Source organism: Saccoglossus kowalevskii, chromosome 10 (genome assembly GCF_978046115.1).
Source record: "Saccoglossus kowalevskii chromosome 10, keSacKowa6.1, whole genome shotgun sequence".
Classification (NCBI taxonomy): Eukaryota; Metazoa; Hemichordata; class Enteropneusta; family Harrimaniidae; genus Saccoglossus; species Saccoglossus kowalevskii.
Window position 1 is genome coordinate 36,609,365 of NC_140650.1, and position 144,179 is coordinate 36,753,543.

At 37.7% G+C, this 144,179-nt stretch overlaps 3 protein-coding genes across 3 annotated transcripts; 1 reads left to right on the forward strand and 2 right to left on the reverse strand.

Annotated features, from left to right (window-relative positions):
• Positions 1 to 14,490: 14,490 nt before the first annotated feature.
• Positions 14,491 to 15,838, reverse strand: Vent2 (vent 2 transcription factor). Its single transcript, NM_001168019.1, has 3 exons — positions 15,592 to 15,838; positions 15,265 to 15,443; positions 14,491 to 15,031 (listed from the first exon to the last, which is right to left on the reverse strand). The coding sequence occupies exons 1-3, from the start codon at positions 15,743 to 15,745 to the stop codon at positions 14,636 to 14,638; spliced, it is 729 nt and encodes a 242-aa protein (NP_001161491.1). The 5' UTR covers positions 15,746 to 15,838; the 3' UTR covers positions 14,491 to 14,635.
• A 7,070-nt stretch (positions 15,839 to 22,908) lies between these two features.
• Positions 22,909 to 24,238, reverse strand: Vent1 (vent 1 transcription factor). The gene is given in 3 exon segments (NM_001168018.1): positions 22,909 to 23,448; positions 23,565 to 23,737; positions 23,922 to 24,238. Coding segments are annotated over 3 exon segments (825 nt in total). The 5' UTR covers positions 24,199 to 24,238; the 3' UTR covers positions 22,909 to 23,073.
• Positions 24,239 to 51,637: 27,399 nt separating this feature from the next.
• Positions 51,638 to 115,842, forward strand: LOC102801557 (protein-glucosylgalactosylhydroxylysine glucosidase-like). The gene is made up of 9 exons (XM_085504691.1): positions 51,638 to 51,861; positions 53,042 to 53,163; positions 101,780 to 101,887; positions 102,296 to 102,506; positions 103,154 to 103,977; positions 109,327 to 109,539; positions 109,686 to 109,918; positions 113,247 to 113,544; positions 115,604 to 115,842. Exons 1-9 carry the CDS (start codon positions 51,638 to 51,640, stop codon positions 115,840 to 115,842), a joined length of 2,472 nt encoding a protein of 823 aa, XP_085360817.1.
• The last annotated feature ends 28,337 nt before the right edge of the window (positions 115,843 to 144,179 follow it).

Consider the following 144,179-nt stretch of genomic DNA (forward strand, 5'->3'; position numbering starts at 1 on the left):
GTGCATGAAGTCACAGATGCAGAGGCATCCGTGTTTACAGGAACGAGACAGAGTTAAGTTGAAATGTGGCCATGAGCTGCCAATTATTAGTGTTGTCAATGTTGCACCAGCTATAGTATAGCGAGAGGTATGCCTGTTATCCAAGGCTTTATTGGCAGTACTGAGGTAGAGGTTCTTGGTTATAGTGGGTGTAATTCGGTAGTAGTTGTTTGGTGGAGATTAGTCAATTGACTGGGGAGAGTCGTACTTGTGTGATGATAGTTGATACATGTCGGAGAGCCCCATTAGCTAGACTATATATAGATACACCCTTGTATGTTGGTGAGGTCGAGCCACTTTATATGATGACCCCCAGTGTGTGATCTTATTATTGGTAATATCAGTAGAGCCAGGAATCCCAATGATCCTGATTCTGGTTAGAAGCTAGGTTTAGCTGATGAAGTAGAACATGGTGAGGTTAGTTCGCCCTCACGTGATGAACTTAGTACTCCTTCGAGTTTTTTGTGCCAGGCGACAGTTCATGACATTGAATGTCACTGTTGTCTGTCTTGACTTGTTTTTTGTATGTGCAAATGCTAGGACTGACACATAGTGAATATTTGCCACAAAAGTCATATTCATGTTTGGGACTACATGACAGGGCTGTGTGGCTATTTTAATGCGCTATCCTGGCGTCAACAAGGCTTGGTCGAACACAAACACATGCGGACTTTAACCAAGGTTCCCTCAAAGTCGCATTTGTTAGTGAATGAATCTCGGCCAGTGGATTAGGCCTTACCAATGAGTCTGTGGCACACTCATCCAGGGTAGGGGTCGATCCTTTTGATGTTTAGCCTAAGGTAGGATTTGAACTTGGGTCTACCGGTCATGAGTCTGTGGCACACTCACCCATGAGGGGGGCAAGGGTTATTTTCGTTCAACGTAATTGCAATATTTTTTTGTTTGTACAACGTAAATAAAACAAATAAATTCCGTAATTCTGTAATCACCGACTAGACGTACAACGCAATCAATGACATATTTTTTTTCGTACAATGTAAAAATGTGTCATTTTTCTCGGTACGCACAAGAATTTACATCCTAATAAAAAAAATCGTAAAAAATAATCCAGAGAAATTACATTTTAGAAACTGTAAAACGACTAGATGCCACATTCACTACAAAATTGAATGTCAAGACGTAAAAGGCCCTGTAACCGAATGAAGAGCATTACGAGGGTAATATGCGCATGCGTTTCTACACACGGCGCAGAATTTGAGTTGGAGAGTTCTTCGTACCATTCAATGTTCCATTTTTTAACACTGTAAACTGTAAAAACCTTTTTATTTCCCATAAAACCGTACCAGCTAACCCCCTTGCCTCCCCTCACCCATGGTAGGAGTCTTTGATTGATTTCTGGGTAAGGCTAAATAAAGAATCAAGAATCAACGAATCAAGATTCAAGAATCAACGAATCAGCGATTCGCGAATTGTGCAATGACTATTGTTAATTGCTATTTTATTTGCAAGAAATAGCGTTTTTTGTTTTTCAAAAATGTTGAATTAAAATATTTAAGAAATTTCATTCATGCATGCTAGCCTTAGCTCTCACATCTAATGATTTACGTTGGTTTAATTTGAATCTAAAACTGTCAATCACAAAATGTTTTCCTTCACGGTATGCTCAGAGCAGAAGGCAAGACGTGACGTGCACAGTCAGCTGCCGAGTTCGCAGTTTTCGAGTAATTCTTCACCGGTATACAGACTGTTTCACTTTATGTTGTCAGGGTCAACCACGTTTCTCAGGCGACGGCTTATGAAGCAGTCAAGTAGTTTTGGGCGGATTATTGATAGAGAATAATGTCTTTATTACAAAAATGCTGAAAAACCGTGAGTTTTTGCCTTAGTTATTTTTTTATCGGCGAAAACATTTGTACAGTCGATCGATTGTTTCTACCGATATCATGCTTGAGTTGTGTGAAGTGGATCGAAATACAATTTTGAAAATCGTGTTATTTTCGGACAATTTTGGTGTCATGATGTAAACGCTTTCCTACCTTGTGTTATCATATGAGTGGTATGCGAATGTACCGGCGACTGATTAACTATGCCGACCCTACTTTAGGTCATTTTTTATTATCCAAGAAACGTTCCGAGCGCCTGTGAGACCAGTATGAGTACTTTGTTCTGCCCCATTGTACCAGACGCCCACGCATTGTCTTCAGCAACCAACCACACGAATAAATCACCAGGTCTCTGAGGTATACACACCACGACGAACGAAATAACCGACAGCGAAACCAAGTGAGCTACAGAACTGCAGCTAAGGTATACACAGTGTCGGTAAATTTATAGGGCAAAATGAATAAAACGTTCGTGCTGGACATGTTCCTTTTTATTTCCTTATTGACGTTATAGAAATTTTATTTTCCTTATTGACGTTATAGAAATTCACAAACGAAAATGGCTACCACTTGAGACGACGCCTCCACAGGCGTGAATAGGTTAATGCACGCGATTTTCTTAACACACAAATGAAATAAATCTCTCAAAGAGCGCCCCCACAGGCGTAAAAAGGTTAACGCACGCGTTTTTTTGCACGCACACACGAAAACAAAATCTATTCAAAACAGCGCCCCACATGCGTAACTAAGTTATTGCACGCGTTTTTTTTCTTTTTACACACACGAAATTTTCATGCGAGCTCACACACGCCATTTTTAAAAACACACACGTCATTTTTAACACACACGTCGTTTTAACACACATGTCATTTTTAAAAACACACACGTCATTTTTAAACACACGTCATTTTTAAACACACGCCATTTTTAAAAACACACACGTCATTTTTTTAAAAGGCACGTCGTTTTTAAACACACGCCATTTTTAAAAACACACACGTCGTTTTTAAACACACATTATTTTTAAAATACACATGTCCTTTTAAACACACACGTTTTTTTAAATACACATAATTGTAAAACACACATGTCATTTTAAGACACACATCATTTTTAATTCACACGTCATTTTTAAAACACACGTTTTTTAAAACTCCCACGCCATTTAATATACACACATGATTTTTTAAAGCACATACCATTAAAACACAGTCACGCAGTTTTTTTTTTTTTAAATGCACACATCATTTTAAAGCACACACGCCACGGCCTCCAATACGTACGTAATTTTGAATTATTAGCACGTTTTCTTCTAGTATACACAAAATAATAAATTTACATTCCGCGCCTCGTATGTGTATATTAAATGGCGTGGGTGTTTTAAAAAACGTGTGTTTTAAAAATGACGTGTGAATTAAAAATGATGTGTGTCTTAAAATGACGTGTGAATTAAAAATGATGTGTGTCTTAAAATGACGTGTGTGTTTACAATTATGTGTATTTAAAAAAAACGTGTGTGTTTAAAAGGACATGTGTATTTTAAACATAACGTGTGTGTAAAAACGATGCGTGTGTTTAAAAACGACGTGTGTGTTTTTAAAAATGGCGTGTGTTTAAAAACGACGTGCGTGTTAAAAAATGACGTGTGTGTTTTTAAAAATGGCGTGTGTTTAAAAATGACGTGTGTGTTTAAAAACGACGTGTGTGTTTTTAAAAATGGCGTGTGTTTAAAAACGTCGTGCGTGTTAAAAAATGACGTGTGTGTTTTTAAAAATGACGTGTGTGTTTAAAAATGATGTGTGTATTTTTAAAAAAACTGCGTGACTGTGCCTTTTAATGGTATGTGCTTTAAAAAATCACGTGTGTATATTAAATGGCGTGGGTGTTTTAAAAAACGTGTGTTTTAAAAATGACGTGTGAATTAAAAATGATGTGTGTCTTAAAATGACGTGTGTGTTTTACAATTATGTGTATTTAAAAAAACGTGTGTGTTTAAAAGAACATGTGTATTTTAAAAATAATGTGTGTTTAAAAACAGAACTTGTGTGTAAAAACGACGCGTGTGTTTAAAAACGACGTGTGTGTTTTTTAAAATGGCGTGTGTTTAAAAACGACGTGTGTGTTTTTAAAAATGGCGTGTGTTTAAAAATGACGTGCGTGTTAAAAAATTACGCGTGTGTTTTTAAAAATGGCATGTGTTTAAAAATGATGTGTGTGTTTAAAAATGACGTGTGTGTTTAAAAACGACGTGTGTGTTTTTAAAAATGGCGTGTGTTAAAAAATGACGTGTGTGTTTTTAAAAATGGCGTGTGTTTAAACATGACGTGTGTGTTTAAAAATGACGTGTGTGTTTTTAAAAATGGCGTGTGTGTTAAAAAATGACGTGTGTGTTTTTAAAAATGGCGTGTGTGAGGTCGAATGAAAATTTCGTGTGTGTAAAAAGAAAAAAACGCGTGGATTAGCTTATTTACGCCTGTGGGGGCGCTGTTTTGAAAAAAATGTTCGTGAGTGCAAAAAAAAAAACGCGTGCGTTAACCTTTTTACCTTTTTACGCCTGTGGGAGCGCTATTTGAGAGATTTATTTCATGTGTGTGTTAAAAAAATCGCGTGCATTAACCTATTCACGCCTTTGAAGGCGTCGTCTCAAGTGGTAGCCATTTTCGTTTGTGGATTTCTATAACGTCAATAAGATACGTAAAAAGGAACTTGTCCAGCACGAACGTTTTATTCATTCTGCCCTATAAATTTACCGACACTGTGTATACCTCAGAGACCTGGTGATTTATTCGTGTGGTTGGTTGCTGAAGACAATGCGTGGACGTCTGGTATAATGGGGCAGAACAAGAAACGTTCCGAGCGCCTGTGAGACCAGTATGAGTACTTTGTTCTGCCCCAGTGTACCAGACGTCCACGCATTGTCTTCAGCAAATAACCACACGAATAAATCACCAGGTCTCTGAGGTATACACAGTGTCGGTAAATTTATAGGGTAAAATGAATAAAACGTTCGTGCTGGACAAGTTCCTTATTACGTACCTCATTGATGTTATATAGAAATACACAAACGAAAATGGCTACCACTTTAGACGACGCCTCCACAGGCGTGAATAGGTTAATGCACACGATTTTGTTTACACACACACGAAAAAAATCGATGAAATCATTCAAAGATAGCGCCCTCCACAGGCGTAAAAAGGTTAATGCACGCGTTTTGTTCACACACAGGAAAAAAAATCATTCAAATAGCGCCTCCTACAGGCGTAAAAATGTTAATGCACGCTTTTTTTTTACACACGAAATTTCTATTTGACCTCACACACGTCAGTTTTAAAAACACACACGCCATTTTAATATACACATCATTTAAAACACACATACGAGGCGCGGAATGTAAATTTATTATTTTTTGTATACTAGAAGAAAACGTACTAATAATTCAAAATTGTGTGCATTTTAAAAAAACGACGTGACTGTGCGTTTTAATGGTATGTGCTTTAAAAAATCATGTGTGTATATTAAATGGCGTAGGTGTTTTAAAAAACGTGTGTTTTCAAAATGACGCGTGAATTAAAAATGATGTGTGTCTTAAAATGACGTGTGTGTTTTACAATTATGTGTATTTAAAAAAACGTGTGTGTTTAAAAGAACATGTGTATTTTAAAAATAATGTGTGTTTTAAAAATAATGTGTGTTTAAAAACATAACGTGTGTGTAAAAACGATGCGTGTGTTTAAAAACGACGTGTGTGTTTTTTACATTGGCGTGTGTTAAAAAATGACGTGTGTGTTTTTAAAAATGGCGTGTTTAAAAATGACGTGTGTGTTTAAAAATGACGTGTGTGTTTTTAAAAATGACGTGTGTGTTAAAAACGACGTGTGTGTTAAAAGATGACGTGTGTGTTTTTAAAAATGGCGTGTGTGAGGTCGAATGAAAATTTCGTGTGTGTAAAAAGAAAAAAAACGCGTGCATTAACTTATTTACGCCTGTGGGGGCGCTGTTTTGAATAGATTTTTTTTTCGTGTGTGTGTGCAAAAAAAACGCGTGCGTTAACTCTTTTGCGCCTGTGGGGGCGCTATTTGAAAGATTTATTTCGTTTGTGTGTTAAAAAAATCGCGTGCATTAACCTATTCACGCCTGTGGAGGCGTCCTCTCAAGTGGTAGCCATTTCGTTTGTGAATTTTTATAACGTCAATAAAGAAAATAAAATTTCTATAACGTCAATAAAGAAAAGAAAATTTCTATAACGTCAATAAGGAAATAAAAAGGAACTTGTCCAGCACGAACGTTTTATTCATTTTGCCCTATAAATTTACCGACACTGTATACCTCACAGACCTGGTGATTTATTCGTGTGGTTGGTTGCTGAAGACAATGCTTGGACGTCTGGTACAATGGGGCAGAACAAAGTACTCATACTGGTCTCACAGGCGCTCGGAACGTTTCTTGGATGACCTAAAGTAGGGTCGGCATAGTTAATCAGTCGCCGGTACATTCGCCTACTACTCATATGATAACACAATGTAGGAAAGCGTTTACACCATGACACCGAAATTGTCCGAAAATAACACGATTTTCAAAATTGTATTTCGAAACTTCACACAACTCAAGCATGATATCGGTAGAAACAATCGATCGATTTTGTTTATATGAGTGGTAGGCAAATGTACCGGCGACTGACTAAATATGCCGAGCCTACTTTAGGTCATTTTTTATTATCCAAGAAACGTTCCGAACGCCTGTGAGACCAGTATGAGTACTTTCTTCTGCCCCATTGTACCAGACGTCCACACATTGTCTTCAGCAACCAACCACACAAATAAATCACCAGGTCTCTGAGTTATACACAGTGTCGGTAAATTTATAGGGCAAAATGAATAAAACGTTCGTGCTGGACAAGTTCCTTTTTACGTATCTTATTGACGGCTTAACAGACGCTATAGAAATCCACAAACGAAAATGGCTACCACTTGAGACGACGCCTCCACAGGCGTGAATAGGTTAATGCACGCGATTTTTTTAACACACACGTGAAATAAATCTTTCAAATAGCGCCCCCACAGGCGTAAAAAGGTTAACGCACGCGTTTTTTTGCACACACACGAAAAAAAAATCATTCAAAACAGCGCCCCCACAGGCGTAAATAAGTTAATGCACGCGTTTTTTTTCTTTTTACACACACGAAATTTTTATTCGACCTCACACACGCCATTTTTAAAAACACACACGTAATTTTTTAATACACACGTCGTTTTTAACACACACGTCATTTTTAAAAACACACACGTCATTTTTAAACACACACGTCATTTTTAAACACACGCTATTTTTAAAAACACACACGTCATTTTTAAAAACACACACGTCGTTTTTAAACACACACGTCATTTTTAAACACACATGACATTTTTAACACACGCCATTTTTAAAAACACACACGTCATTTTTTAACACGCACGTCGTTTTTAAACACACGCCATTTTTAAAAACACACACGTCGTTTTTAAACACACGCCATTTTTAAAAACACATACGTCGTTTTTAAACACACACGTCATTTTTAAACACACACGTAATTTTTAACACACGCCATTTTTAAAAACACACATGTCATTTTTAAAACACACGTTTTTTAAAACACCCACGCCATTTAATATACACACATGATTTTTTTAAAGCACATACCATTAAAACGCACAGTCACGCCGTTTTTTTTAAATGCACACATCATTTTAAAACACACACGCCACGGCCTCCAATACGTACGTAATTTTGAATTATTAGTACGTTTTCTTCTAGTATACAAAAAATAATAAATTTACATTCCGCGCCTCGTACACACACGTCGTTTTTAAACACACACGTCGTTTTTAAACACACGTCATTTTTAAAACATACACATCATTTTTTAAACACACATTATTTTTAAATGCACATGTAATTTTTAAACACACACGTCATTTTAATACACACATCATTTTTAATACACAAACGTCGTTTTTAAAAAAACACATCATTTTTAATACACACGCGTCTTTTTAAAACTAACACGTCATTTTTAAACACACACGTCGTTTTTAAACAAACGTCATTTTTAAAACATACACATTATTTTTAAATGCACATGTAAGTTTTAAACACACACGTCATTTTAATACACACATCATTTTTAATACACACACGTCGTTTTTAAAAAACACATCATTTTTAATACACACGCGTCTTTTTAAAACGAATACGTCATTTTTAAACACACACGTCGTTTTTAAACACACTTCATTTTTAAAACACACACATCGTTTTTAAACACACACGTCATTTTAATACATACATCATTTTTAATACACACACGTCTTTTTTAAACACACGCTATTTAAAATACATACATCATTTTTAATACAATACATTTAAAGCACATACCGTTAAAATGCACAGTCACACCGTTTTTAAAATGCATACATCATTTTAAAACACACACGCCACGGCCTCCAATACGTACGTAATTTAGAATTATTAGTCAGTTTTATTCTAGTATACACAAAATAATAAATTTACATTCCGCGCCTCGTATGTGTGTTTTTAAAAATGGCGTGTGTGAGGTCGAATGAAAATTTCGTGTGTGTAAAAAGAAAAAAAACGCGTGCATTAACTTATTCACGCCTGTGGGGGCGTCATTGGAGGTTGTTCTCAGGTTTTCGTATTAGTGGGTTGTAGCAAGCAAGAAGGTTTAGTTAAATATCAAGCAGTCATGGGAATAACCTCTCTACAATCAGGCAAGCAATTATTGTGGTGAATAGTAATAAGATATTTGTAAATGGTGCCTTTATTAATCTGGTATAAAGGTAAGTTGAGCTCGAAGTTGAAACTATTTTAGTTTTGTTTTTTTCTCAAAAAGAACGGTTTACTGTTTTCTTCCATTCGTGTGGTATTGCACCATGGATACTAGTAATTTCCAATACAATTTGGTGTTTAGATAGATTGAAACTATATCGCAGAGGGCGTCCGATGAAAGCCACGATTTTGCGGTCAATGTCAGGGAGGTCGCCAGTGGCGGATCCAGCAAAATGTATTTGGGGGGGGGGGAAGCTTCGCTTAAGATATACGGAGCGAAAATCGCAGAGAAGCTATGCGTAATCCAGATGATATGAATCGTCATGCGTTTGGGGGGGGGCATGACCCCCTCCCCCTCTGGATCCGCCACTGGAGCTCGCCTACAGTTCAGTTAAGCTTTAACGAAATGGATTAATGTAAACGGGTTTTGCCTGATTAGATGGAATATTAACTGGATCCGAAATAGTGGCTCTTGTAACTTCGAAGTAACTATTGAGAAAGTATCACTTCGTATTTTTGAGAGAGACTGGCAGGGGTGTCATAATAAAACGTTGGCAAGTTAGTTGGCCTGAGATTTACATGATTTGAGGCGAGTAGATTTTTTGTATAATTTAAACCACCTGCTTTACTGAAAAACAATCCGTTAGTGCCAGGTATGAGTGTTTAATTCACCATATACAGATAGCGTTGTGGTAAGCGTAACTATAGAGCATATGTATGTGTTGTAATATGGATTAGAACACGGCCACTCATTTTTAGCGAGAGGTAAAGAGAATAAGACAGTGTCCAATGTCGTCCTTGCCATACAAAATTCAGAAGTAATTACAAATGTTATCCTATGTGAAAGCATTTATGTTCGATCTAACTTGTATTCTATTTTCTGTACTAATTCAGTCCAGTTTTGTGTCTATAAATGAGTAGTGTTTCCAAGTATGTTCCTAGAAAATCGGTAATATTCCACTTAATACTCGGGGTTGTAATTGCGATTACACCAGCCTGTGCCTGGACCAACTTGTGTTTTCCGTGGCGACGATTTCGACATCGTCCGAAGTAGGCTGTTACAGTTATTTTTGTCCGAAGCGTTCGGTACATGAAGGCCGACGTTTCTACTACTGTTCGTGAATTTGTAGAAGTGAGTGGGTCGTTGATGCGGATCAGTATACAGGAGTAAATTAAAACCAAAGACAAATATGGACCCTACTAAAGCTTTTTCTTGGTTCAAATCAATAAATTTCTATAATGGTATCAATCTGATTAAAATCCGATGTAGGTATGAGGCTCCAATTTTTTTTTTTTTTAAATATTTTTTTATATATATATATAACCCTTTATATTATATTTATTTCTATTTTAGTTTGAATATGTAGATTTTTTGGTTTTTCTTGCCGTTAATCAGTTCTTAGAAAATTGTGTCCCACTCGCCTCTAACTACATCTGACTCAATGCCTATACAAATCTCGTACAACGAGATCAGTTTTCGACGAGTTTTGTCGACCAATCATAGTGCGGCTTACAAAAATAGCTGTCTGACTTTGCACATGCGCCAGACTCATCGTTCCAGGCTATTTCAAGATGGCTGCAAGTAATGTTAGAACCGATGTGAAATCAATCGAGGATTCCGAATTTGAGGTGAGTTTTAGTCACTTTTGCAAAAACTTAATTATTATTTGTGAGCAATCACGATTGATGTATTTAATTCATTTGAGATAATTTGGATTTTAACTTTGATGACCTTGTATTACCGCAGGTGAGGCGGCAGTTACCGATCATGTTAACGAGTCGCATTCGACGCAATATAAACCATCAGTTACGTGCATGCTGTTTCGACTTTATACTGATACAGTCAGAACGATCTAACTATTGCATTATGAGTTAATATATTATGGCCAGGCAATGTTTTTGCGAGTCTCTGATAAACCTATGGCTTTCATGTCAGTAATTTTCGTATTTGTATTTATCCTTTCAACGACATCCCCTACTCCCGTCTTAACCGTTAAACGGTCCGAGCGCCTGTGAGTAGCAGTTATAGTTTTGTCTTCACGTGACGCCGTGACTGACCTATATGCATGAACCAGTAACGTGAATAATGTATTTGCCGAGTCAATTTCGTTATTGCGATATATTGAATGTGCACATTTCCCCTTTCTTTAAGGTGTGCAAGAAGGAGGCATTAACACACCTGTTATCAAAAAACAATGTCCAAGCCATCGTGCCAACTGGATTTGGTTAAATCACTAATCTAACATGTATAATTGAGGAACCTGGTTCTGTTATAGTTTCTCCTGTGGTTTCATTAATGAAAGTTCAGGTAAGATTTCCACTCAACATTCAAATCATAGTTTGCATTATGTGTGTTATAAATTGTAGAAGTTCATGTTGAATGGTCGATGGAATGCGGTTTAAAAGTGGCTTAGCCACTCATTTCATATTTTCTTATAAAATACGAATATGTTTAATGTAGCATATATGTGAACATATTCCTCCACTACTGCATATGTACAGAGCTGTGTTGGTTCTTTATGTTAATTGGGCAATTCATTATAAAAGTGCTCATTCTACCAAAATGTCAGTGTATATGCTTTACTAGAGAATTTTTTTCTTAAAAATCAGGAAATGATTAGATTTGGAGTCCTAACTTGTACATGTTTACATGCAAATGATAATTTGTGGGTTTTTTTTGTAGGGGTGAAAAACCAGATGACAGCCAAAAAAAGCATGCCAAGACACAACAAAGTGCATTCAAAGAATTTTTCTAGCATGTTAGGAAACTACGCTGTTTTGCCTGATGTTACAGTCCTTGCACTGACCACAACTGCCTCAAAATCTCTACAGTCCCAGTTGAAAGACAGCCTATTATTCCAGACTCCTAGGGACAGTGTATCCATATTTTATTGGATGGTTGACAAACTAAGAGAAGAAAAAGATACTTTCCCACAGACAATTATTTATTTTTCATTAGCTCTAAAATATCGTTATTTCAAAGAGGAGTATTCCCAGTCAGTTTTTTTATATGCGAATGTACCTGTACTATAGGGTAACTGACAGTATTGTACAAGATTTGCATCCAAAAGAAATAGCTGAAGTGTCCAACTAAAGTTTGAGATTAATATTCTGCCACACAGCCTTTGGTATGGACAATTTTATCAGAAATGTACTCCATTTAGATCCCTCTTTCGATATTGAAAATTATAATACAGGGGTCAGATTGAGTTGGTAGAGATGATGAACCATCTCAGCAGTCTTATTTTATCATGTAAATTATATAATAAATGTCACAGTATATTAGGAGGGTTAACTTATTTGAAGATTTTGCATCAAATGGAAGACATCAGTGACATGAACAATAAACCACATCACCTAAATAAGTGACATCTTGGTTTATTTCATGAAAAATAGCATATATTTACATCCTTAAGCCATTAATTTATTTTCCAGCTGTTTTTTTAAGCATAACATGTTCATCTGCTTAAAAAAATCAATTGACAGAACAAGGTTTATTTAAGTATCAATAAATATTTATCTCAAAGAAAATATGTTTGTCAATCACTAATTAACTGAAAATAAAAATAACAAAAGTATTTGGCATCTATTCATCACAGTTTTAGAATTCAACAGGGATATGTGGCTACCTACTATGAGTTAATTGTGATGGTACTGTTTATCAAAATAGCACAACTATTCCAAAATGCCTGTTGAGAATCTTAGTTAAATAACAAATTGATGGATACTAAAGATACCTGGTGGATTTTTCTTTGTGTGACCAAAGATATAAACTAAGACATTTTGCATCAAAAACACTGACTAAAAAATAGATGGAATCAATTCTGATCAGACATAGACAATAATTTAAAAAAAAAAAAATGGTATGGGAAAAAAATTATAGTACAGCATCATGTCTAAGAAAATACTAATTAACATGTTAAATTAATCCATGTGCTGCATTAATCTCATAACGTAAGTTGTATGAAATTTGCATTACAACAGTTAGCGAAAAAAGTACATTGAGCTTGCAGCCTCTCAGCTGAGATAGCTGTGCTGTTAGCAATGCACATCAATAAATACAATATAGGTGATTAACATAAATATTATGTAAATTATATAAATATATACTATCGACACGCGAATACTAGTTGTTGGTTTCTAAAACTGAATCCACAAACCACAATGAACACATTCATCTGCCCTGGGGGGTAATTGTTTCTGGGGTGTCACGTTCTTCCTGAAAAACAAACAAACATGGAACATGGTGAATTGATAGCGAGCGTTGCCCCCCCCCCCCGATCGTAAACATGCGTATTGACGGTGAACAATCTGTCAATCAGGAGCAGTAGAAAAAACATCCATTTTTCGTGAATTGTTAGTTTAGAAACGATCGACTAAAATGAATTTTCAAGTAAAGATTTTGATTGGGATAAAACGACTTGTAGAGTTGATACCGGATCACCGACGCCGATACAGAGGCAAAAAACAACATTACATGTAATTCATCTGCCACCAAACAGAAATAAAATACAATCAAGGCCAAAAGAGTTAATGAATGCTACTTACTTGTTATTTTAGACAACGATCCATCATCGAAAGAACTGCGTTGTTAATAAGTTGTATGAGGTCCAGCTCACGCAAAAGTAGCAGCAGTACGCCGCCATGTTTTGAGTCATGCTCAGGCGCGTTTGTAACCCGTGATCTGATTGGTTGGTCCCTGTGCGAGATTTGTACGAGATTTGTATAGGCATTGAGTCAGATGTAGTTAGAGGAGAGTGGGACACAATTTTCTAAGAACTGATTAACGGCAAGAAAAACCAAAAAAATCGACATACTAGTATTCAAACTAAAATACAAATAAATATAATATAAAGGGTTATATATATATATAAAAAAAAAATATTAAAAAAAAATAAAAAATTGGAGCCTCATACCTACATCGGATTTTAATCAGATTGTAATGGTATGTTCTGTTGATTTATAAAGTTGATAAAGTCTCGTTAAATTCGAGATCCGAGATCTGTCTTCCCGCGATACTACTGTTTGGTCTTGATTGACGGTATTTCCATGGAGTTACTGTATCCTTCATGAAAGTGTTTTTTGCGAAAATGTTGTAGTCGCTACGTAGTAAGCTAATGAATCGCCAATTCTTAATTAGAGAAATGTCACCTTTTTCGAATTTCAGCAATAAACGCTCTTCACCATGAAAGGGGTAGTACTCTTATATATGCTGCTAAGATTTACCGACCAGACCAGAAAGTACTACCTGTCATTCTATTTGGCAGTTTTGAATTAGTGCAGATTCTGTACAGAAACAACAATTGTTTTAATTGTGTAATGAATTGGATTTGAAATATAAACTGTCTTTCCTGTCTTTGAAAACATATACACATTTCTTGAATACGTGTATGAATTCGAGTTGGTGTATTTTGATGAAAAATCGATGTGTGCAAGGAAACATTTTCGGCGTTGATTTTTACAGGGTCTTGAACGTTTGGAGTTTCATAAATTCTCTTTACGGTATGGCAATATGCCGGCCTTAGCGAAGCTAACAACAACTTTGAAACAATAACATTCTCTAATACGCACGTGTGTTGAGTGTTTCATATTGATTAAATCCTTGGTTCAGTTCATATAGACTTATATATACGCAGTGTATTGGCCCAGCAAGTAAAGACAAGAAATAGAATTTTTGAAATAGTTGTCTTACATAGAACCGAAGTTCGGGGCAGGACGGAGAGTGGCGGCTTTAAAATATGGGAAGAATAATTCTCATACATGTATACCAATACGCACGTTTGTTCAAAAAATATAACTTGTATTTCAATATACGACGTTATTAATTGTAACAAAACAAAAATGTAAATAAATAATAATAACTCAATGTATCTCACAACAAAAGTATTGCACTACTAGTATTATGTGTTGGGTTATTTTTCAGCTTAGTACATGGCGCGGTGCGCAGATGGCATGTTGTAGTTGTAATGCCCGATGGCAGAATGAGAGGTCGTCGTCGTCATTCTATGATATGTCGGGTAGTAGGTAGTGGGACATGTCGCTGTCGACGGAGACGGTACTGAATACGACGATGGCATCATCGGAGTACTGGCAAGCGACATGGTGGTCATCGGTTGTGGTTGCTGGGGAACGGACCCGATGGATGAGGCGGTGCTCGACATGCAAGGATGTGACGGATATGCTCCATTGATCGGATAGGATTGCATATAATTGTGAGTGGTGTGCGCGTACATTCCAGCGTGTGACATCGACATATCGGGGACGTCGTCTTTTCGTTCACGCTTCCACTTCATGCGGCGGTTTTGAAACCATGTTTTTACCTGTCAATGTGATACAATTCAATTAGTATTAAAAAAATACATTTGCGACAGGTAATAGCGCCACCACAGTCAGAAGTGACAAAAATATGATACGTAGCCTGAAATTACGTGTACAGTAGCCTTGAATTTAGAGATGCTATTGTCTGCAAGATAATCCCAAAGACGACCAATTATAGAGACCCCGACTTGTCTGAAGTGAATTCATGCATTTACACATTGGCTAACAGTCTTACCTGTGTGTCAGATAGTCCAATAGAACGAGAAACATCCTCCCTTTCAGTGGCGGATAAATATTTCTGTGCTCGGAATCTCTTCTCTAATTTATAAACCTGTTCGTTACTGAAGGCAGTGCGAGCTCTCTTGCGTTTTGGTCCGTGTTCGTTGTTACCATCGCAACCGCTATCAGGTGATTCTATATTGGAGCAAAAAAACGGAAACCTTATAAATGCTTATCTTCAACCAATATTTCAATGCTCTTAAACAACCGTCATACGCAATCCATGCAACCGAACTGTGAAACAAGCAACAAATTTCGACGCTAACAATAATTGCGTGCTTACCGGGCGTAGATGTAGCTATAGGAGATGGGTCATTTGAAGTTTGTTGTGCCATGTTCCTCGCCAATATCATGGCAATCTCGTAGTCATTCGTATCTGGTCTGCTACCGCCAACCCCAATATGCATGGCGGTTGGTGTTGCTGTATGTTGAACCATGATATAGTGAATCTCGAATACGCAGCGATAATGTATCGATGGTAGATATGCCCAAGCCGAAATTTATAGTCTACAGGTGTGAACAGCTTTGACTGCGTTACGTTTACAATTGAAGGCGTCTTTTCCAATGCTTTTATAACAGACGTTAACACTTAGAGATATGTCAACAGCTTGGTGTTATCACGTGTCAACTCTTGTTGGACGTGCACAGGATTTCTAGCAACCTCGTTAGTTGACAACGTGTCTTATTGTGACATATACAAGACTGGTCTGGCGATAGGCACTATGTCTGAACACGACTAATAACATAATTGAAATTCAACATTAGAAAACTCATAATATAAAAAGTTCACATATTAAAAGTGGTGTTCGATGTAAAATAGATTTGATTCTGACTATCGTCATACTTGTTTTGAATTTACATAACACTGGCTTAATAATGCTGGCCTTTGTTTCACTGTTGTTTTTGTAAATCAAATTAAGAATTTTGTTTCGATGGCCATTCACGATTGTTTTATATCAACTATAACATAAATTTAACACATATTTTTACCTCCACACTAAACTATGTAGTTTGGTGTAACCCTTGATATATGATTAACACGACAACGAGGTAACTCGTAATTCATTTTAATCGGTTCATAATTATACTGACAGCCACAATTTATTTTTATTCAACAAATTGTCACAAATCAAATGGAAGTTGTCGATGCTTTACAGCATGCCATGATACTGTAAAACCATTTATTTTCACTGGCATTCACTATTTTCATGTTTTGAACATATTCACTGCTCTGTAAATTAACACACTTGGCAGGAAAACAATGAGTTCTATTGTTGTTTTACATGTTCACGTGGGTTTAATTTAGCGGGTTTTACTTATCGTCAAAAACAGAGAAATTAAAACCTAGTGAATAATTAATGCATTTTTAATAGTTGTCGTTCTTGTACGTCTCACATACGAAGACGTAGCCAGAGATTTGTAGTAAAGGACGTTCTCATTATAGTACGTCTCAATATACGGGGACGTAGCCAGAAATTTAAAGGTCGTTCTTATTATAGTACGTCTCACATACGAGGGAGGTAGCCAGATATTTAAAGGTCGTTCTTATTATAGGGCGTCTCAATATACGGGGACGTAGCCAGATATTTAAAGGTCGTTCTTATTATAGTGCGTCTCAATATACGGAGACGTAACCAGGTAAAATACATAGTTCGTGTTTTCGTAGGCTGGGTGATTATAAATCAGTCTATAATATAAATCATGTCCAATTCAGACGTGCCATTGAGACACTGATTGTCACATTGATGTCTAGTATATATGGTGCAAAGTGATTTATACACACCCTATAGAATAAGTCAATCGTATCTATGAAGCCCGGATTCTCAATTAACGTCTCAATAAATTGTTTTATTAATGGTAAGACAAATATGATAAAAAATATTTTTAATAGATTTACAAGGTAACAAAAACACATGGTATATATATATTTGAAAAACAGATTTTTATTCAAGTTTGTGTCATTAAAACACAACTATGGTGGAATACGTTTTGTTTTTGAATGCTAACTGATATCATTTGTCTGTTCACTAGTGCACGATTTTATTAGCTGTTATTGTGATACAACAATCAGTTAAAATTGCCTATTCTGATGCTTTGCACAATCATAGCACATGGACACAGTTCTGATGTATGATAAACACTTAAGTGTCGGAGATGCAATAAACAATATTTAAATGGCCGTAAACTCTACTAAACTCCGTGTTTTAATGTGTTGTGAAAACTCCAAATACTAACAAATGCTCACTGGTTAGAAAGAATTATTTAATATATTCTACAATGCTTTTCACTGAATACTTTATAAAATGTTTTAATACAATCTTCATAAACGAAAAGTAAAAAACAAAACAATCAAAACGTGTCTAATGTACAGAATGAAACGAGATATTGCGACTTGGGAAGTATTTTCTACCAAACTTATTCTAAATGGAGGTAAATACCATTTATAATATTTGTGAAAACTGCTTTACGTAAACTTTAAATCTGGGTCGACGTGATACTACTTGATCGTGAATATTCTTTTTTTCTCAAGATTGTGCTGGTTTTGTTATGTTATTATACAGTACCTACACAATGGCGAGTAGATATGTGTCTTGAATGTCGTCTGGTTTGAAAAACTAATTTCGCGTAATTCTATAAAATGAGGTTAATATAGGAATACCATGAAGTATGCATAGTTGCAGTACGGTGATCGTATCGACCGATGATTGTAATTAGTAATGGTCGGTGCCATCCAGAATACTGCACGAGTGCATATTATCCTAGTAATCTTATTATTATTATTATTATTATTATACACCTTGTCGCTTTTATAGTCATATTTATTGAGAGATGTGAGGCCAAAATGACAGCACAAAAAATAAAAACATTTTACACGAGTACGTCCGCCAAGACTCAACATTGTCGTTGTGGTCATGATGTAATCGTGGTGCGAACACTGGAAAGTATAGATGTGGCTCAAAGGAATGGATATGCATCTAGATTATATTGTTTTCCATAGTCACTAGTACCTAATTTCTAAATTCTCATTATATTCTCACATACGTATTCATTATAACTTGCCATTATTATAATGGATGTCGCGTTTTATGCAGTTAGTAAACTTAAGCCATAACTCTCGCATTGAACAATAGAATGACGTATCATCCAGCTGAATGCTCATTCGCACTCGAGACAAACGTAATAAAATGATGCACCGTTTCACAGTTTACATCTTTACCGGTCACAGCTGTGATTCTTACTATCAATGGGTATCCACCTCAGGCACGTGGCACCAATTTCAGAACAAAGCAAAAAAACTGCCTTTTAGTTGGCGTGTTCTTTTGTTGAATAGTTTAATGCGGGTATTCTGACTTCAAGACGGAAGTGATCTTATTCTTTATAGAACATGCAGCTCACCAGCATATTTATATTCTTTAGACTGCGTACTATCAGATGAATGAAATTAACAGCACTCATTTATCAAATATGTACTATTAAAAGTGGTCGATTGATTTATTTGCAAGTAGAACTATCGAAATATTAATGTTGAAGCCAACATTGCTACTTCGAGACATCCACCAAGACGGTGCACACACATTTCGCATCTATTCGGCTGCGGGTGTTTTTAAAAGAAAAAGAAATCTTGTATTCTTGAGTGTTTTAATAGGCGGTGGTCGTATTTTACGTTGGTTGTATACGCCGCCATGGGTCTCATATCGAACATATTTAATAGGCGAGAATAAAGAAACAAATAAAATGTGTTGCAAGACTTGATATACGTTGATGCATCGCATTTATAAATCTCGATATACATTTTCGGCGATCACAGCCATCGCAACACCGCATTGCAACACATCGTACTAGCAACAATTTTAAGAAAAAGCGAACCCACTCTATTACTCACCACATAACGTGCGAGAGTAAATTGATATTATAGTATAAGTAAATTGGTAAATACCAATTGCAGCGAATGAAAACAATATCACATATAATTTGAAATTTTAGTCATTCACATTTTTTGGACGGAGTGATGCGCTTAACACATAAATGACCCAGTGATACTGTAACCGTTTAATAAGCTTATATCGATATATTTCAAACATTGTGGCGATATGATATCACTTGAAACAACAAGTATTGCCGTGATGTAATTCTGCCGGCAACCTGACTTTTAATAGTATGTTCATCTAGTATGTACATTTCATAAACGCGCCGCGCCGTGTTCGATATATGGATATACTAGTATACGTTGTTTGTTTACATGTAAATTAGTAAGCACGATTGTATGAGCTCAAGGATGTCCCACGACGGCACCGCCGTAATTTAAAACAATTGTGAAAAATGTGAATGCAAAAATGTTTTCATGCATACGTAAAGAATTTAAAAAAATAGTTGAGGTGCACGAAAATTCCAGTCATTTTCAACTCCGATGTGATTAAAATAATATCTTATTGGACTTTCGTTTTACATTTTTGATTTTTTGTGTGTGATTGTATTATTTTTTCAATTATTCCCCCAACTTTAATTTGATCTGATCGCTAAAACCCTATAGACCTGAACCACTTACAAAGCAGACCTCGTTTAACTATCGCAAACTTCAATAACAAAACAGAGAAAGCTTTATATATTGCCATGATTGGACTTTCTCGCTTGCACAAGACCGGCATAATCACATAATAAATTCGAAAAAAAAAATATGAATGAACAATTGAAAAAATGGAAAGTATAGAAGAAAAGTCCAATAAGATCCAATTCCAATCAGATTGTTTCGAATCCGGATTGTTGTAAAATCGTACTGGAGTAGCATATAATCGTTCCCCTTTACTAATAACTCGTGCGTTACAGGCATGGTATATTTATTTTCGTGTACGGTATATATTGTTTATAATAACTCGTTTAGTGCCAAGTATAATTATTTGACAAATCCACCAACTTATTAGTATTTTGAAAGATTTGTATCGTATTTGATTGCCGGGCTGGTAACAGAACGATTGAAAAGTCGGCGTTCTGAACAGTGCGTGGCCGAAAAGTCGGCATTCTTAACAGAGCGTGACCGAAAAGTCGGCCGTCTGAACAGTGCGTAACCGAAAAGTCGGCCGTCTGAACAGTGCGTGGCCGAAACGTCGGCCGTCTGAACAGTGTGTGGCCGGACCGTCGGCCGTCTGAACAGTGCGTGACCGGACCTTCCTACATTCCAATAGTCTAAGAATGTGAATTTGTCTATCATGACATTCGCTGAGGTTTTCGTTTGTATAGCCATCCCAACCAAATCCCTTCTAGAGTAGGGACTGTAGATACTGAGTACCAGTACGAAAGTCGTGATTCGAACCGAGATGGGCAATCTTTCTCAGTCTCCAAATTTAGAAATGACACAAATAAATATGCGAATTGTCAATCTTCATGTGTACAAATCAAAACTGCGATTATTATTAAATATGCATTAAAACAAACTGGCCGATTACTAGTCTGATAGCAACACCACCTTTGAAAGAAATGACGACTTTGTAATGTTGTGTTGCCATGCGCTCTTAATCAAATCATATTGTCACGGTAAACATAAATTGATGAATTGTAAATCAATTTGTACTACATTGGGTATATTTGGAAACTTCAATAACCATAAATCTGACGTTCGACGAAATCATTCAACCAATTAAACCTCTCAAAGCATCATCGCCTCCGCACGTTTCTAAAATACACTACATGTGGTATTCTTGTTTGCTCCGGAATCTCGTCTATGAGCCTGAACCGACAACACATGATGCATCTCCCATTGCACACAGAAAGTATTAAAGCGGGAGGGCCGTCACCTGCGCACGCGCGGGAATTGAGTCCTAGGCGATGATAACAACACACGCTAAGAAGCTCATGGGTAGAAGAGTGTTTATAAACAATGACACGCTATGGCCACCTGACGCATGCGTAGGTGACGACTCCCCCGTTTTAACCCAAATGCCTAAAACTGGCAATATCTTAAATCGGACGTTAGTATTTTATTTCCAATAAGACCAAAAAACAACTTATGTTGTCCTCAAGTCGGAAAATTGAAAAATTGGGTCGGTCGGTCGGTCGGATATTTTTTATTTTTTATTTTAAGAGAAATACAAATCAACCCGAGGTTCAAAGTCGCCACTTATCCCCGGGGGACCCTGGGGATCAAACAACGGCCCTATATCGTTAATTTTAAGAGGAAACACATTTTTACTGATTAAAATGGCGAGTTTTTAATATTTGGGCCTATTAAAAAAACAAGACTCGATATTTCATATATTTCGGTCGGTCGCTGAGGGCAACAAAACGTTTTTTTTTTTGTTTTTTTTTGGCCTAATAAAATTGAAAACATCTGTACATGATCCTGGTACGGATTGTACAGTCTCGCTTACCACATCGGATCACATAGTTTTTTTGTCGACGAGGGCGCTACGACTGGACAATTGGCGATACAGCTGAGGCGCTTTAGAGGGCATGAACAATGAATCATGAACTATGGGAGATATACTCAATGGTAAAATTTACGTGCAAAACGTTCATTTATGATTTTAAATCTCAATTAACGTGCTCACTTATGATCAAAATAGTGACATTTACAACAGCTCGATTTCCATAAAAAAAAACGATTTGTAGAAAAAGTTCAGAACTCGTTCCTTCTTTCGAAAACAATGTTTGTTTAAAAAAAAGTGCAATTATAATTTTTCATATTTGAGAGCTTGTGTAGAATAAAGACCGACAAAGACTTATTTCCAGACTTTGCCACATGTACTCCTGTTGTCACGTTGGTTAGCATGTTAAAGTCAGCATGGTAGGGAGTGGACTTCTAAACACATGTCTAACGTTACAACACTAGTCTTCCGAGGGACATTTTCTGTACAATTATAGCCCGTACCAGTGCTATATCCACGCGACCGCTATCCGTGAAATATCTAGATACTGCACCATCACCATCACCTCGTTCATGTTACTTCACCCAATTTTGAAGTGACTTACACTGCAAGCAGAAGCATTGGTTGCTGGCTTCAAAGCTCGCAACTCCGAGATCAAATACTTTAGTCTACCAGGAATTTGATTCGCTCGGTCGGATTTCATGGTGTAGTAATAAATATTCATTGATAATGCAGAGTAACTCGTCTCCCTGCTGCAATAAGTTTATATGCAAATGTAAATAGAAGCAAACCAAAAACGTTTGGACACCAGGCTGTAAACTTGACACAGCCAATCATTCGAACGCTAGGTGGTCATTATAAACTCCCAGTTAGTTTTATTTCATAATAAGTGTAGTATGGGTGATAAATATAAAAAATAAAGGATCAAAATCTACAGATTCAAGGAGTTTCGTACGAACCCAAGATTGTATTCATCCCTGGTTGGGGCTAATCTGCACTGGCTCGGAAGGTTGTAAATGATTAGCTAGTTTGAATTTGCATAACAATACTTACTGACAATGAACGTGCATTCAACGCCACAAGTTTTTTTGTTTTTTTAGCCAATCAGAATTCATCTTCCGAGCCAGTGCAGATCAGCCGCCTGGTTGACGTGTTGTAAGCCTAAACTTGTATAGTAAAGATACGTGTCACATTAGAGTGACACTATAGTACACCATACACATTCTAAAACTTCCATATTATTTTTAAAAGTTTCAAAAGATTTAATTTATTTAAAAAAATATTTGTAAATACACGTTTGCAGCGCTGAAAATTGCACATTATTAAAAATGAAGTTGAAAATACAAAACTTAGGTAATCTTAACAATGCAAGATACAGGGGTCATAATTGGTATTAGGTCACGTTATCAGTACATGACTGGTGGAATATCATAATGTCCCGTCATTGGTCTTAGTTGGGATGACGTAAGGGGAGAGCAATAACTTGGAAGCGGTGGTGCACATGTTCTCGACGCAGACGACGCAACGCTAACTGGCGGATACGAGCTCGTTGGAATCTGGTACGGAGACGACATTTGACTGTGTGGTGATGAGAGTCTAACTGTCGTCATTGGCGTCGGTTGCTGGGGCAACATGGATGGAGAAGACACCATGCTAGAAAGACCAGGATGTGATGGGTACTGCATAGGGTAGGGGTACACTCCAACGTGGTGAGGAACGTCGTCGCCATCTTTCTTCTGTCGCTTCCACTTCATACGACGGTTTTGAAACCAGGTTTTGACCTTAAAAAAACAAGAATAGAGTGAATAACGTGGTTCTCAATAATACTTGCACAGCTCAACTTGAGATTATTATTTTCCTTATATCACCATTTCAAATTCACAGATAGCAAACTTACTTGTGTGTCAGTGAGCCCTATTGATTCGGCAAATTCCACTCGCTCTGTGGCCGAAAGATACTTCTGAAGACGGAATCTCTTCTCCAATAGACCAATCTGTTCGTTGGTAAACGCAGTACGTGCCTTTTTCCGACGTGGATTTGAGTCGCTTCCATCAGAGCTCGTCTCAGATACTAGAAAGAATAAAGAAGGAAAACTCGATTAGTTCAGAATTTAATCGTGCATTTTTGATGGAAGCCATGGCGCAAACCATTGTAACTTGGAGGTTATTTGATTCAACACGTGGCGTGGTACGTGTACTAGTACACAGAGAATATCTCTTATCGACTGGAAACATTGTTGGAATATTCTACTTACCAGATGGTGAACTGACTGAGCTGTCAGATATTCCTACAACATCAATTGGTTCTTGTTTGCAATGAATGCCTATCTGAAACATGGTTGGATTGGATGTCATCGGAACAGCTTGCTGGCTATGGTGTGATGTCGCAACTGTTGTGTTAATTCCCATACTGGTCATTGGCATGGTTCTGTTTTGTGCCAGGAGCATTGCAACTTCAAAGTCATTCGACGATTTCTTCATAATTTGAGATGGGAGTCCGGAATGGTTGTCACTGCTTCTGTTTTGCACCATGTTAGAAGCTATCGAACTATGAGGTGTGTCGTTAGAAAGCAGACCAGTGAGTGACGATATGCGTGGAAATACCAATCTTATAAAGGTCATCGACTCTATTGTTTTAACCCTAATTTGCAATTTAAATGAGTGGTCGGTAGGTGGTGAAATTTGACGTACAGAGTGGAACATTCCATTCATTCAGCTGTACCCCTATCCAAACCTGTTAATTGCCCGGGAAGTCACATCGGAGGGCGATTCGCACATTTCCCTTTTGTGCAAAGACTACTGGTACAGGTACCAGACCTGTCAGTGTAAACAATAATTTTATTAGCGATTTTTTAAAAACCCTTTACACTTTTTATGAGTACAAATGTTTTTTTATTTAAATTCTAATTGAAGTTTTTAATCATTAACCCTTGTTTGCGAAGAATAGTACTTGATAAAAAACACCTGAGATTGCATGCACAGTTTTAATTTGAGTTTTCGAAGTGAATCAATATAATTACATCACTGAACGATACAATTTTGAAGAGTATTGCTTCTACGATGTCATCGACATTTCACTGAAATATGTTCACATATTTATTCATATAGTTGTAAAATGTTCTGGTGCTCAGATGATTGATGACAAAAAATGGCCGTAACTATCGTGGTCGAGACTAGAGTGTGACACCCGTTCATGTACTACACATTCGTGAGTGGATTCCACTCTTCATCTAGAATACTACGAACAACGCAATTAAGGTAATTGATTGTGAATTGTAATTGTTCTATTTAAGCAAATTATTTGTAATTGTATATATCAATGACATGTAACAGTCCGATATGAAATATGTTGGGACCGCAGTACAGCCGTTATTGTTTCCTGCGATTGTCTTGGGGAGAGACAAAAATATGAATATATTTCAACTGAAATATTGGTAGGCACTTGCAATAGTTATCTGCCATGAGAACCGAGGTCTGATATTCAAACGTATCTCGTTATTTTTGATACTACATATTCTCAAACTATTTTCACCAAATCTGAAGTCTTTGTTGAATGGTATTACTTGCCAATTGATGTCTTGCTAGTCTTTCCTAGCCCTCCGTTACAAGTGTTAATGGATCAATCCCCCGCGTACGTGATTGCGGCTATTGTAAGGAAGTGCGTATCACTTCTCTTATTCGTATTGTGGTTTATTGTCTTATTTCTTATTGTCTACCAAACTAACTCCGGTATCACCATAATAGACGCTGACGTAATATGTCACACGACAAAGTTGATGCAGTAACAAAACAAAAAACTGAAATGAAATCTTTTAAGTAACACACAATAATTGCTTTTCCGGGCTGCACAATACAACAAACAAATCCGGTGTGTGGTCGTTTCGGTCCGCAAGTCTTGAACTCGGACTTTGGCGGCATATTTTGTATAATTTTCATTTGTACATTTTCCGCCATGTATAATCGAAGTATGACTGGTAGTTGGATTTTGTCTGCACTATCACGCTATACGCATACAACAGATCTAACAAATTAAAACATTGTAATGTTTCATCTGTTGAATAACGTAATTAGAAAGGGTTAATTTAATTTGATAGATTTGGGTAATTCTTGTTAATGATTATCAATCACGTTGTTGATGGCCATTTAGTTAATAATTGATTCGATTATTTGATTCTAAAACCTAGTATTCCAGTAAATATTTGTAGAGTGAAATATATCATGAGTCATCAGCTTTTCGTGACGTAATATAAGTTTTAATGACACTTCTGTATTTTAGAAAATTGCGTTGGTAATTTACTACATGTACCAGGATCACGGCGAACATATACACGTGAGCGCCCTCTATAGGTTGTTGAAGTTCACCCGTGTTTGACACCAGCGCTATTGCGGAAGGATAACGTATGAACGATACTTTGCGATTATTGAATCGATATTGAGATCGATTTACATGTATTGGCCTCGCTCGGGGTCTATATACAGTTATTTGCCTCGGTATCGATTGGAGTCCATATACAGGTAAATCAAATTAACGAACTCAAGGGAGGCCATAGTAACACGCATTCCGAGTATGTCATCAGTTTGCATCCTAACATTCGATGCTATTGTTCTGGTTTATAATTAGGTTAAATATAATAATTAAAATGAACATCCTAGTTGTCAATTTTCCGCACTGCGGATAGGAGTGTAGATCTCCGTCCCTCGTCGCTTGTTCAAGTTGGCAATTCAGTAATGTTGATGTGAGTGACGAATACGCTGCGTTAAGAAATTGTCAGCGACGCAAACATACAAGAGTCCGATATGGTAATCGAGCTCTGGTCTTTAAAGTCATATAAGCGAGCAACAATTTAAGCGCCCGGATACCATGACAACATCACAACGTATGGTGCATCTATTTCGATGAAGAACGTTCATTTATTTTACATTTTATTGAATTTTATTACAAAATAAACCAACCAACCACAGTAACGTTTCAACCGAATAGTCCGGCATACAACAGATCTATCAAATTAAAATATCGTAATGTTTCATCGTTTAAATTTGGGAAGAGACAAAAAATATGGATATATTTCAACTTAAATATGAAACGTACCAGATTATGGTAGACAATAGTAATGTTTATCTGCCGTGAGAATCGAGGTCTGATATTCAAAGTTGTATAAGAAAACAATTTCCGAAAACAAAAGTATCTCGTTATTTTTGATACTATATATTCTCAAACTATTTTCACCAAATCTGAAGTCTTTGTTGAATGGTATTACTTGCCAATTGATGTCTTGCTAGTCTTTCCTAGCCCTCCGTTACAAGTGTTAATGGATCAATCCCCCGCGTACGTGATTGCGGCTATTGTAAGGAAGTGCGTATCACTTCTCTTATTCGTATTGTGGTTTATTGTCTTATTTCTTATTGTCTACCAAACAAACTCCGGTATTACCATAATAGACGCTGACGTAATATGTCACACGACAAAGTTGATGCAGTAACAAAACAAAAACTGAAATGAAATCTTTTAAGTAACACACAATAATTGCTTTTCCGGGCTGCACAATACAACAAACAAATCCGGTGTGTGGTCGTTTCGGTCCGCAAGTCTTGAACTCGGACTTTGGCGGCATATTTTGTATAATTTTCATTTGTACATTTTCCGCCATGTATAATCGAAGTATGACTGGTAGTTGAATTTTGTCTGCGCTATCACCATAATGTCGACATGACAACTTTGTACATGAGAAAATAGAATTGAATAATTTAATATTTTAAATAAAATTATAATTAATTGGTTTAAATATTTGTTTCATATGGTGCATTTTGTCGATGAAGAACGTTCATTTGTGTTACTTTTTATTGAATTTCATTACAAAATAACGAACCAACCGGCACACTAACGTTTCGACCTAAAAGTCCGGCATACAACAGATCTAACAAATTAAAACATTATAATGTTTCATCTTTTGAATAACCTAATTAGAAAGGGGCTAATTTAATTTGATAGATTTGGGTAATTCTTGTTAATGATTATCAATCACGTTGTTGATGGCCATTTAGTTAATAATTGATTCGATTATTTGATTCTAAAACCTAGTATTCCAGTAAATATTTGTAGAGTGAAATATATCATGAGTCATCAGCTTTTCGTGACGTAATATAAGTTTTAATGACACTTCTGTATTTTAGAAAATTGCGTTGGTAATTTACTACATGTACCAGGATCACGGCGAACATATACACATATACACGTATAGATTGTTGAAGTTCATTCGTGTTTGACACCAGCGCTATTGCGGAAGGATAACGTATGAACGATACTTTGCGATTATTAAATCGATATTGAGATCGATTTACATGTATTGGCCTCGCTCGGGGTCTATATACAGTTATTTGCCTCGGTATCGATTGGAGTCTATATACAGTTAAATCAAATTAACGAACTCAAGGGAGGCCATAGTAACACACATTCCGAGTATGCCATCAGTTTGCATCCTAACATTCGATGCTATTGTTCTGGTTTTTAATTAGATTTATTATAATAATTAAAATGAACATCCTAGTTGTCAATTTTCCGCACTGCGGATAGGAGTGTAGATCTCCGTCCCTCGTCGCTTGTTCAAGTTGGCAATTCAGTAATGTTGATGTGAGTGACGAATACGCTGCGTTAAGAAATTGTCAGCGAGCGACGCAAACATACAAGAGTCCGATATGGTAATCGAGCTCTGCTCTTTAAAGTCATATAAGCGACAACGATCCAAGCGCCTCTGGTACCATGACAACATAACAACGGCACATTGCCATTTTAAAAATAAATTAAAACCATGGATATGTTCACCATAATTTAGCAAACTTATGTTACGTAACGAGACAGACAGGGACGTTATTTAAAGGCACCAACGTCCCTGTGATGACTATTCCACACACTTCCCGTTTCTCAGAGAATTGCTCTGTCCATCTGGAATTCTATGAACAATACTATTAATGTAATTGATTATGAGCGGTAATTGTTTTGTTCAAGCAAATTATTTGTAAAATTGTATATGCAATTGTCTTGGGAAGAGACAAAAATATGGATATATTTCAACTGAAATATGAAACATACCAGATTATGATAGACATTGTAATATTTATCTGTCGTGAGAATTGATCTCTGATCTTCAAAGCTGTATAAGAAAACAATTTCCGAAAACAAAAGTATCTCGTTATTTTTGATACTACATATTCTCAAACTATTTTCACCAAATCTGAAGTCTTTGTTGAATGGTATTACTTGCCAATTGATGTCTTGATAGTCAATCCCCCGCGTACGTGACTGCGGCTATTGTAAGGAAGTGCGTATCACTTCTCTTATTCGTATTGTGGTTTATTGTCTTATTTCTTATTATCTACCAAACTAACTCCGGTATCACCATTATAGGCGTGTCGCATACGACTTATTTACCACTTCCGTGTCACTGAGAATGTTCTAGAACCGTACTGTGTCTGGGTGGAATATTCTATATTTTTTAGAAAATGGTTGACTAGGTAATAGAACACTGTAGGAGGCAATAGAAGGTAATGGAACATTCTCGAAATTTGTAGTAAGTTCCAGACTCATTATGTATGCTGATGTAATGGTCTATTTATAGACAGTGGGGGTATATATAGGGGAGTTGTTCAGCACTGAGTTCAGACCGGAGATCTCGTTGAATTGCATTGGAGTTTAAGTATCTAGTTATTGGAGTAGTGGAGTTTTACCGCGTTATTGTACTTGATGTTTGCAGAGTATAATAATACCAGTACCTGTTGAAACCTCATCTGTTGGCTCTGTGTTCGTATGTTATCATCGCCGCCAGGGAAGTCTTTCTGTTACTGTTGCCATTTTGGTATTTGAACCATCACACCTGTACTATACCAATTACGGTAATATTACGTTGCGTGTGGTAAGGCGCTGACGTAATATGTCACACGACAAAGTTGATGCAGTAACAAAACAACAACTGAAATGAAATCTTTTAAGTAACACACAATAATTGCTTTTCCGGGCTGCACAATACAACAAACAAATCCGGTGTGTGGTCGTTTCGGTCCGCAAGTCTTGAACTCGGACTTTGGCGGCATATTTTGTATAATTTTCATTTGTACATTTTCCGCCATGTATAATCGAAGTATGACTGGTAGTTGGATTTTGTCTGCGCTATCACGCTATACACCATAGTGTCGACATGACAACTTTGTATACGAGGAAATAGAAATGTAAAATTTAATATTCTGAATAAAAATATAAATAATTGTTTAAATATTTGTTTACAGTATTTGTTTCATATGGTGCATTTTTGCCGATGAAGAACGTTCATTTGTGTTACATTTTATTGAATTTTATTACAAAATAACGAACCAACCACAGTAACGTTTCGACCTAACAAATTAAAACATTATAATGTTTAATCTGTTGAATAACGTAATTAGAAAGGGGCTAATTTAATTTGATAGATTTGGGTAATTCTTGTTAATGATTATCAATCACGTTGTTGATGGCCATTTAGTTAATAATTGATTCGATTATTTGATTCGAAAACCCAGTATTTCAGTAAATATTTGTAGAGTGAAATATATCACGAATCAACAGCTTTTCGGGCACGGATCTAGAAGCCGTACCTACACACGAATTGGTGACGTCACAAAATACATGACCTTCAATCGGGGTCGTTTCCTCGGTATATACGAATTGGTATATACAAATTACAATAAAGATACCCAAGACATTACACATAAGACGAAACAAATCATGTGACAATATAATGATAATAACGGTAATAAATCCTAGCTTAACAATTTAAGGTAGCGAGATAGTTTTTTGGCATGGAAAATGTAAACATCTATAATCGGAGTAAATTTTACAAGAACCTATACAATCTATATATGTTTGGAAAGCCCTTGACTTGTACTTTTCTATTATTAATATTTTGTGAACACTGTGTTTGTTTTAGCGTCACGTGATTCTGAAAATCGGCGCGGCTGATAATTAACTAACGTGAATACATTTTTAAATGTCAGCTCTACGGTCATGCATGCGGCCAAAAACTTTACACTGTTTTGAAGCAAAGGTCATGAAGTTTAAATCCGTATTTCTATTTTTTAAATTAAGTTTTTTTTTCCTCTCCGAAAATGGAAAATTTCAAGCACGTTTTTTGGTGTTGAAGTTAGTGTATACCAGTGGTTTGCGCGAGGTTTGTGAAAATACGCGATAGAATTTCGCAAAAATGTAAATACGGATACGAAGCCAACATATTCGAGAGTACGGAAAGCCAAACGGCGACATCGTAGCGCTACTCACTGAAACGCCATTTAAAATTAGGTCAACGGCAATTGCCAGAAATCGAACACCGAGAAATCGGCACTTTTATGATTTTAAACTTCAATCAAGTTTAACTCTCGTTTTAGCAGCAGCAATTATATAGGTTGGCAGTAAATAAATTACCTTGAAGGTTGTTTTCAGAAAAAATCATGATTCGACATTTATGTCTGTGAAAAAACTGTATTTTTACCGTTTTCTTTCACGCTATGGAGTTTTGACACGGTCTGTGCTGATAACGAACGTTGACGTCATTCATTACAGCTGGGATTATGCAAAGTGGGCGGTTCTGTTTGCAGGTAGCAAACAACACAAATACTACACTGGGCAGTTGAAGTGTTTGTCAACATAGCGTATTTATGTTTGGGCCGTTTTATTTGCAAACTTATTAGTATTCCACAAGTTTCAAAGTCTTTTAGAGACACAAGAACACTTTCCGACAATAATTATCAGACTCCCGCGAGCAAACTTGCGCAGATTACGGTAGAATAAGAAAATGGAATGACGGCTGTGGGGTAAGTTTTTTTATGTGTGGAATTGGAAGAAATGCAGAGTAAATTTTCAACACGAAAATATTGTAAATCATCATCCGACGAGACCGTTTTTGTTGGACTTGTTATTTTCGGGAGGGACCTTTTGTAGTGTTCGTGCAAGTTTAGTTTTCATTTTACCTGAATAAGCCTAAAGCGATTTTCAGACAAATTCGAAGGAAACTCTGCCCCTCCTTACCAAAGTGTTCGTCTTACAGCACATTTACATGCACTCTTTTTGCAGGTACGTCGGACTTTGGTTTGATTTTATTTTAAGATAGTAACAACCACCATCAGCTAAATTCAAGTCCATTATGTTCGAAAATAATTGTGCTGCATCAAGTTTTAAACTTGCCACTTTATCGTGAAGATTCTGGCGATCTCGGCAAAGGAAGCTACCGTAGTGTGGCTCCCCAACAGCAAGTATATTGCGGATAACTCTTTTTTTCTCATGATGATAACAGTGATCAATCACTGTCAACAGACTGTAATATTTGTTTCAATTGACGACTCTTTCAACGTAATTCGACCAATGAAAATGCAGTGTTCTAAAATATTGACAGACACTGAACAACCCCACGTGGTTTCTTGTTACGGCTATGACGGGGCTTCAAAGTGTCTTTTTGTCGTCTTTTTGTTGCTTTAACCGGACTTTTCTGGTCTGTTTATAATTCACACTTACGCATTGAATACGTCGTACTATCTTGGGAAACATCCTTTACCATTGTGAGTACCGCCGTTGAGGAAACGAAAACTGCTGTGAATGACGGTGGAGTCAATGAAAGTAAATTACTGAACAGCAAACTTCAAGAGGTGTTAGCTGGGGAAGCTAACTGTGGAGAAGAAGATGGCGAATTTGACTTTTTAGACGAAGACAGTTTGAAGGTGAAGATATCACAGATGCCCTTCAAGTATTTGTGAATGACGCTGACGAATCCGACGTTGGGGGCTTTTAGTTTTACAGCCAAAACAAAGTCAGCTTGGACTTTCAGTTGCGAGACGTGACCCCAAAAACAACGCAGCGAGTGATACATTTCGAAGACAAAAATACAAAACAATCGCAATCAAAGACGCCGACCACGCGCGTTAGAAATAAATAGAACACGCTGTTTCACTGGCTTCTTTCACTCACGCAATATAATTATGCTATTTCCAAACGCTTATATTGATCACTGTAAAAGTGGATATATTCAAACCAGCCATCAAATTAAAAATTCGGATCTCGTTGAATGTCAATCAACACGGAACTCGGTAAGGGTCAAGGCCCCCTGATCTGATCCTAAAAAGCATATAATGTATCAAACAGAAATAAAAAAAAATAAAAAATCTCCAACTGTGACATTGTACTTTTATTTTGACAACAGATTTATTAAAATAACATTTAGAACATAAATTTGTCTTCCCAAAATATTTTTAAAAAAATCTTAAAAAATACCAAACTGCCGTTAAACGGCCCGGGCGAATTTATGGCAAAATCCGGTAACATGTGATACACTCATGTACTATTTTGTTTATACAAATTTTTTTGTGTTTCGAAAGTGTTTTTTGTTTTTGTTTTTGCTGTACAGCTTCCTCCTCTTGAAACGAAGCAGTGCACACATCTTATCAACTGTGTGTAAACTACAAACAGATATCTTATCAGTTGTTTGTAAATAGCTTAGCCCCAGTTCAGTTATGTTTGTTAACCATGAATATTAATGAGAAGCACTCATGGGGTACACTGGATAAACAAAAAACTTGGGTATTTGTTTGCCCACAAGGAAAAAACCAGTTTACTTGTACAAGATATTATTTTTTCAATAAAATAAATACACTAATGTATGTGGCATGCCTTATGGAGCTATGCTTATGATTTTCAAAAAAAAATGTGAAAAGTGCCCAGAAAACTATTCCGCTACCTTAACAGAACTGTGTTGCGAAATGGCCGTGTGGTTGAAACTGGGTCATGGCGTGACGGGTGAGGAAGACATCATTAAACACTCTCAAAATCACAATAAAACGGGGAAGTGGTTGCATATCACGTAAATCTAATAAACTGAAATCTCTCAAACGGTAAACAAGTGAACAAAGAACGTCGCGAAAAAATAATTAATCTCACAAAACAAAACTGAATGAGTAAATAAAAAAATAACTTACGTCTTAAACTGGACGACGCGCAATTTGTTCAACAGTTTCCAGATTGTGACAAGAAATAAACAAGACCCAAGTCAAGGTAAGTTTTGTTAAAGCGTCGATGGCGTTCCCTATATTACGAAAACAATTCAGGCAACAGACGAATATCTTCTGTGGTGTTGTGGAATTTATACTGTGTCTGCGGAATTGTTGATTGAGGGTTCGAAGCCAGCAGTTAACATTTTGTTAGAAAGTTTCACAATTAAATCAAATATCCAATGATACCAGTATATTTATTTCATTATTTTAACAACTTGCATTGGTGGAAGTTGGTCAAACACGAGTTCTTACATCTAAATAAGTATCAAATATTTGTCCATACATTTATTCTCTCAATTTAACAACCTTGTAGAAGTGGGAATTAATTAAACAACAGGTATTTACTCACAAATATATTGGTCAATATTTGTCCATACATTCATTCTGTCAATTTAAGAACTTGTAATTGTTGGAATTAATCAAATGAGAGTTGTCTACACCAAAATAAGTTTCAAATACTTGTCCATACATTTATTCTCTCAATTTAACAATTTGTAATTTGTGGAAGTAAATTAAATGTGACTTTTCTACACCAAAATAAGTCTAAAATATTTGTGCACACATTTAGTCTCTCAATTTAACAACTTGTAATTGCGGGAATTAATCAAACGCGAGTTGTTTACACCAAAATAAGTCTCAAATATTAGTCCATACATTTATTCTCTCAATTTAACAACTTGTAATGGTGTAAAATAATTAAACGAGAGCTGTCTACACCAAAATAAGTCTAAAATATTTGTCCGCACACTTATTCTCTCAATTTAACAACTTGTAATGGTGTAAAATAATTAAACGAGAGCTGTCTACAGCATAAATAAGTCTAAAATATTTGTCCGCACATTTATTCTCTCAATTTAACAACTTGTAATAGTGTAAAATAATTAAACGAGAGCTGTCTACACCAAAATAAGTCTAAAATATTTGTCCGCACATTTATTCTCTCAATTTAACAACTTGTAATTGTGGGAATTAATCAGACGAGAGCTATCTACACAAAAATAAGTCTAAAATATTTGTCCGCACACTTATTCTCTCAATTTAACAACTTGTAATTGTGGGAATTAATCAAACGAGAGCTGTCTACACCAAAATAAGTCTAAAATATTTGTCCGCACACTTATTCTCTCAATTTAATAACTTGTAATGATATAAAATAATTAAACGAGAACTGTCTACACCAAAATAAGTCTAAAATATTTGTCCATACATTTATTCTCTCAATTTAACAACTTGTAATGGTGTAAAATAATTAAACGAGAGCTGTCTACACCAAAATAAGTAAGGATGGCTAATTCCCCTTTCTAACTCTTCCCCCAAAAAATAATATATCGCCCCTTTTAAAATGTATTGATCCACAAATTAATGAATATTCATGAGCACAGAAACCGCAACGTCATGAATAAATTAGCATAATTTAAAAAAAAAATTACATAAAGTGTAGGTACTCCTTCTGGAGTCCTGCCACCCAGGCGAACATATACACTGGAGCGCCCTCTATAGTTTGTCGAAGAGTATCAATGTTTGACATCAATGCTAATGCAGATGAATAGCGTACGGACAATACTCTACGATTATTTAATCAATATACATTTATTGGCTTCTCTTATGGCCGATATATAGTTATTGGACTCGCTTGAGATCGTTATACAGTTATTGGCGTCTCTTGAGGTCGATATAATACAGTAAATTCAGAATATCGACCAATGTATGTCCTCGCTTGAGGTCGAACTATCACATCTTACTGCTGTTACGCCACAGTCACTTGGGGGCTGCAAATCAATAAATACTATTAATTTTCAAAAAAAATCATCCTATACGTAGATAAATAAACAAGTTGTGAAACACGGCACCGAGTGGATATTACAAGAGTATATCACATGGATGACGTCACTGAAGCTACTGCGCATAACAAATGGTCTCTGACTCTGGCATCATCAATATTATGGCGAAAACGCTCTATTAAAAGATGTGTGGCTTGTGAATAGCTGTGGTACGTTCATGAGAAAGTAATTTCAGTCACTTCCACTAATATATTTATCTGTAGAGTGATAAAATAACTTGCGTTTGAGAGTTTTCTCAATTCATTTCAAAAATGTTATTCTCGATAATTTGCCAGTGATTCACTCTGCTGAAACACGGTTACTAAACATAGTATCCGTGGCTGAAAATAATATTTACTGAGTGTATTTTCAGGAAACAATGTATGTATGTTATTAAGTAATGTGAAACTTGTTATAATTATATACCCTATATATAAAATATGTTTTTGTAATGCAGTCCCTCACCCCCTTGGCTATTTTCGCCGATTTTTCGTTGCCGGAGCGATTCACGTCCCAAATTTTGGTTCTCTGGGCGTCTCTATTAAATACCCCATCTAACCGCTTGACTGAATTAGCTATATTATGAAAAATTCATAGAAGATTGGGCGAAAATCGATCGTTTTTGGCCTCAACGTTTTTTTGCTCGGAAACGCAAGGGCGATAAGACTTGATTTTCAAGAACGCAGGTCGTTCGGATCGGACGGTTTCTATTGTTTCGAGTCTGTTGTGTGTCTAGAAACATAATAACTTTGTTTTTTGGTAAAAATAGAACATGCTCTGTTCCAATAATTTAAAAGGATTTTTATATGCAAATCGAACAATATTAATAGTTCCTAAAGCCAAAAAAAAAAACGACTAAATAAAAGCAAAGCTGTGGAGTACTCACTTGATAAATGCCCTTATAAAATAGGAAAAAAAGATTTGAATCTAGGCGGTTTGAACTCTTTGAAAACTAATTTGGATTTAAAATATCTTTCATATTTTATATACCAGGAATGCTTTACACCCGAAGCACAGTCTGTGCTTATGAAAACAAAGGAAACTTTGATTTTTGCTTAAATTTGTGTTGGATTTTGGTATTTTAAAGAGCAAAATATGCATATTTAAAAATTACAAAAAAAATATTTATTTTTTCATCATTTATTTCAATTTATATATCAGCATTTCACCAAAGTGATGATATTTAACTCAAGTAACAGAGTACTGAAAAAACAAACTTTTATTATAGATGGTAAAAACAACACCGGTCAAGGAGTTTTGTTATTTAAGTATGATATTCACTGCGAATGGAAAATTTAAAACAAACCATTGTATGCTAAAAAACAAAGCTATGAAGACATTATTTGCCATTAGACAAACTATACTGAGTCATAACATGATTTCAACTTCATTGTGTTTAAAATTATCTGGTCACTTGGTTACTTACGCCCATTCTAATGTAAGGGTCAGAAATTGAATTGAAAATGAATTGGGAAAAAAGAGTAAACCAAAAACCCCAGAAAATGAAAGAACTTGCAAAACAGATCAAATTGAAGATGAAATGCATTTCATCTTAGATTGCAATTTCTATTAAGCAGAGAGAAAACATGTCTTGAAGTATTTTAAAATAAAAATTAATGAGTTGTCCAGAATGAAAAGCTTCGTAAAAATAACGGGAAATAATATGGCTTTATCATATTATTTAAAAAATAAAATTTTCTAAAGTTAAATATGTAACTGTGGTCTGAGAGAACCCTGCTGCTGTTTAATTAATATTTCAGAGATTTTTTAATTTTAATTTTTTGTTTTGTTGAATTTCAGTGTATTTTAAGTGTGTCTTATTTTATTTGTCTTTTGTAATCATTTTTTACCTTACTAAACCCACAGATGGTCAAGGTGCGTAATAAAGTTATTATTATTATTATTATTGATCATGCAAGTTGTTGTAGAAAGTAATGGTATTGGGAATGTTGTTCAGAGCTCCAGGGAGAAAAGGATTGACCTGAAAATCGTACCTTCTTTGACTGATGGCGAGCTGGTTTGACTGGGAGTCGTCACCATGGGTGATCGCTTACGACTGCAGCTATGTATGGAAAGCGGTTGGTCAGATACAGTATAGTCAGTCCATATCGCACATAGCTGATGTGCATTAAAATGAATGGAATACCAAGCGACGAAATTAAAAAAAAACAAAAACAAAACAAGATAAATAAGTCTAACATGAAATAAAAGTAATAAAAATTATCCGCTTTATTAAAACCGTATAATAAACTACTGGTATTATAATTCGCAATAGTATTCTGGTTTTCGACGATGGCGACTTTGACTGTTGCGCAAATCAACGAGTACAAACTGAGACGTTCCCAAGGTTTAATTAATAGACTATAAGTACTTTTCAGGTGATTGGAAAGTATCGAAGGAGTCACTGGCGGTAGTCAGTGCAAGTCGAGTCCATGTTCAACCTTGAAGAGCGCAATGGATTATAGAAAAATCAATGTTTATCAACACAAATGTCGCACATGCGCAGCGCGACAACCACCACGCTTTAAGCGAATAGGGTGTAACATATTTTAGCTGCCGTGTTTCTTGTTTATTCGAGATACCAACACCTAAACCATAACACCAGTGCATTGTCTTTTCTACCTCCACTCGTGACCATTTCTTGTTTTTGTCTTCCAGCTCAACAGCATTGTGCCATGTTAAGAAACAACACAAGCACGACATCAAAATCGTTTTCAGTCATGTTTTTTACACTTATTATTTGAAGGAACTGTTCCGTTCGGCTCTGCTCGAACTGAATTGAGCCGTGGCAGATCTGGGCTATCGTTCGGCCAGACCGCGTAAACGCAATGCAGATAATCTCTTGTTAATCGGTGGGAGGAGCAGTAGTTCGGCTCCAATAGAATGCTGCCGTGTGAAAATAGCAAATGTCAGACGGCCGGGATCGAGTCGATTGATGGTGCTTCAGATTTTCGACGGAGAATTCCTTGAAACGATTTGCAAACTACTATATGAACAACGCACCCGGCTGTTGACATTGTATGTTTCAGACACTGTCGCGATGATCGTCCCGGCCGTTACTCGATATTCACAGCTTCCCGCTTCATTGAACACTGAAAAAAGACGAATCTAGAAAGCGAGTCCCCATGCTGCAGAAATCCATTGGTATCTACAGCCGATAACAACAAATAGAATGGCGGCAATTTTGAAACCAACAAACTTGTTTATTCACATTTTTTAATGAAATCAAAGTTGTGAGGTAGTAAATTAAAATTCCGTTGTGCGAAGTTAGAATTGTATTTCTGGTGTGAGATTTCAAGCGTTTTATACTGTGAGAGTTCCTTTACGGAAATTTAAATTTTTTGAGAAATTAGAATTGTGTTTTGATGTGAGAACGTTGGTGTGTGTTTAATAACTTTGTTTCGTAAATTAAAAAAAATGCTTGGTAAATAAAACTTGTTGCAAAACCGTATGTATAATTTCAAATCTGAACGGATATATGTGTAATCTCAAAACCGGACAGATGTATGTGTAATCTCGAAACTGGACAGCTCTATATGTAATCTCAAAATTGGACAGATATACGTGTAATGTCAAAACTGGAAAGATGTATGCGTAATCTCAAAACTGGACAGATATATGTGTAATCTAAAAACTAGACAGATGTATGTCTAATCTCAAAACTGGACAGATATATGTGTAATCTCAAAACTGGTCAGATGTATGTGTAATCTCAAAACTAGACAGATGTATGTGTAATCTCAAAACTGGACAGATATATGTGTAATCTCAAAACTGGACAGATATATGTGTAATCTCAAAACTGGACAGATATATGTGCAATCCCAAAACTAGACAGATGTATTTGTAATCTAAAAACTGGACAGATGTATGTGTAATCCCAAAACTAGACAGATATATGTGTAATCTCAAAACTGGGCAAATGTATGTGTAATCTCAAAACTAGACAGATATATTTGTAATCTAAAAACTGGACAGATGTATGTGTAATCTCAAAACTAGACAGATGTATGTGTAATCTCAAAACTGGACAGATATATGTGTAATCTCAAAACTGGACAGATGTATGTGTAATCTCAAAACTGGACAGCTCTATGTGTAATCCAAAAACTGCACAGATATACGTGTAATGTCAAAACTGGAAAGATGTATGTGTAATCTCAAAACTGGAAAGATGTATGTGTAATCTCAAAACTGGACAGATATATGTGTAATCTAAAAACTAGACAGATGTATGTGTAATCTCAAAATTGGACAGATATATGTGAAATCTCAAAACTGGACAGATATATGTGTAATCTCAAAACTAGGCAAATGTATGTGTAATCTCAAAACTGGACAGATATATGTGTAATCTCAAAACTGGACAGATATATGTGTAATCTCAAAACTGGACAGATGTATGTGTAATCTCAAAACTAGACAGATGTATGTGTAATCTCAAAACTGGACAGATATATGTGTAATCTCAAAACTGGACAGATATATGAGTAATCTCAAAACTAGGCAAATGTATGTGTAATCTCAAATCTAGACGATCTATTTGTAATCTAAAAACTGGACAGATGTATGTGTAATCTCAAAACTAGACAGATGAATGTGTAATCTAAAAACTGTACATATGTATGTGTAATCTAAAAACTGGACAGATGTATGTGTAATCGCAAAACTAGACAGATGTATGTGTAATCTGAAAACTGGGCAGATATATGTGCAATCTCAAAACTAGACAGATGTATTTGTAATCTAAAAACTGGACAGATGTATGTGTAATCTCAAAACTAGACAGATGTATGTGTAATTTCAAAACTGGGCAAACGTATGTGTAATCTCAAAACTGGATATATGTATGTGTAATCTAAAAACTGGACAGATGTATGTGTAATCGCAAAACTAGAAAGATGTATGTGTAATCTCAAAACTGGACAGATATATGCGCAATCTCAAAACTAGACAGATGTATTTGTAATCTAAAAACTGGACAGATGTGTGTGTAATCTCAAAACTAGACAGATGTATGTGTAATTTCAAAACTGGGCAAATGTATGTGTAATCTCAAAACTAGACAGATGTATTTGTAATCTAAAAACTGGACAGATGTATGTGTAATCTCAAAACTGGAAGATGTATGTGTAATCTCATAACTGGACAGATATACGTGTAATGTCAAAACTGGAAAGATGTATGTGTAATCTCAAAACTGGACAGATATACGTGTAATCTCAAAACTGGACAGATATATGTGTAATCTCAAAACTAGACAGATATATGTGTAATCACAAAATTGGAAAGATATACGTGTAATCTCAAAACTGGACAGATGTATGTGTAATCTCAAAACTGGACAGATATATGTGTAATCTCAAAACTGGAAAGATTTATGTGTAATCTCAAAACCGGACAGATATGTGTTAATCTCAAAACTGGACAGATATATGTGTAATCTCAAAACTGGAAAGATATACGTGTAATCTCAAAACTGGGAAGATGTATGTGTAATCTCAAAACTGGAATGATATACGTGTAATGTCAAAACTGGAAAGATTTATGTGTAATCTCAAAACTGGAAAGATTTATGTGTAATCTCAAAACTGAACAGATGTATGTGTAATCTCAAATCTGGACAGATGTATGTGTAATCTCAAAACTAGACAGATATATGTGTAATCTCAAAACTAGACAGATATATGTGTAATCTCAAAACTGGAAAGATATACGTGTAATCTCAAAACTGGAAAGATATATGTGTAATCTCAAAACTGGAAAGATATACGTGTAATCTCAAAACTGGAAAGATGTATGAGTAATCTCAAAACTGGACAGATATATGTGTAATCTCAAAACTGGAAAGATTTATGTGTAATCTCAAAACTGGACAGATGTATGTGTAATCTCAAAACTGGACAGATGTATGTGTAATCTCAAAACCAGACAGATGTATGTGTAATCTCAAAACTGGACAGATGTATGTGTAATCTCAAAATTGGACAGATATATGTGTAATCTCAAAACTGGAAAAATGTATGTGTAATCTCAAAACTGGACAGATATGTGTGTATTCTCAAAACTGGACAGATATATGTGTAATCTCAAAACTGGAAAGATATACGTGTAATCTCAAAACTGGACAGATATATGTGTAATCTCAAAACTAGGCAAATGTATGTGTAATCTCAATACTAGGCAAAAGTATGTGTAATCTCAAAACTGGACAGATATATGTGTAATCTCAAAACTGGACAGATGTATGTGTCATCTCAAAACTAGACAGATGTATGTGTAATTTCAAAACTGGGCAAATGTATGTGTAATCTCAAAACTAGACAGATGTATTTGTAATCTAAAAACTGGACAGATGTATGTGTAATCTCAAAACTGGAAGATGTATGTGTAATCTCATAACTGGACAGATATACGTGTAATGTCAAAACTGGAAAGATGTATGTGTAATCTCAAAACTGGACAGATATACGTGTAATCTCAAAACTGGACAGATATATGTGTAATCTCAAAACTAGACAGATATATGTGTAATCACAAAATTGGAAAGATATACGTGTAATCTCAAAACTGGACAGATGTATGTGTAATCTCAAAACTGGACAGATATATGTGTAATCTCAAAACTGGAAAGATTTATGTGTAATCTCAAAACCGGACAGATATGTGTTAATCTCAAAACTGGACAGATATATGTGTAATCTCAAAACTGGAAAGATATACGTGTAATCTCAAAACTGGGAAGATGTATGTGTAATCTCAAAACTGGAATGATATACGTGTAATGTCAAAACTGGAAAGATTTATGTGTAATCTCAAAACTGGAAAGATTTATGTGTAATCTCAAAACTGAACAGATGTATGTGTAATCTCAAATCTGGACAGATGTATGTGTAATCTCAAAACTAGACAAATATATGTGTAATCTCAAAACTGGACAGATATATGTGTAATCTCAAAACTGGAAAGATATACGTGTAATCTCAAAACTGGAAAGATATATGTGTAATCTCAAAACTGGAAAGATATACGTGTAATCTCAAAACTGGAAAGATGTATGAGTAATCTCAAAACTGGACAGATATATGTGTAATCTCAAAACTGGAAAGATTTATGTGTAATCTCAAAACTGGACAGATGTATGTGTAATCTCAAAACTGGACAGATGTATGTGTAATCTGAGAACCAGACAGATGTATGTGTAATCTCAAAACTGGACAGATGTATGTGTAATCTCAAAATTGGACAGATATATGTGTAATCTCAAAACTGGAAAAATGTATGTGTAATCTCAAAACTGGACAGATATGTGTGTATTCTCAAAACTGGACAGATATATGTGTAATCTCAAAACTGGAAAGATATACGTGTAATCTCAAAACTGGAAAGATGTATGTGTAATCTCAAAACTGGACAGATATACGGGTAATGTCAAAACTGGAAAGATGTATGTGTAATCTCAAAACTGGACAGATATATGTGTAATCTCAAAACTAGGCAAATGTATGTGTAATCTCAATACTAGGCAAAAGTATGTGTAATCTCAAAACTGGACAGATATATGTGTAATCTCAAAACTGGACAGATGTATGTGTCATCTCAAAACTAGACAGATGTATGTGTAATCTCAAAACTGGACAGATATATGTGTAATCTCAAAACTGGACATCTGTATGTGTAATCGCAAAACTAGACAGATGTATGTGTAATCTCAAAACTGGACAGATATATGTGCAATCTCAAAACTAGACAGATATATTTGTAATCTAAAAACTGGACAGATGTATGTGTAATCTCAAAACTAGACAGATGTATGTGTAATTTAAAAACTGGGCAAATGTATGTGTAATCTTAAAACTAGACAGATGTATTTGTAATCTAAAAAACTGGACAGATGTATGTTTAATCTCAAAACTGGACAGATATGTGTGTAATCTCAAAACTGGACAGATGTATGTGTAATCTCAAAACTGGACAGATATACGGGTAATGTCAAAACTGGAAAGATGTATGTGTAATCTCAAAACTGGACAGATATATGTGTAATCTCAAAACTAGGCAAATGTATGCGTAATCTCAAAACTAGGCAAAAGTATTTGTAATCTCAAAACTGGAAAGATTTATGTGTAATCTCAAAACTGGACAGATATGTGTTAATCTCAAAACTGGACAGATATATGTGTAATCTCAAAACTGGAAAGATATACGTGTAATCTCAAAACTGGGAAGATGTATGTGTAATCTCAAAACTGGAATGATATACGTGTAATGTCAAAACTGGAAAGATTTATGTGTAATCTCAAAACTGGAAAGATTTATGTGTAATCTCAAAACTGAACAGATGTATGTGTAATCTCAAATCTGGACAGATGTATGTGTAATCTCAAAACTAGACAGATATATGTGTAATCTCAAAACTGGACAGATATATGTGTAATCTCAAAACTGGAAAGATATACGTGTAATCTCAAAACTGGAAAGATATATGTGTAATCTCAAAACTGGAAATATATACGTGTAATCTCAAAACTGGAAAGATGTATTAGTAATCTCAAAACTGGACAGATATATGTGTAATCTCAAAACTGGAAAGATTTATGTGTAATCTCAAAACTGGACAGATGTATGTGTAATCTCAAAACTGGACAGATGTATGTGTAATCTCAAAACCAGACAGATGTATGTGTAATCTCAAAACTGGACAGATGTATGTGTAATCTCAAAACTGGACAGATATATGTGTAATCTCAAAACTGGACAGATATATGTGTAATCTCAAAACTGGAAAAATGTATGTGTAATCACAAAACTGGACAGATGTGTGTGTATTCTCAAAACTGGACAGATATATGTGTAATCTCAAAACTGGAAAGATATACGTGTAATCTCAAAACTGGAAAGATGTATGTGTAATCTTAAAACTGGACAGATATACGGGTAATGTCAAAACTGGAAAGATGTATGTGTAATCTCAAAACTGGACAGATATATGTGTAATCTCAAAACTGGACATATGTATGTGTAATCGCAAAACTAGACAGATGTATGTGTAATCTCAAAACTGGACAGATATATGTGCAATCTCAAAACTAGACAGATATATTTGTAATCTAAAAACTGGACAGATGTATGTGTAATCTCAAAACTAGACAGATGTATGTGTAATTTAAAAACTGGGCAAATGTATGTGTAATCTCAAAACTAGACAGATGTATTTGTAATCTAAAAAACTGGACAGATGTATGTGTAATCTCAAAACTGGACAGATATGTGTGTAATCTCAAAACTGGACAGATATATGTGTAATCTCAAAACTGGAAAGATATACGTGTAATCTCAAAACTGGAAAGATGTATGTGTAATCTCAAAACTGGACAGATATACGGGTAATGTCAAAACTGGAAAGATGTATGTGTAATCTCAAAACTGGACAGATATATGTGTAATCTCAAAACTAGGCAAATATATGCGTAATCTCAAAACTAGGCAAAAGTATGTGTAATCTCAAAACTGGACAGATATATGTGTAATCTCAAAATTGGACAGATGTATGTGTAATCTCAAAACTAGACAGATGTATGTGTAATCTCAAAACTGGACAGATATATGTGTAATCTCAAAACTGGACATATGTATGTGTAATCGCAAAACTAGACAGATATATGTGTAATCTCAAAACTGGAAAGATATATGTGTAATCTCAAAACTGGAAAGATGAATGAGTAATCTCAAAACTGGACAGATATATGTGTAATCTCAAAACTGGAAACATTTATGTGTAATCTCAAAACTGGACAGATGTATGTGTAATCTCAAAACTGGACAGATGTATGTGTAATCTCAAAACCAGACAGATATATGTGCAATCTCAAAACTAGACAGATGTATTTGTAATCTAAAAACTAGACTGATGTATGTGTAATTTCAAAACTGGGCAAATGTTTGTGTAATCTCAAAACCAGACAGATGTATTTGTAATCTAAAAAACTGGACAGATGTATGTGTAATCTCAAAACTGGAAGATGTATGTGTAATCTCATAACTGGACAGATATACGTGTAATGTTAAAACTGGAAAGATGTATGTGTAATCTCAAAACTGGACAGATATATGTGTAATCTAAAAACTAGACAGATGTATGTGTAATCTCAAAACTGGACAGATATATGTGTAATCTCAAAACTAGACAGACGTACGTGTAATCTCAGAACTAGACAGATGTATGTGTAATCTCAAAACTGGGCAAATGTATGTGTAATCTCAAAACTAGACAGATATATGTGTAATCTCAAAACTAGACAGATGTATGTGTAATCTCAAAACTAGGCAAATGTATGTGTAATCTCAATACTAGGCAAAAGTATGTGTAATCTCAAAACTGGACAGATATATGTGTAATCTCAAAACTGGGAAGATTTATGTGTAATCTCAAAACTGGACAGATGTATGTGTAATCTCACAACTGGACAGATGTATGTGTAATCTCACAACTGGACAGATGTATGTGTAATCTCAAAACCAGACAGATGTATGTGTAATCTCAAAACTGGACAGATGTATGTGTAATCTCAAATCTGGACAGATATATGTGTAATCTCAAAACTGGAAAAATTTATGTGTAATCTCAAAACTGGACAGATATGTGTGTAATCTCAAAACTGAACAGATATATATGTAATCTCAAAACTGGAAAGATATACGTGTAATCTCAAAACTGGAAAGATGTATGTGTAATCTCAAAACTGGACAGATATACGGGTAATGTCAAAACTGGAAAGATGTATGTGTAATCTCAAAACTGGACAGATATATGTGTAATCTCAAAACTGGACAGATATATGTGTAATCTCAAAACTAGGCAAATATATGTGTAATCTCAAAACTAGACAGATGTATGTGTAATCTCAAAACTGGAAAGATATATGTGTAATCTCAAGACTGGACAGATGTATGTGTAATCTCAAAACTAGACAGATATATGTGTAATCTCAATACTGGACAGATGTATGTGTAATCTCAAAACTGGACAGATGTATGTGTAATCTCAAAACTAGACAGATGTATGTGTAATCTCAAAACTGGACAGATATATGTGTAATCTAAAAACTAGACAGATGTATGTGTAATCTCAAAACTGGACAGATGTATGTGTAATCGCAAAACTAGACAGATGTATGTGTAATCTCAAAACTGGACAGATGTATGTGTAATCTCAAAACTAGACAGATGTATGTGTAATCTCAAAACTGGACAGATATATGTGTAATCTCAAAACTAGGCAAAAGTATGTGTAATCTCAAAACTAGACAGATGTATGTGTAATCTCAAAACTGGACAGATATATGTGTTATCTCAAAACTGGACAGATATATGTGTAATCTCAAAACTAGGCAAATGTATGTGTAATCTTAAAACTGGACAGATGTATGTGTAATCTCAAAACTGGACAGATATATGTGTTATCTCAAAACTGGACAGATATATGTGTAATCTCAAAACTGGAAAGATGTATGTGTAATATCAAAACTGGACAGATATACGGGTAATGTCAAAACTGGAAAGATGTATGTGTAATCTCAAAACTGGACATATATATGTGTAATCTCAAAACTAGGCAAATGTATGTGTAATCTCAAAACTGGACAGATATATGTGTAATCTCAAAACTGGACAGATGTATGTGTAATCTCAAAACTAGACAGATGTATGTGTAATCTCAAAACTGGACAGATATATGTGTAATCTAAAAACTGGACAGATATATGTGTAATCTCAAAACTAGACAGATGTATTTGTAATCTAAAAACTGGACAGATATATGTGTAATCTCAAAACTGGACAGATGTCAAGCAAGCAGCTCCACTACAACGAACTAGCCACACAATTCGCTAGATAATGCCACACAGCTGATCGAAGTAAAGAGAATAACGATAAAACAAAGATTGTAGCTTTTAGTAGCAGCACAATCAATTTGACTTATAAGGTATTGCTGTATTTAACCTAAACAACATTACTTTGCTACTGACTGACGTGTGGCATGACGAGAAACTCGTATCTGATGTACTCTGTTTTGATTCCTAAAATCTCTACAGATAGCATGGGGTAAAAACAAACGGGTAACAGTGCCTTGAAAATGTTTTTGTACATTATATCGCGTTTCCCTGAAGTAAATTGTACGATGTATTCAGTGCGTGCTTGAATTTATTCACTTTACAAATATTGTGATATTTCCAACGCAATTCAGCAATTACGAACTTTAACCTAACGTTTTCCCAATAGGTGTTTTTGTATTTTTTCTGTATTTTTTTCAGTATTTATTCGGTCAATAAATTAAATAATGAATTTACAGTACCGGGAACACCATAGGAAGTTAGAAAACATCGAAATCAAATAAACCGTGAGAGAATAAATGGATAGCCATCATTCACACAAATGAACTGAATCATTGCGAGCAAGCAACCACGTGTTGTCGACATGTGCATGTCCCGGTTTGGAAGGTGTGACGTCACAATAGTACAATAATTTAACTTTATCCACATATCATTCCACATACTGCAGCTGGACGGATCAGCCTACATATTTGTCCAATTATATAATTTATTTAAGACAATGTAATATAGGAACAAGTTGCAACAGGCAAATACGTTCGACACCTATACCTCGTGCCGCAGTAAAATGCTTTAATTATGTGGCCTTAGATATGGCCAGAAGTTGGCCCACTATGCTCATTCACATAAGTTTACAGGTGGAGTTTTTCGGATTTAGACGGAATGACTTAAAACATCTCTCACGTACGACGAGGTGTTTTAGATTTCATGATCTAAATTACAGTTTATGAAAGAATTAGCTATGCTAAGAGCGTTGCCTGTTGTGACATGTCATTCATACAAAAAGGATGAGACGATTTCAGACTGCACTGGCTCCCGTCACAGTTAGGGGATTCATTGAAAAATGAGTTTAAGGCGGGAGTTAATTTCCGAAGTACTATCATGTGGGTACAATAACAAGATACTAATATAATTCAGTTAAATTGTACAACGTTTCTCTGGTTTATATCATGTTGATGAATTCGTATTCCTTGCTACCTCAGTAATTGACAAATGCTAAACCACCGATTGAAAAGATCCATGCTATTGTTTATGTGGTTCATATCACACACTTCAAACTAGTAAAGATCATCTTGGTTTCCTAATTAACGAATTAAAATACCTGTCAGGTAAACTGCATGAGAGCAGCACCCCAACTGCCAGTTCAGATATTCTTTCAAGATGACTGATCGCTCACCCTTTTTGATTTTGTGGCTAGTTTTGGTTCGTTTGTTTTAAATTTGGGTCGTTTTGGGTTCGTCTGGCTCGTTTTGGAGTTATTTGGCCGTTTTGGAGTTATTTGGTCCTTCGATGTTTTGTCAATGGCTCATCCACGCACCTACTCCCATATATCACGCATTGAAATCATGCTCTAAATAATACATCTGTTTACAAAGCACAGTGCATAAACCACAGCGTAATCCCTGGGTTAACCAGTCATAATCATTTGCATATCTTCAATCAACAATGGCGCCGTCGTTAAAGATAGAGACGTACATGTTTCTGTGCTAAAATTCAATTTTAAAACAGGTTTATTTCTAATTTGGTGTTTGTTTTCTGAAGACATCTATCTAAAAACCTTCAATTGTTTCGCGGCATTTTTTTTTGCATGGAGGTAACTTACTATAAGAAAACAAAATCAAATACCTGGCCAAATTAATTCATTTTGCAGAATTAGGTCATGACCTTACGCATTATTATGGCTGTTGAGAATGACGAACGGTGGGTGAACTATCATTTTCTCAAAAAAAAGCTGATTTATATTATCGTTCTTTTATGGATTCTGACCATTTTTTCATAGTAATTGGTTACTGACATACTAATGTTATACTTATATAAACAGTAATCAAGTTGTGGGTGGATGTAGTGGTTTTGACCCCCACTGCCATTCTCCATCATCAGTTTATCAAAACTACAAATAAATTACATTACAATAGTCAAATAAATTGACAAGATAAAATATAAAGGTCACCGTTGTCAAATATAGTTCCACAAATAAATATTAATTAAATAAACTATATAGACTCGAATATAAATATCAACAAACATGGAAAGGCAAATGAATGGTAGTCGAACCTACCTATATATTGTATGAGTACTTTGGCGGCAGAGGTTTACAATTGGCTGACACTGCATAACAATAGATGTGATGTTATATTAGCATAAAGGTGGTTGGTAGAAACTATAAATATTGCAGGGGTGAAAATGTCACAACAGATGTTCCAACCTTCCTATTCAGGCAATGAGAGGCCAATTTGTCAAGTGTGGAGATCAAAAACGGCGATGGAGCTTATCTTTTGAAATTCGATTCGATTCCTGCAATTTTAAAGTTTGTTATTGAAACATTAACAGAATTGAAATGACGTGGTATGGGTAGATAGTGTTTCTGAGTATTAAATGAACGATGTTAAATGCATGAGTCGCCAATGTATCTAATGCTGGTTCAACTCCATATCTCAAATTTGTTTCATGACAGAGAAATAGGCTTCATTTCAAGCCAAACTTCTCACATCTCATCATTTTTCAAACTGAAAGCACAAGAGTGAAAATGTTATGTTTCACAGCGATTTTCAGTGAAATGTTGTGACCTAACTTTTTGCAGGGATTTCTAAATTGTATTACATTAAATGGTTACACTTCGTAACACATGGTCACTTCGTACCATGCACACTCTCTACGTTCCTGGTCATTCGCACCACAAGACCACTTCCTACCGGTCTAAGTTATTACTAATATCAATTAAAACAGATTGTCTGCAATGGCATAAGTTATCCAATCGCTGTCTGGGAGTAAGTATCATAAAAGAACGTGGTTGGTGGAGTGTGTGTTTTATTGTGTGCGAATGTTAAATGTACCACTTATAATAATGAATACCACAATAACATACACAGTAATGGCATGCCATGATGATTACATTGTAGGAACATAATTTCAAATTCAAATGAAGTAACAATAATACTGTATTTTTTTAAAAGGTTGCCAAATACTTGTGAGGATACACATTGTATCCTAATGCCAAACACCCAATGCTATTTGTACATGAACGTCAAGCTGACGTTGGTTTATAACTAAAACGGGGGCACCATATACGAAGTTCGCAAAGAGCATTCAGTCTTTAGAAATAAATTCACTTTATTACTGGCGCGTGTTTTGCTGTGTGTTTTATTGTGTGCGAATGTTAAATGTACCACTTATAATAATGAATACCACAATAACATACACAGTAATGGCATGCCATGATGATTACATTGTAGGAACATAATTTCAAATTCAAATGAAGTAACAATAATACTGTATTTTTTTAAAAGGTTGCCAAATACTTGTGAGGATACACATTGTATCCTAATGCCAAACACCCAATGCTATTTGTACATGAACGTCAAGCTGACGTTGGTTTATAACTAAAACGGGGGCACCATATACGAAGTTCGCAAAGAGCATTCAGTCTTTAGAAATAAATTCACTTTATTACTGGCGCGTGTTTTGCTGTTAGCATTATCATATTCACGCAGTTGAATTTTAAACAAACTTTTTATTTCCGATTTTTTTTATTGAACGCAGCATTTACAGTCATTCAAAGTTCAAAGTTGCATGAAGACTCACGTTGACACAGTGTAACAATGTCGGAACTGGTGATCTCTTGTCGGTGTGCAACTTAGCCAAAATATATATATAGCATGATCATTTGAATTACAAGACTAGTAGGAGGCGATACATTTGGCGCGAAAGTATTCAAAAATCAGTTTTTTAACTGTTGATTTTACCACCTAACTAGAGTGACGGAGTGACCTGCATGCCAAGTTTGAGCAAAATCAGTCCAGCTAAGAAAACGCGGAAGAATTATTACGTGAAGACACAGAAAATCACACACACACAGGGGATTTTAAGGGATAATAATGGGGTAAACTCTGAGACGTATAAATTATGTTAATGAGGCTAACGGCTATGGCTGGCTAACTGTCCAATCTGTGCAGAGCGTATTTTTAATCATCACAGAATCTCAACATGTTAAAACTGTTGTTAATCACATTTATTTTCACCGTGGTCGACAACTTGGCTAGTTCAAGTACAACCAGCCACGAAGCTCGGTATCAATCCCTTATAGCGGAACTTATGATGAAATATAGATATGAAGCAAAGGACCCGCTTGTGACCACGAGGGGGAAACGAGCAGCAACCGCCGATGTAGAGGACATCAGTGACACTCCTACCGTTTTCGAATCCACAGAGTAAGTTATAACTACTGTCCTGACATAAGACACGTTAAATTTTCATATCGAGCATAGCTTATGGCAAGGTTGAAGTTGTTTTCTCGGATATATTTTGTTTGTAGTCTTTGACGTATGATGTAGTATGTACCATACTCCAAGTGCAACGGTACTCGAACTGTTGCCAGCATTTTTGAAAATCGGCTGTGGCCTAATTTTTAGCATCTTAGCAGTGATGATACTGGTACCTCATGAACATATTTAAATGAGCTGTTATAATTTGAGACCCTTTAGTGACGCCATTTTTTCTCATTGAAGAAACATTTTGACTGCTGTCTATAGAATTACACTCAAAACTTAATCAAAATTCGACAAGAAAGAAGTTGGAGAATTTGTTTGATGAACACTTCTTAAGTTGTTCTGTCTCTTTCTTTCTAAATTTATACATGTTATACGGCAACTCATAACATCCGTTGCCATTCGTAGTTTGTGTTGAGCCAATCTCCCTCCCATAGGTCTTTGCGCTTGTTCGTAATAGTACCTCTGCCACAGGCAGCCTTCCATTTTGTTGTCAACCACCTTACTACACAAGGTCCGTGGAAACGTGAATACGAACAATTGTAACGTTGTGCAAGTTATATTGTTGTTGTAAAAATACGCACGTGATGGAAGAGAAAACTCCAAAACGTCAAAATAATCATTTTAATAATGTACAGAAATAAAATGGTAAATAAGCAGTATTTTGCCAATGTTGAAATATAACTTGATTCAGTCAAATTTGATATGATATTAATCGAAAAAAAAAAGCTCTTAGGGGCTTATTCCGAATGTGAAATGGTTAAAGTCGTGTCATTGTCTTTTTTTATTATTGTAAATAGTTTCGGAGGTAAAGTGTCCATTTACTTTAAATATTTTGTTCGTAGGTTCGAACATTTACTTACTCACCTGTTCGATCATTGATTTATTCAACATCAAAGAGTCTTGGTCTTAGTTTTGGCTAGCTGATTTATTCGATCAAGGATTGCGGAATGCTCCTTTTACAACTGAAATGTCCGCATTTAATGGGTCCCATATAATGTATATAACACGTGAAATAACCATGGTAATACAGCTGCTTTAAAAATGCAATCACACATCTTTGAGAAGAGAAGAACATGATAACGCACATTTAAATTTTGTTTGTGATTATTTCTGTTATTAGATTACCAATGCTGGATGGCGAAATCGACACTGACTACATGGCTACAGTGGGCAACGGACATTTAGCCACTACAATTTACAGCTACAGCATTCACGTCAATGGACTATATAACGGTCGTCTAGGTATGGCTAAATACCCCCAATCCCTTAGTTGTCATATTGACATTTGATCTGATAACCAATATGACAGGTCTAGTGGTTTTGCTTAGCTGTGTAAAGTTATGTACACATTTATCATACTCAACACATACCAGAGTAGTAAAACAACAGCTAGTATTAATAACCTACTAAATCTGAATACATATCGATGCTCCATGTGATTCCCAGTTCACCCCATGTGATTTCCAGTACACTCTATATGATACCCTGTATATCCTACGTGATTCCCAGTATACCCTATGTGATTCCCAGTATACCTTATGTGATTCCCAGTATACCCTATGTGATTCTCAGTACACCCAATGTGATTCCAAGTATACCCTATGTGATTCCCATTATATCCTATGTGATTCCCAGTATACCCTATGTGATTCCCAGTATATCTATGTGATTCCCAGTACACTCTATATGATACCCTGTATATCCTACGTGATTCCCAGTATACCCTATGTGATTACCAGTACACCCTATGTGATTCCCAGTACACTCTATATGATACCTTGTATATCCTACGTGATTCCCAGTATACCCTATGTGATTCCCAGTATACCCTATGTGATTCCCAGTATACCCTATGTGATTCTCAGTACACCCAATGTTATTCCAAGTATACCCTATGTGATTCCCATTATATGTATCCTATGTGATTCCCAGTATACCCTATGTGATTCCCAGTACACCCTATGTGATTCCCAGTATACCCTATGTGATTCCCAGTATACCCTATGTGATTCCCAGTACACCCTATGTGATTCCCAGTATACCCTATGTGATTCCCAGTATAGCCTATGTGATTCCCAGTATAGCCAATGTGATTCCCAGTATACCCTATGTGATTCCCAGTATACCCTAAGTGATTCCCAGTATACCCAATTTGATTCCCAGTATACCCTATGTGATTCCCAGTATACTCTATGTGATTCCCAGTATACGCTATGTGATTCCCAGTATACCCTATCTGATTCTTAGTACACTCTATGTGATTCCCAGTATACCCTATGTGAATCCCAGACACCCTATGTGAATCCCAGTACACCCTGTACCCTTTGTGATTGCTTGTATATCCCGTGTGATTTTAAGTATTCAATTTGAGATTCTCAGTATAGCTATGCCGTTTCCAGTGCACCTTATGTCACTCCCAGTATAACAATTGTCATTCCTAATATACCCTATGTGATTCCCAGTATAGCCGAGGTGATTCCTCATATATCTTTGTGATTCCCTGCATGCCCTATGTGTTTCTCTTCCTATATAAACAGTGTGATTCCTGGTATAAACTTAGTGATTCCATGTATGAACTACGTGATACCTTGTACTACCTACGTTGTTCCCTGTATACCCTACGTGATAGCCAGTATAACTAACGTCATTCCTTATATAACCTGCGTGATTTCCTGTATAATCCATGTAATTCCTTGTATAACCTATATGATTTTCTCTTAACCCCACGTGACTTTCTGTAAAACGTATGTGTTTCCCTACCTGTATAAACTACGTGATTGCCTTTATAATCCTGGATGATTTCCCGTATAACTTACGTAATTCCTCGTTTACCCTACATGACTCCCCGTATAACCTACGTGATTCCCGATATAACCTACGTGATTCCCTGTATAACCTACAAGATTCCCTGTATAACCTACATGATTCCCTGTATAACCTACGTGATTCCTTGTATAACCTACGTTATTCCCTGTATAACCTACATGATTCCCGATATAACATACGTGATTCCTTGTATAACCTACATGATTCCCGATATAACCTACGTGATTCCTTGTATAACCTACGTGATTCACTATATAACCTACGTGATTCCTTGTATAACCTACGTGATTCCGATATAACCTACGTGATTCCCTGTATAACCTACGTGATTCCATGTATAACCTACGTGATTCCTTGTATAACCTACGTGATTTATTGTATAACCTACGTGATTCCTTGTATAATCTACGTGATTTCCTGTATAACCTACGTGAATCCTTGTATAACCTACGTGATTCACTATATAACCTACGTGATTCCTTGTATAAGCTACGTGATTCCCGATATAACCTACGTGATTCCCTGCATAACCTACGTGATTCCTTGTATAAGCTACGTGATTCCTTGTATAACCTACGTGATTCACTGTATAACCTACGGGATTCCTTGTATAACCTACGTGATTCATTGTATAACCAACGTGATTCCTTGTATAACATACGTGATTCACTGTATAACCTACGTGATTCCTTGAATAGCCTACGTGATTCCCTGTATAACCTATGTGATTCCTTGTATAACCTACGTGATTCACTAATAACCTACGTGATTCCTTGTATAACCTACGTGATTCCTTGTACAACCTACAAGATTCCCTGTATAACCTACATGATTCCCTGTATAACCTACGTGATTCCTTGTATAACCTACGTTATTCCCTGTATAACCTACATGATTCCCGATATAACATACGTGATTCCTTGTATAACCTACATGATTCCCGATATAACCTACGTGATTCCTTGTATAACCTACGTGATTCACTATATAACCTACGTGATTCCTTGTATAACCTACGTGATTCCGATATAACCTACGTGATTCCCTGTATAACCAACGTGATTCACTGTATAACCGACGTGATTCCTTGTATAACCTACGTGATTCCTTATATAACCTACGTGATTCCCTGTATAACCTACGTGATTCACTGTATAAACTACGTGATTCACTGTAACCTACGTGATTCCCGATATAACCTACGTGATTCCTTGTATAATCTACGTGATTTCCTGTATAACCTACGTGAATCCTTGTATAACCTACGTGATTCACTATATAACCTACGTGATTCCTTGTATAAGCTACGTGATTCCCGATATAACCTACGTGATTCATTGTATAACCTACGTGATTCACTGTATAACCCACGTGATTCCCTGTATAACCTACGTGATTCACTGTATAACCTACATGATTCCTTGTATAACCTACGTGATTCCTTGTATAACCTGCGTGATTCACTGTATAACCTACGTGACTCACTGTATAACCTACGTGACTCACTGTATAACCTACGTGATTCATTGCATAACCTACGTGATTTCTTGTATAATCTACGTGATTCCTTGTATAACCTACGTGATTCCCTGTATAACCTACGCGATTCCTTGTATAAACTACGTGATTCCCTGTATAACCAACGTGATTCACAGTATAACCTACGTGATTCCTTGTATAACCTACGTGATTCCTTGCATAACCTACGTGATTCACTGTATAACCTACGTGACTCACTGTATAACCTACGTGATTCATTGTATAACCTACGTGATTTCTAGTATAACCAACGTGATTCACTGTATAACCTACGTGATTCCCTGTATAACCTACGTGATTCCCTGTATAACCAACGTGATTCCCTGTATAACCAACGTGATTCACTGTATAACCGACGTGATTCCTTGTATAACCTACGTGATTCCTTATATAACCTACGTGATTCCCTGTATAACCTACGTGATTCACTGTATAAACTACGTGATTCACTGTAACCTACGTGATTCCCGATATAACCTACGTGATTCACTGTATAACCTCCGTGATTCCTTGTATAACCTACGTGATTCATTGTATAACCTACGTCATTCCTTGTAAAACCTACGTGATTCCTTGTATAACCTACGTGATTTCCTGTATAAACTAAGTGATTCCCTGTATAACCTACGTGATTCCCTGTATAACCTACGTGATTCCTTGTATAACCTACGTGATTCCTTATATAACCTACGTGATTCCCTGTATAACCTACGTGATTCACTGTATAAACTACGTGATTCACTGTAACCTACGTGATTCCCGATATAACCTACGTGATTCACTGTATAACCTCCGTGATTCCTTGTATAACCTACGTGATTCATTGTATAACCTACGTCATTCCTTGTAAAACCTACGTGATTCCTTGTATAACCTCCGTGATTCCCTGTATAAACTAAGTGATTCCCTGTATAACCTACGTGATTCCCTGTATAACCTACGTGATTCACTGGATAAGCTACGTGATTCATTGTATAACCTGTGTGATTCCCTGTATAACCTACATGGTTCCCGATATAACCTATGTGATTCCCTGTATAACCTACGTGATTCCCGATATAACCTACGTGATTCCCTGTATAACCTACGTGATTCATTGTATAACCTACGTGATTTCCTGTATAACCTACGTGATTCCTTGCATAACCTACGTGATTCACTGTATAACCTACGTGACTCACTGTATAACCTACGTGATTCATTGTATAACCTACGTGATTTCTAGTATAACCAACGTGATTCACTGTATAACCTACGTGATTCCCTGTATAACCTACGTGATTCCCTGTATAACCAACGTGATTCCCTGTATAACCAACGTGATTCACTGTATAACCGACGTGATTCCTTGTATAACCTACGTGATTCCTTATATAACCTACGTGATTCCCTGTATAACCTACGTGATTCACTGTATAAACTACGTGATTCACTGTAACCTACGTGATTCCCGATATAACCTACGTGATTCACTGTATAACCTCCGTGATTCCTTGTATAACCTACGTGATTCATTGTATAACCTACGTCATTCCTTGTAAAACCTACGTGATTCCTTGTATAACCTACGTGATTCCCTGTATAAACTAAGTGATTCCCTGTATAACCTACGTGATTCCCTGTATAACCTACGTGATTCACTGGATAAGCTACGTGATTCATTGTATAACCTGTGTGATTCCCTGTATAACCTACATGGTTCCCGATATAACCTATGTGATTCCCTGTATAACCTACGTGATTCCCGATATAACCTACGTGATTCCCTGTATAACCTACGTGATTCATTGTATAACCTACGTGATTTCCTGTATAACCTACGTGATTCATTGTATAACCTACGTGATTCACTGTATAACCTACGTGATTCACTGTATACCCTACGTGATTCATTGCATAACCTACGCGATTCCCTGTAAAACCTACGGGATTCATTGTATAACCTACGTGATTCCCTTTATAACCTACGTGATTCACTGTATAACCTACGTGATTCATTGTATATCCTACGTGATTCTCTGTATAACCTACGTGATTCATTGTATAACTTACGTGACTCCCTGTATAACCTACGTGATTCACTGTATAACCTACGTGATTCTTTGTATAACCTACGTGATTACCTGTATAACCAACGTGATTCACTGTATAACCTACGTGATGCATTGTATAACATACGTGATTCCCTATATAACATACGGGATTCATTGTATAACCTACGTGATTCCCTTTATAACCTTCACTGTATAACCTACGTGATTCATTGTATAACTTACGTGACTACCTGTATAACCAACGTGATTCCTTGTATAACCTACGTGATGCATTATATAACATACGTGATTCCCTGTATAACATACGTGATTCATTGTATAACCTACGTGATTCACTGTATAACCTACGTGATTCCTTCTATAATCTACGTGATTCACTGTATAACCTACATGATTCATTGTATAACCTACGTGATTCATTGTATAACCTACGTGATTCCCTGTATAACCTACGTGATTCATTGTATAACATACGTGATTCCCTGTATAACCTACGTGATTCATTGTATAACCTGCGTGATTCATTGTATAACCTACGTGATTCTCTGTACAACCTACGTGATTCATTGTATAACCTACGTGAATCATTGTATAACGTACGTGATTCCTTGTCTAACGTACGTGATTCCTTGTATAACCTACGTGATTCACTGTATAACCCACGTGATTCCCTGTATAACCTACGTGATTCACTGTATAACCTACATGATTCCTTGTATAACCTACGTGATTCCCGATATAACCTACGTGATTCCCTGTATAACCTACGTGATTCTCTGTATAACCAACGTGATTTCCTGTATAACCTACGTGATTCATTGTATAACCTAAGTGATTCCCTGTATAACCTACGTGATTCATTGTATAACCTAAGTGATTCCCTGTATAACCTACGTGATTCATTGTAAAACCTACGTGATTCCCTGTATAACCTACGTGATTCATTTTTTAACCTACGTGATTCACTCTATAACTACGTGATTCATTGTATAACCTACGTGATTCCCTGTATAACCTACGTGATTCATTGTATAACCTACGTGTTTCACTGTATAACCTACGTGATTCATTGTATAACCTACTTGATTCATTGTATAACCTTCGTGATTCCCTGTATTACCTACGTGATTCGTTGTATAACCTACGTGATTCATTCTATAACCTACGTGATTCCCTGTATAACCTACGTGATTCATTATATAACCTACGTGATTCATTGTATAACCTACGTGATTCCCTGTATAACCTACATGATTCATTGTACAACCTACGTGATTCCCTGTATAACCTACGTGATTCACTGCATAACCTACGTGATTCACTGTATAACCTACGTGATTCCCTGTATAACCTACGGGATTCATTGTATAACCTACGTGATTCCCTGTATAACCTACGTGATTCCCTGTATAACCAACGTGATTCCCTGTATAACCTACGTGATTCATTGTATAACCAACGTGATTCATTGTATAACCTACGTGATTCCCTGTATAACCTACAAGATTCCCTGTATAACCTACATGATTCCCTGTATAACCTACGTGATTCCTTGTATAACCTACGTGATTCCCTGTATAACCTACATGATTCCCGATATAACATACGTGATTCCTTGTATAACCTACATGATTCCCGATATAACCTACGTGATTCCTTGTATAACCTACGTGATTCACTATATAACCTACGTGATTCCTTGTATAACCTACGTTATTCCCGATATAACCTACGTGATTCCCTGTATAACCTACGTGATTCCTTGTATAACCTACGTGATTCACTGTATAACCTACGTGATTCCCTGTGTAACCTACGTGATTCACTGTATAACCTACGTGATTCATTGTACAACCTACGTGATTCCTTGTCTAACGTACGTGATTCCTTGTATAACCTACGTGATTCACTGTATAACCCACGTGATTCCCTGTATAACCTACGTGATTCACTGTATAACCTACATGATTCCTTGTATAACCTACGTGATTCCCGATATAACCTACGTGATTCCCTGTATAACCTACGTGATTCTCTGTATAACCAACGTGATTTCCTGTATAACCTACGTGATTCACTGTATAACCCACGTGATTCCCTGTATAACCTACGTGATTCACTGTATAACCTACATGATTCCTTGTATAACCTACGTGATTCCTTGTATAACCTACGTGATTCACTGTATAACCTACGTGACTCACTGTATAACATACGTGATTCATTGCATAACCTACGTGATTTCTTGTATAACCTACGTGATTCCTTGTATAACCTACGTTATTCCCTGTATAACCTACACGATTCCTTGTATAAACTACGTGATTCCCTGTATAACCAACGTGATTCACAGTATAACCTACGTGATTCCTTGTATAACCTACGTGATTCCTTGCATAACCTACGTGATTCACTGTATAACCTACGTGACTCACTGTATAACCTACGTGATTCATTGTATAACCTACGTGATATTTAGTATAACCAACGTGATTCACTGTATAACCTACGTGATTCCCTGTATAACCAACGTGATTCCCTGTATAACCTACGTGATTCCCTGAATAACCTACGTGATTCACTGTATAACCTACGTGATTCATTGTATAACCTACGTGATTCCTTGTATAAACTACGTGATTCACTGTAACCTACGTGATTCATTGTATAACCTACGTGACTCCCTGTATAACCTCCGTGATTCACTGTATAGCTGCGTGATTCATTGTATAACCTACGTGACTACCTGTATAACCAACGTGATTCCTTGTATAACCTACGTGATGCATTATATAACATACGTGATTCCCTGTATAACATACGTGATTCATTGTATAACCTACGTGATTCACTGTATAACCTACGTGATTCCTTCTATAATCTACGTGATTCACTGTATAACCTACATGATTCATTGTATAACCTACGTGATTCATTGTATAACCTACGTGATTCCCTGTATAACCTACGTGATTCATTGTATAACATACGTGATTCCCTGTATAACCTACGTGATTCATTGTATAACCTGCGTGATTCATTGTATAACCTACGTGATTCTCTGTACAACCTACGTGATTCATTGTATAACCTACGTGAATCATTGTATAACCTACGTGATTCCTTGTCTAACGTACGTGATTCCTTGTATAACCTACGTGATTCACTGTATAACCCACGTGATTCCCTGTATAACCTACGTGATTCACTGTATAACCTACATGATTCCTTGTATAACCTACGTGATTCCCGATATAACCTACGTGATTCCCTGTATAACCTACGTGATTCTCTGTATAACCAACGTGATTTCCTGTATAACCTACGTGATTCATTGTATAACCTAAGTGATTCCCTGTATAACCTACGTGATTCATTGTATAACCTAAGTGATTCCCTGTATAACCTACGTGATTCATTGTAAAACCTACGTGATTCCCTGTATAACCTACGTGATTCATTTTTTAACCTACGTGATTCACTCTATAACTACGTGATTCATTGTATAACCTACGTGATTCCCTGTATAACCTACGTGATTCATTGTATAACCTACGTGTTTCACTGTATAACCTACGTGATTCATTGTATAACCTACTTGATTCATTGTATAACCTTCGTGATTCCCTGTATTACCTACGTGATTCGTTGTATAACCTACGTGATTCATTCTATAACCTACGTGATTCCCTGTATAACCTACGTGATTCATTATATAACCTACGTGATTCATTGTATAACCTACGTGATTCCCTGTATAACCTACATGATTCATTGTACAACCTACGTGATTCCCTGTATAACCTACGTGATTCACTGCATAACCTACGTGATTCACTGTATAACCTACGTGATTCCCTGTATAACCTACGGGATTCATTGTATAACCTACGTGATTCCCTGTATAACCTACGTGATTCCCTGTATAACCAACGTGATTCCCTGTATAACCTACGTGATTCATTGTATAACCAACGTGATTCATTGTATAACCTACGTGATTCCCTGTATAACCTACAAGATTCCCTGTATAACCTACATGATTCCCTGTATAACCTACGTGATTCCTTGTATAACCTACGTGATTCCCTGTATAACCTACATGATTCCCGATATAACATACGTGATTCCTAGTATAACCTACATGATTCCCGATATAACCTACGTGATTCCTTGTATAACCTACGTGATTCACTATATAACCTACGTGATTCACTGTATAACCTACATGATTCCTTGTATAACCTACGTGATTCCTTGTATAACCTACGTGATTCACTGTATAACCTACGTGACTCACTGTATAACATACGTGATTCATTGCATAACCTACGTGATTTCTTGTATAACCTACGTGATTCCTTGTATAACCTACGTTATTCCCTGTATAACCTACACGATTCCTTGTATAACCTACGTTATTCCCGATATAACCTACGTGATTCCCTGTATAACCTACGTGATTCCTTGTATAACCTACGTGATTCACTGTATAACCTACGTGATTCCCTGTATAACCTACGTGATTCACTGTATAACCTACGTGATTCATTGTACAACCTACGTGATTCCTTGTCTAACGTACGTGATTCCTTGTATAACCTACGTGATTCACTGTATAACCCACGTGATTCCCTGTATAACCTACGTGATTCACTGTATAACCTACATGATTCCTTGTATAACCTACGTGATTCCCGATATAACCTACGTGATTCCCTGTATAGCCTACGTGATTCTCTGTATAACCAACGTGATTTCCTGTATAACCTACGTGATTCACTGTATAACCCACGTGATTCCCTGTATAACCTACGTGATTCACTGTATAACCTACATGATTCCTTGTATAACCTACGTGATTCCTTGTATAACCTACGTGATTCACTGTATAACCTACGTGACTCACTGTATAACCTACGTGATTCATTGCATAACCTACGTGATTCCTTGTATAACCTACGTTATTCCCTGTATAACCTACACGATTCCTTGTATAAACTACGTGATTCCCTGTATAACCAACGTGATTCACAGTATAACCTACGTGATTCCTTGTATAACCTACGTGATTCCTTGCATAACCTACGTGATTCACTGTATAACCTACGTGACTCACTGTATAACCTACGTGATTCATTGTATAACCTACGTGATTTCTAGTATAACCAACGTGATTCACTGTATAACCTACGTGATTCCCTGTATAACCAACGTGATTCCCTGTATAACCTACGTGATTCCCTGAATAACCTACGTGATTCACTGTATAACCTACGTGATTCATTGTATAACCTACGTGATTCCTTGTCTAACGTACGTGATTCCTTGTATAACCTACGTGATTCACTGTATAACCCACGTGATTCCCAGTATAACCTACGTGATTCACTGTATAACCTACATGATTCCTTGTATAACCTACGTGATTCTTTGTATAACCTACGTGATTCACTGTATAACCTACGTGACTCACTGTATAACCTACGTGATTCATTGCATAACCTACGTGATTTCTTGTATAACCTACGTGATTCCTTGTATAACCTACGTGATTCCCTGTATAACCTACACGATTCCTTGTATAAACTACGTGATTCCCTGTATAACCAACGTGATTCACAGTATAACCTACGTGATTCCTTGTATAACCTACGTGATTCCTTGCATAACCTACGTGATTCACTGTATAACCTACGTGACTCACTGTATAACCTACGTGATTCATTGTATAACCTACGTGATTTCTAGTATAACCAACGTGATTCACTGTATAACCTACGTGATTCCCTGTATAACCTACGTGATTCCCTGTATAACCAACGTGATTCCCTGTATAACCAACGTGATTCACTGTATAACCGACGTGATTCCTTGTATAACCTACGTGATTCGTTATATAACCTACGTGATTCCCTGTATAACCTACGTGATTCACTGTATAAACTACGTGATTCACTGTAACCTACGTGATTCCCGATATAACCTACGTGATTCACTGTATAACCTCCGTGATTCCTTGTATAACCTACGTGATTCATTGTATAACCTACGTGATTCCTTGTATAACCTACGTGATTCCTTGTATAACCTACGTGATTCCCTGTATAACCTAAGTGATTCCCTGTATAACCTACGTGATTCCCTGTATAACCTACGTGATTCACTGTATAAGCTACGTGATTCATTGTATAACCTGTGTGATTCCCTGTATAACCTACATGGTTCCCGATATAACCTATGTGATTCCCGATATAACCTACGTGATTCCCTGTATAACCTACGTGATTCCCGATATAACCTAAGTGATTCCCTGTATAACCTACGTGATTCATTGTATAACCTACGTGATTTCCTGTATAACCTACGTGATTCATTGTATAACCCTCGTGATTCACTGTATAACCAACGTGATTCACTGTATACCCTACGTGATTCATTGCATAACCTACGCGATTCCCTGTAAAACCTACGGGATTCATTGTATAACCTACGTGATTCCCTTTATAACCTACGTGATTCACTGTATAACCTACGTGATTCATTGTATATCCTACGCGATTCCCTGTATAAACTACGTGATTCATTGTATAACCTACGTGACTCCCTGTATAACCTACGTGATTCACTGTATAACCTACGTGATTCATTGTATAACCTACGTGATTACCTGTATAACCAACGTGATTCACTGTATAACCTACGTGATGCATTGTATAACATACGTGATTCCCTATATAACATACGGGATTCATTGTATAACCTACGTGATTCCCTTTATAACATTCACTGTATAACCTACGTGATTCATTGTATAACCTACGTGACACCCTGAATAACCTACGTGATTCATTGTATAACCTACGTGACTCCCTGTATAACCTACGTGATTCACTGTATAGCTACGTGATTCATTGTATAACCTACGTGATTACCTGTATAACCTACGTGATTCATTGTATAACCTACGTGATTCACTGTATAACCTACGTGATTCCTTCTATTACCTACTTGATTCATTGTATAACCTTCGTGATTCCCTGTATTACCTACGTGATTCGTTGTATAACCTACGTGATTCATTCTATAACCTACGTGATTCCCTGTATAACCTACGTGATTCCTTGCATAACCTACGTGATTCACTGTATAACCTACGTGATTCCCTGCATAGCCTACGTGATTCATTGTATAACCTACGTGATTCCCTGTATAACCTACGTGATTCACTGCATAACCTACGTGATTCACTGTATAACCTACGTGATTCCCTGTATAGCCTACGTGATTCATTGTATAACCTACGTGATTCCCTGTATAACCTACGTGATTCCCTGTATAACCAACGTGATTCCCTGTATAACCTACGTGATTCATTGTATAACCTACGTGATTCATTGTATAACCTACGAGATTCCCTGTATAACCTACAAGATTCCCTGTATAACCTACATGATTCCCTGTATAACCTACGTGATTCCTTGTATAACCTACGTGATTCCCTGTATAACCCACATGATTCCCGATATAACATACGTGATTCCTTGTATAACCTACATGATTCCCGATATAACCTACGTGATTCCTTGAAAAACCTACGTGATTCACTATATAACCTACGTGATTCCTTGTATAACCTACGTTATTCCCGATATAACCTACGTGATTCCCTGTATAACCTACGTGATTCCTTGTATAACCTACGTGATTCCTTGTATAACCTACGTGATTCACTGTATAACCTATGTGATTCATTGTATAACCTACGTGATTTATTGTATAACCTACGTGATTCCTTGTATAACCTAAGTGATTCCTTGTATAACCTACGTGATTCACTGTATAACCTACGGGATTCCTTGTATAACCTACGTGATTCCTTGTATAACCTACTGGATTCCCGATATAACCGACGTAATTCCCTGTATAACCTACGTGATTCCTTGTATAACTTACGTGATTCCTTGTATAACCTACGTGATTCACTGTATAACTTACGAGACTCCTTGTATAACCTACGTGATTCATTGTATAACCTACGTGATTCACTGTATAACCTACGGGATTCCTTGTATAACCTACGTGATTCTCTGTATAACCAACGTGATTTCCTGTATAACCTACGTGATTCATTGTATAACCTAAGTGATTCCCTGTATAACCTACGTGATTCATTGTATAACCTAAGTGATTCCCTGTATAACCTACGTGATTCATTGTATAACTTACGTGACTACCTGTATAACCAACGTGATTCCTTGTATAACCTACGTGATGCATTATATAACATACGTGATTCCCTGTATAACATACGTGATTCATTGTATAACCTACGTGATTCACTGTATAACCTACGTGATTCCTTCTATAATCTACGTGATTCACTGTATAACCTACATGATTCATTGTATAACCTACGTGATTCATTGTATAACCTACGTGATTCCCTGTATAACCTACGTGATTCATTGTATAACATACGTGATTCCCTGTATAACCTACGTGATTCATTGTATAACCTGCGTGATTCATTGTATAACCTACGTGATTCTCTGTACAACCTACGTGATTCATTGTATAACCTACGTGAATCATTGTATAACGTACGTGATTCCTTGTCTAACGTACGTGATTCCTTGTATAACCTACGTGATTCACTGTATAACCCACGTGATTCCCTGTATAACCTACGTGATTCACTGTATAACCTACATGATTCCTTGTATAACCTACGTGATTCCCGATATAACCTACGTGATTCCCTGTATAACCTACGTGATTCTCTGTATAACCAACGTGATTTCCTGTATAACCTACGTGATTCATTGTATAACCTAAGTGATTCCCTGTATAACCTACGTGATTCATTGTATAACCTAAGTGATTCCCTGTATAACCTACGTGATTCATTGTAAAACCTACGTGATTCCCTGTATAACCTACGTGATTCATTTTTTAACCTACGTGATTCACTCTATAACTACGTGATTCATTGTATAACCTACGTGATTCCCTGTATAACCTACGTGATTCATTGTATAACCTACGTGTTTCACTGTATAACCTACGTGATTCATTGTATAACCTACTTGATTCATTGTATAACCTTCGTGATTCCCTGTATTACCTACGTGATTCGTTGTATAACCTACGTGATTCATTCTATAACCTACGTGATTCCCTGTATAACCTACGTGATTCATTATATAACCTACGTGATTCATTGTATAACCTACGTGATTCCCTGTATAACCTACATGATTCATTGTACAACCTACGTGATTCCCTGTATAACCTACGTGATTCACTGCATAACCTACGTGATTCACTGTATAACCTACGTGATTCCCTGTATAACCTACGGGATTCATTGTATAACCTACGTGATTCCCTGTATAACCTACGTGATTCCCTGTATAACCAACGTGATTCCCTGTATAACCTACGTGATTCATTGTATAACCAACGTGATTCATTGTATAACCTACGTGATTCCCTGTATAACCTACAAGATTCCCTGTATAACCTACATGATTCCCTGTATAACCTACGTGATTCCTTGTATAACCTACGTGATTCCCTGTATAACCTACATGATTCCCGATATAACATACGTGATTCCTTGTATAACCTACATGATTCCCGATATAACCTACGTGATTCCTTGTATAACCTACGTGATTCACTATATAACCTACGTGATTCCTTGTATAACCTACGTTATTCCCGATATAACCTACGTGATTCCCTGTATAACCTACGTGATTCCTTGTATAACCTACGTGATTCACTGTATAACCTACGTGATTCCCTGTGTAACCTACGTGATTCACTGTATAACCTACGTGATTCATTGTACAACCTACGTGATTCCTTGTCTAACGTACGTGATTCCTTGTATAACCTACGTGATTCACTGTATAACCCACGTGATTCCCTGTATAACCTACGTGATTCACTGTATAACCTACATGATTCCTTGTATAACCTACGTGATTCCCGATATAACCTACGTGATTCCCTGTATAACCTACGTGATTCTCTGTATAACCAACGTGATTTCCTGTATAACCTACGTGATTCACTGTATAACCCACGTGATTCCCTGTATAACCTACGTGATTCACTGTATAACCTACATGATTCCTTGTATAACCTACGTGATTCCTTGTATAACCTACGTGATTCACTGTATAACCTACGTGACTCACTGTATAACATACGTGATTCATTGCATAACCTACGTGATTTCTTGTATAACCTACGTGATTCCTTGTATAACCTACGTTATTCCCTGTATAACCTACACGATTCCTTGTATAAACTACGTGATTCCCTGTATAACCAACGTGATTCACAGTATAACCTACGTGATTCCTTGTATAACCTACGTGATTCCTTGCATAACCTACGTGATTCACTGTATAACCTACGTGACTCACTGTATAACCTACGTGATTCATTGTATAACCTACGTGATATTTAGTATAACCAACGTGATTCACTGTATAACCTACGTGATTCCCTGTATAACCAACGTGATTCCCTGTATAACCTACGTGATTCCCTGAATAACCTACGTGATTCACTGTATAACTACGTGATTCATTGTATAACCTACGTGATTCCTTGTATAAACTACGTGATTCACTGTAACCTACGTGATTCATTGTATAACCTACGTGACTCCCTGTATAACCTCCGTGATTCACTGTATAGCTGCGTGATTCATTGTATAACCTACGTGACTACCTGTATAACCAACGTGATTCCTTGTATAACCTACGTGATGCATTATATAACATACGTGATTCCCTGTATAACATACGTGATTCATTGTATAACCTACGTGATTCACTGTATAACCTACGTGATTCCTTCTATAATCTACGTGATTCACTGTATAACCTACATGATTCATTGTATAACCTACGTGATTCATTGTATAACCTACGTGATTCCCTGTATAACCTACGTGATTCATTGTATAACATACGTGATTCCCTGTATAACCTACGTGATTCATTGTATAACCTGCGTGATTCATTGTATAACCTACGTGATTCTCTGTACAACCTACGTGATTCATTGTATAACCTACGTGAATCATTGTATAACCTACGTGATTCCTTGTCTAACGTACGTGATTCCTTGTATAACCTACGTGATTCACTGTATAACCCACGTGATTCCCTGTATAACCTACGTGATTCACTGTATAACCTACATGATTCCTTGTATAACCTACGTGATTCCCGATATAACCTACGTGATTCCCTGTATAACCTACGTGATTCTCTGTATAACCAACGTGATTTCCTGTATAACCTACGTGATTCATTGTATAACCTAAGTGATTCCCTGTATAACCTACGTGATTCATTGTATAACCTAAGTGATTCCCTGTATAACCTACGTGATTCATTGTAAAACCTACGTGATTCCCTGTATAACCTACGTGATTCATTTTTTAACCTACGTGATTCACTCTATAACTACGTGATTCATTGTATAACCTACGTGATTCCCTGTATAACCTACGTGATTCATTGTATAACCTACGTGTTTCACTGTATAACCTACGTGATTCATTGTATAACCTACTTGATTCATTGTATAACCTTCGTGATTCCCTGTATTACCTACGTGATTCGTTGTATAACCTACGTGATTCATTCTATAACCTACGTGATTCCCTGTATAACCTACGTGATTCATTATATAACCTACGTGATTCATTGTATAACCTACGTGATTCCCTGTATAACCTACATGATTCATTGTACAACCTACGTGATTCCCTGTATAACCTACGTGATTCACTGCATAACCTACGTGATTCACTGTATAACCTACGTGATTCCCTGTATAACCTACGGGATTCATTGTATAACCTACGTGATTCCCTGTATAACCTACGTGATTCCCTGTATAACCAACGTGATTCCCTGTATAACCTACGTGATTCATTGTATAACCAACGTGATTCATTGTATAACCTACGTGATTCCCTGTATAACCTACAAGATTCCCTGTATAACCTACATGATTCCCTGTATAACCTACGTGATTCCTTGTATAACCTACGTGATTCCCTGTATAACCTACATGATTCCCGATATAACATACGTGATTCCTAGTATAACCTACATGATTCCCGATATAACCTACGTGATTCCTTGTATAACCTACGTGATTCACTATATAACCTACGTGATTCACTGTATAACCTACATGATTCCTTGTATAACCTACGTGATTCCTTGTATAACCTACGTGATTCACTGTATAACCTACGTGACTCACTGTATAACATACGTGATTCATTGCATAACCTACGTGATTTCTTGTATAACCTACGTGATTCCTTGTATAACCTACGTTATTCCCTGTATAACCTACACGATTCCTTGTATAACCTACGTTATTCCCGATATAACCTACGTGATTCCCTGTATAACCTACGTGATTCCTTGTATAACCTACGTGATTCACTGTATAACCTACGTGATTCCCTGTATAACCTACGTGATTCACTGTATAACCTACGTGATTCATTGTACAACCTACGTGATTCCTTGTCTAACGTACGTGATTCCTTGTATAACCTACGTGATTCACTGTATAACCCACGTGATTCCCTGTATAACCTACGTGATTCACTGTATAACCTACATGATTCCTTGTATAACCTACGTGATTCCCGATATAACCTACGTGATTCCCTGTATAGCCTACGTGATTCTCTGTATAACCAACGTGATTTCCTGTATAACCTACGTGATTCACTGTATAACCCACGTGATTCCCTGTATAACCTACGTGATTCACTGTATAACCTACATGATTCCTTGTATAACCTACGTGATTCCTTGTATAACCTACGTGATTCACTGTATAACCTACGTGACTCACTGTATAACCTACGTGATTCATTGCATAACCTACGTGATTCCTTGTATAACCTACGTTATTCCCTGTATAACCTACACGATTCCTTGTATAAACTACGTGATTCCCTGTATAACCAACGTGATTCACAGTATAACCTACGTGATTCCTTGTATAACCTACGTGATTCCTTGCATAACCTACGTGATTCACTGTATAACCTACGTGACTCACTGTATAACCTACGTGATTCATTGTATAACCTACGTGATTTCTAGTATAACCAACGTGATTCACTGTATAACCTACGTGATTCCCTGTATAACCAACGTGATTCCCTGTATAACCTACGTGATTCCCTGAATAACCTACGTGATTCACTGTATAACCTACGTGATTCATTGTATAACCTACGTGATTCCTTGTCTAACGTACGTGATTCCTTGTATAACCTACGTGATTCACTGTATAACCCACGTGATTCCCAGTATAACCTACGTGATTCACTGTATAACCTACATGATTCCTTGTATAACCTACGTGATTCTTTGTATAACCTACGTGATTCACTGTATAACCTACGTGACTCACTGTATAACCTACGTGATTCATTGCATAACCTACGTGATTTCTTGTATAACCTACGTGATTCCTTGTATAACCTACGTGATTCCCTGTATAACCTACACGATTCCTTGTATAAACTACGTGATTCCCTGTATAACCAACGTGATTCACAGTATAACCTACGTGATTCCTTGTATAACCTACGTGATTCCTTGCATAACCTACGTGATTCACTGTATAACCTACGTGACTCACTGTATAACCTACGTGATTCATTGTATAACCTACGTGATTTCTAGTATAACCAACGTGATTCACTGTATAACCTACGTGATTCCCTGTATAACCTACGTGATTCCCTGTATAACCAACGTGATTCCCTGTATAACCAACGTGATTCACTGTATAACCGACGTGATTCCTTGTATAACCTACGTGATTCGTTATATAACCTACGTGATTCCCTGTATAACCTACGTGATTCACTGTATAAACTACGTGATTCACTGTAACCTACGTGATTCCCGATATAACCTACGTGATTCACTGTATAACCTCCGTGATTCCTTGTATAACCTACGTGATTCATTGTATAACCTACGTGATTCCTTGTATAACCTACGTGATTCCTTGTATAACCTACGTGATTCCCTGTATAACCTAAGTGATTCCCTGTATAACCTACGTGATTCCCTGTATAACCTACGTGATTCACTGTATAAGCTACGTGATTCATTGTATAACCTGTGTGATTCCCTGTATAACCTACATGGTTCCCGATATAACCTATGTGATTCCCGATATAACCTACGTGATTCCCTGTATAACCTACGTGATTCCCGATATAACCTAAGTGATTCCCTGTATAACCTACGTGATTCATTGTATAACCTACGTGATTTCCTGTATAACCTACGTGATTCATTGTATAACCCTCGTGATTCACTGTATAACCAACGTGATTCACTGTATACCCTACGTGATTCATTGCATAACCTACGCGATTCCCTGTAAAACCTACGGGATTCATTGTATAACCTACGTGATTCCCTTTATAACCTACGTGATTCACTGTATAACCTACGTGATTCATTGTATATCCTACGCGATTCCCTGTATAAACTACGTGATTCATTGTATAACCTACGTGACTCCCTGTATAACCTACGTGATTCACTGTATAACCTACGTGATTCATTGTATAACCTACGTGATTACCTGTATAACCAACGTGATTCACTGTATAACCTACGTGATGCATTGTATAACATACGTGATTCCCTATATAACATACGGGATTCATTGTATAACCTACGTGATTCCCTTTATAACATTCACTGTATAACCTACGTGATTCATTGTATAACCTACGTGACACCCTGAATAACCTACGTGATTCATTGTATAACCTACGTGACTCCCTGTATAACCTACGTGATTCACTGTATAGCTACGTGATTCATTGTATAACCTACGTGATTACCTGTATAACCTACGTGATTCATTGTATAACCTACGTGATTCACTGTATAACCTACGTGATTCCTTCTATTACCTACTTGATTCATTGTATAACCTTCGTGATTCCCTGTATTACCTACGTGATTCGTTGTATAACCTACGTGATTCATTCTATAACCTACGTGATTCCCTGTATAACCTACGTGATTCCTTGCATAACCTACGTGATTCACTGTATAACCTACGTGATTCCCTGCATAGCCTACGTGATTCATTGTATAACCTACGTGATTCCCTGTATAACCTACGTGATTCACTGCATAACCTACGTGATTCACTGTATAACCTACGTGATTCCCTGTATAGCCTACGTGATTCATTGTATAACCTACGTGATTCCCTGTATAACCTACGTGATTCCCTGTATAACCAACGTGATTCCCTGTATAACCTACGTGATTCATTGTATAACCTACGTGATTCATTGTATAACCTACGAGATTCCCTGTATAACCTACAAGATTCCCTGTATAACCTACATGATTCCCTGTATAACCTACGTGATTCCTTGTATAACCTACGTGATTCCCTGTATAACCCACATGATTCCCGATATAACATACGTGATTCCTTGTATAACCTACATGATTCCCGATATAACCTACGTGATTCCTTGAAAAACCTACGTGATTCACTATATAACCTACGTGATTCCTTGTATAACCTACGTTATTCCCGATATAACCTACGTGATTCCCTGTATAACCTACGTGATTCCTTGTATAACCTACGTGATTCCTTGTATAACCTACGTGATTCACTGTATAACCTATGTGATTCATTGTATAACCTACGTGATTTATTGTATAACCTACGTGATTCCTTGTATAACCTAAGTGATTCCTTGTATAACCTACGTGATTCACTGTATAACCTACGGGATTCCTTGTATAACCTACGTGATTCCTTGTATAACCTACTGGATTCCCGATATAACCGACGTAATTCCCTGTATAACCTACGTGATTCCTTGTATAACTTACGTGATTCCTTGTATAACCTACGTGATTCACTGTATAACTTACGAGACTCCTTGTATAACCTACGTGATTCATTGTATAACCTACGTGATTCACTGTATAACCTACGGGATTCCTTGTATAACCTACGTGATTCTCTGTATAACCAACGTGATTTCCTGTATAACCTACGTGATTCATTGTATAACCTAAGTGATTCCCTGTATAACCTACGTGATTCATTGTATAACCTAAGTGATTCCCTGTATAACCTACGTGATTCATTGTAAAACCTACGTGATTCCCTGTATAACCTACGTGATTCATTTTTTAACCTACGTGATTCACTGTATAACTACGTGATTCATTGTATAACCTACGTGATTCCCTGTATAACCTACGTAATTCATTGTATAACCTACGTGTTTCACTGTATAACCTACGTGATTCATTCTATAACCTACGTGATTCCCTGTATAACCTACGTGATTTCTTGCATAACCTACGTGATTCATTGTATAACCTAAGTGATTCCCTGTATAACCTACGTGATTCATTGTAAAACCTACGTGATTCCCTGTATAACCTACGTGATTCATTTTTAACCTACGTGATTCACTGTATAACTACGTGATTCATTGTATAACCTACGTGATTCCCTGTATAACCTACGTAATTCATTGTATAACCTACGTGTTTCACTGTATAACCTACGTGATTCATTCTATAACCTACGTGATTCCCTGTATAACCTACGTGATTTCTTGCATAACCTACGTGATTCATTGTATAACCTACGTGATTCCCTGCATAACCTACGTGATTCATTATATAACCTACGTGATTCATTGTATAACCTACGTGATTCCCTGTATAACCTACGTGATTCATTGTATAACCTACGTGATTCCCTGTATAACCTACGTGATTCATTGTATAACATACGTGATTCACTGTATAACTACGTGATTCATTGTATAACCTACGTGATTCCCTGTATAACCTACGTGATTCCCTGTATAACCTACGTGATTCATTGTATAACCTACGTGATTTCCTGTATAACCTACGTGATTCATTGTATAACCCTCGTGATTCACTGTATAACCAACGTGATTCACTGTATAACCTACGCGATTCCCTGTAAAACCTACGGGATTCATTGTATAACCTACGTGATTCCCTTTATAACCTACGTGATTCACTGTATAACCTACGTGATTCATTGTATATCCTACGCGATTCCCTGTATAAACTACGTGATTCATTGTATAACCTACGTGACTCCCTGTATAACCTACGTGATTCACTGTACAACCTACGTGATTCATTGTATAACCTACGTGATTACCTGTATAACCAACGTGATTCACTGTATAACCTACGTGATGCATTGTATAACATACGTGATTCCCTATATAACATACGGGATTCATTGTATAACCTACGTGATTCCCTTTATAACATTCACTGTATAACCTACGTGATTCATTGTATAACCTACGTGACACCCTGTATAACCTACGTGATTCATTGTATAACCTACGTGACTCCCTGTATAACCTACGTGATTCACTGTATAGCTACGTGATTCATTGTATAACCTACGTGATTACCTGTATAACCAACGTGATTCCTTGTATAACATACGTGATGCATTGTATAACATACGTGATTCCCTGTATAACATACGTGATTCATTGTATAACCTACGTGATTCACTGTATAACCTACGTGATTCATTCTATTACCTACTTGATTCATTGTATAACCTTCGTGATTCCCTGTATTACCTACGTGATTCGTTGTATAACCTACGTGATTCATTCTATAACCTACGTGATTCCCTGTATAACCTACGTGATTCCTTGCATAACCTAAGTGATTCACTGTATAACCTACGTGATTCCCTATATAGCCTACGTGATTCATTGTATAACCTACGTGATTCCCTGTATAACCTACGTGATTCACTGCATAACCTACGTGATTCACTGTATAACCTACGTGATTCCCTGTATAGCCTACGTGATTCATTGTATAACCTACGTGATTCCCTGTATAACCTACGTGATTCCCTGTATAACCAACGTGATTCCCTGTATAACCTACGTGATTCATTGTATAACCTACGTGATTCATTGTATAACCTACGTGATTCCCTGTATAACCTACAAGATTCCCTGTATAACCTACATGATTCCCTGTATAACCTACGTGATTCCTTGTATAACCTACGTGATTCCCTGTATAACCCACATGATTCCCGATATAACATACGTGATTCCTTGTATAACCTACATGATTCCCGATATAACCTACGTGATTCCTTGAAAAACCTACGTGATTCACTATATAACCTACGTGATTCCTTGTATAACCTACGTTATTCCCGATATAACCTACGTGATTCCCTGTATAACCTACGTGATTCCTTGTATAACCTACGTGATTCCTTGTATAACCTACGTGATTCACTGTATAACCTATGTGATTCCTTGTATAACCTACGTGATTTATTGTATAACCTACGTGATTCCTTGTATAACCTAAGTGATTCCTTGTATAACCTACGTGATTCACTGTATAACCTACGGGATTCCTTGTATAACCTACGTGATTCCTTGTATAACCTACTGGATTCCCGATATAACCGACGTAATTCCCTGTATAACCTACGTGATTCCTTGTATAACTTACGTGATTCCTTGTATAACCTACGTGATTCACTGTATAACTTACGAGACTCCTTGTATAACCTACGTGATTCATTGTATAACCTACGTGATTCACTGTATAACCTACGGGATTCCTTGTATAACCTACGTGATTCTCTGTATAACCAACGTGATTTCCTGTATAACCTACGTGATTCATTGTATAACCTAAGTGATTCCCTGTATAACCTACGTGATTCATTGTATAACCTAAGTGATTCCCTGTATAACCTACGTGATTCATTGTAAAACCTACGTGATTCCCTGTATAAACTCCGTGATTCATTTTTTAACCTACGTGATTCCCTGTATAACCTACGTAATTCATTGTATAACCTACGTGTTTCACTGTATAACCTACGTGATTCATTGTATAACCTACTTGATTCATTGTATAACCTTCGTGATTCCCTGTATTACCTACGTGATTCATTGTATAACCTACGTGATTCCCTGTATAACCTACGTGATTCATTGTATAACCTACGTGATTCCCTGTATAACCTACGTGATTCATTGCATAACATACGTGATTCACTGTATAACTACGTGATTCATTGTATAACCTACGTGATTCCCTGTATAACCTACGTGATTCATTGTATAACCTACGTGTTTCATTGTATAACCTACTTGATTCATTGTATAACCTTCGTGATTCCTTGTATTACCTACGTGATTCATTGTATAACCTACGTGATTCATTGTATAACCGACGTGATTCCCTGTATAACCTACGTGATTCATTGTATAACCTACGTGTTTCACTGTATAACCTACGTGATTCATTGTATAACCTACTTGATTCATTGTATAACCTTCGTGATTCCCTGTATTACCTACGTGATTCGTTGTATAACCTACGTGATTCATTCTATAACCTACGTGATTCCCTGTATAACCTACGTGATTCCTTGCATAACCTACGTGATTAATTGTATAACCTACGTGATTCCCTGCATAACCTACGTGATTCACTATATAACCTACGTTACTCATTGTATAACCTACGTGATTCCTGTATAACCTACGTGATTCACTGCATAACCTACGTGATTCACTGTATAACCTACGTGATTCCCTGTATAGCCTACGTGATTCATTGTATAACCTACGTGATTCCCGGTATAACCTACGTGATTCCCTGTATAACCAACGTGATTCCCTGTATAACCTACGTGATTCATTGTATAACCTACGTGATTCATTGTATAACCTACGTGATTCCCTGTATAACCTACAAGATTCCCTGTATAACCTACATGATTCCCTCTATAACCTACGTGATTCCTTGTAGAACCTACGTGATTCCCTGTATAACCCACATGATTCCCGATATAACATATGTGATTCCTTGTATAACCTACATGATTCCCGATATAACCTACGTGATTCCTTGTATAACCTACGTGATTCACTATATAACCTACGTGATTCCTTGTATAACCTACGTGATTCCTTGTATAACCTACGTGATTCACTGTATAACTACGTGATTCATTGTATAACCTACGTGATTCATTGTATAACCTACGTGTTTCACTGTATAACCTACGTAATTCATTGTATAACCTACGTGATTCATTGTATAACCTACTTGATTCATTGTATAACCTTCGTGATTCCCTGTATTACCTACGTGATTCATTGTATAACCTACGTGATTCATTCTATAACCTACGTGATTCCCTGTATAACCTACGTGATTTCTTGCATAACCTACGTGATTCATTGTATAACCTACGTGATTCCCTGCATAACCTACGTGATTCATTATATAACCTACGTGATTCATTGTATAACCTACGTGATTCCCTGTATAACCTACGTGATTCATTGTATAACCTACGTGATTCCCTGTATAACCTACGTGATTCATTGTATAACATACGTGATTCACTGTATAACTACGTGATTCATTGTATAACCTACGTGATTCCCTGTATAACCTACGTGATTCCCTGTATAACCTACGTGATTCATTGTATAACCTACGTGATTTCCTGTATAACCTACGTGATTCATTGTATAACCCTCGTGATTCACTGTATAACCAACGTGATTCACTGTATACCCTACGTGATTCATTGCATAACCTACGCGATTCCCTGTAAAACCTACGGGATTCATTGTATAACCTACGTGATTCCCTTTATAACCTACGTGATTCACTGTATAACCTACGTGATTCATTGTATATCCTACGCGATTCCCTGTATAAACTACGTGATTCATTGTATAACCTACGTGACTCCCTGTATAACCTACGTGATTCACTGTATAACCTACGTGATTCATTGTATAACCTACGTGATTACCTGTATAACCAACGTGATTCACTGTATAACCTACGTGATGCATTGTATAACATACGTGATTCCCTATATAACATACGGGATTCATTGTATAACCTACGTGATTCCCTTTATAACATTCACTGTATAACCTACGTGATTCATTGTATAACCTACGTGACACCCTGTATAACCTACGTGATTCATTGTATAACCTACATGACTCCCTGTATAACCTACGTGATTCACTGTATAGCTACGTGATTCATTGTATAACCTACGTGATTACCTGTATAACCAACGTGATTCCTTGTATAACCTACGTGATGCATTGTATAACATACGTGATTCCCTGTATAACATACGTGATTCATTGTATAACCTACGTGATTCCCTGTATAACCTACAAGATTCCCTGTATAACCTACATGATTCCCTCTATAACCTACGTGATTCCTTGTAGAACCTACGTGATTCCCTGTATAACCCACATGATTCCCGATATAACATATGTGATTCCTTGTATAACCTACATGATTCCCGATATAACCTACGTGATTCCTTGTATAACCTACGTGATTCACTATATAACCTACGTGATTCCTTGTATAACCTACGTGATTCCTTGTATAACCTACGTGATTCACTGTATAACTACGTGATTCATTGTATAACCTACGTGATTCCCTGTATAACCTACGTGATTCATTGTATAACCTACGTGTTTCACTGTATAACCTACGTAATTCATTGTATAACCTACGTGATTCATTGTATAACCTACTTGATTCATTGTATAACCTTCGTGATTCCCTGTATTACCTACGTGATTCATTGTATAACCTACGTGATTCATTCTATAACCTACGTGATTCCCTGTATAACCTACGTGATTTCTTGCACAACCTACGTGATTCATTGTATAACCTACGTGATTCCCTGCATAACCTACGTGATTCATTATATAACCTACGTGATTCATTGTATAACCTACGTGATTCCCTGTATAACCTACGTGATTCATTGTATAACCTACGTGATTCCCTGTATAACCTACGTGATTCATTGTATAACATACGTGATTCACTGTATAACTACGTGATTCATTGTATAACCTACGTGATTCCCTGTATAACCTACGTGATTCCCTGTATAACCTACGTGATTCATTGTATAACCTACGTGATTTCCTGTATAACCTACGTGATTCATTGTATAACCCTCGTGATTCACTGTATAACCAACGTGATTCACTGTATACCCTACGTGATTCATTGCATAACCTACGCGATTCCCTGTAAAACCTACGGGATTCATTGTATAACCTACGTGATTCCCTTTATAACCTACGTGATTCACTGTATAACCTACGTGATTCATTGTATATCCTACGCGATTCCCTGTATAAACTACGTGATTCATTGTATAACCTACGTGACTCCCTGTATAACCTACGTGATTCACTGTATAACCTACGTGATTCATTGTATAACCTACGTGATTACCTGTATAACCAACGTGATTCACTGTATAACCTACGTGATGCATTGTATAACATACGTGATTCCCTATATAACATACGGGATTCATTGTATAACCTACGTGATTCCCTTTATAACATTCACTGTATAACCTACGTGATTCATTGTATAACCTACGTGACACCCTGTATAACCTACGTGATTCATTGTATAACCTACATGACTCCCTGTATAACCTACGTGATTCACTGTATAGCTACGTGATTCATTGTATAACCTACGTGATTACCTGTATAACCAACGTGATTCCTTGTATAACCTACGTGATGCATTGTATAACATACGTGATTCCCTGTATAACATACGTGATTCATTGTATAACCTACGTGATTCACTGTATAACCTACGTGATTCATTCTATTACCTACTTGATTCATTGTATAACCTTCGTGATTCCCTGTATTACCTACGTGATTCGTTGTATAACCTACGTGATTCATTCTATAACCTACGTGATTCCCTGTATAACCTACGTGATTCCTTGCATAACCTACGTGATTCACTGTATAACCTACGTGATTCCCTGTATAGCCTACGTGATTCATTGTATAACCTACGTGATTCCCTGTATAACCTACGTGATTCACTGCATAACCTACGTGATTCACTGTATAACCCACATGATTCCCGATATAACATACGTGATTCCTTGTATAACCTACATGATTCCCGATATAACCTACGTGATTCCTTGAAAAACCTACGTGATTCACTATATAACCTACGTGATTCCTTGTATAACCTACGTTATTCCCGATATAACCTACGTGATTCCCTGTATAACCTACGTGATTCCTTGTATAACCTACGTGATTCCTTGTATAACCTACGTGATTCACTGTATAACCTATGTGATTCCTTGTATAACCTACGTGATTTATTGTATAACCTACGTGATTCCTTGTATAACCTAAGTGATTCCTTGTATAACCTACGTGATTCACTGTATAACCTACGGGATTCCTTGTATAACCTACGTGATTCCTTGTATAACCTACTGGATTCCCGATATAACCGACGTAATTCCCTGTATAACCTACGTGATTCCTTGTATAACTTACGTGATTCCTTTATAACCTACGTGATTCACTGTATAACTTACGAGACTCCTTGTATAACCTACGTGATTCATTGTATAACCTACGTGATTCACTGTATAACCTACGCGATTCCTTGTATAACCTACGTGATTCTCTGTATAACCAACGTGATTTCCTGTATAACCTACGTGATTCATTGTATAACCTAAGTGATTCCCTGTATAACCTACGTGATTCATTGTATAACCTATGTGATTCCCTGTATAACCTACGTGATTCATTGTAAAACCTACGTGATTCCCTGTATAACCTACGTGATTCATTTTTTAACCTACGTGATTCACTGTATAACTACGTGATTCATTGTATAACCTACGTGATTCCCTGTATAACCTACGTAATTCATTGTATAACCTACGTGTTTCACTGTATAACCTACGTGATTCATTGTATAACCTACTTGATTCATTGTATAACCTTCATGATTCCCTGTATTACCTACGTGATTCATTGTATAACCTACGTGATTCATTCTATAACCTACGTGATTCCCTGTATAACCTACGTGATTTCTTGCATAACCTACGTGATTCATTGTATAACCTACGTGATTCCCTGCATAACCTACGTGATTCATTATATAACCTACGTGATTCATTGTATAACCTACGTGATTCCCTGTATAACCTACGTGATTCATTGTATAACCTACGTGATTCCCTGTATAACCTACGTGATTCATTGTATAACATACGTGATTCACTGTATAACTACGTGATTCATTGTATAACCTACGTGATTCCCTGTATAACCTACGTGATTCATTGTATAACCTACGTGTTTCATTGTATAACCTACTTGATTCATTGTATAACCTTCGTGATTCCTTGTATTACCTACGTGATTCATTGTATAACCTACGTGATTCATTGTATAACCTACGTGATTCCCTGTATAACCTACGTGATTCATTGTATAACCTACGTGTTTCACTGTATAACCTACGTGATTCATTGTATAACCTACTTGATTCATTGTATAACCTTCGTGATTCCCTGTATTACCTACGTGATTCGTTGTATAACCTACGTGATTCATTCTATTACCTACGTGATTCCCTGTATAACCTACGTGATTCCTTGCATAACCTACGTGATTAATTGTATAACCTACGTGATTCCCTGCATAACCTACGTGATTCACTATATAACCTACGTTACTCATTGTATAACCTACGTGATTCCCTGTATAACCTACGTGATTCACTGCATAACCTACGTGATTCACTGTATAACCTACGTGATTCCCTGTATAGCCTACGTGATTCATTGTATAACCTACGTGATTCCCGGTATAACCTACGTGATTCCCTGTATAACCAACGTGATTCCCTGTATAACCTACGTGATTCATTGTATAACCTACGTGATTCATTGTATAACCTACGTGATTCCCTGTATAACCTACAAGATTCCCTGTATAACCTACATGATTCCCTCTATAACCTACGTGATTCCTTGTAGAAGCTACGTGATTCCCTGTATAACCCACATGATTCCCGATATAACATACGTGATTCCTTGTATAACCTACATGATTCCCGATATAACCTACGTGATTCCTTGTATAACCTACGTGATTCACTATATAACCTACGTGATTCCTTGTATAACCTACGTGATTCCTTGTATAACCTACGTGATTCACTGTATAACTACGTGATTCATTGTATAACCTACGTGATTCCCTGTATAACCTACGTGATTCATTGTATAACCTACGTGTTTCACTGTATAACCTACGTGATTCATTGTATAACCTACTTGATTCATTGTATAACCTTCGTGATTCCTTGTATTACCTACGTGATTCATTGTATAACCTACGTGATTCATTGTATAACCTACGTGATTCCCTGTATAACCTACGTGATTCATTGTATAACCTACGTGTTTCACTGTATAACCTACGTGATTCATTGTATAACCTACTTGATTCATTGTATAACCTTCGTGATTCCCTGTATTACCTACGTGATTCGTTGTATAACCTACGTGATTCATTCTATAACCTACGTGATTCCCTGTATAACCTACGTGATTCCTTGCATAACCTACGTGATTAATTGTATAACCTACGTGATTCCCTGCATAACCTACGTGATTCACTATATAACCTACGTGATTCCTTGTATAACCTACGTTATTCCCGATATAACCTACGTGATTCCCTGTATAACCTACGTGATTCCTTGTATAACCTACGTGATTCCTTGTATAACCTACGTGATTCCCTGTATAACCTATGTGATTCCTTGTATAACCTACGTGATTTATTGTATAACCTACGTGATTCCTTGTATAACCTAAGTGATTCCTTGTATAACCTACGTGATTCACTGTATAACCTACGGGATTCCTTGTATAACCTACGTGATTCCTTGTATAACCTACTGGATTCCCGATATAACCGACGTAATTCCCTGTATAACCTACGTGATTCCTTGTATAACTTACGTGATTCCTTTATAACCTACGTGATTCACTGTATAACTTACGAGACTCCTTGTATAACCTACGTGATTCATTGTATAACCTACGTGATTCACTGTATAACCTACGGGATTCCTTGTATAACCTACGTGATTCTCTGTATAACCAACGTGATTTCCTGTATAACCTACGTGATTCATTGTATAACCTACGTGACACCCTGTATAACCTACGTGATTCATTGTATAACCTACGTGACTCCCTGTATAACCTACGTGATTCACTGTATAGCTACGTGATTCATTGTATAACCTACGTGATTACCTGTATAACCAACGTGATTCCTTGTATAACATACGTGATGCATTGTATAACATACGTGATTCCCTGTATAACATACGTGATTCATTGTATAACCTACGTGATTCACTGTATAACCTACGTGATTCATTCTATTACCTACTTGATTCATTGTATAACCTTCGAGATTCCCTGTATTACCTACGTGATTCGTTGTATAACCTACGTGATTCATTCTATAACCTACGTGATTCCCTGTATAACCTACGTGATTCCTTGCATAACCTACGTGATTCACTGTATAACCTACGTGATTCCCTATATAGCCTACGTGATTCATTGTATAACCTACGTGATTCCCTGTATAACCTACGTGATTCACTGCATAACCTACGTGATTCACTGTATAACCTACGTGATTCCCTGTATAGCCTACGTGATTCATTGTATAACCTACGTGATTCCCTGTATAACCTACGTGATTCCCTGTATAACCAACGTGATTCCTTGTATAACCTACGTGATTCATTGTATAACCTACGTGATTCATTGTATAACCTACGTGATTCCCTGTATAACCTACAAGATTCCCTGTATAACCTACATGATTCCCTGTATAACCTACGTGATTCCTTGTATAACCTACGTGATTCCCTGTATAACCCACATGATTCCCGATATAACATACGTGATTCCTTGTATAACCTACATGATTCCCGATATAACCTACGTGATTCCTTGAAAAACCTACGTGATTCACTATATAACCTACGTGATTCCTTGTATAACCTACGTTATTCCCGATATAACCTACGTGATTCCCTGTATAACCTACGTGATTCCTTGTATAACCTACGTGATTCCTTGTATAACCTACGTGATTCACTGTATAACCTATGTGATTCCTTGTATAACCTACGTGATTTATTGTATAACCTACGTGATTCCTTGTATAACCTAAGTGATTCCTTGTATAACCTACGTGATTCACTGTATAACCTACGGGATTCCTTGTATAACCTACGTGATTCCTTGTATAACCTACTGGATTCCCGATATAACCGACGTAATTCCCTGTATAACCTACGTGATTCCTTGTATAACTTACGTGATTCATTGTATAACCTACGTGTTTCACTGTATAACCTACGTGATTCATTGTATAACCTACTTGATTCATTGTATAACCTTCGTGATTCCCTGTATTACCTACGTGATTCATTGTATAACCTACGTGATTCCCTGTATAACCTACGTGATTCATTGTATAACCTACGTGATTCCCTGTATAACCTACGTGATTCATTGCATAACATACGTGATTCACTGTATAACTACGTGATTCATTGTATAACCTACGTGATTCCCTGTATAACCTACGTGATTCATTGTATAACCTACGTGTTTCATTGTATAACCTACTTGATTCATTGTATAACCTTCGTGATTCCTTGTATTACCTACGTGATTCATTGTATAACCTACGTGATTCATTGTATAACCGACGTGATTCCCTGTATAACCTACGTGATTCATTGTATAACCTACGTGTTTCACTGTATAACCTACGTGATTCATTGTATAACCTACTTGATTCATTGTATAACCTTCGTGATTCCCTGTATTACCTACGTGATTCGTTGTATAACCTACGTGATTCATTCTATAACCTACGTGATTCCCTGTATAACCTACGTGATTCCTTGCATAACCTACGTGATTAATTGTATAACCTACGTGATTCCCTGCATAACCTACGTGATTCACTATATAACCTACGTTACTCATTGTATAACCTACGTGATTCCTGTATAACCTACGTGATTCACTGCATAACCTACGTGATTCACTGTATAACCTACGTGATTCCCTGTATAGCCTACGTGATTCATTGTATAACCTACGTGATTCCCGGTATAACCTACGTGATTCCCTGTATAACCAACGTGATTCCCTGTATAACCTACGTGATTCATTGTATAACCTACGTGATTCATTGTATAACCTACGTGATTCCCTGTATAACCTACAAGATTCCCTGTATAACCTACATGATTCCCTCTATAACCTACGTGATTCCTTGTAGAACCTACGTGATTCCCTGTATAACCCACATGATTCCCGATATAACATACGTGATTCCTTGTATAACCTACATGATTCCCGATATAACCTACGTGATTCCTTGTATAACCTACGTGATTCACTATATAACCTACGTGATTCCTTGTATAACCTACGTGATTCCTTGTATAACCTACGTGATTCACTGTATAACTACGTGATTCATTGTATAACCTACGTGATTCCCTGTATAACCTACGTGATTCATTGTATAACCTACGTGTTTCACTGTATAACCTACGTAATTCATTGTATAACCTACGTGATTCATTGTATAACCTACTTGATTCATTGTATAACCTTCGTGATTCCCTGTATTACCTACGTGATTCATTGTATAACCTACGTGATTCATTCTATAACCTACGTGATTCCCTGTATAACCTACGTGATTTCTTGCATAACCTACGTGATTCATTGTATAACCTACGTGATTCCCTGCATAACCTACGTGATTCATTATATAACCTACGTGATTCATTGTATAACCTACGTGATTCCCTGTATAACCTACGTGATTCATTGTATAACCTACGTGATTCCCTGTATAACCTACGTGATTCATTGTATAACATACGTGATTCACTGTATAACTACGCGATTCATTGTATAACCTACGTGATTCCCTGTATAACCTACGTGATTCCCTGTATAACCTACGTGATTCATTGTATAACCTACGTGATTTCCTGTATAACCTACGTGATTCATTGTATAACCCTCGTGATTCACTGTATAACCAACGTGATTCACTGTATACCCTACGTGATTCATTGCATAACCTACGCGATTCCCTGTAAAACCTACGGGATTCATTGTATAACCTACGTGATTCCCTTTATAACCTACGTGATTCACTGTATAACCTACGTGATTCATTGTATATCCTACGCGATTCCCTGTATAAACTACGTGATTCATTGTATAACCTACGTGACTCCCTGTATAACCTACGTGATTCACTGTATAACCTACGTGATTCATTGTATAACCTACGTGATTACCTGTATAACCAACGTGATTCACTGTATAACCTACGTGATGCATTGTATAACATACGTGATTCCCTATATAACATACGGGATTCATTGTATAACCTACGTGATTCCCTTTATAACATTCACTGTATAACCTACGTGATTCATTGTATAACCTACGTGACACCCTGTATAACCTACGTGATTCATTGTATAACCTACATGACTCCCTGTATAACCTACGTGATTCACTGTATAGCTACGTGATTCATTGTATAACCTACGTGATTACCTGTATAACCAACGTGATTCCTTGTATAACCTACGTGATGCATTGTATAACATACGTGATTCCCTGTATAACATACGTGATTCATTGTATAACCTACGTGATTCACTGTATAACCTACGTGATTCATTCTATTACCTACTTGATTCATTGTATAACCTTCGTGATTCCCTGTATTACCTACGTGATTCGTTGTATAACCTACGTGATTCATTCTATAACCTACGTGATTCCCTGTATAACCTACGTGATTCCTTGCATAACCTACGTGATTCACTGTATAACCTACGTGATTCCCTGTATAGCCTACGTGATTCATTGTATAACCTACGTGATTCCCTGTATAACCTACGTGATTCACTGCATAACCTACGTGATTCACTGTATAACCTACGTGATTCCCTGTATAGCCTACGTGATTCATTGTATAACCTACGTGATTCCCTTATAACCTACGTGATTCCCTGTATAACCAACGTGATTCCCTGTATAACCTACGTGATTCATTGTATAACCTACGTGATTCATTGTATAACCTACGTGATTCCCTGTATAACCTACAAGATTCCCTGTATAACCTACATGATTCCCTGTATAACCTACGTGATTCCTTGTATAACCTACGTGATTCCCTGTATAACCCACATGATTCCCGATATAACATACGTGATTCCTTGTATAACCTACATGATTCCCGATATAACCTACGTGATTCCTTGAAAAACCTACGTGGTTCACTATATAACCTACGTGATTCCTTGTATAATCTACGTTATTCCAGATATAACCTACGTGATTCCCTGTATAACCTACGTGATTCCTTGTATAACCTACGTGATTCCTTGTATAACCTACGTGATTCACTGTATAACCTATGTGATTCCTTGTATAACCTACGTGATTTATTGTATAACCTACGTGATTCCTTGTATAACCTAAGTGATTCCTTGTATAACCTACGTGATTCACTGTATAACCTACGGGATTCCTTGTATAACCTACGTGATTCCTTGTATAACCTACTGGATTCCCGATATAACCGACGTAATTCCCTGTATAACCTACGTGATTCCTTGTATAACTTACCTGATTCCTTTATAACCTACGTGATTCACTGTATAACTTACGAGACTCCTTGTATAACCTACGTGATTCATTGTATAACCTACGTGATTCACTGTATAACCTACGGGATTCCTTGTATAACCTACGTGATTCTCTGTATAACCAACGTGATTTCCTGTATAACCTACGTGATTCATTGTATAACCTAAGTGATTCCCTGTATAACCTACGTGATTCATTGTATAACCTATGTGATTCCCTGTATAACCTACGTGATTCATTGTAAAACCTACGTGATTCCCTGTATAACCTACGTGATTCATTTTTTAACCTACGTGATTCACTGTATAACTACGTGATTCATTGTATAACCTACGTGATTCCCTGTATAACCTACGTAATTCATTGTATAACCTACGTGTTTCACTGTATAACCTACGTGATTCATTGTATAACCTACTTGATTCATTGTATAACCTTCATGATTCCCTGTATTACCTACGTGATTCATTGTATAACCTACGTGATTCATTCTATAACCTACGTGATTCCCTGTATAACCTACGTGATTTCTTGCATAACCTACGTGATTCATTGTATAACCTACGTGATTCCCTGCATAACCTACGTGATTCATTATATAACCTACGTGATTCATTGTATAACCTACGTGATTCCCTGTATAACCTACGTGATTCATTGTATAACCTACGTGATTCCCTGTATAACCTACGTGATTCATTGTATAACATACGTGATTCACTGTATAACTACGTGATTCATTGTATAACCTACGTGATTCCCTGTATAACCTACGTGATTCATTGTATAACCTACGTGTTTCATTGTATAACCTACTTGATTCATTGTATAACCTTCGTGATTCCTTGTATTACCTACGTGATTCATTGTATAACCTACGTGATTCATTGTATAACCTACGTGATTCCCTGTATAACCTACGTGATTCATTGTATAACCTACGTGTTTCACTGTATAACCTACGTGATTCATTGTATAACCTACTTGATTCATTGTATAACCTTCGTGATTCCCTGTATTACCTACGTGATTCGTTGTATAACCTACGTGATTCATTCTATTACCTACGTGATTCCCTGTATAACCTACGTGATTCCTTGCATAACCTACGTGATTAATTGTATAACCTACGTGATTCCCTGCATAACCTACGTGATTCACTATATAACCTACGTTACTCATTGTATAACCTACGTGATTCCCTGTATAACCTACGTGATTCACTGCATAACCTACGTGATTCACTGTATAACCTACGTGATTCCCTGTATAGCCTACGTGATTCATTGTATAACCTACGTGATTCCCGGTATAACCTACGTGATTCCCTGTATAACCAACGTGATTCCCTGTATAACCTACGTGATTCATTGTATAACCTACGTGATTCATTGTATAACCTACGTGATTCCCTGTATAACCTACAAGATTCCCTGTATAACCTACATGATTCCCTCTATAACCTACGTGATTCCTTGTAGAAGCTACGTGATTCCCTGTATAACCCACATGATTCCCGATATAACATACGTGATTCCTTGTATAACCTACATGATTCCCGATATAACCTACGTGATTCCTTGTATAACCTACGTGATTCACTATATAACCTACGTGATTCCTTGTATAACCTACGTGATTCCTTGTATAACCTACGTGATTCACTGTATAACTACGTGATTCATTGTATAACCTACGTGATTCCCTGTATAACCTACGTGATTCATTGTATAACCTACGTGTTTCACTGTATAACCTACGTGATTCATTGTATAACCTACTTGATTCATTGTATAACCTTCGTGATTCCTTGTATTACCTACGTGATTCATTGTATAACCTACGTGATTCATTGTATAACCTACGTGATTCCCTGTATAACCTACGTGATTCATTGTATAACCTACGTGTTTCACTGTATAACCTACGTGATTCATTGTATAACCTACTTGATTCATTGTATAACCTTCGTGATTCCCTGTATTACCTACGTGATTCGTTGTATAACCTACGTGATTCATTCTATAACCTACGTGATTCCCTGTATAACCTACGTGATTCCTTGCATAACCTACGTGATTAATTGTATAACCTACGTGATTCCCTGCATAACCTACGTGATTCACTATATAACCTACGTGATTCCTTGTATAACCTACGTTATTCCCGATATAACCTACGTGATTCCCTGTATAACCTACGTGATTCCTTGTATAACCTACGTGATTCCTTGTATAACCTACGTGATTCACTGTATAACCTATGTGATTCCTTGTATAACCTACGTGATTTATTGTATAACCTACGTGATTCCTTGTATAACCTAAGTGATTCCTTGTATAACCTACGTGATTCACTGTATAACCTACGGGATTCCTTGTATAACCTACGTGATTCCTTGTATAACCTACTGGATTCCCGATATAACCGACGTAATTCCCTGTATAACCTACGTGATTCCTTGTATAACTTACGTGATTCCTTTATAACCTACGTGATTCACTGTATAACTTACGAGACTCCTTGTATAACCTACGTGATTCATTGTATAACCTACGTGATTCACTGTATAACCTACGGGATTCCTTGTATAACCTACGTGATTCTCTGTATAACCAACGTGATTTCCTGTATAACCTACGTGATTCATTGTATAACCTAAGTGATTCCCTTTATAACCTACGTGATTCATTGTATAACCTAAGTGATTCCCTGTATAACCTACGTGATTCATTGTAAAACCTACGTGATTCCCTGTATAACCTACGTGATTCATTTTTTAACCTACGTGATTCACTGTATAACTACGTGATTCATTGTATAACCTACGTGATTCCCTGTATAACCTACGTAATTCATTGTATAACCTACGTGTTTCACTGTATAACCTACGTGATTCATTGTATAACCTACTTGATTCATTGTATAACCTTCATGATTCCCTGTATTACCTACGTGATTCATTGTATAACCTACGTGATTCATTCTATAACCTACGTGATTCCCTGTATAACCTACGTGATTTCTTGCATAACCTACGTGATTCATTGTATAACCTACGTGATTCCCTGCATAACCTACGTGATTCATTATATAACCTACGTGATTCATTGTATAACCTACGTGATTCCCTGTATAACCTACGTGATTCATTGTATAACCTACGTGATTCCCTGTATAACCTACGTGATTCATTGTATAACATACGTGATTCACTGTATAACTACGTGATTCATTGTATAACCTACGTGATTCCCTGTATAACCTACGTGATTCATTGTATAACCTACGTGTTTCATTGTATAACCTACTTGATTCATTGTATAACCTTCGTGATTCCTTGTATTACCTACGTGATTCATTGTATAACCTACGTGATTCATTGTATAACCTACGTGATTCCCTGTATAACCTACGTGATTCATTGTATAACCTACGTGTTTCACTGTATAACCTACGTGATTCATTGTATAACCTACTTGATTCATTGTATAACCTTCGTGATTCCCTGTATTACCTACGTGATTCGTTGTATAACCTACGTGATTCATTCTATTACCTACGTGATTCCCTGTATAACCTACGTGATTCCTTGCATAACCTACGTGATTAATTGTATAACCTACGTGATTCCCTGCATAACCTACGTGATTCACTATATAACCTACGTTACTCATTGTATAACCTACGTGATTCCCTGTATAACCTACGTGATTCACTGCATAACCTACGTGATTCACTGTATAACCTACGTGATTCCCTGTATAGCCTACGTGATTCATTGTATAACCTACGTGATTCCCGGTATAACCTACGTGATTCCCTGTATAACCAACGTGATTCCCTGTATAACCTACGTGATTCATTGTATAACCTACGTGATTCATTGTATAACCTACGTGATTCCCTGTATAACCTACAAGATTCCCTGTATAACCTACATGATTCCCTCTATAACCTACGTGATTCCTTGTAGAAGCTACGTGATTCCCTGTATAACCCACATGATTCCCGATATAACATACGTGATTCCTTGTATAACCTACATGATTCCCGATATAACCTACGTGATTCCTTGTATAACCTACGTGATTCACTATATAACCTACGTGATTCATTGTATAACCTACGTGATTCCTTGTATAACCTACGTGATTCACGGTATAACTACGTGATTCATTGTATAACCTACGTGATTCCCTGTATAACCTACGTGATTCATTGTATAACCTACGTGTTTCACTGTATAACCTACGTGATTCATTGTATAACCTACTTGATTCATTGTATAACCTTCGTGATTCCTTGTATTACCTACGTGATTCATTGTATAACCTACGTGATTCATTGTATAACCTACGTGATTCCCTGTATAACCTACGTGATTCATTGTATAACCTACGTGTTTCACTGTATAACCTACGTGATTCATTGTATAACCTACTTGATTCATTGTATAACCTTCGTGATTCCCTGTATTACCTACGTGATTCGTTGTATAACCTACGTGATTCATTCTATAACCTACGTGATTCCCTGTATAACCTACGTGATTCCTTGCATAACCTACGTGATTAATTGTATAACCTACGTGATTCCCTGCATAACCTACGTGATTCACTATATAACCTACGTTACTCATTGTATAACCTACGTGATTCCCTGTATAACCTACGTGATTCACTGCATAACCTACGTGATTCACTGTATAACCTACGTGATTCCCTGTATAGCCTACGTGATTCATTGTATAACCTACGTGATTCCCGGTATAACCTACGTGATTCCCTGTATAACCAACGTGATTCCCTGTATAACCTACGTGATTCATTGTATAACCTACGTGATTCATTGTATAACCTACGTGATTCCCTGTATAACCTACAATATTCCCTGTATAACCTACATGATTCCCTATATAACCTACGTGATTCCTTGTAGAACCTACGTGATTCCCTGTATAACCCACATGATTCCCGATATAACATACGTGATTCCTTGTATAACCTACATGATTCCCGATATAACCTACGTGATTCCTTGTATAACCTACGTGATTCAGTATATAACCTACGTGATTCCTTGTATAACCTACGTGATTCCTTGTATAACCTACGTGATTCACTGTATAACCTATGTGATTCCTTGTATAACCTACGTGATTTATTGTATAACCTACTTGATTCCTTGTATAACCTAAGTGATTCCTTGTATAACCTACGTGATTCACTGTATAACCTACGGGATTCCTTGTATAACCTCCGTGATTCCTTGTATAACCTACTGGATTCCCGATATAACCGACGTAATTCCCTGTATAACCTACGTGATTCCTTGTATAACCTACGTGATTCCTTGTATAACCTACGTGATTCACTGTATAACCTACGAGATTCCTTGTATAACCTACGTGATTCATTGTATAACCTACGTGATTCCTTGTATAACATACGTGATTCCCTGTGTAACCTACGTGATTCCTTGTATAACATACGTGATTCCCTGTCTAACCTATGTGATTCCTTGTATAACCTACGTGATTCACTGTATAACCTACGTGATTCCCTGTACAACCTACTTGATTCATTGTATAACCTACGTGATTCATTGTATAACCTACGTGATTCCTTGTCTAACCTACGTGATTCCTTGTATAACCTACGTGATTCACTGTATAACACACGTGATTCCCTGCATAACCTACGTGATCCACTGTATAACCTACGTGATTCACTGTATAATCTACATGATTCCTTGTATAACCTACGTGATTCCTTGTATAACCTACGTGATTCCTTGTATAACCTACGTGACTCACTGTATAACCTACGTGATTCATTGTATAACCTACGTGATTTCTTGTATAACCTACGTGATTCCTTGTATACCCTACGTGGTTCCCTGTATAACCTACACGATTCCTTGTATAAACTACGTGATTCCCTGTATAACCAACGTGATTCACTGTGTAACCTACGTGATTCCTTGTATAACCTACGTGATTCCTTGTATAACCTACGTGATTCCCTGTATAACCTACGTGTTTCACTGTATAACCTACCCGATTCCTTGTATAAACTACGTGATTCATTGTATAACCTACGTGATTCCTTGTATAACATACGTGATTCCCTGTGTAACCTACGTGATTCCTTGTATAACCTACGTGATTCCCTGTCTAACCTATGTGATTCCTTGTATAACCTACGTGATTCACTGTATAACCTACGTGATTCCCTGTACAACCTACTTGATTCATTGTATAACCTACGTGATTCATTGTATAACGTGCGTGATTCCTTGTCTAACCTTCGTGATTCCTTGTATAACCTACGTGATTCACTGTATAACACACGTGATTCCCTGCATAACCTACGTGATCCACTGTATAACCTACGTGATTCACTGTATAATCTACATGATTCCTTGTATAACCTACGTGATTCCTTGTATAACCTACGTGACTCACTGTATAACCTACGTGATTCATTGTATAACCTACGTGATTTCTTGTATAACCTACGTGATTCATTGTATAACCTACGTGATTCCCTGTATAACCTACGTGATTCACTGTATAACCTACGTGACTCATTGTATAACCTCCGTGATTCATTGTATAACCTACGTGATTTCTTGTATAACCTACGTGATTCCTTGTATAACCTACGTGATTCCCTGTATTTCTTGTATAACCTACGTGATTCCTTGTATAACATACGTGATTTCCTGTATTACCTACGTGATTCCTTGTAAAAACTACGTGATTAATTGTATAACCTACGTGATTCCCTGCATAACCTACGTGATTCACTATATAACCTACGTTACTCATTGTATAACCTACGTGATTCCCTGTATAACCTACGTGATTCACTGCATAACCTACGTGATTCACTGTATAACCTACGTGATTCCCTGTATAGCCTACGTGATTCATTGTATAACCTACGTGATTCCCGGTATAACCTACGTGATTCCCTGTATAACCAACGTGATTCCCTGTATAACCTACGTGATTCATTGTATAACCTACGTGATTCATTGTATAACCTACGTGATTCCCTGTATAACCTACAAGATTCCCTGTATAACCTACATGATTCCCTCTATAACCTACGTGATTCCTTGTAGAAGCTACGTGATTCCCTGTATAACCCACATGATTCCCGATATAACATACGTGATTCCTTGTATAACCTACATGATTCCCGATATAACCTACGTGATTCCTTGTATAACCTACGTGATTCACTATATAACCTACGTGATTCATTGTATAACCTACGTGATTCCTTGTATAACCTACGTGATTCACGGTATAACTACGTGATTCATTGTATAACCTACGTGATTCCCTGTATAACCTACGTGATTCATTGTATAAACTACGTGTTTCACTGTATAACCTACGTGATTCATTGTATAACCTACTTGATTCATTGTATAACCTTCGTGATTCCTTGTATTACCTACGTGATTCATTGTATAACCTACGTGATTCATTGTATAACCTACGTGATTCCCTGTATAACCTACGTGATTCATTGTATAACCTACGTGTTTCACTGTATAACCTACGTGATTCATTGTATAACCTACTTGATTCATTGTATAACCTTCGTGATTCCCTGTATTACCTACGTGATTCGTTGTATAACCTACGTGATTCATTCTATAACCTACGTGATTCCCTGTATAACCTACGTGATTCCTTGCATAACCTACGTGATTAATTGTATAACCTACGTGATTCCCTGCATAACCTACGTGATTCACTATATAACCTACGTTACTCATTGTATAACCTACGTGATTCCCTGTATAACCTACGTGATTCACTGCATAACCTACGTGATTCACTGTATAACCTACGTGATTCCCTGTATAGCCTACGTGATTCATTGTATAACCTACGTGATTCCCGGTATAACCTACGTGATTCCCTGTATAACCAACGTGATTCCCTGTATAACCTACGTGATTCATTGTATAACCTACGTGATTCATTGTATAACCTACGTGATTCCCTGTATAACCTACAATATTCCCTGTATAACCTACATGATTCCCTATATAACCTACGTGATTCCTTGTAGAACCTACGTGATTCCCTGTATAACCCACATGATTCCCGATATAACATACGTGATTCCTTGTATAACCTACATGATTCCCGATATAACCTACGTGATTCCTTGTATAACCTACGTGATTCAGTATATAACCTACGTGATTCCTTGTATAACCTACGTGATTCCTTGTATAACCTACGTGATTCACTGTATAACCTATGTGATTCCTTGTATAACCTACGTGATTTATTGTATAACCTACTTGATTCCTTGTATAACCTAAGTGATTCCTTGTATAACCTACGTGATTCACTGTATAACCTACGGGATTCCTTGTATAACCTCCGTGATTCCTTGTATAACCTACTGGATTCCCGATATAACCGACGTAATTCCCTGTATAACCTACGTGATTCCTTGTATAACCTACGTGATTCCTTGTATAACCTACGTGATTCACTGTATAACCTACGAGATTCCTTGTATAACCTACGTGATTCATTGTATAACCTACGTGATTCCTTGTATAACATACGTGATTCCCTGTGTAACCTACGTGATTCCTTGTATAACATACGTGATTCCCTGTCTAACCTATGTGATTCCTTGTATAACCTACGTGATTCACTGTATAACCTACGTGATTCCCTGTACAACCTACTTGATTCATTGTATAACCTACGTGATTCATTGTATAACCTACGTGATTCCTTGTCTAACCTACGTGATTCCTTGTATAACCTACGTGATTCACTGTATAACACACGTGATTCCCTGCATAACCTACGTGATCCACTGTATAACCTACGTGATTCACTGTATAATCTACATGATTCCTTGTATAACCTACGTGATTCCTTGTATAACCTACGTGATTCCTTGTATAACCTACGTGACTCACTGTATAACCTACGTGATTCATTGTATAACCTACGTGATTTCTTGTATAACCTACGTGATTCCTTGTATACCCTACGTGGTTCCCTGTATAACCTACACGATTCCTTGTATAAACTACGTGATTCCCTGTATAACCAACGTGATTCACTGTGTAACCTACGTGATTCCTTGTATAACCTACGTGATTCCTTGTATAACCTACGTGATTCCCTGTATAACCTACGTGTTTCACTGTATAACCTACCCGATTCCTTGTATAAACTACGTGATTCATTGTATAACCTACGTGATTCCTTGTATAACATACGTGATTCCCTGTGTAACCTACGTGATTCCTTGTATAACCTACGTGATTCCCTGTCTAACCTATGTGATTCCTTGTATAACCTACGTGATTCACTGTATAACCTACGTGATTCCCTGTACAACCTACTTGATTCATTGTATAACCTACGTGATTCATTGTATAACGTGCGTGATTCCTTGTCTAACCTTCGTGATTCCTTGTATAACCTACGTGATTCACTGTATAACACACGTGATTCCCTGCATAACCTACGTGATCCACTGTATAACCTACGTGATTCACTGTATAATCTACATGATTCCTTGTATAACCTACGTGATTCCTTGTATAACCTACGTGATTCCTTGTATAACCTACGTGACTCACTGTATAACCTACGTGATTCATTGTATAACCTACGTGATTTCTTGTATAACCTACGTGATTCATTGTATAACCTACGTGATTCCCTGTATAACCTACGTGATTCACTGTATAACCTACGTGACTCATTGTATAACCTCCGTGATTCATTGTATAACCTACGTGATTTCTTGTATAACCTACGTGATTCCTTGTATAACCTACGTGATTCCCTGTATTTCTTGTATAACCTACGTGATTCCTTGTATAACATACGTGATTTCCTGTATTACCTACGTGATTCCTTGTAAAAACTACGTTATTCCCTGTATAACCAACGTGATTCACTGTATAACCTACGTGATTCCTTGTATAACCTACGTGATTCCTTGTATAACCTACGTGATTCCCTGTATAACCAACATGATTCACTGTATAACCTACGTGATTCCTTGTATAACCTACGTGATTCATTGTATAACCTACGTGATTCCCTGTATAACCTACGTGATTCACTGTATAACCTACGTGACTCATTGTATAACCTCCGTGATTCATTGTATAACCTACGTGATTTCTTGTATAACCTACGTGATTCCTTGTATAACCTACGTGATTCCCTGTATTTCTTGTATAACCTACGTGATTCCTTGTATAACATACGTGATTTCCTGTATTACCTACGTGATTCCTTGTAAAAACTACGTTATTCCCTGTATAACCAACGTGATTCACTGTATAACCTACGTGATTCCTTGTATAACCTACGTGATTCCTTGTATAACCTACGTGATTCCCTGTATAACCAACATGATTCACTGTATAACCTACGTGAGTCCTTGTATAACCTACGTGATTCCTTGTATAACCTACGTGATTCCCTGTATAACCTACGTGATTCACTGCATAACCTCCGTGATTCCCAATATAACCTACGTGATTCACTGTATAACCTACGTGATTCCTTGTATAACCAACGTGATTCCTTGTACACCCTACGTTATTCCTTGTATAACCTACGCGAGTCCCTGTATAACCAACGTGATTCCCTGTATAACCTACGTGATTCACTGTATAACCTACGTGATTCCTTGTATAACCTACGTGATTCCTTGTGTAACCAACGTGATTCCCTGTATAACCAACGTGATTCACTGTATAACCTAAGTGCTTCCTTGTATAACCTACGTGATTCATTGTGTAACCTACGTGATTCCCTGTATAACCTACGTGATTCCTTGTATAACCTACGTGATTCCCTGTATAACCTACGTGATTCCGTGTATAACCTACGTGATTCCCTGTATAACCTACGTGATTCACTGTATAACCTACGTGATTCATTGTATAACCTGCGTGATTCCCTGTATAACCTACATGGTTCCCGATATAACCTGTGTGATTCCCGATATAACCTACGTGATTCCCTGTATAACCTACGTGATTCCCTGTATAACCTACGTGATTGCCGATATAACCTACATGATTCCCTGTATAACCTACGTGATTCCCTGTATAACCTACGTGATTACCGATATAACCTACATGATTCCCTGTATAACCTACGTGATTCATTGTATAACCTACGTGACTCCCTGTATAACCTACGTGATTCACTGTAGAGCTACGTGATGCATTGTATAACCTACGTGATTCCATGTATAACCTACGTGATTCCTTGTATAACCTACGTGATTCCTTGTATAACCTACGTGATTCCTTGTATATCCTACGTGATTCCCTGTATAACAAACGTGATTCACTGTATAACCTACGTGATTCATTGTATAACCTACGTGATTTCTTGTATAACTTACGTGATTCCTTGTATGACCTACGTGATTCCCTGTATAACCTACGTGATTCCATGTTAAAACTACGTGATTCCCTGTATAACCAACGTGATTCACTGTATAACCTACGTGATTCCTTGTATAACCTACGTGATTCCTTGTATAAACTACGTGATTCCTTGTATAACCTACGTGATTCCTTGTATAACCTACCTGATTCCCTGTATAACCTACGTGATTCACTGTATAACCTACGTGATTCCCGATATAACCTCCGTGATTCACTGTATAACCTACGTGATTCCTTGTATAACCTACGTGATTCATTGTATAACCTGCGTGATTCCTTGTATAACCTACGTGATTCCTTGTATAACCTACGTGATTCCCTGTATAACCTACGTGATTCCCTGTATAACCTACGTGATTCATTGTATAACCTACGTGATTCCCTGTATAACCTACATGGTTCCCGATATAACCTGTGTGATTCCCGATATAACCTACGTGATTCCCTGTATAACCTACGTGATTCATTGTATAACCTACGTGAATCCCTGTATAACCTACGTGATTGCCGATATAACCTACGTGATTCCCGATATAACCTGCGTGATTCCCTGTATAACCTACGTGATACCCGATATAACCTACGTGATTCATTGTATATCCTACGTGATTCCCTGTATAGTCTACGTGATTCATTGTATAACTTACGTGACTCCCTGTATAACCTACGTGATTCACTGTATAACCTACGTGATTCATTGTATAACCTACGTGATTACCTGTATAACCAACGTGATTCATTGTATAACCTACGTGATTCCTTGTATAACATACGTGATTCCCTGTATAACCTACGTGATTCCTTGTATAACCTACGTGATTCCCTGTATAACCTACGTGATCCCATGTGTAACGTACATGATTCCCTGTATAACCTACTATAACTTACTAAATGTTTATATTTCATAAATAATTGGCCAAAAACACAGCAAACCCGGGGCATGTGAAATATTTTTATCATTTTTTGAATAGAAGAAGTTCGAATATTAATTCAGGAGAAACACCAAAGGGCAACACCGCCGTAAGGCTGGGACTCGTTCTCCGGAAATAAATGTTGTATCATTGATAGTTCGGCGTCATATTAAACAGATTATGGTAAGTACTTTAATATTGTGTATCCTTAATTCATAACAGGTGTGAGTCACCGTGCCAGGATATCATCTAAAAATGCAATTAGAGTTCACTTTGAAGAAGGATTAGAAAATGAAATAACGAGGCGCTACGACCTCAACGTTGCGGAAGGTATGTATTAGACTTGAATTTAGTAAACAAAAACTAACATTCTACCGGTTTTTGTTCTATTTGTTAAGCGAAGGTGAACAACATTTCGGATTCGAAGTCTACTGTCAACATTTGTTGGCGAGAATGCATTTGTTCTTACAATTTTTGTTCGCGCAATACAATTGCCAAATCACGGTTAAATGACGGAAGCGTTCAGCAGAGTAACAATGTCACAGCGCCCCAGCCGATCTTATAATACCCCTACTACAGATTTATCAAATCTACCCAACTTCCAATCTACTAAATTTTCGAACTGTAAGGGCTTTATTTATTATTTTTTCGCGATGATGTGTATTGACATCCGTTCACACACATTGTCATGATCTATAAGTCTCACACACGTGCACTTTTCATATTATATTTGTGTAGGTATCTGGTATGAAACAATGACACACGCCGATTTTGTCGTCACAGTACGAATATTTGCACATCGAGTCTATACTCGTGTATTGGTGACACAATTTGAATTCCAAAGCTTGGGAGATAGAGAAGTTACTTTGACTTTGATTAACAATGAGGGCGCACCAACGGAAGATATTTCTTTCAGTGACCCAGTTGAATACCAATTTGATACCAAGATGTAAGTAATAGAAGCTGAAATAACTGAGACTTTTTTTGAAATTTGTTTACAAATCATCTACAAACACACCGATATATTGCATCATAGCACATAGCATCAGATTGTATAGTACCACATCAGCACAAATTACATTACACATCTCATCACATCACATCGCATTACATGATCACATTAAAGCAAATTTCATCTCAACACATCACGTAACATCTCATTGCATCACATCACATCGTATCAAATCGCATCACACCATATCGCGTCACCTCCCAGCACATCGTATTCAGTTGCATTAAGCAAAATCGCACCAGCTCTCTTTGCCTCAGGTCAGAGCAGATAAGATCACATAACATTTAATCACCTCACAACATACCATATATCACCTCACATCACAACGCATCGCATCCACAGTGCTTCAGATCAAATCGCATTGCATCGCTTTACAATACATCGATCACATCACATCAAACCACATCAAATCGCATTACATCATATCACAGTATATCACACCGTGACCAAATTAGACCACACCAAACCACATTGCATCAAGTAAAATGTTTAAACTTTAGTTTTTAATTCAATTCGATATATATACATTGAATTATTATTGCTAAGTCATGTAACTAACGTGATTTTTTACCATGCCTATATAGCTACAAAACGATGAACGGGGAAACCAAACTCGCGGAGACACCAGTCAGTGAAAAGGCTACAGTGTATGTTTATTATAACGAGCTGGACAATAAAATAACACTGGGACAAACAGACAACGGTCGTATTCACAATTACGTAACTTCGATTGACCAGAAGAACGACGTGGCGAAGAAGGAATTCGATGACGTAATGGGAAGTATAAACGCCGATGAGGGCGCTGCGTTACTACAGGCACACATCGATGCATGGAGCAATACATGGAATCAAGGCAAAATTGAAGTGGATGACCTTAACCTCGGCAAAATCATCTACGGATCATTCTACTATATACTGAGTTCTTTACCAGTCTTGGATGAGCCGCCTCAACCGAGGAACCAGTTTTATGGACTCAGTCCGGGTGGGCTCACCAGAGGATCCTATCTACGTGACTACCAGGGGCATAGTTTCTGGGACACAGAAACCTGGATGTATCCATGTATTATGATGTTCTTCCCGACGCTGGGGAAAGACATTCTATCTTACAGGTGGCTCGTGAGAGAAGAGGCCAAACAGAGGGCAGCCTGTAACTGGCACAACGGAACGCGATTCCCATGGGAATCCGCATTCACGGGTGCCGAGACAACGCCAGACTGTTGCTATGAGACGAGAGAAAACCAGCAACACGTGACCAGTGATATCGCCTTTGCTGCTAGACAGTACCTCTCGGCAACCCGTGATGTTGATTGGTTAAATGACTGGGGTTGTGAGTTCCTGAGAGACATTGCAAAATACTGGCAGAGCAGAGTCACGTACAACGAAGAAAGGGATGCGTGGGAGATCTTAGGTGAGAATATGAACGTTTTATTACCTTGGTATTTTAGGAACGGGTGGAGCAAGGGAGTGGTAACAATTCACCATGCGTATTAATAGCGCTCCCTGAAGACGACGTGCCTCTGTTGAATGGGTGGTAGAAATGTAGTTTGCTAAACAATGAAAGTATCAAAATAATGGTGAATGACTGTAACCGTAGATGGCGCAATGCATACAAATATGAAAGTTAACGTTAAAGTCTGTGTTGATAGAGGATTTCTCACTTTTAAAGTGATCTTGATTATATGCACCTTTCTTGTAATACTCCTAATGAAAGTAGAAAAACTTTCTAAAATTGTGATATTTTCCACCAACTTTAAAATGTACTTTAAACCATCCTATTCTGTTATAGGATTTTTCTATCAATCCTCGGAGGCGGAGCTACGTCACGCGCATCACTGTACCACGTACAATCTCCTTCCCAGAGGCCTTTGCGCTTTACGCAATAGTGCCTCTGCCACAGGCAGCCTTCAATTTTGTGGTCAATCACCTCACTACGCACGGCCATTTTCCGCGGTTGTTTCATTTGAAACCGAACTACAAAAAGTGGGAAAAAACGTATGTGACATCCGAACTATTTATTAATGTCAGACTTCAGTAAAAACGTAAATACGAACCATTTTATCGCGGACTATGTTTTGCAAGGTAATGTTACTGTAGTGAAATGGCGCACGTGATACACTAAAACTGGGGAAAAAGAACGTTCTGTTAACGTATATAGTTGGGAAAGAAACATTATTAGACTAATTTAACTGAAAGGAGTTTCCTAACATTTCCGTTCATCTTGTATTCTGGTGAATATTTCAATACTATTTCTGGCTTGAACGGGTTCGATTTTGTGCGTCTAACAGCCATAGAACACATAGGTTCTAGTAAGTTTATAAAGTTAGTCATTTATAGTAGAAACTAATGCTTTGGCATGTAGGAAAGGATTGTACTTTTCTAACGCAAGTCATGTAAATTTAATCTAATTAACTGAACATTTTATTCAGAGTCGGACGTGAAACGTCTTATTAAAGTGATTAAAGTAACCAAGTCACTTACGCATAACTTTGTTAACCGACAGGGTCTTGTAGTTCGAACATATTCGAATATGCAAATGAGTTCTATGCAAAGCTGCCTTGTGCAGTAATGATAAGTAACGCGTATCGAACTGTGCGGAGTTCGTACCACGTATTCTATGGGCTTTGTGCGCGCTGCTGTGGAACGCCGGTGGAGCCGGTGAAAATTCGAGAAAACAATACAAACTCAACTTTGAAGTAATCCTGAACAACCAAATTCATATATGTTACACACGTAGGGCTAATCTTGTTACACTGTTCAGGGGACTCCCAACAACCATCGCAAAGTACCGTTTTCTGCGAGTTTTTGGTCTTTGTTTTCACCGCGAGGGTGGCCAGGCGGTAGAAAATGCCCGGATGTCCGCCCCGAGGATAGTTTTTAGCTACATTCTATAACACCGGCTTTATTTATAGTAAGATCTAATGTATTATAAACTTACATAATGTGGATAACATTGTTTTCACGTTGTACATCTCAAATAAGAGACACAGATTAGTTGCCAAGCTTATGGTTAGGAAGGCTAATTAATTATTAATTAGTTCTCCAATATTCTCAGCACAGTTCTTTCTAGGCTGTCTTTGTTTATATATGTGCTTACAGTATGAAGGCTTTTCATGTAAGTGGGCCAATGTTGTAACGTGTAGTGACTGTATATGAACGCTAGTGAATACACATCAATGTTGTAACGTGTAGTGACTGTATATGAACGCTGTGAATACACATCAATGTTGTAATGTGTAGTGACTGTATATGAATGCTGTGAATACACATCAATGTTGTAACGTGTAGTGACTGTATATGAATGCTGTGAATACACATCAATGTTGTAACGTGTAGTGACTGTATATGAATGCTGTGAATACACATCAATGTTGTAACGTGTAGTGACTGTATATGAATGCTGTGAATACACATTAATGTTGTAACGTGTAGTGACTGTATGTGAATGCTGTGAATACACATCAATGTTGTAACGTGTAGTGACTGTATATGAATGCTGTGAATACACATCAATGTTGTAACGTGTAGTGACTGTATATGAATGCTGTGAATACACATTAATGTTGTAACGTGTAGTGACTGTATATGAATGCTGTGAATACACATCAATGTTGTAACGTGTAGTGACTGTATATGAATGCTGTGAATACACATCAATGTTGTAACGTGTAGTGACTGTATATGAATGCTGTGAATACACATCAATGTTGTAACGTGTAGTGACTGTATATGAATGCTGTGAATACACATCAATGTTGTAACGTGTAGTGACTGTATATGAATGCTGTGAATACACATCAATGTTGTAACGTGTAGTGACTGTATATGAATGCTGTGAATACACATCAATGTTGTAACGTGTAGTGACTGTATATGCATGCTGTGAATACACATCAATGTTGTAACGTGTAGTGACTGTATATGAATGCTGTGAATACACATCAATGTTGTAACGTGTAGGGACTGTATATGAATGCTGTGAATACACATCAATGTTGTAACGTGTAGTGACTGTATATGAATGCTGTGAATACACATTAATGTTATAACGTGTAGTGACTGTATATGAATGCTGTGAATACACATCAATGTTGTAACGTGTAGTGACTGTATATGAATGCTGTGAATACACATCAATGTTGTAACGTGTAGTGACTGTATATGAATGCTGTGAATACACATTAATGTTGTAACGTGTAGTGACTGTATGTGAATGCTGTGAATACACATCAATGTTGTAACGTGTAGTGACTGTATATGAATGCTGTGAATACACATTAATGTTGTAACGTGTAGTGACTGTATATGAATGCTTTGAATACACATCAATGTTGTAACGTGTAGTGACTGTATATGAATGCTGTGAATACACATCAATGTTGTAACGTGTAGTGACTGTATATGAATGCTGTGAATACACATCAATGTTGTAACATGTAGTGACTGTATATGAATGCTGTGAATACACATCAATGTTGTAACGTGCAGTGACTGTATGTGAATGCTGTGAATACACATCAATGTTGTAATGTGTAGGGACTGTATATGAATGCTGTGAATACACATCAATGTTGTAACGTGTAGTGACTGTATATGAATGCTGTGAATACACATCAATGTTGTAACGTGTAGTGACTGTATATGAATGCTGTGAATACACATCAATGTTGTAACGTGTAGTGACTGTATGTGAATGCTGTGAATACACATCAATGTTGTAACGTGTAGGGACTGTATATGAATGCTGTGAATACACATCAATGTTGTAACATGTAGTGACTGTATATGAATGCTGTGAATACACATCAATGTTGTAACGTGTAGTGACTGTATGTGAATGCTGTGAATACACATCAATGCTGTAACGTGTAGGGACTGTATATGAATGCTGTGAATACACATCAATGTTGTAACGTGTAGTGACTGTATATGAATGCTGTGAATACACATCAATGTTGTAACGTGTAGTGACTGTATGTGAATGCTGTGAATACACATCAATGTTGTAACGTGTAGGGACTGTATATGAATGCTGTGAATACACATCAATGTTGTAACGTGTAGTGACTGTATATGAATGCTGTGAATACACATCAATGTTGTAACGTGTAGGGACTGTATATGAATGCTGTGAATACACATCAATGTTGTAACATGTAGTGACTGTATATGAATGCTGTGAATACACATCAATGTTGTAACGTGTAGTGACTGTATGTGAATGCTGTGAATACACATCAATGTTGTAACGTGTAGGGACTGTATATGAATGCTGTGAATACACATCAATGTTGTAACGTGTAGTGACTGTATATGAATGCTGTGAATACACATCAATGTTGTAACGTGTAGTGACTGTATATGAATGCTGTGAATACACATCAATGTTGTAACGTGTAGTGACCGTATATGAATGCTGTGAATACACATCAATGTTGTAACGTGTAGTGACTGTATATGAATGCTGTGAATACACATCAATGTTGTAACGTGTAGTGACTGTATATGAATGCTGTGAATACACATCAATGTTGTAACGTGTAGTGACTGTATATGAATGCTGTGAATACACATCAATGTTGTAACGTGTAGGAACTGTATATGAACGCTGTGAATACACATCAATGTTGTAACGTGTAGTGACTGTATATGAATGCTGTGAATACACATCAATGTTGTAACGTGTAGTAACTGTATATGAATGCTGTGAATACACATCAATGTTGTAACGTGTAGGGACTGTATATGAACGCTGTGAATACACATCAATGTTGTAACGTGTAGTGACTGTATATGAATGCTGTGAATACACATCAATGTTGTAACGTGTAGTGACTGTATATGAATGCTGTGAATACACATCAATGTTGTAACATGTAGGAACTGTATATGAACGCTGTGAATACACATTAATGTTGTAACGTGCAGAGACTGTATATGAATGCTGTGAATACACATCAATGTTGTAACGTGTAGGGACTGTATCTGAATGCTGTGAATACACATCAGTGTTGTAACGTGTAGTGACTGTATATGAATGCTGTGAATACGCATCAATGTTGTAACGTGTAGTGACTGTATATGAACGCTGTGAATACACATCAATGTTGTAACGTGTAGTGGCTGTATATGAATGCTGTGAATACACATCAATGTTGTAACGTGTAGTGACTGTATATGAACGCTGTGAATACACATCAATGTTGTAACGTGTAGTGACTGTATATGAATGCTGTGAATACACATCAATGTTGTAACGTGTAGGGACTGTATATGAACGCTGTGAATACACATCAATGTTGTAACGTGTTGTGACTGTATATGAACGTTGTGAATACACATTAATGTTGTACCGTGTAGTGACTGTATATGAATGCTGTGAATACACATCAATGTTGTAACGTGTAGGGACTGTATATGAACGCTGTGAATACACATCAATGTTGTAACGTGTAGTGACTGTATATGAATGCTGTGAATACACATCAATGTTGTAACGTGTAGGGACTGTATATGAATGCTGTGAATACACATCAATGTTGTAACGTGTAGTGACTGTATATGAATGCTGTGAATACATATCAAGTGTGCTGCATTATTTATCATGTCTGCGTCTACAGTGGTTGTCGCCTTGTACTGTAGTACACACGGAGCGCTTCCATTAAAGTAAAGTATTGATAACTTGTGCATTGCGATACATGCAGACGGAAGTTTGTTCTCGGTAGCGTACATATAATTATACGCGTGTTTTTCATTTTAGAGGTGATGCCATCGGATGAGTATCACATGAAAGTGGACAACTCTGTATATACTAATATAGGAGCCAGTCTAGCCATATTTATAGCTGAATATGCGGCATGTATGTGTGGGGATGAAAAGCTACCCGATGATTGGTTGCAGAAAGCACGTGATATGACTTTGGTATTTGACCAAGAAGTTAATTTTCATCCCGAATTCGAAGGATACCCTATCGGTAAGTCGCTGGACCAAGTAACGATATTTAAGATTGGTAATTTGAGAAATGTGCTTGATTACCAATATGTTTATGGGAGCTCCCTGACATTGCATCTTTAGAACAAGACACGATTTTTCTACATGCACTCGAAATGTACTTTACAGGTGAGACAGTGAAGCAAGCAGACGTCGTGTTATTGGGCTTTCCTGTGATGTGGCCGATGGATCTCGAAGTTCGGGAAAACGACTTGAACATGTATGAACCAGTGACCGATCCCAGCGGTCCAGCTATGACGTGGGGCATGTTTTCCATCGGCCATCTTGAATTGGAGAATTACGATAAAGCAGAAGAGCTTTTCCATCGCAGTTACGAATTGTATGTACGACAGCCATACAAGGTAACTGCTTCACAGTATGTCTTTGCACATTCCCTATCTCTAAACAGATTATGAAAAAATAGTTGTAATATGTATTATACTAACACGCTCACCTAATATTTCAACACTTTCAAAAATGCCACCTTTGACTGCTCATCTATTTACTTTAAAGATTATACGTATAACAGATATATATTACAAATACTTGTAAAATACAATGTTTTGAAAAAGGTTTACTTTTAATTCGGCTTTGACATTTTGCCGGTTTCATTACTTGTCAGCAGACGGGGGCTGTACAGTTGCCTGCTAACCACACATATTTCTAGGCCCAATAATAATAATGTAAGCATCTGTCATGAATTTGTTTTTGCGTATCTGTTAACCGACTTAATTAGTTGATTATTAGCGAATTGCTGTGTTATGTCTGTCATCGTTTAGGTCTATTTGAAGTTTTGGACGGAACTTGGCTCAGTGATTTGGAACTAATTACAAGATACCGTCGCTATTCTGACATCCGTAGTTATTAATGTAGTGAACGATTAATCAAAAGATATGACGTATTCAGTACTTAGTGTGATTGGCTTTATGATTGAAGTTTACGCCTTAGAGTCTTTTTACTGCTTTGTAATTGGTTATAGTTTTGAAAATGAATAAAGAGAGTTTGAGTTGGTCTTGGCGAATACTCCACGATAGACGCAGTCGAGGGCAGTCCTGGGCAGTCGAGAGTCCGAGAGAGTCCAGGGGCGAGCCTTGAGGCAGTCCAGTCTTGGGCGAGTCTTGGTTCAGCCTTGTGAGAGTCTAGGGGATTTTTTCCCCAGGGCGCTGTGTCTTATAGAGTGCTCGATTGACCGACTAAGACGAGAGCTGAAACGTATTTCGTTGTGTGTGTCTTATTTGACTGTAAAGTTAAAGTGACTTTCCCGATCCCGTACCTCAAGGGGACGAGATATAGAGACGAGACGAGTTCCCCCCCTGACAAGTGTGGAGAACCCCGTGGAGAAGATTTTCCCCCCTGATACGTTTTGGATGAACCCGGGCAGGTGTTTAACACACATTGACATCCTGTGAAGAAAAGTGAATGGCGAAGATGTGTCTTTCTTGTGAACCGAACTAACTGGCTCCATGGCAGAGACGAAACTGCGCTTGACGACTCACGACTTTACCAGTATGGCACCGATGTACAACGCTGAAGAGATGAAGACTTCTGAACCCCTTATGAAGGACGAGTACCGGATAGGACTGTATAATTAAGAATTGAGCGACATTAAAGACAAGAAGAAGATGAAAGAACGACCCAGAATAACGCGACAAGAGAAGAGACGCTTATAGACTTTGACTTTAGCTATCTGTGTATTGCTTAGAGAACCGCTCGTTGGACACTGTAACTGACACTGTGTAACTTAGGACGTTGAACTCTTTTCCAGAACCCTAACCCTATTGCTCAGTAATGTAATGTATTGTTTGCTTTTCCTATCGTTTTTACCGTTTCTTTTAGTGATGTTGGATTGTATGTATGTGAGCGCCCAGATTTGTGTTTTGAACTGATATTTAGTGACGTGCGAGGTCCTTTATAACGATTTAAGCGCGCCTCAGTGGACAAGTATTTGCAACACAGTGTTTTGAGTTTTGTGATGTTTTTATGGAGTTTTTATGAGTTTATGAGTATGGATTATGATGGGGAAAGTAATGCCCTAATGAGTTTTTCAGAGTTTTGAGATTTGTCGAGTACAGAGATATCGACGTTTTAAGAGTTGTTTTTGTTTATGTGTTGTTTCCGGAATACTTCTGACGCTTTTTGAGTTGATAGCACCTTTGTAACGTTTTTTAATGTCTTTTTGAGGTGAGAGTTTGGTGCGCTTATATATGTATTGTTTGATATCGCAAGCTTTTGTTCATGATTGACAGGATTATATGTAACTTAGTAGTTTCTATCGTTTCGCTTTTCCCGTCTTTTTGCCAGAGGAGTAATGTATTATGAAAGCGAATTTGTCTTTGCATTCTGTTTCCACGCCGTATGACTTTTGTTTAGATTAACGACTTTTGAGTTCAGTTGAAGTTTATAAGGGTATGTGACAGGACTTTGATTAATAGCTTTTTACTCATTGTTTATTAGTTACCGCTTTGCAATGCTTTAACCGAGAGACGCATCCCTAGTAATCACGTGATCATGCTGTCGACTGCAGCGATTGGCTGATCGCTTGGTTACACCGCCACGCCTTAGTTTTTTTTGACCTTTTGATATAGAGTTTGTAACCTTAGTAATGGAGACAGTGCAGCGAAGGGTTACCCTCAGCGGACCTGTTTGAGAAACGTGAGTCGATTGGTAGCCTTTCCCTTTTTTTTTGATTTATAACCGTTGATATTTGTGACTTTATAGCCATTGTATTTAGACTTTATAATCATTGTACTTAATTAGTGTGTTTTACTCTTTTTGATTTATTCCTTTTATTAGTATTGTATTTAACCTGTATGACGATGAGTAGAGGACGGTATCTTTGATTTGTGAACGTGCAATGCCGAGAGGCATATCTCAGTTTGGGTGAAGGGATGTGTCATGAATTTGTTTTTGCGTATCTGTTAACCGACTTAATTAGTTGATTATTAGCGAATTGCTGTGTTATGTCTGTCATCGTTTAGGTCTATTTGAAGTTTTGGACGGAACTTGGCTCAGTGATTTGGAACTAATTACAAGATACCGTCGCTATTCTGACATCCGTAGTTATTAATGTAGTGAACGATTAATAAAAAAATATGACGTATTCAGTACTTAGTGTGATTGGCTTTATGATTGAAGTTTACGCCTTAGAGTCTTTTTACTGCTTTGTAATTGGTTATAGTTTTGAAAATGAATAAAGAGAGTTTGAGTTGGTCTTGGCGAATACTCCACGATAGACGCAGTCGAGGGCAGTCCTGGGCAGTCGAGAGTCCGAGAGAGTCCAGGGGCGAGCCTTGAGGCAGTCCAGTCTTGGGCGAGTCTTGGTTCAGCCTTGTGAGAGTCTTGGGGATTTTTTCCCCAGGGCGCTGTGTCTTATAGAGTGCTCGATTGACCGACTAAGACGAGAGCTGAAACGTATTTTGTTGTGTGTGTCTTATTTGACTGTAAAGTTAAAGTGACTTTCCCGATCCCGTACCTCAAGGGGACGAGATATAGAGACGAGACGAGTTCCCCCCCCCCTGACAAGTGTGGAGAACCCCGTGGAGAAGATTTACCCCTGATACATCTCTGGTATGGGGGGGGGGGGTCCACTACGTGTGTGACATGACAAAACAAGTACTTAGCTTCATTAATTTACCCTATCCTATCCTAATGTATCTGTTTCATCCCTGTTTTTATACTTGGCTATTGTAGGTATGGACTGAGGCACAATCTGGTATTGGTGCGATCAATTTCATCACTGGAATGGGTGGTTTCCTACAGGCTGTATTCTTTGGTTATGGTGGATTCAGACTGCGCGTCGAACAACTTGATTTTAATCCTAACCTTTTACCTGGAACCACGGATGTTAAGTTTATTGGAATCAATTACATGGAGTCTTCAATTGATTTCATTTATGGAGAGTCCACTGCTACAATAACACTAACCAATCAAGGGAACTATATGTTGAAAGTAAGCCTGGTGGATGGGACGATGCATACTTTAGATAAAGGTAAGAAACGGGCGATCATTGGAAACTGTTGGAGGGGAGATGGTGAAAAGATTGTCAGTTAGATGTGTAGAACAACAACTGTGGAAGAAGATGTGGGTAGAACAACTTTGGGGAGGTGTGTAAACAACTGGAATGGGAGGTGGTTAGCATGACCGTGGAAGGGGAGGAGTGTAAAACAACTGGAATGGGAGGTGGTTAGCTTGACCGTGGAAGGGGAGGAGTGTAAAACAAATGAGGGGTAGAACAACCGTGGGGAGATGTGTAGAACAACTGGAATGGGAGGTGGTTAGCATGACCGTGGAAGGGGAGGAGTGTAAAACAACTGGAATTGGAGGTGGTTAGCATAACCGTGGAAGGGGAGGAGTGTAAAACAAATGTGGGTAGAACAACTGTGGGGAGGTGTATAGAACAACTGGAATGGGAGGTGGTTAGCATGACCGTGGAAGGGGAGGATTGTAAAACAAATGTGGGGTAGAACAACTGTGGGAAGGTGTGTGAAACATCTGTAGGAAGGAAAGCGTGCAAAGCAATCACTGTGGTGGAGGTGTAGAAAAATTCTGATCATGTTGTATCAGCATTCTATTAAACTCTTGTCGTATTAGATTAGCAAACAAGCCCTGATCATGTTATATCAGCATTCTATTAAACTCTTGTCGTATTAGATCAGCAAACAAGCCCTGATCATGTTATATCAGCATTCTATTAAACTCTTGTCGTGTTAGATCAGCAAACAAAGCCTGATCATGTTATATCAGCATTCTATTAAACTCTTGTCGTGTTAGATCAGCAAACAAAGCCTGATCTTGTTGTATCAGCATTCTATTAAGCTCTTGTCGTGTTAGATCAGCAAACAAGCCCTGATCATGTTGTATCAGCATTCTATTAAACTCTTGTCGTGTTAGATCAGCAAACAAAGCCTGATCTTGTTGTATCAGCATTCTATTAAACTCTTGTCGTGTTAGATCAGCAAACAAAGCCTAATCTTGTTGTATCAGCATTCTATTAAACTCTTGTCGTGTTAGATCAGCAAACAAAGCCTGATCTTGTTGTATCAGCATTCTATTAAGCTCTTGTCGTTTTAGATCAGCAAACAAAGCCTGATCTTGTTGTATCAGCATTCTATTAAACTCTTGTCGTGTTAGATCAGCAAACAAAGCCTAATTTTGTTGTATCAGCAAACAAAGCCTGATCATATTGGATCAGCAAAGAAGCCCTGATCATGTTATATCAGCATACACTCCCTGGTCGTGTTGGATCAGCAAATAAGCCCTGATCATGTTATGTCAGTGTACAAGCTCTTGTCGTGTTAGATCAGCAAACAAAGCCTGATCTTGCTAGGTCATCAAACAAGGCCTGATCATGTTGGATCAGCAAACAAGCCCTGATCATGTTATATCAGTGTACAAGTACTTGTCGTGTTAGATCAGCATACAAGACTGATCATGTTGGATCAGCAAAGTAGTCCTGATCATGTTATATCAGTGTACAAACTCTGGTCGTGTTGGATCAGCATACAAAGACTGATTATGTTGGATTAGCAAAAAAGTCTGATCATGTTATATCAGCATACAAGGACTGATCATGTTGTATCAGCATTCAATTAAGCTCTTGTCGTGTTAGATCAGCATACAATCCATGGTCGTGTTGGATCAGCAAAAAAGCCTGATCATGTTGGATCAGCAAACAAAGCCCTGATCGTGTTGGATTAGCAAAAAAAAGTCTGATCTTGCTAGGTCATCAAACAAGGCCTGATCATGTTGGATCAGCAAAGAAGCCCTGATCATGTTGTATCAACATTCAATTAAGCTCTTGTCGTGTTAGATCAGCAAACAAAGCCTGATCTTGCTGGGTCATCAAACAAGGCCTGATCATGTTGGATCAGCATACAAACCGTGGTCGTGTTGGATCAGCAAAGTAGTCCTGATCATTTTATATCAGTGTACAAGCTCTGGTTGTGTTGGATCAGCGTGCATGGATTAAAATAGTATAGAAAATAACGAAAATAATGCAGCCATTCGTAAATAGATAATAAATCCTCTGAGTTGTTTTTATTCCGCAGGACAGCCGTTTGTATTCCAGCGACAGAGTGGAATTATTTCTGCAGCGGAAGACAGTGGTTGTGCATTGCCGGAAGATAGTATTGAACGCACTATATTCGTATCATCGCCAACTGCAGCTCCTGCAACCAATGTGCCACCAGTAGATCCATGTGTAGATCGGGCCACAACCTTAGTCGTTGAAATATATCAATTTGTTGTTGTCCTGGCTGTTGGCGTACTGTCCTACTATTTCATTTAATTTACACATGTAAATGGTTAGTAATTTTCAGCAAGCATCTTACGCTTTGTGTCATTTCTTTTCCTAGTCTTACTCTAAGTTAATGTATTCAAACAATTAGCGTCTTACTAATATTACGGTTGAAACCTGTGTAACTACGTAACACAGTATTAATTATCATTATCATCTGTCCTTTTTCTGTGTACTAAGAATTAAATATGTGAATTTCATTGTATGCTTTCAATGGTCCCGTGTTCCCGTGTTTCACATAAAGACCTTATACAAATCTATGTATATTAATTACATTCCGGGGTTTGATTATATTAACACAGGCACACATATAATTATATATTATTGTTATACAATTTGTTACACTCAATATATAATTGTTCATGTATACTACCCAATTTGTTTCCACAAACTATCTTTTTTACTAGACTACGCTTGTTTTTTTACGTTCCATATTCTTTTTTTAATTCATCGATCCTTTTACATATTTCAGTAAGTTTAAAACGTGTTTTACTTTCTTACTACTGTACTAGTTTTTTGTTATTTACTAATTATGTGTTTTATGTGTGCGTGTACAGTGTACTGTCTTTTGTGCTAGGCTTTTAATTGAGTTTCATACTTTTTTTAGACGTAGTATAATAAAATCGAAAGTTATCTTTTTTTCATTACCACCACCCATGTTTCACCAAGACGTTACCCTCCTGAAATAATCTCATGTTCATTGACTTATCATGGAATTGTCATTGTTTATTTTAAGTTTGCTAATTTTTGTAGTCAAATTTTGTTCTAACACACTAAATCGTTTACTTAATGCTTGTTTCATCATTACTTCAGCTCAACTTTGTCTTACAGTACAATACATTATGAGATGTACATTATGAGTTGTAATAGTAAATTCTCGCAAATACAAATATTTCATGAACTTTTTCACCCGAATATCAGACTTCCCTTTTCGTTCTGCAGCTTCGCGTACCCCAAATCTTACCTTACCTCATCATCGTCATATGAAGAAAAAATGTGAGGGGAGTAATTTACACCGATCCGAGAACCAGTAACGTGCTCTCCATGATCTCAGTGTGGTGATTATTGACAACACCAGTTGCTGTGGTCACGTATCAGTCTGGGTGTAAATGCTATTCTGGTCTCGTAATTGACTTCATTTGAACCTAACCAAATGTAACTGTTTTTGCAAATGCCCGCCATTAATAGATACCATTGAAAGATACAAACCAAGCCCAGAGAGACACCATGTATTATTAATAATGTTAACTGAAGTGTATATGATGAGTGATTGTTGATGTCAGCATGCTAGACTTTTTGCTTTTGCTGAGTAGTTGAATAAAGATTGAAGTTTGTAGCGTTAGGCTGCGAATATTAGACTGAACTACCGTGTTGTGTGTATTTATCGTAGTGCATGAGTTATATCGCCAATGGAAAGACAGATGGAGAAAGCAAGTAACCTGATTATTTCACTCATGGTAGAAATAAACAGAAAAAAGAATAGAAAAATAAATACCAAAGCCATGGCCATTTTTTCCCAAGTTTTGTTTGCTATATTGGATGACTGGAGTAGTCCAGTGTAGGTAGATAGAATGACTGCATTGAGTCTAGTGCAGCTATAGAGAATGACAGGATTTTAGTGCAGCTATTGAGAATGACTGGAGTCCAGTGTAGCTATAGAGAATGACGGGATTCTAGTGCAGCTGTAGAGAATGACAGGATTCTAGTGCAGCTATAGAGAATGACAGAATTCTGGTGCAGCTATAAATAATGACTTGAGTCCAGTGTAGCTATAGAGAAAGACTGGAGTCTAGTGCAGCTATTGAGAATGACTGGAGTCTAGTATAACTATAGAGAATGCCTATAGTCTAGTATAGCTATAGAGAATGACAGGATCCTGGTGCAGCTATAGAGATTGACAGGAGTCTAGTGTAGCTATAGAGAATGACAGGATTTTAATGCAGCTATAGAGAATGACAGGATTCTAGAGTAGCTATATAGAATGACAGGATTCTAGTGCAGCTATGGAGAATGACTGGAGTCCAGTGTAGCTATGGAGATTGACTGGAATATAGTGTGTTATTGAGATTGACTGGAGTCTGGTATAGCTAGAGAGAATGACTGGAGTCTAGTGCAGCTATAAAGAATGACTTGAGTCCAGTATGGTTATAGATATTGACTGGATACTAGTGCAGCTATAGAGAATGACTTGAGTCCAGTGTTGTTATAGAGATTGACTGGCGTCTAGTGTAGCTATAGAGAATGACAGGATTCTAGTGCAGCTATAGAGAATGACAGGATTCTAATGCAGCTATGGAGAATGACTGGAGTCCAGTGTAGCTATAAAGATTGACTGCAATCTAGTGTAGCTATAGAGAATGACTTGAGTCCAGTGTGGTTATATATATTGACTGGATTCTAGTGCAGCTATAGAGAATAACTTGAGTCCAGTGTTGTTATGGAGATTGACTGGAGTCTCGTGTAGCTATAGAGAATGACAGGATTCTAATGCAGCTATAGAGAATGACAGGATTCTAGTGCAGCTATGGAGAAAGACTGGAGTCCAGTGTAGCTATAGAGATTGACAGGATTCTAGTACAGCTATACAGATAGACTAGAGCTAGTGTAGCTATAGAGAATGACAGGATTCTAATGCAGCTATAGAGAATTACAGGATTCTAGAGTAGCTATATAGAATGACAGTATTCTAGTGTAGCTATGGAGAATGACTTGAGTCCAGTGTGGTTATAGATATTGACTGGAATCTCGTGTAGCTATAGAGAATGACTGGAGTCTAGTGCAGCTATAAAGAATGACTCGAGTCCAGTGTCGTTATCGATATTGACTGGATTCTAGTGCAGCTATGGAGAATGACTTGAGTCCAGTGTTGTTATAGAGATTGACTGGAGGCCAGTGTAGCTATAGAGAATGACAGGATTCTAATGCAGCTATAGAGAATGACAGGATTCTAGTGCAGCTATGGAGAATGACTGGAGTCCAGTGTAGCTATAGAGATTGACAGGATTTTAGTACAGCTATACAGATTGACTAGAGTCTAGTGTAGCTATAGAGAATGACTGGAGTCTAGTGCAGCTATAGAGAATGACAGGATTCTAATGCAGCTATGGAGAATGACTGGTTCCAGTGTAGCTATAGAGATTGACTGGAATCTAGTGTAGCTATAGAGAACGCCTGGAGTCTTGTGTGTTACAGAGATTGACAGGAGTCTGGTATAGCTATAGAGAATGACTGGAGTCTAGTGCAGCTATAACGAATGACTTGAGTCCCGTGTGGTTATATATATTCACTGTAGTCTAGTGTAGCTATAGAGAATGACAGGATTTTAGTGCAGCTATGGAGAATGACTGGAGTACAGTGTAGCTATAGAGAATGACTGGAATCTAGTGTAGCTATAGAGAACGCATGGAGTCTAGTGTGTTATAGAGATTGACTGGAGTCTGGTATAGCTATAGAGAATGACTTGAGTCCAGTGTGGTTATATATATTGACTAAATTCTAGTGCAGCTATAGAGAATGACAGGATTCTAATGCAGCTATAGAGAATGACAGGATTCTAGTGCAGCTATGGAGAAAGACTGGAGTCCAGTGTAGCTATAGAGATTGACTGGAGTCTAGTGTAGCTATAGAGAATGACAGGATTCTAATGCAGCTATAGAGAATTACAGGATTCTAGAGTAGCTATATAGAATGACAGTATTCTAGTGCAGCTATGGAGAATGACTTGAGTCCAGTGTTGTTATAGAGATTGACTGGAGTCCAGTGTAGCTATAGAGAATGACAGGATTCTAATGCAGCTATAGAGAGTGACAGGATTCTAGTGCAGCTATAGAGAATGACTGGAGTCCAGTGTAGCTATAGAGATTGACAGCATTCTAGTACAGCTATACAGATTGACTAGAGTCTAGTGTAGCTATAGAGAATGACAGGATTCTAATGCAGCTATAGAGAATTACAGGATTCTAGAGTAGCTATATAGAATGACAGGATTCTAGTGCAGCTATGGAGAATGACTGGAGTCCAGTGTAGTTATAGAGATTGACTGGAATCTAGTGTAGCTATAGAGAACGCCTGAGGTCCAGTGTGGTTATAGATATTGACTGGAATCTAGTATAGCTATAGAGAATGACAAGATTCTAATACAGCTATAGAGAATGACAGGATTCTAATGCAGCTATGGAGAATGACTGAAGTCCAGTGTAGCTATAGAGATTGACTGGAGTCTAGTGTAGCTATAGAGAACGCCTGGAGTCTTGTGTGTTATAGAGATTGACTGGAGTCTTGTATAGCTATAGAGAATGACTGGAGTCTAGTGCAGCTATAAAGAATGACTTGAGTCCAGTGTGGTTATAGATATTGACTGGAGTCTCGTGTAGCTATAGAGAATGACAGGATTCCAGTGCAGCTATGGAGAATGACAGGATTCTAGTGTAGCTATAGAGAATGACCTTGTCTAGTGTAGCTATAGAGAACGCTTGGAGTCCAGTGTGGTTATAGATATTGACTGGAGTCTCGTGTAGCTATAGAGAATGACAGGATACTAATGCAGCTATAGAGAATTACAGGATTCTAGAGTAGCTATATAGAATGACAGGATTCTAGTGCAGTTATGGAGAATGACTGGAGTCCAGTGTAGCTATAGAGATTGACTGGAATCTAGTGTAGCTATAGAGAACGCCTGGAGTCTTGTGTGTTATAGAGATTGACTGGAGTCTGGTATAGCTATAGAGAATGACTGGAGTCTAGTGCAGCTATAAAGAATGACTTGAGTCCAGTGTGGTTATAGATATTGACTGGAGTACAGTGTAGCTATAGAGTATGACAGGATTCTAGTGCAGCTATAGAGAATGACCGGAGTCCAGTGTAGCTATATAGAATGACTGGAATCTAGTGTAGCTATAGAGAATGACAGGATTCTAATGCAGCTATATAGAATGACAGGATTCTAGTGTAGCTATAGAGAACGACAGGATTCTAGTGCAGCTATGGAGAATGACTGGAGTCCAGTGTAGCTATAAAAAATGACTTGAGTCCAGTGTGGTTATATATATTGACGGTAGTCTAGTGTAGCTATAGAGAATGACATGATTCTAGTGCAGCTATGGAGAATGACTGGAGTCCAGTGTATCTATAGAGATTGACAGGAGTCTAGTGTTGCTATAGAGAACGCCTGGAGTCCAGTGTGGTTATAGATATTGACTGGAATCTCGTGTAGCTATAGAAAATTACTAGAGTCTAGTGCAGCTATAAAGAATGACTTGTGTCCAGTGTGGTTATAGATATTGACTGGATTCTAGTGCAGCTATAGAGAATAACTTGAGTCCAGTGTAGCTATAGAGAATGACAGGATTCTAATGCAGCTAGAGAGAATTACAGGATTCTAGAGTAGCTATATAGAATGACAGGATTCTAGTGCAGTTATGGAGAATGACTGGAGTCCAGTGTAGCTATAGAGATTGACTGGAATCTAGTGTAGCTATAGAGAACGCCTGGAGTCTTGTGTGTTATAGAGATTAACTGGAGTCTGGTATAGCTATAGAGAATGACTGGAGTCTAGTGCAGCTATAAAGAATGACTTGAGTCCAGTGTGGTTATAGATATTGACTGGAGTGCATTGTAGCTATAGAGTATGACAGGATTCTAGTGCAGCTATGGAGAATGAACGGAGTCCAGTGTAGGTATATAGAATGACTGGAATCTAGTGTAGCTATAGAGAATGACAGGATTCTAATGCAGCTATTTAGAATGACAGGATTCTAGTGTAGCTATAGAGAATGACAGGATTCTAGTGCAGCTATGGAGAATGACTGGAGTCCAGTGTAGCTATAGAGATTGACTGGAATCTAGTGTAGCTATAGAAAACGCCTGGAGTCTAGTGTGTTATAGAGATGGACTGGAGTCTGGTATGGCTATAGAGAATGACTAGAGTCTTGTGCAGCTATAAAGAATGACCTGAGTCCAGTGTGGTTATAGATAATGACTGGAGTCCAGTGTAGCTATAGAGAAAGACTGGAGTCTAGTGCAGCTATTGAGAATTACTGGAGTCTAGTGTAGCTATAGAGATTGACTGTAGTCTAGTGTAGCTATAGAGAATGACAGAATTTTAATGCAGGTATGGAGAATGACTGGAGTCCAGTGTAGCTATAGAGATTGACTGGAATCTAGTGTAGCTATAGAAAACGCCTGGAGTCTAGTGTGTTATAGAGATGGACTGGAGTCTGGTATGGCTATAGAGAATGACTGGAGTCTTGTGCAGCTATAAAGAATGACTTGAGTCCAGTGTGGTTATAGATAATGACTGGAGTCCAGTGTAGCTATAGAGAAAGAGTGGAGTCTAGTGCAGCTATTGAGAATGACTGTAGTCCAGTGTAGCTATAGAGATTGACTGGAGTCTAGTGTAGCTATAGAGAATGACAGGATTCTAATGCAGCTATAGAGAATGACAGGATTCTAATGCAGCTATAGAGAATTACAGGATTCTAGAGTAGCTATATAAAATGACAGGATTCTAGTGCAGCTATGGAGAATGACTGGAGTCCAGTGTAGCTACAGAGATTGACTGGAATCTAGTGTAGCTATAGAGAACGCATGGAGTCTAGTGTGTTAAAGAGATTGCCTGGCGTCTGGTATAGCTATAGAGAATGACTGGATTCTAATGCAGCTATAGAGAATGACAGGATTCTAGTGCAGCTATGGAGAATGACTGGAGTCCAGTGCAGCCCTAGAGATTGACTGGATTCTAGTGTAGCTATAGAGAATGACAGGATTCTAATGCACCTATGGAGAATGACAGGATTCTAGTGCAGCTATGGAGAATGACTGGAGTCCAGTGTTGCTATAGAGATTGACTGGAGTCTAGTATAGCTATAGAGAATGACAGGATTCTAGTATAGCTATACAGTTTGACAAGAATCTAGTGTAGCTATAGAGAATGACAGGATTCTAATGCAGCTATAGAGAATTACAGGATTCTAGAGTAGCTATATAGAATGACAGTATTCTATTGCAGCTATGGAGAATGACTTGAGTCCAGTGTGGTTATAGATATTGACTGGAGTTTCGTGTGGCTATAGAGAATGACTGGAGTCTAGTGCAGCTATAAAGAATGACTCGAGTCCAGTGTGGTTATAGATATTGACTGGATTCTAGTGCAGCTATGGAAAATGACTTGAGTCCAGTGTTGTTATAGAGATTGACTGGAGTCCAGTGTAGCTATAGAGAATGACAGGATTCTAATGCAGCTATAGATTATGACAGGATTCTAGTGCAGCTATGGAGAATGACTGGAGTCCAGTGTAGCTATAGAGAATGACAGGATTCTAGTATAGCTATACAGTTTTGACAAGAGACTAGTGTATCTATAGAGAATGACAGGATTCTAATGCAGCTATAGAGAATTACAGGATTCTAGAGTAGCTATATAGAATGACTGTATTCTAGTGCAGCTATGGAGAATGACTTGAGTCCAGTGTGGTTATAGATATTGACTGGAATCTCGTGTAGCTATAGAGAATGACTGGAGTCTAGTGCAGCTATAAAGAATGAGTCGAGTCCAGTGTGGTTATAGATATTGACTGGATTCTAGTGCAGCTATGGAGAATGACTTGAGTCCAGTGTTGTTATAGAGATTGACAGGAGTCCAGTGTAGCTATAGAGAATGACAGGATTCTAATGCAGCTTAGAGAATGACAGTATTCTAGTGCAGCTATGGAGAATGACTGGAGTCCAGTGTAGCTATAGAGATTGACAGGATTCTAGTATAGCTATACAGATTGACCAGAGTCTAGTGTAGCTATAGAGAATGACAGGATTCTAATGCAGCTATAGAGAATTACAGGATTCTAGAGTAGCTATATAGAATTACAGGATTCTAGTGAAGCTATGGAGAATGACTGGAGTCCAGTGTAGCTATAGAGATTGACTGGAATCAAGTGTAGCTATAGAGAACGCCTGGAGTCCAGTGTGGTTATAGATATTGACTGGAATCTAGTGTAACTATAGAGAATGACAGGATTCTAATACAGCTATAGAGAATGACAGGATTCTAGTGCAGCTATGGAGAATGACTCGAGTCCAGTGTAGCTATAGAGATTGACAGGATTATAATGCAGCTATAGAGAATGACAGGATTCTAGTGCAGCTATGGAGAATGACTTGAGTCCAGTGTGGTTATAGATATTGACTGGAATCTCGTGTAGCTATAGAGAATGACTGGAGTCTAGTGCAGCTATAAAGAATGACTCGAGTCCAGTGTGGTTATAGATAATGACTGGATTCTAGTGCAGCTATGGAGAATGACTTGAGTCCAGTGTTGTTATAGAGATTGACAGGAGTCCAGTGTAGCTATAGAGAATGACAGGATTCTAATGCAGCTATAGAGAATGACAGGATTCTAGTGCAGCTATGGAGAATGACTGGAGTCCAGTGTAGCTATAGAGATTGACAGGATTCTAGTATAGCTATACAGATTGACCAGAGTCTAGTGTAGCTATAGAGAATGACAGGATTCTAATGCAGCTATAGAGAATTACAGGATTCTAGAGTAGCTATATAGAATTACAGGATTCTAGTGAAGCTATGGAGAATGACTGGAGTCCAGTGTAGCTATAGAGATTGACTGGAATCAAGTGTAGCTATAGAGAACGCCTGGAGTCCAGTGTGGTTATAGATATTGACTGGAATCTAGTGTAGCTATAGAGAATGACAGGATTCTAATACAGCTATAGAGAATGACAGGATTCTAGTGCAGCTATGGAGAATGACTCGAGTCCAGTGTAGCTATAGAGATTGACAGGATTATTATGCAGCTATAGAGAATGACAGGATTCTAGTGCAGCTATGGAGAATGCCTGGAGTCCAGTGTAGCTATAGAGATTGACAGGATTCTATTATAGCTATACAGATTGACTAGAGTCTAGTGCAGCTATAGAGAATGACTTGAGTCCAGTGTCGCTATAGAGATTGGCAGGAGTCTAGTGTAGCTATAGAGAACGCCTGGAGTCCAGTGTGGTTATAGATATTGACTGGAGTCTCGTGTAGCTATAGAGAATGACAGGATTCTAATGCAGCTATGGAGAATGACTGGAGTCCAGTGTAGCTATAGAGAATGACTGGAATCTAGTGTAGCTATAGAGAATGACAGGATTCTAATGCAGCTATAGGGAATTACAGGATTCTAGAGTAGCTATATAGAATGTCAGTAATCTAGTGCAGCTATGGAGAATGACTTGAGTCCAGTGTGGTTATAGATATTGACTGGAATCTCGTGTAGCTATAGAGAATGACTGGAGTCTAGTGCAGCTATAAAGAATGACTCGAGAACAGTGTGGTTATAGATATTGACTGGATTCTAGTGCAGCTATGGAGAATGACTTGAGTCCAGTGTTGTTATAGAGATTGACTGGAGTCCAGTGTAGCTATAGAGAATGACAGGATTCTAATACAGCTATAGAGAATGGCAGGATTCTAGTGCAGCTATGGAGAATGACTGGAGTCCAGTGTAGCTATAGAGATTGACAGGATTCTAGTATAGCTATAAAGAATGACTTGAGTCCAGTGTGGTTATATATATTGACTGTAGTCTAGTGTAGCTATAGAGAATGACAGAATTCTAGTGCAGCTATGGAGAATGACTGGAGTCCAGTCTAGCTATAGAGAATGACTGGAATCTAGTGTAGCTATAGAGAATGACAGGATTCTAATGCAGCTATAGAGAATGACAGGATTCTAGTGCAGCTATGGAGAATTACTGGAGTCCAGTGCAGCTATAGAGATTGACTGGAGTCTAGTATAGCTATAGAGAATGACAGGATTCTAGTAAAGCTATACAGTTTGACAAGAGTCTAGTGTAGCTATAGAGAATGACAGGATTCTAATGCAGCTATAGAGAATTACAGGATTCTAGAGTAGCTATATAGAATGACAGGATTCTAGTGCAGCTATGGAGAATGACTGGAGTCCAGTGTAGCTATAGAGATTGACTGGAATCTAGTGTAGCTATAGAGAACGCCTGGAGTCTTGTGTGTTATAGACATTGACTGGTGTCTGGTATAGCTATAGAGAATGACTGGAGTCTAGTGCAGCTATAAAGAATGACTTGAGTCCAGTGTGGTTATATATATTGACTGTAGTCTAGTGTAGCTATAGAGAATGACAGAATTCTAGTGCAGCTATGGAGAATGACTGGAGTCCAGTGTAGCTATAGAGATTGACAGAAGTCTAGTGTAGCTATAGATAACGCCTGGAGTCCAGTGTGGTTATAGATATTGACTGGAGTCCAGTGTAGCTATGGAGAATGACTGGAATCTAGTGTAGCTATAGAGAATGACAGGATTCTAATGCAACTATAGAGAATGACAGGATTCTAGTGCAGCTATGGAGAATGACTGGAGTCCAGTGTAGCTATAGAGGTTGACTGGAATCTAGTGTAGCTATAGAGAACGCCTGGAGTCTTGTTTGTTATAGAGATTGACTGGACTCTGGTATAGCTATATAGAATGACTGGAGTCTAGCGCAGCTATAAAAAATGACTTGAGTCCAGTGTGGTTATAGATATTGACTGGATTCTAGTGCAGCTATAGAGAATGACCTGAGTCCAGTGTTGTTATAGAGATTGACTGGAGTCTTGTGTAGCTATAGAGAATGACAGGATTCTAGAGTAGCTATATAGAATGACAGTATTCTAGTGCAGCTATGGAGACAGACTTGAGTCCAGTGTGGTTATAGATATTGACTGGAATCTAGTGCAGCTATAGAGAATAACTTGAGTCCAGTGTTGTTATAGAGATTGACTGGAGTCTAGTGGAGCTATAGAGAATGACAGGATTTTAATACAGCTATAGAGAATGACAGGATTCTAGTGCAGCTATGGAGAATGACTGGAGTCCAGTGTAGCTATAGAGATTGACTGGAATCTAGTGTAGCTATAGAGAATGACAGTATTCTAATGCAGCTATAGAGAATGACAGCATTATAGTGCAGCTATGGAGAATGACAGGAGTCCAGTGTAGCTATAGGGATTGACTGGAGTCTAGTATAGCTATAGAGAATGACAGGATTCTAGTATATCTATACAGTTTGACTAGAGTCTAGTGTAGCTATAGAGAATGACAGGATTCTAATGCAGCTATAGAGAATTACAGGATTCTAGAGTAGCTATATAGAATGACAGGATTCTAGTGCAGCCATGGAGAATGGCTGGAGTCCAGTGTAGCTATAGATATTGACTGGAATCTAGTGTAGCTATAGAGAACGCATGGAATCTAGTGTGTTGAAGAGATTGACTGGAGTCTGCTTTAGCTATAGAGAATGACTGGATTCTAATGCAGCTATAGAGAATGACAGGATTCTAGTGCAGCTATGGAGAATTACTGGAGTCCAGTGCAGCTATAGAGATTGACTGGAGTCTAGTATAGCTATAGAGAATGACAGGATTCTAGTATAGCTATACAGTTTGACAAGAGTCTAGTGTAGCTATAGAGAATGACAGGATTCTAATGCAGCTATAGAGAATTACAGGATTCTAGAGTAGCTATATAGAATGACAGGATTCTAGTGCAGCTATGGAGAATGACTGGATTCCAGTGTAACTATAGAGATTGACTGGAATCTAGTGTAGCTATAGAGAACGCCTGGAGTCTTGTGTGTTATAGACATTGACTGGTGTCTGGTATAGCTATAGAGAATGACTGGAGTCTAGTGCAGCTATAAAGAATGACTTGAGTCCAGTGTGGTTATATATATTGACTGTAGTCTAGTGTAGCTATAGAGAATGACAGAATTCTAGTGCAGCTATGGAGAATGACTGGAGTCCAGTGTAGCTATAGAGATTGACAGAAGTCTAGTGTAGCTATAGATAACGCCTGGAGTCCAGTGTGGTTATAGATATTGACTGGAGTCCAGTGTAGCTATGGAGAATGACTGGAATCTAGTGTAGCTATAGAGAATGACAGGATTCTAATGCAACTATAGAGAATGACAGGATTCTAGTGCAGCTATGGAGAATGACTGGAGTCCAGTGTAGCTATAGAGGTTGACTGGAATCTAGTGTAGCTATAGAGAACGCCTGGAGTCTTGTTTGTTATAGAGATTGACTGGACTCTGGTATAGCTATATAGAATGACTGGAGTCTAGTGCAGCTATAAAAAATGACTTGAGTCCAGTGTGGTTATAGATATTGACTGGATTCTAGTGCAGCTATAGAGAATGACCTGAGTCCAGTGTTGTTATAGAGATTGACTGGAGTCTTGTGTAGCTATATAGAATGACAGTATTCTAGTGCAGCTATGGAGACAGACTTGAGTCCAGTGTGGTTATAGATATTGACTGGAATCTCGTGTAGCTATAGAGAATGACTGGAGTCTAGTGCAGCTATAAAGAATGACTTGTGTCCAGTGTTGTTATAGAGATTGACTGGAGTCTAGTGGAGTTATAGAGAATGACAGGATTTTAATACAGCTATAGAGAATGACAGGATTCCAGTGCAGCTATAGATATTGACAGTATTCTAATGCAGCTATAGAGAATGACAGGATTCTAGTGCAGCTATGGAGAATGACTGGAGTCCAGTGTAGCTATAGAGAATGACTGGAATCTAGTGTAGCTATAGAGAATGACAGGATTCTAATGCAGCTATAGAGAATGACAGGATTCTAGTGCAGCTATAAAGAATGACTTGAGTCCAGTGTGGTTATATATATTGACTGTAGTCTAGTGTAGCTATAGAGAATGACAGAATTCTAGTGCAGCTATGGAGAATGACTGGAGTCCAGTGTAGCTATAGAGAATGACTGGAATCTAGTGTAGCTATAGAGAATGACAGGATTCTAATGCAGCTATAGAGAATGACAGGATTCTAGTGCAGCTATGGAGAATGACTGGAGTCCAGTGTAGCTATAGATATTGACTGGAATCTAGTGTAGCTATAGAGAACGCATGGAATCTAGTGTGTTAAAGAGATTGCCTGGAGTCTGGTATAGCTATAGAGAATGACTGGATTCTAATGCAGCTATAGAGAATGACAGGATTCTAGTGCAGCTATGGAGAATTACTGGAGTCCAGTGCAGCTATGGAGAATGACTGGAGTCCAGTGTAGCTATAGAGAATGACTGGAATCTAGTGTAGCTATAGAGAATGACAGGATTCTAATGCAGCTATAGAGAATGACAGGATTCTAGTGCAGCTATGGAGAATGACTGGAGTCCAGTGTAGCTATAGAGATTGACTGGAATCTAGTGTAGCTATAGAGAACGCCTGGAGTCTTGTGTGTTATAGAGATTGACTGGAGTCTGGTATAGCTTTATAGAATGACTGGAGTCTAGTGCAGCTATAAAAAGTGACTTGAGTCCAGTGTGGTTATAGATATTGACTGGATTCTAGTGCAGCTATACAGAACGCCTGGAGTCTTGTGTGTTATAGAGATTGACTGGAGTCTGGTATAGCTATATAGAATGACTGGAGTCTAGTGCAGCTATAAAAAATGACTTGAGTCCAGTGTGGTTATAGATATTGACTGGATTCTAGTGCAGCTATAGAGAATGACCTGAGTCCAGTGTTGTTATAGAGATTGACTGGAGTCTTGTGTAGCTATAGAGAATGACAGGATTCTAGAGTAGCTATATAGAATGACAGTATTCTAGTGCAGCTATGGAGAATGACTTGAGTCCAGTGTGGTTATAGATATTGACTGGAATCTCGTGTAGCTATAGAGAATGACTGGAGTCTAGTGCAGCTATAAAGAATGACTTGTGTCCAGTGTGGTTATAGATATTGACTGGATTCTAGTGCAGCTATAGAGAATAACTTGAGTCCAGTGTTGTTATAGAGATTGACTGGAGTCTAGTGGAGCTATAGAGAATGACAGGATTTTAATACAGCTATAGAGAATGACAGGATTCTAGTGCAGCTATGGAGAATTACAGGATTCTAGAGTAGCTATATAGAATGACAGGATTCTAGTGCAGCCATGGAGAATGGCTGGAGTCCAGTGTAGCTATAGATATTGACTGGAATCTAGTGTAGCTTTAGAGAACGCATGGAATCTAGTGTGTTAAAGAGATTGCCTGGAGTCTGCTTTAGCTATAGAGAATGACTGGATTCTAATGCAGCTATAGAGAATGACAGGATTCTAGTGCAGCTATGGAGAATTACTGGAGTTCAGTGCAGCTATAGAGATTGACTGGAGTCTAGTATAGCTATAGAGAATGACAGGATTCTAGTATAGCTATACAGTTTGACAAGAGTCTAGTGTAGCTATAGAGAATGACAGGATTCTAATGCAGCTATAGAGAATTACATGATTCTAGAGTAGCTATATAGAATGACAGAATTCTAGTGCAGCTATGGAGAATGACTGGAGTCCAGTGTAGCTATAGAGATTGACTGGAATCTAGTGTAGCTATAGAGAACGCCTGGAGTCTTGTGTGTTATAGACATTGACTGGTGTCTGGTATAGCTATAGAGAATGACTGGAGTCTAGTGCAGCTATAAAGTATGACTTGAGTCCAGTGTGGTTATATATATTGACTGTAGTCTAGTGTAGCTATAGAGAATGACAGAATTCTAGTGCAGCTATGGAGAATGAATGGAGTCCAGTGTAGCTATAGAGATTGACATAAGTCTACTGTAGCTATAGATAACGCCTGGAGTCCAGTGTGGTTATATGTATTGACTGGAGTCCAGTGTAGCTATGGAGAATGACTGGAATCTAGTGTAGCTATAGAGAATGACAGGATTCTAATGCAACTATAGAGAATGACAGGATTCTAGTGCAGCTATGGAGAATGACTGGAGTCCAGTGTAGCTATAGAGGTTGACTGGAATCTAGTGTAGCTATAGAGAACGCCTGGAGTCTTGTTTGTTATAGAGATTGACTGGACTCTGGTATAGCTATATAGAATGACTGGAGTCTAGTGCAGCTATAAAAAATGACTTGAGTCCAGTGTGGTTATAGATATTGACTGGATTATAGCGCAGCTATAGAGAATAACCTGAGTCCAGTGTTGTTATAGAGATTGACTGGAGTCTTGTGTAGCTATAGAGAATGACAGGATTCTAGAGTAGCTATATAGAATGACAGTATTCTAGTGCAGCTATGGAGACTGACTTGAGTCCAGTGTGGTTATAGATATTGACTGGAATCTCGTGTAGCTATAGAGAATGACTGGAGTCTAGTGCAGCTATAAAGAACGACTTGTGTCCAGTGTGGTTATAGATATTGACTGGATTCTAGTGCAGCTGTAGAGAATAACTTGAGTCCAGTGTTGTTATAGAGATTGACTGGAGTCTAGTGGAGTTATAGAGAATGACAGGATTTTAATACAGCTATAGAGAATGACAGGATTCCAGTGCAGCTATAGATATTGACAGTATTCTAATGCAGCTATAGAAAATGACAGGATTCTAGTGCAGCTATGGAGAATGACTGGAGTCCAGTGTAGCTATAGGGATTGACTGGAGTCTAGTATAGCTATAGAGAATGACAGGATTCTAGTATATCTATACAGTTTGACTAGAGTCTAGTGTAGCTATAGAGAATGACAGGATTCTAATGCAGCTATAGAGAATTACAGGATTCTAGAGTAGCTATATAGAATGACAGGATTCTAGTGCAGCCATGGAGAATGGCTGGAGTCCAGTGTAGCTATAGATATTGACAGAAGTCTAGTGTAGCTATAGAGAACGCCTGGAGTCCATTGTGGTTATAGATATTGACTGGAGTCTCGTGTAGCTATAGAGAATGACAGGATTCTAATGCAGCTATGGAGAATGACTGGAGTCCAGTGTAGCTATAGAAAATGACTGGAATCTAGTGTAGCTATAGAGAATGACAGGATTCTAATGCAGCTATAGAGAATGACAGGATTCTAGTGCAGCTATGGAGAATGACTGTAGTCCAGTGTAGCTATAGTTATTGACAGGATTCTAGTATAGCTATACAGATTGACTAGAGTCTAGTGTAGCTATAGAGAATGACAGAATTCTAATGCAGCTATAGAGAATTACAGGATTCTAGAGTAGCTATATAGAATGACAGGATTCTAGTGAAGCTATGGAAAATGACTGGAGTCCAGTGTAGCTTTAGAGATTGACTGGAATCTAGTGCAGCTATAGAGAACGCCTGGAGTCTTGTGTGTTATAGAGATTGACTGGAGTCTGGTATAGCTATAGAGAATGACTGGAGTCTAGTGCAGCTATAAAGAATGACTTGAGTCCAGTGTGGTTATAGATATTGACTGAATTCTCGTGTAGCTATAGAGAATGACAGGATTCCAGTGCAGCTATGGAGAATGACAGGATTCTAGTGCAGCTATGGAGAATGAATGGAGTCCAGTGTAGCTATAGAGAACGCCTGGAGTCCAGTGTGGTTATAGATATTGACTGGAGTCTCGTGTAGCTATAGAGAATGACAGGATTCTAATGCAGCTATGGAGAATGACTGGAGTCCAGTGTAGCTATAGAGAATGACTGGAATTTAGTGTAGCTATAGAGAATGACAGGATTCTAATGCAGCTATAGAGAATGACAGGATTCTAGTGCAGCTATGGAGAATGACTGGAGTCCAGTGTAGCTATAGAGATTGACTGGAATCTAGTGTAGCTATAGATAACGCCTGGAGTCCAGTGTGGTTATAGATATTGACTGGAGTCCAGTGCAGCTATAGAGAATGACTGGAATCTAGTGTAGCTATAGAGAATGACAGGATTCTAATGCAGCTATAGAGCATGACAGGATTCTAGTGCAGCTATAGAGAATGACAGGATTCTAGTATATCTATACAGTTTGACTAGAGTCTAGTGTAGCTATAGAGAATGACAGGATTCTAATGCAGCTATAGAGAATTACAGGATTCTAGAGTAGCTATATAGAATGACAGGATTCTAGTGCAGCCATGGAGAATGGCTGGAGTCCAGTGTAGCTATAGAGGTTGGCTGGAATCTAGTGTAGCTATAGAGAACGCATGGAATCTAGTGTGTTAAAGAGATTGCCTGGAGTCTGGTATAGCTATAGAGAATGACTGGATTCTAATGCAGCTATAGAGAATGACAGGATTCTAGTGCAGCTATGGAGAATGACTGGAGTCCAGTGCAGCTATAGAGATTGACTGGATTCTAGTGTAGCTATAGAGAATGACAGGATTCTAATACACCTATAGAGAATGACAGGATTCTAGTGCAGTTATGGAGAATGACTGGAGTCTAGTGCAGCTATAAAGAATGACACGAGTCCAGTGTGGTTATATATATTGACTGTCTTATAGTGTAGCTATAGAGAATGACAGAATTCTAGTGCAGCTATGGAGAATGACTGGAGTCCAGTGTCGCTATAGAGATTGGCAGGAGTCTAGTGTAGCTATAGAGAACGCCTGGAGTCCAGTGCGGTTATAGATATTGACTGGAGTCTCGTGTAGCTATAGAGAATGACAGGATTCTAATGCAGCTATGGAGAATGACTGGAGTCCAGTGTAGCTATAGAGAATGACTGGAATCTTGTGTAGCTATAGAGAATGACAGGATTCTAATGCAGCTATAGAGAATTACAGGATTCTAGAGTAGCTATATAGAATGTCAGTAATCTAGTGCAGCTATGGAGAATGACTTGAGTCCAGTGTGGTTATAGATATTGACTGGAATCTCGTGTAGCTATAGAGAATGACTGGAGTTTAGTGCAGCTATAAAGAATGACTCGAGTCCAGTGTGGTTATAGATATTGACTGGATTCTAGTGCAGCTATGGAGAATGACTTGAGTCCTGTGTTGTTATAGAGATTAACTGGAGTTCAGTGTAGCTATAGAGAATGACAGGATTCTAATGCAGCTATAGAGAATGACAGGATTCTAGTGCAGCTATGGAGAATGACTGGAGTCCAGTGTAGCTATAGAGATTGACAGGATTCTAGTATAGCTATACAGATTGACTAGAGTCTAGTGTAGCTATAGAGAATGACAGGATTCTAATGCAGCTATAGAGAATTACTGGATTCTAGAGTAGCTATATAGAATGACAGGATTCTAGTGCAGCTATGGAGAATGACTGGAGTCCAGTGTAGCTATAGAGATTGACTGGAATCTAGTGTAGCTATAGAGAACGCCTGGAGTCTTGTGTGTTATAGAGATTGACTGGAGTCTGGTATAGCTATAGAGAATGACTGGAGTCTAGTGAAGCTATAAAGAATGACTTGAGTCCAGTGTGGTTATAGATATTGACTGAAGTCTCGTGTAGCTATAGAGAATGACAGGATTCCAGTGCAGCTATGGAGAATGACAGGATTCTAGTGCAGCTATGGAGAATGAATGGAGTCCAGTGTAGCTATAGAGAACGCCTGGAGTCCAGTGTGGTTATAGCTATTGACTGGAGTCTCGTGTAGCTATAGAGAATGACAGGATTCTAATGCAGCTATGGAGAATGACTGGAGTCCAGTGTAGCTATAGAGAATGACTGGAATTTAGTGTAGCTGTAGAGAATGACAGGATTCTAATGCAGCTATAGAGAGTGACAGGATTCTAGTGCAGCTATGGAGAATGACTGGAGTCCAGTGTAGCTATAGAGATTGACTGGAATCTAGTGTAGCTATAGAGAACGCCTGGAGTCTTGCGTGTTATAGACATTGACTGGTGTCTGGTATAGCTATAGAGAATGACTGGAGTCTAGTGCAGCTATAAAGAATGACTTGTGTCCAGTGTGGTTATATATATATTGACTGTAGTCTAGTGTAGCTATAGAGAATGACAGGATTCTAGTGCAGCTATGGAGAATGACTGGATTCCAGTGTAGCTATAGAGATTGACTCGAGTCTAGTATAGCTATAGAGAATGACAGGATTCTAGTATAGCTATACAGTTTGACAAGAGTCTAGTGTAGCTATAGAGAATGACAGGATTCTAGTGCAGCTATGGAGAATGACAGGATTCTAGTGCAGCTATGGAGAATGACTGGAGTCCAGTGTATCTATAGAGATTGACTGCAATCTAGTGTAGCTATAGAGAACGCCTGAAGTCTTGTGTGTTATAGAGATTGACTGGAGTCTGGTATAGCTATAGAGAATGACTGGGGTCTAGTGCAGCTATTAAGAATGACTTGAGTCCAGTGTGATTATAGATATTGACTGGAGTCTCGTGTAGCTATAGAGAATGACAGGATTCCAGTGCAGCTATGGAGAATGACAGGATTCTAGTGCAGCTATGGAGAATGACAGGATTCTAGTGCAGCTATGGAGAATGACTGGAGTCCAGTGTAGCTATAGAGATTGACTGGAGTCTAGTATAGCTATAGAGAATGACAGGATTCTAGTATAGCTATACAGTTTGACTAGAGTCTAGTGTAGCTATAGAGAATGACAGGATTCTAATGCAGCTATAGAGAATTACAAGATTCTAGAGTAGCTATATAGAATGACAGGATTCTAGTGCAGCTATGGAGAATGACTGGAGTCCAGTGTATCTATAGAGATTGACTGCAATCTAGTGTAGCTATAGAGAACGCCTGATGTCTTGTGTGTTATAGAGATTGACTGGAGTCTGGTATAGCTATAAAGAATGACTGGGGTCTAGTGCAGCTATTAAGAATGACTTGAGTCCAGTGTGATTATAGATATTGACTGGAGTCTCGTGTAGCTATAGAGAATGACAGGATTCCAGTGCAGCTATGGAGAATGACAGGATTCTAGTGCAGCTATGGAGAATGACTGGAGTCCAGTGTAGCTATAGAGATTGACTGGAGTCTAGTGTAGCTATAGAGAACGCCTGGAGTCTTGTGTGTTATAGAGATTGACTGGAGTCTGGTATAGCTATAGAGAATGACTGGAGTCTAGTGCAGCTATAAAGAATGACTTGAGTCCGGTGTGGTTATAGATATTGACTGGAGTCTCGTGTAGCAATAGAGAATGACAGGATTCCAGTGCAGCTATGGAGAATGACAGGATTCTAGTGTAGCTATAGAGAATGACCTTGTCTAGTGTAGCTATGGAGAATGACTGGAGTCCAGTGTAGCTATAGAGAATGACTGGAGTTTAGTGCAGCTATAAAGAATGACTTGAGTCCAGTGTGGTTATAGATATTGACTGGAGTCTCGTGTAGCTATAGAGAATGACAGGATTCTAGTGCAGCTATGGAGAATGACTGGAGTCCAGTGTAGCTATTGAGATTGACTGGAATCTAGTGTAGCTATAGAGAACGCCTGGAGTCTTGTGTGTTATAGACATTGACTGGTGTCTGGTATAGCTATAGAGAATGACTGGAGTATAGTGCAGCTATAAAGAATGACTTGAGTCCAGTGTGGTTATATATATTGACTGTAATCTAGTGTAGCTATAGAGAATGACAGGATTCTAGTGCAGCTATGGAGAATGACTGGAGTCCAGTGTAGCTATAGAGATTGACAGGAGTCTAGTGTAGCTATAGAGAACGCCTGGAGTCCAGTGTGGTTATATATATTGACTGGAGTCTCGTGTAGCTATAGAGAATGACAGGATTCTAGTGCAGCTATGGAGAATGACTGGAGTCCAGTGTAGCTATAGAGATTGACTGGAATCTAGTGTAGCTATAGAGAACGCCTGGAGTCTTGTGTGTTATAGACATTGACTGGTGTCTGGTATAGCTATAGAGAATGACTGGAGTCAAGTGCAGCTATAAAGAATGACTTGAGTCCAGTGTGGATATATATATTGACTGTAGTCTAGTGTAGCTATAGAGAATGACAGGATTCTAATGCAGATATAGAGAATTACAGGATTCTGGAGTAGCGATATAGAATGACAGTATTCTAGTGCAGCTATGGAGAATGACTTGAGTCCAGTGTGGTTATAGATATTGACTGGATTCTAGTGCAGCTATGGAGAATGACTTGAGTCCAGTGTGGTTATAGATATTGACTAGAATCTCGTGTAGCTATAGAGAATGACTGGAGTCTAGTGCAGCTATAAAGAATGACTTGAGTCCAGTGTGGTTATAGATATTGACTGGATTCTAGTGCAGCTATGGAGAATGACTGGAGTCCAGTGTAGCTATAGAGATTGACAGAAGTCTAGTGTAGCTATAGATAACGCCAGGAGTCCAGTGTGGTTATAGATATTGACTGGAGTCCAGTGTAGCTATAGAGAATGACTGGAATCTAGTGTAGCTATAGAGAATGACAGGATTCTAATGCTGCTATAGAGAATGACAGGATTCTAGTGCAGCTATGGAGAATGACTGGAGTCCAGTGTAGCTATAGAGGTTGACTAGAATCTAGTGTAGCTATAGAGAACGCCTGGAGTCTTGTTTGTTATAGAGATTGACTGGACTCTGGTATAGCTATATAGAATGACTGGAGTCTAGTGCAGCTATAAAAAATGACTTGAGTCCAGTGTGGATATATATATTGACTGTAGTCTAGTGTAGCTATAGAGAATGACAGGATTCTAGTGCAGCTATGGAGAATGACTGGAGTCCAGTGTAGCTATAGAGATTGACAGGAGTCTAGTGTAGCTATAGAGTACGCCTGGAGTCCAGTGTGGTTATAGATATTGACTGTAGTCTCGTGTAGCTATAGAGAATGACAGTATTCTAATGCAGCTATAGAGAATGACAGGATTCTAGTGCAGCTATGGAGAATGACTGGAGTCCAGTGTAGCTATAGGGATTGACTGGAGTCTAGTATAGCTATAGAGAATGACAGGATTCTAGTATATCTATACAGTTTGACTAGAGTCTAGTGTAGCTAGTGAGAATGACAGGATTCTAATGCAGCTATAGAGAATTACAGGATTCTAGAGTAGCTATATAGAATGACAGGATTCTAGTGCAGCCATGGAGAATGGCTGAAGTCCAGTGTAGCTACAGAGATTGACTGCAATCTAGTGTAGCTATAGAGAACGCCTGAAGTCTTGTGTGTTATAGAGATTGACTGGAGTCTGGTATAGCTATAGAGAATGACTGGGGTCTAGTGCAGCTATTAAGAATGACTTGAGTCCAGTGTGATTATAGATATTGACTGGAGTCTCGTGTAGCTATAGAGAATGACAGGATTCCAGTGCAGCTATGGAGAATGACAGGATTCTAGTGCAGCTATGGAGAATGACAGGATTCTAGTGCAGCTATGGAGAATGACTGGAGTCCAGTGTAGCTATAGAGATTGACTGGAGTCTAGTATAGCTATACAGTTTGACTAGAGTCTAGTGTAGCTATAGAGAATGACAGGATTCTAATGCAGCTATAGAGAATTACAAGATTCTAGAGTAGCTATATAGAATGACAGGATTCTAGTGCAGCTATGGAGAATGACTGGAGTCCAGTGTATCTATAGAGATTGACTGCAATCTAGTGTAGCTATAGAGAACGCCTGATGTCTTGTGTGTTATAGAGATTGACTGGAGTCTGGTATAGCTATAAAGAATGACTGGGGTCTAGTGCAGCTATTAAGAATGACTTGAGTCCAGTGTGATTATAGATATTGACTGGAGTCTCGTGTAGCTATAGAGAATGACAGGATTCCAGTGCAGCTATGGAGAATGACAGGATTCTAGTGCAGCTATGGAGAATGACTGGAGTCCAGTGTAGCTATAGAGATTGACTGGAGTCTAGTGTAGCTATGGAGAATGACTGGAGTCCAGTGTAGCTATAGAGATTGACAGAAGTCTAGTGTAGCTATAGATAACGCCAGGAGTCCAGTGTGGTTATAGATATTGACTGGAGTCCAGTGTAGCTATAGAGAATGACTGGAATCTAGTGTAGCTATAGAGAATGACAGGATTCTAATGCTGCTATAGAGAATGACAGGATTCTAGTGCAGCTATGGAGAATGACTGGAGTCCAGTGTAGCTATAGAGGTTGACTAGAATCTAGTGTAGCTATAGAGAACGCCTGGAGTCTTGTTTGTTATAGAGATTGACTGGACTCTGGTATAGCTATATAGAATGACTGGAGTCTAGTGCAGCTATAAAAAATGACTTGAGTCCAGTGTGGATATATATATTGACTGTAGTCTAGTGTAGCTATAGAGAATGACAGGATTCTAGTGCAGCTATGGAGAATGACTGGAGTCCAGTGTAGCTATAGAGATTGACAGGAGTCTAGTGTAGCTATAGAGTACGCCTGGAGTCCAGTGTGGTTATAGATATTGACTGTAGTCTCGTGTAGCTATAGAGAATGACAGTATTCTAATGCAGCTATAGAGAATGACAGGATTCTAGTGCAGCTATGGAGAATGACTGGAGTCCAGTGTAGCTATAGGGATTGACTGGAGTCTAGTATAGCTATAGAGAATGACAGGATTCTAGTATATCTATACAGTTTGACTAGAGTCTAGTGTAGCTAGTGAGAATGACAGGATTCTAATGCAGCTATAGAGAATTACAGGATTCTAGAGTAGCTATATAGAATGACAGGATTCTAGTGCAGCCATGGAGAATGGCTGAAGTCCAGTGTAGCTACAGAGATTGACTGCAATCTAGTGTAGCTATAGAGAACGCCTGAAGTCTTGTGTGTTATAGAGATTGACTGGAGTCTGGTATAGCTATAGAGAATGACTGGGGTCTAGTGCAGCTATTAAGAATGACTTGAGTCCAGTGTGATTATAGATATTGACTGGAGTCTCGTGTAGCTATAGAGAATGACAGGATTCCAGTGCAGCTATGGAGAATGACAGGATTCTAGTGCAGCTATGGAGAATGACAGGATTCTAGTGCAGCTATGGAGAATGACTGGAGTCCAGTGTAGCTATAGAGATTGACTGGAGTCTAGTATAGCTATAGAGAATGACAGGATTCTAGTATAGCTATACAGTTTGACTAGAGTCTAGTGTAGCTATAGAGAATGACAGGATTCTAATGCAGCTATAGAGAATTACAAGATTCTAGAGTAGCTATATAGAATGACAGGATTCTAGTGCAGCTATGGAGAATGACTGGAGTCCAGTGTATCTATAGAGATTGACTGCAATCTAGTGTAGCTATAGAGAACGCCTGATGTCTTGTGTGTTATAGAGATTGACTGGAGTCTGGTATAGCTATAAAGAATGACTGGGGTCTAGTGCAGCTATTAAGAATGACTTGAGTCCAGTGTGATTATAGATATTGACTGGAGTCTCGTGTAGCTATAGAGAATGACAGGATTCCAGTGCAGCTATGGAGAATGACAGGATTCTAGTGCAGCTATGGAGAATGACTGGAGTCCAGTGTAGCTATAGAGATTGACTGGAGTCTAGTGTAGCTATAGAGAACGCCTGGAGTCTTGTGTGTTATAGAGATTGACTGGAGTCTGGTATAGCTATAGAGAATGACTGGAGTCTAGTGCAGCTATAAAGAATGACTTGAGTCCGGTGTGGTTATAGATATTGACTGGAGTCTCGTGTAGCAATAGAGAATGACAGGATTCCAGTGCAGCTATGGAGAATGACAGGATTCTAGTGTAGCTATAGAGAATGACCTTGTCTAGTGTAGCTATGGAGAATGACTGGAGTCCAGTGTAGCTATAGAGAATGACTGGAGTTTAGTGCAGCTATAAAGAATGACTTGAGTCCAGTGTGGTTATAGATATTGACTGGAGTCTCGTGTAGCTATAGAGAATGACAGGATTCTAGTGCAGCTATGGAGAATGACTGGAGTCCAGTGTAGCTATTGAGATTGACTGGAATCTAGTGTAGCTATAGAGAACGCCTGGAGTCTTGTGTGTTATAGACATTGACTGGTGTCTGGTATAGCTATAGAGAATGACTGGAGTATAGTGCAGCTATAAAGAATGACTTGAGTCCAGTGTGGTTATATATATTGACTGTAATCTAGTGTAGCTATAGAGAATGACAGGATTCTAGTGCAGCTATGGAGAATGACTGGAGTCCAGTGTAGCTATAGAGATTGACAGGAGTCTAGTGTAGCTATAGAGAACGCCTGGAGTCCAGTGTGGTTATATATATTGACTGGAGTCTCGTGTAGCTATAGAGAATGACAGGATTCTAGTGCAGCTATGGAGAATGACTGGAGTCCAGTGTAGCTATAGAGATTGACTGGAATCTAGTGTAGCTATAGAGAACGCCTGGAGTCTTGTGTGTTATAGACATTGACTGGTGTCTGGTATAGCTATAGAGAATGACTGGAGTCAAGTGCAGCTATAAAGAATGACTTGAGTCCAGTGTGGATATATATATTGACTGTAGTCTAGTGTAGCTATAGAGAATGACAGGATTCTAATGCAGATATAGAGAATTACAGGATTCTGGAGTAGCGATATAGAATGACAGTATTCTAGTGCAGCTATGGAGAATGACTTGAGTCCAGTGTGGTTATAGATATTGACTGGATTCTAGTGCAGCTATGGAGAATGACTTGAGTCCAGTGTGGTTATAGATATTGACTGGAATCTCGTGTAGCTATAGAGAATGACTGGAGTCTAGTGCAGCTATAAAGAATGACTTGAGTCCAGTGTGGTTATAGATATTGACTGGATTCTAGTGCAGCTATGGAGAATGACTGGAGTCCAGTGTAGCTATAGAGATTGACAGAAGTCTAGTGTAGCTATAGATAACGCCAGGAGTCCAGTGTGGTTATAGATATTGACTGGAGTCCAGTGTAGCTATAGAGAATGACTGGAATCTAGTGTAGCTATAGAGAATGACAGGATTCTAATGCTGCTATAGAGAATGACAGGATTCTAGTGCAGCTATGGAGAATGACTGGAGTCCAGTGTAGCTATAGAGGTTGACTAGAATCTAGTGTAGCTATAGAGAACGCCTGGAGTCTTGTTTGTTATAGAGATTGACTGGACTCTGGTATAGCTATATAGAATGACTGGAGTCTAGTGCAGCTATAAAAAATGACTTGAGTCCAGTGTGGATATATATATTGACTGTAGTCTAGTGTAGCTATAGAGAATGACAGGATTCTAGTGCAGCTATGGAGAATGACTGGAGTCCAGTGTAGCTATAGAGATTGACAGGAGTCTAGTGTAGCTATAGAGTACGCCTGGAGTCCAGTGTGGTTATAGATATTGACTGTAGTCTCGTGTAGCTATAGAGAATGACAGTATTCTAATGCAGCTATAGAGAATGACAGGATTCTAGTGCAGCTATGGAGAATGACTGGAGTCCAGTGTAGCTATAGGGATTGACTGGAGTCTAGTATAGCTATAGAGAATGACAGGATTCTAGTATATCTATACAGTTTGACTAGAGTCTAGTGTAGCTAGTGAGAATGACAGGATTCTAATGCAGCTATAGAGAATTACAGGATTCTAGAGTAGCTATATAGAATGACAGGATTCTAGTGCAGCCATGGAGAATGGCTGAAGTCCAGTGTAGCTACAGAGATTGACTGGATTCTAGTGTAGCTATAGAGAATGACAGGATTCTAATGCACCTATAGAGAATGACAGGATTCTAGTGCAGCTATGGAGAATGACTGGAGTCCAGTGTAGCTATAGAGATTGACTGGAGTCTAGTATAGCTATAGAGAATGACAGGATTCTAGTATAGCTATACAGTTTGACAAGAGTCTAGTGTAGCTATAGAGAATGACAGGATTCTAATGCAGCTATAGAGAATTACAGGATTCTGGAGTAGCTATATAGAATGACAGTATTCTAGTGCAGCTATGGAGAATGACTTGAGTCCAGTGTGGTTATAGATATTGACTGGATTCTAGTGCAGCTATGGAGAATGACTTGAGTCCAGTGTGGTTATAGATATTGACTGGAATCTCGTGTAGCTATAGAGAATGACTGGAGTCTAGTGCAGCTATAAAGAATGACTTGAGTCCAGTGTGGTTATAGATATTGACTGGATTCTAGTGCAGCTATGGAGAATGACTGGAGTCCAGTGTAGCTATAGAGATTGACAGAAGTCTAGTGTAGCTATAGATAACGCCAGGAGTCCAGTGAGGTTATAGATATTGACTGGAGTCCAGTGTAGCTATAGAGAATGACTGGAATCTAGTGTAGCTATAGAGAATGACAGGATTCTAATGCTGCTATAGAGAATGACAGGATTCTAGTGCAGCTATGGAGAATGACTGGAGTCCAGTGTAGCTATAGAGGTTGACTAGAATCTAGTGTAGCTATAGAGAACGCCTGGAGTCTTGTTTGTTATAGAGATTGACTGGACTCTGGTATAGCTATATAGAATGACTGGAGTCTAGTGCAGCTATAAAACATGACTTGAGTCCAGTGTGGTTATAGATATTGACTGGATTCTAGTGCAGCTATAGAGAATGACCTGAGTCCAGTGTTGCTATAGAGTTTGACTGGAGTCTTGTGTACCTATAGAGAATGACAGGATTCTAGAGTAGCTATATAGAATGACAGTATTCTAGTGCAGCTATGGAGATTGACTTGAGTCCAGTGTGGTTATAGATATTGACTGGAATCTCGTGTAGCTATAGAGAATGACTGGAGTCTAGTGCAGCTATAAAGAATGAATTGTGTCCAGTGTGGTTATAGATATTGACTGGATTCTAGTGCAGCTATAGAGAATAACTTGAGTCCAGTGTTGTTATAGAGATTGACTGGAGTCTAGTGGAGTTATAGAGAATGACAGGATTTTAATACAGCTATACAGAATGACATGATTCCAGTGCAGCTATAGATATTGACAGTATTCTAATGCAGCTATAGAGAATGACAGGATTCTAGTGCAGCTATGGAGAATGACTGGAGTCCAGTGTAGCTATAGGGATTGACTGGAGTCTAGTATAGCTATAGAGAATGACAGGATTCTAGTATATCTATACAGTTTGACTAGAGTCTAGTGTAGCTATAGAGAATGACAGGATTCTAATGCAGCTATAGAGAATTACAGGATTCTAGAGTAGCTATATAGAATGACAGGATTCTAGTGCAGCCATGGAGAATGGCTGGAGTCCAGTGTAGCTATAGATATTGACTGGAATCTAGTGTAGCTATAGAGAACGCCTGGAGTCTTGTGTGTTATAGAAATTGACTGGTGTCGGGTATAGCTATAGAGAATGACTGGAATCTAGTGCAGCTATAAAGAATGACTTGAGTCCAGTGTGGTTATAGATATTGACTGTAGTCTAGTGTAGCTATATAGAATGACAGTATTCTAGTGCAGCTATGGAGAATGACTTGAGTCCAGTGTGGTTATAGATATTGACTGGATTCTAGTGCAGCTATGGAGAATGACTTGAGTCCAGTGTGGTTATAGATATTGACTGGAATCTCGTGTAGCTATAGAGAATGACTGGAGTCTAGTGCAGCTATAAAGAATGACTTGAGTCCAGTGTGGTTATAGATATTGACTGGATTCTAGTGCAGCTATGGAGAATGACTGGAGTCCAGTGTAGCTATAGAGATTGACAGAAGTCTAGTGCAGCTATAGATAACGCCAGGAGTCCAGTGTGGTTATAGATAT

What these genes read in the sequence shown, in the direction of transcription:
- LOC102801557 (XM_085504691.1), top strand. Translation starts at nt 51,638, where the DNA reads ATGTTAAAACTGTTGTTAATCACATTTATTTTCACCGTGGTCGACAAC. An exon ending in CGACCTCAACGTTGCGGAAG is followed by an intron (nt 101,888 to 102,295) that starts GTATGTATTAGA and finishes ATATTTGTGTAG; the next exon opens with GTATCTGGTATGAAACAATG. An exon ending in GATGCATACTTTAGATAAAG is followed by an intron (nt 113,545 to 115,603) that starts GTAAGAAACGGG and finishes TTTATTCCGCAG; the next exon opens with GACAGCCGTTTGTATTCCAG.
- Vent2 (NM_001168019.1), bottom strand. Translation starts at nt 15,745, where the DNA reads ATGGTTCAACATACAGCAACACCAACCGCCATGCATATTGGGGTTGGC. An exon ending in TATAGCTACATCTACGCCCG is followed by an intron (nt 15,444 to 15,591) that starts GTAAGCACGCAA and finishes GCTCCAATATAG; the next exon opens with AATCACCTGATAGCGGTTGC. An exon ending in TTGGACTATCTGACACACAG is followed by an intron (nt 15,032 to 15,264) that starts GTAAGACTGTTA and finishes TCACATTGACAG; the next exon opens with GTAAAAACATGGTTTCAAAA.